Below are 144,179 nucleotides of genomic sequence, written 5' to 3' on the forward strand. Positions count from 1 at the left end.
CTAGCTTTAGTTGAAGAGAGGGCTAATGTAATGGGAAAATACAGTATGTATGATCCTTGGTTCACTTGGAGGAAGCGGGGAGGATGAGAGAAGAGAAACACTAAAAAAAGTGATATGAGGAAGTAGGGAAAAGGGTCTTTTGTTTGAAACTTCAGTCATCCATCCTGTATTTATAAGTGAAGGAGTGTGTGTCCAAGGAAGTTAACTGTAATAATTGTAAGTTGTGAATTCAAAGCAATTATTGGCCTTTATAATTTTTCTAGCTTTTGGGGCTCCCCTGTTGGCTCAACGGTAAAGAATCCACCTGCCAAGTAGGAGACGTGGGTTTGACCCCTGGATCGGGAATATCCCCTGGAGAAGGAAATGGCAGCCCATTCCAATATTCTTATCTGGGAAATCCCATGGACAGAAGAGCCTGGCAGGCTACGTCCATGGGGTTGCAAAGAGTTGGACCCAACTTAGCAACTAAACAATAACACGGTTTTTGTAATAGGGAGAAGAAATGTACTTAAAGTAATTACATTAGTCAAGGTCCTGGTAAGACACACATGTGGATTCAAGTTTGACAGTGAAGGAGAGTTTAGAATGGTGAGAGCATAGTTTAGAAAAATCAAGGCGGTGGTGGGGGAGATATTCTATACCTGTGCACCTAACAACCAGAGCGCCTTTACTAGCCATAGATTGAAAGAGGCAGGGGAGGTAGCAATGATCAGATCCTGGAGAAGGAAGTTTATAGAGAAGGTGATGTGTCTGCTGACCACAGACAACATGGAGGAATATGAAGAATGAATATCTTCACACTAACCCCCGCCCTGCCCCCAGCTCTCTCTCATCTCCTGACTTTGTCTCAATGGCTGAGGCCAAAGTCTGTGGGCAATGAAATTGATGCCTACTAGGTTCAGCTCCCTGGGGCACAGAGAAAGATGCAGAAGGTATCTACAGAGATGTAAAAGGTAGTCAGCATAGCAATGGAAGCAAAACTTCAATATCTAAAACAAATTCCTGCCTCACACAGGAGAAAATCAGTGTTAAAATATAAAATAGTAGTTTAAATGAGGTTTCAAATTAGGCTTAATTTACTTCGCCATACAACTCCGATGTGTCCCACAACTGAAAAATAAATTCATGGGAAGATTTAATCAGAAATACGAAAATTACTTTAGAAAAAAATCAATCTTCTTAATGGCTACATAATAAGCCAACAAGACTTTAAAGTGTGGCTGCATAATAACCAACTTGCTGTAATTGTCCAAGCCCTGCCGGGTTCAATGTGAGTGCTGTGAAGTGGAATGAAAGGATATGGTGAAACAGAATTGATTTTAATAACCTCTGAAATTAAAAATAGATATTCTCTAACAAATAAATTTCTCAATTTTCAATTAAAGACTTATTACACTGTAGCTTTTCAAACAAGTTCTGGTATTAAAGAAAAGTGGATTTGTATACACAACTTATCTCATTTTTATTGTACAGTATCCATAACCCATTTTCTAATTAAAAAATTATATTCTATAATGATAATGGATTATCATCATACAATCAGGTAAAGTAATAAGGATAACAATTAAATTTCTATAAATTTTGATTGAATTTAGAAATAGTTTTTCTTTAGTATCTTAAAATTGTTTTTATCAATCTAGTATCATACTTTTCAGTTTTTTCCTTACCAATGCGATAACTGATTGTGCATGGTTTATTGTCCATTCACAGTTACCACTGGAGATGATGAAGCAGGAAGAGATACCCAACAGAACCATCTAAATTTCAGACATTTTTCCTCGTGCCTATCACTAGCACCAACCTTATCACTTTATGATAACCATGTCCCATTACTCTTCCCAGGATAGTGACTTTCTCTTGCCTGCTTGTGTTTTGGTACCAGGAATCCAAAATGTCCAGGCGGCAACCAAAGCTGTAGATTTAGTAGCAAACCCTTGCTATGTCCCTTGATAGAAGGATTCATCTCATACCCCTTCCCAAACCAGTGGGAGAGTTGAGCAAACATTCCCCAAGTGGGTTAGTAGGAGTGATGATGAGGGAGCCTATCCTTATGCCCATGCTTTGGCTCCCAACTCTAGGTATTAAGCTTTTGAGAAAATATCACCACACAGTGGCTTTTAGCTTAAAGTATATACTGAATCTTGGGAATTCTCTGGTGGTCCAGTGAATCCACGCTTTCATGTAAGACTTAGGACTCCACTGAAGACTCACTTTCTGAGGGCTCCAGGTTTGATCCCTGGTTGCTTTCACTTCTGAGGGCCCCAGGTTTGATCCCTGGTTGGGGAACTAAGATCCCAAGCTGTGTAGCTTGAAATGAAACTAGTATATATTGAATCTTGAAGAACAGTATCCCAACTTCCAGCCACTCAGAGTGATTGGGCATCCAGGATGAAGACTCAAATTGGGCATTTAAGAGGCCACTAAGAATGTTACTAGCTTGGACGCTTTTAGGTGATAAGGTCTAGAGTAGGGCCAGTGGCCTTATGCTGTCTACTGTACCTCCTATGCCGGAAAAAGTATCCTAAGTATCAGTTACAGCTCAACCCTATAACTAACAGTCCTTGAAGAACTACCATTTTCCACTTCCTTCCATGTGCAACTATATAGATACTTGTCATGGATCCCTTTGGGCAGACTAGGGGAATATCTCCTATACATGCTGCAGTGTGACAGAGTCCTCCCTTAATGTTATCCACTATCCCTTTCAATTGGGAATGAGAAATGGCTTAGGTCTAGAAACTGAGTAATGGATCAACAAGTTTTCCATCATTGCAGCTGACATCAGCCTTCTTGACACATGCTCTTGACATTTTTGGGTAATATATCAAGAAATCAAGAAGTGCTATTACTAGTTGATCCTCAATCTTGCTCCTAGAACTACCATAATATATAAGCCCTACTTCTGATCATCAGCATGTACATTTATTTGCCAGAGGAATTTTTCAGGCTTCTTCACTTTGCCCATGCAGACTGGAATGCAAGTTAACTAGTGCTTGTCTTTCAGTCCCCCTTAACATTCTTCAAACAATGACTACAGTAGTGGGAATTTGTAGATAAATACCACTGCCCCTTGGGCTCCCTGGTGGTATCATGGTAAAGAATCCACCTGCAATGCAGGAGATGCAGGAGTCGTGGGATTGATCCCTGAGTCAGGAAGATCCCCTGGAGAAGGGCATGGCAACCCACTCTAGTGTTCTTGCCTAGAGAATCCCATTGCAGGTTATAGTCCATAGGGTCACAAAGAGGCAGACATGATTGAGTGCACACTCACCCACCACTGCCCTCTCAGATTCTCTTTTCCTTTTTTTCTTCTCTTTCTCTCTCTCTCTCTTCTTGGTGGCAGCGTGCAAGGTCTTAGTTCCCCAACCAGGGATGGAACCCAAAACCCCTGCAGTGGAAACACAGAGTCTTAACCACTGGACTGCCAGGAAAATTCCTCATATTTTCAAAGAATAAGCTGGAACTGTGAGTCCACTCTGTTAGATCAGGCTCCAGGTGACTGCAGTAGTAAATTTCTTAGTTAACTTTTCTTTGCTATCTCATTTTTCCACTAGCCTAAAGGTGTTCCTGGGTTCACCTTCCAGTAGACTCCTTGCAGTCAAATCCTTGTTTTAGGGTCTACTTGGGTTGAAGTGAAATTAAATGTCAGCAGAGTCTTATTGCTGGTGACAAATAGAGCCTGGGATTCTGTAGCATCACCAAGACCTTCATTTGTGGTGAATTGGGATGACATTCAGGTGGAAAGTGATGCATAGGCTTATATAATATTATTAGCACTTGAGAGATATGAGATACGTTATTATAAAGATTGTGGGGTTTGTTGGTGTTAATTGCCATTAAGTTATGGAAGGAAGAAAATGACAGCCTTACATCATCCAGTTCTTTTTGTTATTGTTGTTTTGTTTTGAAAAGCAATTTATTTTATTTTATTTTTTTACAATATTATATTGGTTGGTTTTGCCATACATTGACATGAATCCGCCCCAGGTGTACATGAGTTCCCCTTCCTGTACCCTCCTCCCACCTCCCTCCTCCCCTTATCCTTCCTCTGGGTCATCCCCGTGCACCAGCCCTGAGCATCCTGTATCATGCATCAAACCTGGACTGGTGATTCGTTTCACATATGATAATATACATGTTTCAATGCTATTTTCCCAGATCATCCCACCCTCGCCCTCTCCCACAGAGTCCCAAAGACTGTTCTATACACCTGTGTCTTTTTTGCTGTCTCATATACAGGGTTATCATTTGCATCTTTCTAAATTCCACATATATGCGTTAGTATACTGTATTGGTGTTTTTCTTTCTGGCTTACTTCACTCTGTATAATAGGCTCCAGTTTCATCCACCTCATTAGAACTGATTCAAATGCATTCTTTTTAATGGAGTTGTGATGATATGCACAAGCCAGAATAATGTGAAAGATCCCATGTCAATCAATATGGTTAGGAAAACACTCTTAACTCTACATCACCCATTATGAAGATGTAAAATAATCATTTCCTCTTCTGATGCAGTGTGAACTGTGTACACATAAAAATTTTCTGCAGCTTCTTTTTGCAATTGTCTACTCTAGGGTACTTTAGAACCTAGAAACAGCTTTTAGTTTTTCTCATTGATATATAACACTTAGTATCTAAAAATTGTTGGTATTTATATTTTGTCCCTCTAAGAAATATTTCCCAGTCCCAGGAAGAACAGAATTCTTATAAAATGATTTGTAATTTGACCTCGGAGTCTTTGTGACAAAAATTCTACATGCTTGTCAGATTTTAGTATGACAATAAGCCAACAGTTTTCACTGGGTAACTGAGAATCCTGCCTCTTTTAAAAACCTATAACAGCATTTGAATGAGTAAAAGTTAATATGAGAATCACTTATATTTTTTCTTATAAAAATTATAGCTGGTGTCTAGAAGTTATATGTTTTCTGAAAAAAGAATGTGATACTCTAAAGATTAGCATTGATTTATCGTAATAATCAAGTACTTATTTGAAAGTATTAATTTAAAAAATCGTGTGTCAATTTTAGTTCAAGTATAGTTAAAATGCTCTGCTGATTCCTTCATGTATCCACCTGACATTTTCTGATCATCTCCTATATATGAGGCTAATGATTAAATAGAGTATGACAACACAGACATTGAAAATATGCACAAGGCTCTAGAAATGCAGATGCTCAAGCTATCTGGAAAAGTAGTAAATTACTATTAAGAAAGTAAAACTTGAGCCCAATTAAAAGGCCTATAAAATTGGTCAGTGGTTTATCAGTAGTTCAACTGCAAGTATTAATAGTTCAGCCTGTGAGGATGGAGGAAGAGATAAACCTGGAGAGGAAAGCAGACACCCTGATGGTTTGGACAAGATCTGAAGGAGGGCATCCGATGTCAGAGTGCCTGGACTATCGGAGAGTCTTCATTATTCTCATTCTCCTACCTTGTACAGTTCTGCCTGCCACGTCAGGAGTCTGCGCACTAGACTTCCACAAGTTTCTAGGGCTTACCTGAAGATGTTTCATTCCCCCTATATTTGGATATTGAGATGTGGGCAAATAGCTTCCTTACATTCTTGACTTTGATCCCAATCAAGAAAGGAAAAACTATTTCCTTGTGATAACTGGCCTGAGAAATTCTTTCCAGCACTCCATTTTTTTGGGCTACTTGCTAATAAAACCTAGCTTCTCTTCTACCCAAAGCATGATTTTGCTAACAGTTTTTCCCCCTCAAATGAAAATGGGTGAGAAATATATCATGTGTGACAGACACATTGTTCCTTTTGGTTTTATTCTCTTTTGAGTGGTTTAATAAATATATACATTAACTCCACTGTTTTGATTTAACTTAAAGTTATTATGTAATTAACATTTTAGTTAATTGATTTTTAAAATGATATTAAAAGATTAGGTTTTAGTTTTTCCTCTTCCATTACATGAATAATTATGAATGTTAAAATAATTATAATGTTATAAATATGATATATTTCATATTTATATATGGTATTCTATATTTATAATTAAATATAATTCCAGAGAAGCTTATCCTTCTGCAATAATATTCAGTGGAAACAAAAATGTGAAAATAAAGCTATTCATATATTTCAAAACTAAATAGCAGTCACATTACAATTTTTAACATGAACATGCTACTTTGAAATGTAAAACTTAGCTGAATAGCAAAACGCAAGAAAACTTTTAAAGCTTAATAAAAAAAGTCAACAAAATCCCTTTCAAATTAGAAAGCAAAGTGCAGATTAAAAGGAAAAAAAATCACGTTTCTGGAGAATTTTCTAGGACTTTGAAACTTTAACTCATCAGATGGGACTTAAAAATACAGAACTTTGTATTAGAAGTAGATTTTTTTTTCCCCCTGTAAATGGAAGGAACATCTGGGCAGACTCAGACAAAAACAGAATGCCACAATCAGCTTATAATACAAGCCAATTCAAATGGAAAGAGACGATTCTCAAAAAAGAAAACCCATTTTGAGAATAAAGGAACATACTCAAAACCTACAATTTATTCTTAATGATGTTTCATTTTTCATTTGCTGTATAGCAGCTTTCTACCCAAGGGGCAAAGATTGACAGACTATTCCTTAGTCCCTTAATTTTAGCTGTTCCCTAACTATGACTCTGGGGCTGAAATGCACAAACAGAACAATAAATCAAAGGAACAAAGAATCTTTAAAACTGTAAGGCAGAGGGGAGAAGGAAAGTATGCTGAAAAATTCCCTTTACATGCATCCTTAATAATTGATAAAAAGTATCTAGTTTGCTGAGTCTAGTTATACATTTTTTAAGACAGATACATTTGTTCATTGTTTTCCCTGTCTAACTTTCAGCAACACAGAGAGTGCTATTTCATATTTCAAACTCTTTCATGTTTTACTCTATTAAGTTATATAAAGTTGGAATATGTTTGGTTTGGTTTTAAAAGTATTCATATTTGCCAAGTCCTCAGCACTTCAAGACATACAATGTATACCCTGTAGGTTTGAAGCAAACTTTCATTTAAATGTCATCTTTTATAAAGAGATACACTGACACTTCCCTTTGAATTTAGTATTTCTCTTTAGATAAATGTAACACTCTGTGAGGCAAGCTTTGTTTGCCACCGCCAAAACATGAACACTAGTGCTTTCTAGACTCTTGAATTGTTATAGACCAGATCTCGTTAGACTTTTTTCTGATTTAAATGTTTTATAATTTAGTAGTTGAGCTGTGTTTTATATGTGCTGAAATATTAATTTCCTTTATACAGATAATAATAAAGTACCCTAGTCCTAATAACTGCTGCTGCTAAGTCGTTTCAGTCGTGTCCGACTCTGTGCGACCCCATAGATGGCAGTCCACCAGGCTACCCTGTCCCTGAGACTCTCCAGGCAAGAACACTGGAGTGGGTTGCCATTTCCTTCTCCAGTGCATGAAAGTGAAAAGGGAAAGTGAAGTTGCTCAGTCGTGTCCAACTCTTAGCGACCTCATGGACTGCCGCCCACCAGGCTCCTCTGTCCATGGGATTTTCCAGGCAAGAGTACTGGAGTGGGGTGCCATCGCCTTCTCCGACCTAATAACTAGATGCACATATACCAAGAAAAGCCGTTGTCATCCTATTGTTCATTACTATTTTATTTCTGTCATTGTAGGATGGTTAAAAAGCACAGTTAGGTCAGATGGAATGCTCAAGAATAAGCTGTGGATGGTTGTTGATCTTTGGAAGCTCAAAAATTATTAGAGGTGCTTTGTAGTGACCAAATTGACCTAGTTATTCACTGTTTCAAGAACCTTTGTTCAAGACTTTGACAGGTTAACATTAGTAAAATGATCATTGGATAGAAATGGGGAGTCTTGGTTAAGATTTCCTGCTACTAACTCAAAGTAGGGGTGTTGAGAATGAGAAAAGATGCTCTGGAAATGATATACACACGCTTCCACTGAACTTTGCAGGGAAACTAAAAATAAGTGTGGACTATGGCAGTGCCCATTCTCAAGTTTATTATAAATTTAGCTGGTTAGGGAATAATTTTAAAATATAAATGGGGTGAAGAAGTTTTGTGCCAATGCAGTGATTTTTGTATACGTAGTTTCTTTAAGAATTATTATTCTTAAATTTATAAGTTAACTCACAATCTCTCTACCTTATGCTTATGTATGCCATTAAAGTAGTGAAAGTGAAGTTGCTCAGTTGTGTCCAACTCTTTTCGACCCCATGGACTGTAGCCTACCACATTCCTCCGTCCATGGGATTTTCCAGGCAAGAGTACTGGAGTGGTTGGCATTTCCTTCTCCAGAGGATCTTCCCAACCCAGGGATCAAACGCAGGTCTCCGCATTGTAAGCAGGCGCTTTACCATCTGAGCCACCAGGGAACATAGTAGTTGTAGTAGTTGCATGTAAATAAGTAATAAAATATATGGAAAAGTAGCAAAGCATTTTTATGATTATCATCTTTTATTTCAGATGGGAAAAAAATCATGTTATCTCATAAATTCACTTTTTGGCAGTTTTTAGTTTTTCCTTTTCTGAAAGCTTTACATCACATTATGCCAAATCTCTAAACTTTTTTTTTCTTTCTTGTAATCAGATTCTTGATCTTCATTCAACAATTCCCATTCTGTTACCAGATGTGATACATCTAAAGAGAATTGCTCCGCTTCTCTTTAGATTGGAAAAGGATTTGCTTATTTATCTTTAACATTCTTGAAGCAATTTCACATAAAATACTCAGTGATGATGGGCATGGTAATATTTAGATGATGCAAAATGATTTGTTTTTCCTGGTTATTTTAGAATGATCATGATTCAGAAGAAAGCAGTTCAGTGTTTGTTTAAGAAAAAAATCTTTTGTGCCTTTCATATACCAAGAATAAATTCCAGCTTCATAATGAAGAAAAATGTTAACTCTCTTAAAATGAAAGTGTTATGATAACACAGGGAGACAAGGGGGGACTCAGTACCTGACATCTCCCTCCTCTTCCTCCTGAACTTAGGTCTGCTACTAATGGCTCCCCTTGTACTGGCTCCACCAGAAACTACAGGGAAGGAGCCTAGGTGGGACACTGTAGAGATCAAATGCACTGTACAGAGTCAGGCACAGAATGCCTAATCACCAACACCTATGGGTTAGGCAGCAGATTAGACAAAACTTAAAAGATGATTAGTGATTCAGAGATAGATCTGCAAAATTACCCAGCAGCACAGAGAAGCAAGGATTTGGAAAATAGGAAAGATTAGTTAATTGACATTTAGGCTGGAATGGACAGGTGCTTTGTATTCCTAATGGGTGTCCTAGAGGAAAGAATACAAGTAATGGCAATGGTGGAGGGTAATATTAAGGAGAGGATAATAAAAGTGATCATTATTCAATAACAATAAAACACAGACATAGTATCAATTATGTACAAAGTACTGTTCACAGCACTTGACTTTCATTAACTAAGTTAATGCTTGTAACAACCTTATGAGTAGGTATTGGATGAATCCATAGATACAATAAATATAATACTTATTGAGCAGTATAAATTAAAAATAAAATGACATTTAGACACCTTGTAGTCAAACTACAGAACAAATAAAAAGAGAAGAATAGGATAAGAACCAGAATAAAACAGAGTAACAATAACAAAAAAAAACATAAAAAAAAAATACTAAAAAAAATAAAAACAAAGCAGTTCATCTAAATGAAAAAAGGAACCAATAAAGAGGTAACAAAAGAAAAAAAAATAGAGTAACAACAATTAGGTTGATAAGATAAATTTTAGAAACAGTAAAATAGTAGTTTCAGTGTTTAGAAAGAAAATAACCGTAAAACTAGAATTAAGTATCCAGCACAACTATTTTCAAGTAAGAGGGAATCATAATAGTACTTTAACATAAAAATAGAATATTTACCATCAATAGAAATTTACTAAAGGAACTTCAAAATGAATGTATTTTGGGAGAAAAAAGTTGATTCCAAAATGAAGGTCAAGAGGCAAGAAAGAGTGGAAAGCAAATTAGTAAACACTTAACTAAACTTAATCAAATGTTGTCTTTATAAATAATAGTAATAATTTCTAAATTAGAGTATAAAGGAAGATAAAATTAAACAATAGCATGTAACTTGGAAAGAGACTGGCAGGAATTAAAATGTTGAAAAAGTTATATTTTTTGAAATGAGAGTGAAGAGTGATTTATATTTTGTTTTTCAGCTGCAAATTTCAAAGGCAATAATCATAAAGATCAAAATATAACTGGCACAACCCAATTAAAGGGAAAAGAGGAAGCAAAATCCAAACACATAGAGCATCTCAATCAATCCAAAAGAAAGTATGAAGAAAGGAAAAAATAGCAGAAGTGGAACACCTCGGAAAAACCAAAATGATAAGAAATAAGTCAAAATATTTGTAATTCATGATACACAATTTCTCCAATTAAAAGGCAAAACGACTAGCAGTAAAAAAAAAAAAAAAAAAAAAATCAGCCTTGCATTGAATTCCAGAGGCACACATAAAACTTAAGGCTAGAGAAGCATTGAAAGTACAGTAGAAAATGATTAGACAGATAATTTTTTTTCAGGAAAATTTAAATAAAGATGAGTAGCTTTCAAAATAATTTTTAAGTAACCTTTAATAACCATTAAGCAAAAAGCATTAAGGATAGATAAGTCACAACATATAGTGATTTACCAATAGCTCTATGTCAGCTATTGTTGTCTGTGTAAAAGTATCAACTTGTTTAAACTACATTTAAATCCAATAGGTAGGCATTATTTGTATTTCTGGTTTTTTTAGATGAGGAAATGAAGGGATGGAGGTTAAATAATTTGCTGCAGATCACAGCTTGTAAGGAATAAGATTAGGGTTCAAATGCAGAAGCCAGTTTGTCCCCAGAGTCCATCCACTTAACCAGTATGTTATGCCACCTAAGAAAAGGCTTAGTGTACTAGAAATTTGTAGGCATCTAATTTAATGGCCTCAAGTATATAAAGGGAAATTTGATAAAATTACAAGAACTAAGCCAATACAAAAAACGAAAAATAAAAAGATATTTCAATACCTTTCTAAATTATAGAAGATTAGGCAGATAAATTCACAAGATGAAGAATTGAAAAAAACAGTTTAAAGTTTGGATTTAAAAGAAAGTATTAAACTTTTTGTTCTATATCAAAACTTTATAAAGGTAAGGATAAACATTTGTTATCTAACAAGTTATTCCAAAAACTGGTGGCTCAGAAAAACATGATTTTCTTTTTTTTTTGTATGTCTCCTGCTTTTTATATCCTGCTTGTTTTTGGTTTTTTTTATTTTAATTGGAGGCTAATTACTTTACATTATTGTATTGGTTTTGCGATACATTGACATGAATCTGCCCTGGGTGTACATGTGTTCCCGATCTTGAACCCCCCTCCCACCTCCTTCCCCATTCCATCCCTCTGGTTCATCCCTGTACACCAGCCCCGAGCATCATGTATCATGCCTCGAACTTGGACTGGCGATTTGTTTCACATATGATAATTTGCATGTTTCAATGCCATTCTCCCAGATCATCCCACCCTTGCCCTCTCCCACAGAGTCCAAAAGACTGTTCTATACATCTGTGTCTCTTTTCACATTACCTGTGGGTCAAGAATTCAGGTATGGTTTAAGTGCTTTGGCTCATGGTGTCTTTTGAGGTTTTAGTCAGAATGATGGTATCATCTCAAGGCTTGACCTGGGGATGACCCACTCAAAAATCACTCTTGTGGTTTTTATCAAGATTCAATTCCTCCTGGGTTGTTGGAATGAGGCCTCAGCTCTTCCTGGGTTGGCTGGAGGCCTCCCTCACTTCATTTCTATATGGGCCTTCTTATGAGCAAACTGGTAGCATGGTAACTGGCTTTTCTCAGAGATGAAGAGAGGGAAAATGAGGAGAGTGGAAGGAGAGAGAGAGAAGGGGAAGGGGATATGGAAGTAGGGAGAGAAGTTAGGTATCTTATAACCTAATTTTAGAAGTGACAGTCATTCCTTCTGTCATATTCTGTTGGTTAGAAATGAATCACTAAGTTCAGCACACCCTCAAAAGGAGGGGATCACATAAGGGTATTAATATCAGGAAGTGGTGGTCATTGGGGATCATCTTCAGTTCAGTTCAGTTCAGTCACTCAATCGTGTCCGACTCTCCGCGACCCCATGAACCACAGCACGCCAGGCCTCCCTGCCCATCACCAACTCCCGGAGTTCACTCAAACTTATGTCCACAGAGTCGGTGATGCCATCCAGCCATCTCATTCTCTGCCGTCCCCTTCTCCTCCCGCCCCCAACCTTTCCCAGAGGTTGCCTAATATGGTGCTAGTGGTAAAGCACCCAGATGCCAATGCAGGAGACATAAAAGATGCAAGTTCAGTCCCTGAGTTGGGAAGATCCCCTGGAGGAAGGCACAGCAACCCATTCCAGAATTCTTGCCTAGAGAATCCTATGGATACATGAGCCTGACAGGCTAAAGTCTATGGAGTCTCAAAGAGTTGGACATGACTGAAGCGACTTAGCATGCTTGTACAACACAGATCATGAACACAAAATACAGGACAATAATTTGGAGTGGGGAGAAGCAAGATTATAAAAGGAGAACAGAAATAGGTACAACTGTTTTGTCATTGGCATATTTCTGAATTGAATGATTGAGTTGTAGGGGTACATTTTGGTATTCTTTATAACTTCAGAGATACAGTGCCATTTTCTTTTGTATGTATCAAATATCACATATTTTTTCAAAAAGAAAGATAGTCGTCATTTTCTGAAACAAAACAAAAAGCTGTACCTAGTCAAGACTGACACTTGATAGGTTTCAGTTCAGTTCAGTCACTCAGTCATGTCCAACTCTTTGCGACCCTATGAATCACAGCACGCCAAGCTTCCCTGTCCATCACCAACTCCCGGAGTTCACTCAAACTCATGTCCATTGAGTCAGTGATGCCATCCAGCCATCTCATTCTCTGCCGTCCCCTTCTCCTCCCGCCCCCAACCTTTCCCAGAGGTTGCCTAATATGGTGCTAGTGGTAAAGCACCCAGATGCCAATGCAGGAGACATAAAAGATGCAAGTTCAGTCCCTGAGTTGGGAAGATCCCCTGGAGGAAGGCACAGCAACCCATTCCAGAATTCTTGCCTAGAGAATCCTATGGATACATGAGCCTGACAGGCTAAAGTCTATGGAGTCTCAAAGAGTTGGACATGACTGAAGCGACTTAGCATGCTTGTACAACACAGATCATGAACACAAAATACAGGACAATAATTTGGAGTGGGGAGAAGCAAGATTATAAAAGGAGAACAGAAATAGGTACAACTGTTTTGTCATTGGCATATTTCTGAATTGAATGATTGAGTTGTAGGGGTACATTTTGGTATTCTTTATAACTTCAGAGATACAGTGCCATTTTCTTTTGTATGTATCAAATATCACATATTTTTTCAAAAAGAAAGATAGTCGTCATTTTCTGAAACAAAACAAAAAGCTGTACCTAGTCAAGACTGACACTTGATAGGTTTCAGTTCAGTTCAGTCACTCAGTCATGTCCAACTCTTTGCGACCCTATGAATCACAGCACGCCAAGCTTCCCTGTCCATCACCAACTCCCGGAGTTCACTCAAACTCATGTCCATTGAGTCAGTGATGCCATCCAGCCATCTCATTCTCTGTCGTCCCCTTCTCCTCCCTCCCCCAATCCCTCCCAGCATCAGAGTCTTTTCCAGTGAGTCAACTCGTCGCATGAGGTGGCCAAAGTATTAGACTCTACTAAAAGTTAGCCATTGCATTTTATCTGATTTATGATTCTTAGAGGAAAGTTTACTTCATTCTTCTATACTTCAGATTTTATAAACAGTGCATTTTAATTCTGTCTTTTAAGTGTTCATTCATTCATTTTATAGTTAATTCAGTCTTTTAAAGGCTCCAAAATTTTCACATAAAGGCACTGTAACAAACTTATAAGTAGAAAATATACTTTGTGGATTTTTGGTCCTATGAATTTAAGCACATGTAAGCTTTTTACTTGAATTATTCAGGTAGTAAACTCAAGTCTTTGCTGTAAATGTGATCTCTAAATGTTAGAACTGTTGCAAACAAAAGAACTTGGTCCCATTGTTTTTATATGGAGGGCTTTTTTTTCTTTTCTGCTCACCCCCTTGCCTGGTACTATCAGAAGACAGTTTGATAACAAGAATCAAGCTGATAAAATTAGCTTATGACTGATTAGCTGTCCAGTTTGGCCTCAGCTGAAAATTCTGAGCAATTAATTTTAATTTCATAATAATACTCATAGGACTGTAAACCATTCTCCTTAATTTAAATACAACAGTTTACAACTTAAATCCATATGTAATAATGAGTTAGGAAAATTTTTTACTCTGAAAAAAGTACCACAACTGAAATTTTCTAAAATAACATATTCAGTTCAGTTCAGTTCAGTCGCTCAGTCGTGTTCAACTCTTTGCGACCCCATGAATCACAGCACGCCAGGCCTCCCTGTCCATCACCAACTCCTGGAGTTCACTCAAACTCATGACCATAGAGTCGGTGATGCCATCCAGCCATCTCATTCTCTGTCGTCCCCGTCTCCTCCCACCCCTAATCCCTCCTAGCATCAGACTCTTTTCCAGTGAGTCAACTCATCGCATGAGGTGGCCAAAGTATTGGAGTTTCAGCTTTAGCATCAGTCCTTCCAATGAACACCCAGGATTGGTTTTAATTAATTTTAATTGCCCCTTTTCAGTTAAGATAAACTATGCAGTGGTCCTTTGATTTTCAATTCATATTATTCTGAATGTCTCTTACTTGGTATTTCAAGAGAGCAGCATTGTTTGAAGCAAACTGAAGATTCTGCAAAAGTGTACATTACAAAATTGAGATCACTATAAAAATTCTAAGCACATGGTACAAATATATATAAGAAGTAATAAGTAACATCTATATAAATCACTCCTCAGCTCCTAATCATACGTTCTTAAGGTAACCAATTAAAACAAATTTATATATCTTCATAGAAATTTTGTTATTAAAAACATGTGCATGCAAACACACATTTTAAAATGAGTATAGTAGGATTGCCTAAAAGTTTGCCTTTTCACATTTTTCATTTAATATAACATAGCCATCTTTCAAAGATGTAAGATTGAGTTCTTCATGACTTACTGTTTCATATGGTCTATAGAAATTTCATAGCTGAATATATAATAACTATTTTTCTATTGATGGTCACTTAAAATATTATTATTAAAAGAGTAGTATATCGGAGGTTATCATTTAAAATTTTTATGTACTCTCTTAACTAGCTGTATCTCTCAAGATTTCCACTGACAGGTCCCATTTTGTAGCACTGCTCTTAAAAGTGGATGTGATAATTCTTTAAATTTGAATCTCAATGAAATATTACAAATCTTGGTTTTAATTTTCATTTAACTCAATTATAATTACATGTTAGCTAAAGTATTCATAACATTCAAGTCAAATGAACAGCTTAAAAATAACAAAGTTCGTCTTAAATATTTTATCTATTTTAGCATTAAAAATTATAATATGGTAGTGTTAGAATGTTTACTCTTCTCTGACACTTTTGTGAATTATGATAAAGAATTTGCTTTTTGAAAAATAATGAGTAGCATCTTAATTGCAATGTGGCTTTTACAAAGCCTAATTAGTTAAAATCCCACATATGTATTTTCAGCATGAGAATTCTGTCAGATGTTACAAACTATTCATTATCCATCATGGTTTCAACCATGCCTGTCAGTTTAGTTTTCCCTGAGGAATGGGGAATGAAACAACTCCCTTTCTAGTCGGTTGTCTCACTAGGTTAGTTAGACTGGCAGAGCCTGTTATCAACCTGCCTGTATAGGTTAAAGAAGGAATTTTCTGTTTCAGTGGAAACTCAATAGATACTGGTTTGGAAGACTATCATGATGTTCAAAACAATTAGAAACAGGACATTTCTCTTAATCATTTGGTTTAACAGTGACTGGAAGGTAAGGTCATCTAAGCAGAGCTGACAGGTAGTACAGCCTGGGATCCTTGTTTTCTCATTTCAGGAGAAAAACACCTCAGTGCATCTCTTGGCAGTCCCCTCCTTTTCAATGTAAATCTAAAATTGGAAACATTCTAGACTATATTATGCTTCAGGACTTTGTCATTATCCATAAACTGCCTTCTGTCTGCTTTAACTCATTGCCCTTCTTGATTCCAACCATATGGCTCTAGAAAAATCCCATTCTTGCTCTGCAGAGCCAAGCACACAGCCGTATGCCAACCCTCAAAATGAGCAATTCAAGTTTTATTTCTGGTAAGGTCAATTTCCATTTCCTACAGCTGTTTCTTATTTTCTTGGGAGAAAAAGAAAACTAAAATATTTTTCAGAATATTTTTCTATCACTCGTGAGACATGATACAAATGCTATGAGAAGGTGCCCCAGTTTTTTGTTTTTTGTTTTTACTAAGTTCTGCTACTGCTTTGTGGTTTTTTCTTGGTTTGAACCATTCTACTCTTCTTTGCAGGCCACTGTGTAGAAAATGAAGGGGTCAGACTATCCATAGCATTTCTGATGCTTTATTTATTCACTTGTAATGCTGCAGGCAGGGTGTATTGATGATGACGTTACGCTGAAAATGGCTTGAATCTTTAATATGGGGAGATAGGTTTCAGGTCAGCTCCAAAGGAAGAATTGACTATTGTCACAAAAAAGAACTTGAAAAAAAAGTCCTGTTTATGTCTGGAGTCCTCAGAAATCGCAGGTCATCAGTGACAATGCATCAGCAGAAGACACTGATATGGCAACAAAGGCGATCATAGATGAAGCACCTTGAAGGTGCCGTCTCCATAAACTAACATAGGGGAGACCATCAAGATCGTCCTTAGAAAAGAATGGCGGGTCTTTTTTTTTTTTAATTTATTTTCATTGGAGGCTAATTACTTTACAATATTGTAATGGTTTTTGCCATACATTGACAGGTCTCGATGGCTAAAAACACAACTTAGAGGCATAGAAACACAAATCCTAAGAATCTCCTTTAGAACATCTCAGCTCAGGCAGAATTGAACGAAAGCAGTAAAGACAATGCAGATGAAGATCCTGAGATCTTAGAATGAGAATCTAAACTAGATCCTAACAGTATCTCTTGGTCACATTAGCAAGGGCCACAGTTACGTGGTGAGCAAGATTTAAGTTTGATATCAGAATCTACTATATTTATGTACAGTATATGATCTATTAATATTTCTGCCTATCTGGGGAAGTTGGGAAATAAAGTGGAATTATTTCCACTACGCTGTTTGTGTCCAGTAAGTCTTAATACTTTTCTCAAGTTTCTAGCCTCTCAAGTCAAAGACTTTCCAGGTATGGTCATATGTAAGACATATAGCTGGGGGGGAACCTACTTACTTCAGATAAACTTATAGTGCCAAGAAGGAGTATATTCAGGAAACCATCATCCTTTACAAAGCCTTTTTTTCCTCTCAGGGTGTACCCCATATGGGACTTATGATTATTTGTCATTAATGGGAGAAAAAATTATAACTTTGAAATACCTGAGAGTACTGGCCATTTTCATTGCTAGACTTTTCCAAGTTCAACTTACATATGAAAAACAAAGGTTTTCTGCTTACCCTAATAATTCTCACAGCAATTTAAATCTCATATAGCTTGTCACTAAATCTCCAAATGCAATTCATCCCTTATTAGCACAATGGGAATTGTTAACTGCAGTCAGCCAAGTGACTGAAATTATTGATTACTCACCAGGTATAACAGATGTCTAGGTCACAAGAAAGACCGATGCTGTATTAGCGAAGAAATTTATTTTTGAAAGATGTCATGTCGCCTTAAATGTTTAATATGCTGTCTTACCCAGTGGTCGTTTTGCATCGCGTGTGTGTTATCTGGGAACTGAGGATCTAGCACCATCTGCAGGTGAAACTCTGCTAATTCCATCTGGCAGTTACAACATTCTTAAAAGATTGACAGCTGAGGTTAGGTTTGTTTTCACATTAGGGACAAGACTGTCCTCAATTTTAAATAACTGTATGCCAAAGTTGATTGAAAATTTACATCTACTTATTTTATCTTGCTTTTGACTTACATATTGTTTAATCAGTGCTTTTTAAAAGTAAGCTTTCTAGTCAGGAACAGGAAACACCAATATACAATAATCATTGGCAAACCTAAAACCCAAATAGAGGAGTCTGTCATCTTTTCCTCAGCCTAGTGGTTCCACTAATTCATTTTTAGCAACAATAAACATATAATAATACTCATATATTAGGCATTTATTATATGACATTGTGAAAAAAATTTATAATTATCTCATTTTAAATTAAAAATTATCCAGCTAATCTCTGAAATAAGAATTCTTTATCCCTGTCTTTCAAACGAAGGAATTAAATATAGAAGCTCTTTGTGCAAGTCCACATAACTGGGAAAAGGTGGCATGAAGATTTGGGGTTGAATTAAAACCCAGGTCTCCCCAACTCTAGAGAGTCAAAGAAAGGTTAAGAATATTTGATAATTCAAATATTTCATTTAAGTTAACACAAATAAACACAAAATAGCCAAGCATATTAAACAATGTTTAAGATCAGAATTCTTTTTTGGAAGATGACATAAACACTGCAAGTTACACATGTTGAAGTACTTTTGCTTAAATTCTCAAACACTCATTATCTTCAAAATATTTTCCAAATAGATTTTGGATAAAAGATTTTTCAAGTAAATGGATGTGAAAATATAACCAGGAAATAAGAAAAACTTAAATTACTTCTCCATAAATTTATTAAATTACTTGCTTTTCAAAATTTGCATTATATTTCTAAAACATTACTTCCATTTGCATGAGTCATTAGCTTTCATAAAGAGTGCTTTATATAAAATCTGTAAGCTGTAAACCATAGCATTTCTTCATTATTAGCCTATGCAGGTCCATTAAATCTATTATAAATGCATAGTCTACTGATTAATATTTTAATTGCAGCTTGAGAATCTTGGTATGGATCTAGAAAACGTTTATGAAGATTTTAAAATCCTGGTTTAGACATTTCAGGATAAATCCTTGAACTATTATAACTTTTTAACTATAAAAAATATACATTGAAAATCAGCTTAGTAAGGTTACTAATAAAATTGCAATGCTGTATACTTAGCAAAGAAGGCAGAAGCAGATATAAAAGTTTTAGCTATTTCATTACAACAGCTTCTATAGGAATTTTAATTCTAGTTATTAACTTTAAAATATTCACTTTCATCTAAAGTACTTTTTTCTTTCTAGCACTTATTTTCACAACAGATTACAAATTTAACCACATATTAATTATTAAAGGTTTATTTTGCAATTGTATTTCTATACTTTTGGTAATAAAATAAAACAGTAAAACATGTTATATATTAAATGATTTTATCTTAAATGATTATGTTATATCTTAAATGATTCTTTAAAACTATCTTTCAGCAAAGATGAAATGATAAAATCTCTTTAATTCTGACACTGAATGTTATTACTTAAAAAGATTCTTATCAAAGTTAGGCAATAATTTTATTCTAACAATGTCCTACTTTGTCTTGTAATTTTAGGCATGGCCTAGGAATGCTTAGTCTTTCCATTTAAAAAAAAAAATGAGTTTTGTAAACTCATATGATTTAATAGGCATGTTCAAATTAAAATAAAATGTTTTTTAGAAGATCATACATCATGACCAAGTGGGTTTTATCCCAGGAATGCAAGGATTCTTCAATATCCACAAATCAATCAACGTAATACACCACATTAACAAACTGAAAAATAAAAATCATATGATTATCTCAATAGATGCAAAGAAAGCCTTCGACAAAATTCAACATCCATTTATGATAAAAACCCTCCAGAAAGTGGGAATAGAAGGGACATATCTCAACATAATAAAAGCTATATATGACAAACCCACAGCAAACATTATCCTCAACGGTGAAAAACTGAAAGCATTTCCCCTAAAGTCAGGAACAAGACAAGGGTGCCCACTCTCACCACTACTATTCAACATAGTTCTGGAAGTTTTGGCTACAGCAATCAGAGCAGAAAAAGACATAAAAGGAATCCAAATTGGAAAAGAAGAAGTAAAACTTTCACTGTTCACTGATGACATGATCCTCTACACAGAAAACCCTAAAGACTCTACCAGAAAACTACTAGAGCTAATCAATGAATACAGTAAAGTTGCAGGATATAAAATCAACACACAGAAATCCCTTGCATTCCTATACACTAATAATGAGAAAATAGAAAGAGAAATTAAGGAAACTATTCCATTCACTGTTGCAACGAAAAGAATTAAATACTTAGGAATATATCTACCTAAGGAAACAAAAGACTTGTACATAGAAAACTATAAAACACTAGTGAAAGTAATCAAAGAGGACACTAATAGATGGAGAAATATACAGTGTTCGTGGATTGGAAGAATAAATATTGTGAAAATGAGTATACTACCCAAAGTAATTTATGCATTCAATGCAATCCCTATCAAGCTACCAACGATATTTTTCACAGAACTAGAACAAATAATCTCACAATTTGTATGGAAATACAAAAAACCTCGAATAGCCAAAGCAATCTTGAGGAAGAAAAATGGAACTGAGGGAATTAACCTGCCGGACTTCAGGCTCTACTACAAAGCCACAGTCATCAAGACAGTGTGGTACTGGCATAAAGACAGAAATATAGATCAATGGAACAAAATAGAAAGCCCAGAGATAAATCCACACACCTATGGACACCTTATCTTTGACAAAACAGGCAAGAATATAAAATGGACAAAAGACAGTCTCTTTTACAAGTGGTGCTGGGAAAACTGGTCAGCCACTTGTAAAATAATGAAACTAGAACATTTCCTAACACCATACACCAAAATAAACTCAAAATGGATTAGAGAGCTAAATGTAAGACCAGATTCTATAAAACTCCTAAAGGAGAACGTAGGCAAAACACTCTCCGACATAAATCACAGCAGGATCCTCCAAGACCCAATTCCCAGAATATTGGAAATAAAAGCAAAAATAAACAAATGGGACCTAATTAAAATCAAAAGCTTCTGCACAACAAAGGAAACTATAAGCAAGGTGAAAAGACAACCTTCAGAATGGGAGAAAATAATAGCAAATGAAGCAACTGATAAGGGATTAATATCCAAAATATACAAGCAGCTCCTGCAGCTCAATTCCAGAAAAATAAATGACCCAATCAAAAAATGGGCCAAAGAACTAAACAGACATTTCTCCAAAGAAGACATAAAGATGGCTATCAACACATGAAAAAATGCTCAACATCCCTCGTCATCAGAGAAATGTAAATCAAAACCACAATGAGATACCATTTCACACCAGTCAGAATGGCTGCTATCCAAAAGTCTACATGCAATAAATGCTGGAGAGGGTGTGGAGAGAAGGGAACACTCTTACACTGTTGGTGGGAATGCAAACTAGTACAGCCATTATGGAGAAAAGTGTGGAGATTCCTCAAAAAACTGGAAATAGAACTGCCATATGACCCAGCAATAGCACTCCAGGGCATACACACCAAGGAAACCAGAATTGAAAGAGACACATGTACTCCAATGTTCATTGCAGCACTGTTTATAATAGCCAGGACATGGAAGCAACCTAGATGTCCATCTGCAGACGAATGGATAAGAAAGCTTTGGTACATATACACAATGGAGTATTACTCAGCCATTAAAAAGAATGCATTTGAACCAGTTCTAATGAGGTGGATGAAACTGGAGCCTATTATACAGAGTGAAGTAAGCCAGAAAGAAAAACACCAATACAATATACTAAAGCATATATATGGAATTTAGAAAGATGCAAATGATAACCCTGTATACGAGACAGCAAAAGAGACACAGATGTATAGAACAGTCTTTGGGACTCTGTGGGAGAGGGTGAGGGTGGGATGGTTTGGGAGAATGGCATTGAAACATGTATATTATCATATGTGAAATGAATCGCCAGTTCAGGGTCAATGCATGTTACAGGATGCTTGGGGCTGGTATGCGGGGATGACCCAGAGGAAGGATAAGGGGCGGAGGGAAGTGGGGGGGGGGGCTCGGAAGGGGGAACTCATGTACACCCTGGGCGGATTCATGTCAATGTATGAAAAACCAACCAATATAATATTGTAAAATAATTAGCCTCCAATAAAAATTTTAAAAAATAAAAAAATAAAATAAAATGTTTTTTGAAAAAGATAATGAAGTTTGAGGTCAAATAGAGAAAAAGAAGTGTTATAACTCTAGTTAATGTATTTGCATCTCTGAAATAGAGCTTTCAGTTATTTGCATATTCTTTGTTGACATTCCCACTTCTTTAAATATCATGTCAATCTAATTTTCTTTTATGAAGTATTCAAATCTCTTTTGATATTTATAGGCAGATTTGATTTTGTGACAGTTTCTCTCACTTCTGCATCAAAATAGATCATGGTTCTAAAAAGAATGGATGAATAAAAGACCTTTTCACAGAAACAGAGTGACCAAGTGAGTCTTTTAAAACTCCAAATTCCATTATTTCTTCCCCCTCTCTCCAGAAATGGTACATGTCAGAGCAGCAGAAAGAGTAGAGATGAAAAATAAACAGACCGAGCTAAACATGTTTTTTTTTTTTATCACTGAAAAGTAATAGCTTTATCTCCAGAATATAGTCCAAAGCTGTAAGATGAAAAGCTTTCAGTATGTCCCATGTGAGCTCACTTTTGTTCCCTTGGCATCACTGTCACTTCCTCCTAAGACTAGTAGCTAGATTTTCCAGAACCCCTTCTCTGTGTGGTTCTGGGTTAGAGTTCACCAATGAAAAGAACCTTCCGGAGAGTTAGAAGCTGGACATGAATAGGAAGCCATTATTTTTTCAAAGGTGTTTGCTGCTAGATGCTTGGAATTAAAGTGACATCTTCATTCTCAATTTTTCTGACCTTCAGCAGCTGCTTTTCTGAACTCTGCCATAGCCTCCCCCATCCCCACCAAGGCTCTTCCAACAGTCCTGAGAGTTCCTAATTTTGCATTAACACTTTATACCTGGATACGTCAGATGCCTTCTGTGATGATAAAGACACTGTCACAGTAAAGACAGGGAAAATACTGAGTTTATTAAATATTATGACTGTCGGAAACATCATTTCAATATGTTAATGACAAATCACATGTCAAAGTAAAATTTTGATTATCTGGATTTCTCCTTTCCTGTTCTCTAACAGTGACAACTAAGACCAGTCTATATTTATTAGTTTCTTCAACCTTTAAAAGAGCTTTAAAAATGATGTTCAAATAAATTTCAAGTATTAATAGTTAACTTCAACTTCTTCTGAATAAAAATGTCCATTCTGATACTTGATAATACTCAATGGTGTTTGACCTGCAGTACAAAGAGGGAAATCAAGTTTCAAAGAATATAAGAAAACTAGGTAATTCTGACTCATTATTCGCTACCTTCTTCCTCCTGACATAAAGCACTAGAGACTAAGAACCGCTCTCACAAAACTGAGATCTAATCAAGATCATATTTAAATGTCAAAACACTTGTGACTTAATGGAGCTTGCATACAATTGTATATGATTCCATCTTGGTAAAGGATTATATTCAATACATATCCATGCTCAATAAAACCAAATAAATATTTTTATATTCTCCAGGAAAAGACTGGAGACATTTGACATTCATCTATTGCAGTATTTCCTCTCAAGTCTCTTTGTCCATCCTTTTCTTTCTCCACCTCTCTCTATTCCTCTATTCAGTGTAACCACCAACACAAACTTACATAGTGTTTTCTACATACCAGGCACTGTTCTAGGTGCTTCATATTTTAACATATTTAATCCTATGACAACCCCATATAAGCTCCATATTACAGATGAAAACAATTAAGGCTCAGGGTGGGGGCCTTACCCTGCCCATAACCTTGTGGCAAACAAGTGGCAGGGATGTAGGAAGTACACCTGGCTGTTAGGCAGCAGGTTATGAAATCTCTCAAAGCTGTTCATCAAACTACCCTCTTTAGCACCTTCCTTCCCCATTTCCTCTTTCTCCGTGTCTTCTTTCTAGCCAGTAATTCTTTGTCTCTTTCATTGAAATTCTAGCAATCCATAAGAGCTTGGGAGAGCAGGTTACAATAAAGCAGGACATGTGGTCCTTGAGCTAACTCTTTTTGTTTCATTTGCCCCATGACCTCATGTTTTTCTTTTTCTTAATATGGTTCCAGACGGATCTCAGAAACATAAATGGGGATGATGATCTGCTAGTAATCATATGAGGAAGGATTCGGATAGTAAAGAAATACATAAAAATAGAACATAGAGAAGTAGTTTAGTATGTCAAAGTGGACTTGAAAGATTTTGAGGTCATAGGGTTTTCTGTGCCATAAAAAAATCTCAAATAAAATAAAGTATATTCAGACTGCCATCAAATCCAGGAAACTCAAACTTTTGTATTAAAGTATTTATTTTTCTCAATAATAGCTGATCAAATACTCAGTAACTTTTGTTTTGTAGTTTTCAAACCATAATACTATTATGATCTTGTTTTTCTCAAAACGGAGATCGTATCCTTCCATGAGGAACACCAGTGCTAGGATAAAGATACATACACACATATTCACTGTGCACCAAGCCAGGCTGATTCAGTATCAGGAATAAAATTCCTTATCATGTTTCAAAATATACTGCAGAGTACTTTGATATTCAAGACCCACTCTATATTTGTATACACTCAAAACTACTAAGATGCAGAAAACAGATTTAAAATTTCATTTACTGATATTATTTCATGCCTATGTACTCAACTTAGGTCATGCCCATTATTCTGAAAAAAACAAAAACAGCTTATAGTATTTACTCTATGCGTGAAAGTGTTAAGATCATAGGCCATAAATGGGGGAAATAGTACATCTTTATGTCTCATATTACTGGGTACACTGCTGTGTGTAGCTGGCTCTTCATAGGTGTTTAATGAAACTAACGTCAAGAGAGATCATGAGATAAAATTAGTAGTAGACATTAGATTAACTATAAATAAAACATTTTTGCTGAGAAGGCAACAAAAGTGACACCACTGCACACGGAAGACTGCAAGAGAGCTTTGCTTATTTGTTTCACACCTTGGTCCTACAAGTGCGCCAAGGTTGTGAGCCTAACATAAGTTGAATAAGTAAACATTTTACATAGTAACTCATATATTTCTATGAACTGATAATTTGGTGGCCAAAACTGCAATGTCACAAGAAATAGAGAAGATAAATAAATAACGTCATCCCTTTTGAAAATTGTCTTATGTTTGTTTACTCGGAGCTCTGTTTGTGTCTAACTTTTCCTTTGCCTTTTTATTTACAAAGAAAGAATAATTACCACTCTGACACTATGTACCAAAGAATCCATTTGGACAGACGCAAGTGTCTGGCTTATTACAGGAACCACCATTGAGGCAAACAGGGTCACACAAAGCTGGTATACAGCAGGAGGGAGAAAGACCATAAAAGTTTTATTATTTAAAAAATGGAAGCTGCCCTCATGTACAGAATGGTGCATAATGAAATATTTTATTTTTACTGCCATTTAAACCCATAACCTATAATTAATTAGACTTTTCCAAACATAAGAGGAGAGGAATAACCAGATAATAGCTTTGAAAGTTTGTTCATTAAGTTAACAAATATTACCAAGCTAAGAATGTGGAGGCTATTATTAGAATTCAGAATGCCCTTGGTAAGCATTGTTGGTAAAACAATTGAAGTTAGGAGAAAGCAATTCAACAGCAAAAGCAGGATAGTCAGTAATCTGCTCAAATACATTCAGTCATGACTTTAAGTCATCTTCCCAATTCAAATAGGAACACTGCACTGAAGTCCTAGCACACTCAAAAGTATGCTTTGTTTTTGCTTCTTTCCCTCTGTTCCACTTTGAAAGTCACCGCAAATTCCATTTTTAATCCAGATTTTGCCAATTCTTCAAAGTTTACACAATTTTATTCTTAACTGCACCTGTCAGAATGCATTTCTCTTTCCTCTGCTTCCAAAAAGCTAAACATTTATTATATTACTTGTTGCCCAACTTGTATCATAGTGCTTTTTATAATTATAATCTGTATCTCCTTCACTAATGATATGCTACTTGTAATGGGAAAAAAATCAAACTGATCTTTATTTCCCTTTGCATCATGCTTCACACGTAGTTGTCAAGCTATAAACACCTGAATTAAATTTATGTTGAGAAAAAGGCCTTAGATCACAATGGATTAAACATAGAAAATGTCAAACACCACTGCCATGGAATTAAGCCTGATACTATGATTAATAAATAGAATAACATCATCATGTCCAGTTAACTCAGAATTGCTTGACTATTTAATGAAACAGAATGTCTGCATTGTGATTAAAAAAAAAGACTTCAAAGAGATCTGAATATGAAACACAAATATGTTTCTCTCCATCATAAGGCAAGAGTATGAGGGAAAAATAAAAGCCAAAATAGAAAGTATTGGTTGGGTTGGATAAGAGTAAAGCTGCAATACATTCTGTAGTTGAATAAAAGATAACGAATGAAGATGAGAGACAGGGTTTTAAAAATCTATCTGAAATAAAAACTCTATACCAATCTCATCTGGTTAGTTTTATGTTTTGCAAGTCCTTATCCTGAAGCCATTGATGCACCTTAAACCACTGGTGCACCTTAAATTTCTTTCAACTGACATATTTATTGAAAATATTTCTGATTTTACCTGTGCTACAGGTAGGTCCATAGCAGCCAGGCTTACACTCATAGACATCTGGTTTAAGACATTTGCCTCCATTTTCACAGTGCCTGTTACAGACAACTAAGATCATAGGATAAATTAAAAGAAAGGTAAGTTAGACTCGGTACTGGTCATATTATTGGCTATGACTTAGTTGCTCATAACTGCCAATCACATTGTCTAATGAATAAGATTAAAGAGAAAGATAAAAAACTATTTTTTGGCTTTAAATAGTTTGCAGTTTTCGTATTCAGTTATCTTGATTGTTTGCTGTTGTTAATAGAGATGGGGAAAGTAGAAAATCACTGAGATGAACAGTAAGCAAGAGTTGACTGTGAAAACTCTTACTAATGAAAGTAATCATAGACATAGATTAAATGAGATAAATTTGTATATAAGCCAAGAAATTAGAGGGGCTTCCCAGGTGGCACAAGTGGTAAAGAACACAACCACCAATGCAGGAGATGAAAGAGACGTGCGTTCAATCCCTGGGCTGGGAAGATCCCCTGGAGAAGGAAATGGAAACCTACTCCAGTATTCTTCCCTGGAGAATCCCATAGACAGAGGAGCCTGGCAGGCTACAGATCATGTCGCAAAGAGTCGGACATGACTGAGTGACTGCACAGACAACAAATTAGAATTCTTGTTATCTCAAAGTAATGGCCATGGACAGAGTCCAGAAAAGAGTTGTTTCTAAGAACAAGCTTCTTTATCTTACTTACTATTGGCACCCAGTGCTCCCAGGGGTGTACAGAATGGTTATCATCATAGCAAATCATGAAGGCATATATTTTGCATAGGGTTTGGGTTTATCTCAGCATTAGAGCAATTAACTCTTCAAGGAGCAATTTCATCATATTAGACTGCAAGAGAGCTTTGCTTACTTGTTTCACACTGTATTTCTACAAAACCATAAGGGCAAATGCAGAGGTTTCCAGCTAAGCAGGTGCCATCATGTTGACAAGGTGGTCTACAGCCTTCTACAAACACAGATTGTGTTAAATCAGCTCCTAATTTGGAAAAAGTCAGTTTATGTTTATGAAGCATCAGTTCAGTTCAGTCGCTTAGTCGTGTCAGACTCTTTGCGACTCCATGAATCACAGCACGCCAGGCCTCCGTGTCCATCACCAACTCCCGGAGTTCACTCAAACTCATGTCGATCGAGTCAGTGATGCCATCCAGCCATCGCATTCTCTGTCGTCCACTTCTCCTCCTGCCCCCAATCCCTCCCCGCATCAGAGTCTTTTCCAGTGAGTCAGCTCATCACAGGAGGTGGCCTAAGTATTGGAGTTTCAGCTTTAGCATCAGTCCTTCCAATGAACACCCAGCATTGATCTCCTCTAGAATGGACTGGTTGGATCTCCTTGCAGTCCAAGGGACTCTCAAGAGTCTTCTCCAGCACCACAGTTCAAAAGCATCAATTCTTCGACGATCAGCTTTCTTCACAGTCCAACTCTCACATCCATACATTATCACTGGAAAAACCATAGCCTTCACTCGACGGACCTTGGTTGGCAAAGTAATGTCTCTGCTTTTTAATATGCTATCTAGGTTGGTCATAACTTTCCTTCCAAGGAGTAAGCATCTTTTAATTTCATGGCTGCAATAAGCATCCACAGTGATTTTGGAGCCCAAAAAAATAAAGTCTGACACTGTTTCCACTGTCTCCCCATCTATTTCCCATGAAGTGATGGGACCAGATGCCATGATCTTTGTTTTCTGAATGTTGCGCTTCAAGCCAAACTTTTTCACTCTCCTCTTTCACTTTCATCAAGAGGTTTTTGAGTTCCTCTTCACTTTCTGCCATAAGGGTGATGTCATCTGCATATTTGAGGTTATTGATATTTCTCCTGGCAATCTTGATTCCAGCTTGTGCTTCTTCCAGACCAGAGTTCCTCATGATGTACTCTGCATAGAAGTTAAATAAGCAGGGTGACAATATACAACCTTGACGTACTCCTTTTCCAGTCGGAGTACCATGTCCAGTCGGTTGTTCCATGTCAAGTTCTAACTGTTGCTTCCTGACCTGCATACAGGTTTCTCAAGAGGCAGGTCAGGTAGTCTGGTATTCCCATCTCTTTCAGAATTTTCCACAGTTTATTGTGATCCACACAGTCAAAGGCCTTGGCATAGTCAATGAAGCAGAAATAGATGTTTTTCTGGAACTCTCTTGCTTTTTCCATGATCCAGTGGATGTTGGCAATTTGATCTCTGGTGCCTCTGCCTTTTCTAAAACCTGCTTGAACATCTGGAAGTTCACGGTTCATGTATTGCTGAAGCCTGGCTTGGAGAATTTTGAGCATGACTTTACTAGCGTGTGAGATGAGTGCAATTGTGCGGTAGTTTGAGCATTCTTTGGCATTTCCTTTCTTTGGGATTGGAAGCATAATCAGGATAAAATCTTCTGCAATGAGCAATTTACAGTAAACTTAGTTCTATTTTAGCATGAAATCTAGTTCTGTGGGATTGACTATGAGGTCACACTCTGTAGACACCTATAAATCATCATCATGTTTTGGTTTATAAAACTTTTGGTTAACTAGATGGAAATACACAATGTAAGGTTTCTTCTAAAAAGTGAGACTTGGAGTTACACATTCTTGCCCTACAAAGAGAACACGTCTATATTTCTATAATTATTTTCATATGCTATTCATACTGTTTCTGTTAGTTCACTTTATGTTTATTATAATTTGTTAATTTGTGCCTTGCCTTGTCATGAAAACACAACATGGCTCTCAGTTTATTAATAATTATATAGGTACAATCCACTAAGATGTATTCTTTAAAAATATTACTTAAAAAATAACAACTTTTTCTCTTTAAAGTATTATCTATTTTAGGAATGCCATTTCTAAACTCTCCATTTAAGATTTCAACAAAGGCAATGAAATTATATGGCTATAAACATGTTTTTAAAAATGATTTTTTAGGTTTCTTTTTATTACCTGATACCTTTTAATTATTTGATAATAGCAGTTCCTTGGACCCATGTTTGAGAACTTATTCAATAGGAAGATATCTTTTTTTGAAGCTAATATATTTATAGGGATATGGTTCCATATAACTAAATATCAAAAAAATATTTCTGCAGATACTTTTACCAAAGATGTATGAGCTATTGCTTTTTGGCTCTCTGATTTGGCAAATTTAAATTTTTTTAAATCTTCAATAAACTATTTTTAATAAACATTAACAAAACTTAGCCTCCCTCACCAGCATTAAAACATATATATTAATATGTACACAGTAAAACTGAATTACCTTTAAAACATTTTTAAAAGATTGCATTATTTTGGTTTTATTATTTGATTTTTAATTTGAATTATCACCTTCATCACAGGTTGCTCCGCCATGTCCTATGGGACATTCACAAATGTTAGGCTTAATACATTTTCCATGGTTTTTGCAGTCAGGATGACATACAGCTGTAAAAAATAAAGCTCATGGCTTAGAAATATTAATTATCAATTAAATTCATTATGCAAATTAATAAGAGCTATACTTGCCTTGGCAGTCAGAACCGGTGTAACCAGGTTTACATTTGCATATGTTTGGGGCAACACACTCTCTTTTTCTTCTACAAGGATGTTTACAAATGGCTGAAAAAATCAAGGCAAAAAGGCTAAATTGTAGATACAGTGTATACACATTGCTTATAGACTTAATTATACAATAAAAGTAAAATTCTCTGAAATTGAAAAATTTGAAATTGCTATTAAACAATAATGACTGCATACATTCACAAAATTATTTTTCCCCTTATATTTGTTTTACTAGCAGGATGACTGAGGTAAATGATTAATAGGGTAAGAAAAACATACCATATGAGGAAATTAGTCCCATAGAAAATCTGCTGTTGGACATGGCTGCTAACCATAAAAGGGATTACAGTCTTTCAGAGAGCAGTTTAGTTTCAGATACTAATTAGCTAAATGTTAAATGCTGGTGAATGTCAGGGAGAATCAGAATGTCAAAGAGCAAAATGCCAGGAACACATCATAAGCTTATTATATGTTCTTATTTCTTAAGCTTCTCTGATAGACTTTATTAGGAATTTAACACTTTTTGAAGTAACTGAAATGATTGAGGTTGTTTTATTTGCTAATAAAAAGGAGTTTTATGTTATAAACATGTAAGAATTGAAGGTTATTATCATTATTCCTACAGAAAAAGAAAAAAATGAAGTTCCTCAAGGTAACTCAGAACAAAGGAACACTTTAACAGCTCTGTTGCTTAAGCTGGTCTCAAACAAATCAAAACACACAAAAAAACAAAATAATATGAACACTAAAAATTAACTTCTAAGCCAGAAATTTTATTTGTATCAAAGAAAACTATGCTGATGATTGTGAAAAGAAGTAAACAATCCTTTCAAAATTAAAGTGATGCCTAACTTGTTTTATTCTTAGGAGCTGGAGGAATTACAGAGAAACTTAATTTATACAAATAAATATGCAGGATTAGTCCTTTAAAGGCTAAATACCCTCAGTGAGCTGAAAGGAACCCAGACCACAGTGTTAATCATACCATTATTTTATATCTAGCTGCTTACTGCCAGGAATGTCAGTTGGCCCTGTAAGGTTGTGCTTTCTTTTCTGTATAATGGGAAAAATAATACCTAGTACATGGAGTCCTTGTGGATTATATGACATAATTGAAACAAATGTTTCCAAAGGCCCTAGAACAAGTAGGTACTTAATTCATATATTTGAAGTGTGTTGTACAGTTATAATGTTTTTTAATATCAACATTATTAAAAATTTGACAAACACTTGTGTTAATTTTTTTGAAATGTGAAGAGAATATACCCAAATAATAAATAAAATAAATAGAAGTTAGTGAACTAAATGGAGTAAACAAAATTTAATATAAAGAAAGGTGTGTCTTCTTCAGCACTTAAAACTGAACTAGATAGTTTTCTTTGTGACATTTGAAGAGTTGTCACACTACCTCTGCAATTGATACCATCTCCGTAATATCCAAAGGGGCAGAGTCCACAATGGAAGAGACCATCTATGGTTGGCACACAGGAAACACCAAGAAAGCAAGGGGATACAGCACAACTTGATCTTTTGGTCAATCCAGGCTTTTCTGGCAAAACAGTGATGGCTCTAGTAAGTGATGATGTAAACCCATCCTTTCATACTGTGTGTAACCTTGGACAGACCTGTTAGTTTGAGAATTACACTCTCCTGCCTCTGTTTGGATGAGACTCTGGGTAACATCCTTTACTTCACTATGAGAATTGTTCAGGTTAATGCTTAAAGAACCATGGTTGTTTGTAGGAACTGCCAACTCCTCCAGACTGAGGTTTGCACTAGGGGTATGAGCCACATGTTCAAAATCTGGTATCTGATGGGAAATAGCCTTCTTTGGATGATTAATTGAGTTGTAACTTATTTTAAACAAGAAGCGTGAGCTGTTGTTGGTTGCAGCCAAGAACATTTTTGTAGTTGCAGGACTGTGGATTGAGTTTGCACCAAGTAGTGAATATTCCGGAGAAGGCAATGGCAAGCCACTTCAGTACTCTTGCCTAGAAAATCCCATAGATGGAGGAGCCTGGTAGGCTGCAGTCCGTGGGGTCGCTAAGGGTCGGACAGAACTGAGCGACTTCACTTTCACTTTTCACTTTCACACATTGGAGAAGGAAATGGTAACCCACTCCAGTGTTCTTGCCTGGAGAATCCTAGGGACGGGGGAGCCTGGTGGGCTTCCGTCTAAGGGGTCACACAGATCGGACACGACTGAAGTGACTCAGCAGCAGCAGCAGCAGCATTGAATGTTCTGTTGACAGTTGCTGCAAATTTATGGCTAAACAACCAAAAAAGAAAAATGTTAGTCACAGTTAGCATAATATTTATTAATGTTCTGCTCTACCTACAGAGGGCTTCTCTGGTGGCTCAGACAGGAAAGAATCTGCCTGCAGTGCAGGAGACCTGGGTTTAATCCCTGGGTGTGGACGATCCCCTGGAGAACAGAATGGCTACCCACTCCAGTTTTTTTGCCTAGAGAATTCCACGGACAGAGGAACCTGGCCTGCTACAGCCCATGGGGATGCAAAGGGTTGAACACAACAGAGTGACTAACACTTTCTGTAGTATTTAACATTACATAATTCATTCTTTCATTTGAAGTCTATTACATGTACATCACTCATTATTCAGTTCAGTTCAGTTCACTTCAGTCGCTCAGTCGTGTCCGACTCTTTGCGACCCCATGAATCACAGCACGCCAGGCCTCCCTGTCCATCACCAACTCCCGGAGTTCACTCAAACTCATGTCCATCAAGTCGGTGATGCCATCCAGCCATCTCATTCTCTGTCGTCCCCTTCTCCTCCCACCCCCAATCCTTCCCAGCATCAGAGTCTTTTCCAGTGAGTCAACTCGTAAGAATAGCAAGGAGAGATAAGAAAGCCTTCCTCAGCGATCAATGCAAAGAAATAGAGGAAAACAACAGAGTGAGAAAGACAAGAGATCTCTTCAAGAAAATTAGAGATTCCAAGGGAACATTTCATGCAAAGATGGGCTCGATAAAGGACAGAAATGGTATGGACCTAACAGAAGCAGAAGATATTAAGAAGAGGTGGCAAGAATACACAAAAGAACTGGACAAAAAAGATCTTCACGACCAAGATAATCACGATAACTTGATCACTGACCTAGAGCCAGACATCTTAGAATGTGAAGTCAAGTGGCCCTTAGAAGCATCACTATGAACAAAGCTAGTGGAGGTGATGGAATTCCAGTGGAGCTATTTCAAATCCTGAAAGATGATGCTGTGAAAGTGCTATACTCAATATGTCAGCAAATTTGGAAAACTCAGCAGTGGCCACAGGACTGGAAAAGTTCAGTCTTCATTCCAATCCCAAAGAAAGGCAATGCCAAAGAATGCTCAAACTACCGCACAATTGCACTCATCTCACACGCTAGTAAAGTCATGCTCAAAATTCTCCAAGCCAGGCTTCAGCAATATTTGAACCATACTGTGGAAAATTCTGAAAGAGATGGGAATCCCAGACCACCTGACCTGACTCTTGAGAAACCTGTATGCAGGTCAGGAAGCAACAGTCAGAACTGGACATGGAACAACAGACTGGTTCCAAATAGGAAAAGGAGTGCGTCAAGGCTGTATATTGTCACCTTGCTTATTTAAGTTATATGCAGAGTACATCATGAGGAACGCTGGTCTGGAAGAAGCACAAGCCGGAATCAAGATTGCTGGGAGAAATATCAATAATCTCAGATATGCTGATGACACTACCCTTATGTCAGAAAGTGAAGAGGAACTCAAAAGCCTCTTGATGAAAGTGAAAGAGGAGAGTGAAAAGGTTGGCTTGAAGCTCAATATTCAGAAAACAAAGATCATGGCATCTGGTCCCATCACTTCATGGGAAATAGATGGAAAAACAGTGGAAACAGTGTCAGACTTTATTTTTTTGGGCTCCAAAATCACTGCAGATGCTGATTGCAGCCATGAAACTAAAAGACGCTTACTCCTTGGAAGGAAAGTTATGACCACCATAGATAGCATATTAAAAAGCAGAGACATTACTTTGACAACCAAGGTCCATCTAGTCAAGGCTATGGTTTTTCCCGTGGTCATGTATGGATGTGAGAGTTGGACTGTGAAGAAAGCTGATCGTCGAAGAATTGATGCTTTTGAACTGTGGTGTTGGAGAAGACTCTTGAGAGTCCCTTGTACTGCAAGGAGATCCACCCAGTCCATTCTAAGGGAGATCAATCCTGGGTGTTCATTGGAAGGACTGATGCTAAAGCTGAAACTGCAATACTTTGGCCACCTCATGCGACGAGTTAACTCACTGGAAAAGACTCTGATGCTGGGAAAGGTTGGGGGCGGGAGGAAAAGGGGACGACCGAGAATGAGATGGCTGGATGGCATCACCGACTCTGTGGACATGAGTTTGAGTGAACTCCGTGAGTTGGTGATGGACAGGGAGGCCTGGCGTGCTGTGATTCATGGGGTCGCAGAAAGTCGGACACGACTGAGCAATTGAACTGAACTGAACTGAACTCCCAGATGTTCAAGCAGGTTTTAGAAAAGGCAGAGGAACCAGAGATCAAATTGCCAACACCTGCTGGATCATGGAAAAAGCAAGAGAGTTCCAGAAAAACATCTATTTCTGCTTCATTGACTATGCCAAAGCCTTTGATTGTGTGGATCACAATAAAGTGTGGAACATTCTGAAAGAGATGGGAATACCACACCACCTGACCTCCCTCTTGAGAAACCTGTATGCAGGTCAGGAAGCAACAGTCATAACTGGACATGGAACAACAGACTGGTTCCAAATAGGAAAAGGAGTACATCAAGTTTGTATATTGTCACCCTGTTTATTTAACTTCTATGCAGAGTACATCATGAGGAACGCTGGGCTGGAAGAAGCACAAGCTGGAATCAAGATTGCCAGGAGAAATATCAATAACCTCAGATATGCAGATGACACCACCCTTATGGAAGAAATTGAAGATGAACTCAAAAGCCTCTTGATGAAAGTGAAAGAGGAGAGTGAAAAGGTTGGCTTGAAGCTCAACATTCAGAAAACAAAGATCATGGCATCTGGTCCCATCACTTCATGGGAAATAGATGGAAAAACAGTGGAAACAGTGTCAGACTTTATTTTGGGGGGGCTCCAAAATCACTCATTATTAGTGAAATGTAAATTGGTCAGAATGGCCATCATCAAAAAGTCTGCAAACAATAAATGCTGGAGAGGGTGCAGAGAAAAGAGAACACTCTTGCACTGCTAGTGGAAACGTATACTGATACAGCCACTATGGAAGACAGTATCAAGACTCCTTAAAAAGCTAGGAATAAAAACCACCATGCTGCTGCTGCTGCTGCTGCTAAGTCACTTCAGTCGTGTCCGACTCTGTGCGACCCCATAGACGGAAGCCCACCAGGCTCCCCCATCCCTGGGATTCTCCAGGCAAGAACACTGGAGTGGGTTGCCATTTCCTTCTCCAATGTGTGAAAGTGAAAAGTGAAAGTGAAGTCGGTCAGTCGTGTCCGACCCTTAGCGACCCCATGGACTGCAGCCCACCAGGCTCCTCCATCCATGGGATTTTCTAGGCAAGAGTACTGGAGTGGATTGCCATTGCCTTCCTCAAAAACTACCATATGACCCAGCAATCCCATGCCTAGGCATATACCCTGAGGAAATCAAAACTGAAAAAGACATATGTACTCCTATGTTCACTGCAGCACTGTTTACAATAACTAGAACATGGAAGCTACCTAGATGTCCATCAACAGATGAATGGATAAAGAAGCTGTGTTACATACTGTATTCAATGGAAAACTAGTCAGTGATAAAAAGGAATGCATTTGAATCTGTTCTAATGAGGTGGACAAAACTAGTGCCTATTATACAGAGTGAAGTAAGTCAGGAAAAGAAATATAAATATATACTGACACATATATATGGAATCTGAAGAGATGGCACTGATGAATTTATTTTCAAGGCAGCAATGGATAAACAGACATAGAGAACAGACCTATGGACATGGTGGGAGGAGAGGAGGGAGAAGGGGAGATGTATGGAGACAGTAACATAGAAATTTACAATACCATATGTAAAATAGATAGCCAATGTTAATTCGCTGTGTGACTCAGGGAACTCAAACTGGGGCTATGCGACAGGCTGAAGGGTGGGATAGGGAGGGATTTGGGAGAGAGGTCTTGGAGGGAGGGGACATGAGTGTACCTGTGGCTGATTCTTGTTGATATATGACAGAAAACCACAAAATTCTGTAAAGCAATTATCCTTCAATTTAAAAAAAATTTTAAGTCTATTACATGTATAAATGCTATTCTAGGAGTCTTGCAGCATTAAAAAGTCAACACATGATTCCTGCCTTCTGAGAACTTGTAATATATTTAGATACACAAGATAACAGAATATAAAGCAGTATAGAAGAATTTTTATAAAACTTTAATATTTCTGCATAAAACGACAATATAGATAAAGTAGGCCATAGAGACAAAAAAGATAATTTCAAGTACACATTATATAAAGGATCAGTGGCCAGAATAAACTCTTACAAAACAACAAAAAGGCAAAGCAAAGTTATAAACAGATAAACAACAGAAAAGCAAATTTCAATGATTATTTGAAAAAAATAATTTGATGACTTTTGGCAAGTTTCATCCAGAAACAAACAATGGAAAGATAAACTCAACAACTCTGTAGATAAGAAAACAGAAAAGATATATACATGAAAATAATTTTAAGTTTTATAATAATACATATAATTTTAAACTAAGAATTTGAAATCTCTTTTTTTTTAATTTTTTTATTTTTTCAAAAACAATTTTAGGAATCTTTACTTAAAAACAACCTTAGCTTAAAATGGAATAACTTTGGTTTTACGAGCAGCAAGCAAAGTACAGAAGCAAAAATGCATTACAGGAGCATTAAGTTCTACATTAGGTCACAGTGTCTAATCTGAAATCACACCCATAATATCATTTTTCAGGATATCTGGGAAATAGTTATTTCCCAGGATGTCTGAACCATAGCTACTCTATTTTGACTTTTAATTGTAAAAAAAAAAAAATTTTTTTTTAATAGCCAAAGCAGATTTCACCATTAATGACGTCAGTGTTTTTCTAGGTAAGAGAAGATGCAAGAATTGGAACTCATAAAACCTTTTTCTGAAAAGATCTAACTATCTGAAGGCCTGTTCTGCCAGTTTGTTTTTTTTTTTTTTTTTCAGAGCACAGAGTGCCTCATTCCCGATTTTCACCCTGAACTTCTTTCAGGGGGTGTTGAAGGTCAGCAGCTTGCAATGGTCATGCCGTAATCTTTGTAGAGGCAGCTGGCAAGTACCAACTTCCAGTCAGCAGGGTCCCTTCATAGCCACATATCTGACCATGTGACACCATTTCATGGCCATTGTGTCCCACGGTGCTGGGAAGGCTCATTCCCAGGTCTAGGGAAGTGATGGGCCACTCAGTGTGCTAAAATTGGACCAGGCCTTGCAAGTAGCAAAAGTCTCAATGAGTTTTTGCAAAATATAAATGATTAAATTGACTGAAGAAGAGACAGCGTAGATGACAGGAAAATTAGATTGAAAGAAATAGAAAAACAATCTAAAATAACCTCCTAAAATGATGTCAGGACAGCTGATCTCATGGAAAAAAAATTTTATGAAATTTCAAGGAAAGACTATTTTGCAAAACTGTTGCACCATGCACAAAGAGATGAAACATCGACATTTTATCAGAGTGGCACAATCTTATAGTCAGCATTATTTTTGGAAATACACAAAAATTTAAATGAAATACTATTATTTTATTTAAGATAAATCAAATGCAGCTGTGTAGTTATAGATTATCACATCAGGATGAAATAGACTTGTATTTCAGCTAACATGATTGTATTAAGATATAAGTGAAAAAATTAATATAATGTTAAAAAGTAATTTGATACATCCATTTTTTTGTTTAAAAACAATTAGTCTGAAAGTGCTTCCCTGGTGGCTCAGTGATAAAAAATCAGCCTGCCAATGCAGGAAACATGGGTTCAATCCCTGTGCCGGGAAGATCCCACACGCCATGGAGTAACTAAGCCTATACACCACAAATATTGAGCCTGTGCTCTAAAGCCCAAGAACCACAACTACTGAGACCACACACCACAACTGCTGAAGGCTGATTGCCCTAGAGACTGTGCTGTGCATCAAGAGAAGACACTAGAGTGAGAAGCCTGGGCACCGTAACTACAACTAGAGCAAAGCCCTCACAGCAGCAAAGACTCAGCACAGCCAAAACTAAATAAATAAAAAAGAAAATTATTAAAACATTCTGAAAAAGTTAATCCAAGGAACAGAAGGTATAGCACATAAAGTTAGTGATGATGAAAAAGCATTTGATAAAATGGAAAACCCACTCCTGACTTAAAACCAGAGAGAATTCTGAGAAAGCAACCAATAAAAGGAAAATTCTAGCAGAAACCTGTAGTGATATCATACTCAGTGGCAAAACGTGGAAGAATTCCCACTAAAACCATTAAGAAACAAAACCATTAAGAAACATTCCTGCAGACTTTGCACCGGAGGTCCCAGCCACTACAATCAGAACATAAATTTGAGAGCTGGAAGAGGGCTGTTAGATTGCTCAAGTTCAAGTTTTGCCTCTGTAATTTAAGAACTCTGTAAACATATTGCTTAACCCATCAATGCCTCTGTTTACTCATTTGTAAAATGGAAATGAGTAACTATATATAGCTATTATGAGAATCAGATGAAATAATGTATTAAAAATATTTGCTTAGTGTTGGCACGTCATAAATTTAGACTAAATCTTAATCTTGCTATAGAAAAGTAAATAGAGACAAACTCACCATTTGCAAAAATATTATGTTTTACCGACAAAATCAAGACAAGAATAAACCATAGAAGAGTGTAAATAGAGCATTAAATAAGGCAAGTGGGTGCATGAATAACCTTAAAATTAGGATAGATTTCCTATGTTGCAGTAATCAACAATACCTTGCAAAATGAACAAATGCAATGATATCTTGGAAAATAAACAGCTGCATCACAGTATCTAAAGCCATCAGTTCAGTTCAGTTCATTTCAGTCTCTCAGTCGTGTCCGACTCTTTGCGACCCCATGAATCACAGCACGCCAGGCCTCTGTGTAAATCACCAACTCCCGGAGTTCACTCAAACTCATGTCCATTGAGTCGGTGATGCCATCCAGCCATCTCATTCTCTGTTGTCCCCTTCTCCTCCCGCCCCCAATCCTTCCCAGCATCAGAGTCTTTTCCCGTGAGTCAACTCATCGAATGAGGTGGCCAAAGTATTGGAGTTTCAGCTTTAGCATCAGTCCTTCCAATGAACACCCAGGACTGATCTCTAGAATGGACTGGTTGGACCTCCTTGCAGTCCAAGGGACTCGCAAGAGTCTCCTCCAACACCACAGTTCAAAAGCATCAATTCTTCGGCGATCAGCTTTCTTCACAGTCCAAATCTCACAGCCATACATGACCACTGGGAACACCATAGCCTTGACTAGACAGACCTTGGTTGGCAAAGTAATGTCTCTGCTTTTTAATATGCTATCTAGGTTGGTCATAACTTTCCTTCCAAGGAATAAGCATCTTTTAATTTCATGGCTGCAATCAGCATCGGCAGTAATTATTGAGCCCCAAAAAATAAAGAAAGGTAATTAGAAACATGCAAGAATAACAGAGTGTTACTGAATAAATTGAGGGTTATAAACAAAGCACTGTGAATAAGAAAATGTCTTATGAAACAGTGAATTTCACATTTGAATAGGGTCTGAGTAGACGATGAATGACCAGGAATTTATAGAATATAAGTTTGGAATGATCACTTCCAACCTTAAGTTTCTCCCAAATCATCTTAAATAATTATATAATTTTTTTCTAATGCAACATGACTCATTTATCTAGAATATAAACCAGAGAATTAAAAAGATTAGCCAGAAAAAGGATAATTTGTAGAATGCATTATATAATCTTGGATGAACTTTTTGAAAATAAAAATTCCTGAGGGGTAAATATGAGAATCTTCTGAAAACAAATGAGACATAATACTTGTCATTAGAGTTTAACTAAAATAATTACTTAATAAAGGCATTTCCATTTGTTGGCTTAACATTCCTCTGTCTCTGATTGGCATATGTACCATCCTCTTCCTCAGTTACACTGTTGTCAGACTTTGTGAGAACCACAGTATGTGCAGTAAATTCATCTAAAAAGCGTGTTTCAACTATAAACGTATACACGAAAAACAGATCAGAGCTAAACTTATAAAACCAAAGCACTATGAATAAGAACATATAAAAAAGTCATGTGCATTGAACTCCTTGAAAATTAAATCAGAGAACTAGCTTAAACATCACCTCTTCAGCAGATGCTTCTCTAAGGGAGTGAATTGTGTTCCCCAAAATTCATTCGTGGAAGCCCTAATCCTGAATGTGGCTGTATTTGGAGATACTTTTAAGGAGGTGAATAAAGTTGAATGAGGTCATAAGGCACTAATCCTATAGGACTGATGTCCTTATAAGAGAAGGAGGCACATGAAGAGTGCACCTGTAGGGTTACAGTGAGAAGGCAGCCATCTGCAAACCAAGGAGAAAAGCCAGAAACCAACCCTGCTGGCAACTTCATCTCAAACTTCCAGTTTAAAATTGTAAGAAAACAGATTTCTGCTGTTTAAGTCACCCAGTCTGTGGTATTCTGTTATGGCAGCAGAGCTAACAGATGTTCCTATGGTCACACTCACTCACTCGATCAATGTAAACCACCTGTATTCTTTCTTAGAACTTTGTTCTTCACACGTATGTGTCTCTTTCCAACACTAGTTAGGAACTTCAAGAATAAGAACTGCACTTTATTTGCTTTTATAGTTATTGCTTTTTGTGTCTACCACAAACTAAGTAAACAACAACCAACAATAAAAGACCAAGTTAGTATTAACAAGCATCTTGTAGTACAGAATGAAGCAGGGCAAAGGTTAAAAGAGTTCTGCCAAGAGAACGCACTGGTCACAGCAAATACCCTCTTCCAACAACACAAGACTCTACACGTGGACATCACCAGATGGTTGACACCAAAATCAGACTGATTATATTCTTTGCAGTCAAAGATGGAGAAGTTCAATACAGTCAGCAAAAACAAGACCGGGAGTGGACTGTGGCTCCGATCATGAACTCCTTATTGCCAAATTCAGACTGAAATTAAAGAAAGTGGAGAAAAAGCACTAGACCATTCAGATATGACCTAAATCAAATCCCTTATGATTATAAAGTGAAAGTGAGAAATAGATTTAAGGGACTAGATCTGATAGATAGAGTGCCTGATGAACTCTGGATGGAGGTTCATGACATTGTACAGCAGACAGGGACCAAGACCATCCCCAAGAAAAAGAAATGCAAAAAAGAAAAATGGCTGTCTGAGGAGGCCTTACAAATAGCTGTGAAAAGAAGAGAAGCGAAAAGCAAAGGAGAAAAGGAAAGATATAAGCATCTGAATGCAGAGTTCCAAAGAATAGCAAGGAGAGATAAGAAAGCCTTCCCAATGATCAATGCAAAGAAATAGAGGAAAACAACAGAATAGAAAAAACAAGAGATCTTTTCAAGAAAAATAAAGATATCAAGGGAATATTTCATACAAAATGAGCTCGATAAAGGACAGAAATGGTATGGACCTAACAGAAGCAGAAGATATTAAGAAGAGGTGGCAAGAATACACAGAAGAACTGTACAAAAAAGAGCTTCACGACCCAGATAATCACGATGGAGTGATCACTCACCTAGAGCCAGACATCTTGCAATGTGAAGTCAAGTGGGCCTTAGAGAGCATCACTACGAACAAAGCTAGTGGAGGTGATGAAATTTTAATTTAGCTATTTCAAATCGTGAAAGAGGATGCTGTGAAAGTTCTGCACTCAATATGCCAGCAAATTTGGAAAACTCAGCAGTGGCCACAGGACTGGAAAAGGTCAGTCTTCATTCCAATCCCAAAGAAAGGCAATGCCAAAGAATGCTCAAACTACCGCATAATTGCACTCATCTCACACGCTAGTAAAGTCATGCTCAAAATTCTCCAAGCCAGGCTTCAGCAATACGGGAACCATGAACTTCCAGAAGTTCAAGCTGATTTAGAAAAGGCAGAGGAACCAGAGATCAAACATCTGCTGGATCATCGAAAAAGCAAAACAGTTCCAGAAAAACATCTATTTCTGATTTATTGACTATTCCAAAGCTTTGACTGTGTGGATCACAACAAACTGTGGAAAATTCTGAAAGAGATAGGAATACCAGACCACCTGAGCTGCCTCTTGAGAAACCTGTATGCAGGTCAGGAAGCAACAGTTAGAACTGGACATGGAACAACAGACTGTTTCCAAATAGGAAAAGGAGTACATCAAGGCTGTATATTGTCACTCTGCTTATTTAGCTTCATCGTAAGAAACGCTGGGCTGGAAGAAGCACATCTGGAATCAAGATTGCCGGGAGAAATATCAATAACATCAGATATGCAGATGACACCACCCTTATGGCAGAAAGTGAAGAAGAACTAAAGAGCCTTTTGATGAAAGTGAAAGAGGAGAGTGAAAAATTTGGCTTAAAGCTCAACATTCAGAAAACAAAGATCACAGCATCCGGTCCCATCACGTCATGGCAAATAGATGGGGAAACAGTGGCTGACTTTATTTTTGGGGGCTCCAAAATCACTGCAGGTGGTGATTGCAGCCATGAAATGAAAAGGCACTTACGCCTTGGAAGGAAAGTTATGAACAACCTAGACAGCATATTAAAAAGCAGAGACATTCCTTTGTCAACAAAGGTCTGTCTAGTCAAGGCTATGTTTTTACCAGTAGTTATAAACGGATGGGAGAGTTGTATATAAACAAGCTGAGCACTGAAGAATTGATGCTTTTGAACTGTGGTGTTGGAGAGGACTCTTGAGAGTCCCTTGGACTGCAAGGAGATCCAACCAGTCCATCCTAAAGGAGATCAGTCCTGGGTGTTCATTAGAAGGACTGATGTTGAAGCTGAAACTCCAATATTTTGGCCACCTGATGGGAAGAGCTGTCTCATTTGCAAAGACCCTGATGCTGGGAAAGATTGAAGGCAGGAGGAGAAGGGGACGTCAGGGGATGAGATGGTTAGATGGCATCACCAATTCAATGGACATGATTTTGGATAAATTCCAGGAGTTGGTGATGGACAGGAAGGCCTGGTGTGCTGTGGTTCATGGGGTCGCAAAGAGTTGGACACGACTGAGCGACTGAACTGAACTGATGAGAGTGTAAAAGCACTTTGATTATAGCATAAATTACACAAATACATTTGCATTGTCCAGATAAGATGCTCTCTTCTTTGGCCTGGAATCACTTCTCCATGTTGACAGTCTCACTTCTTGCTCTTTCAGTACTTCTCCACTGTCTCTTCTTTTCAGCTTTACTTTCTCCCTCACACCTCCTTTTCTTTTTCTCCCATACCTTCAGTAATGGGACTGTTCGTTTGACTCCCCTGAGCTTACCTCTCTGTACTCCCCTCCTCAATTATAGTAATTGGGAAGCATTTAGTCATACAAATTCTCAGCTCCTCAGAGGTCTTTCTAGTGTCCAGGCTCCCACACTGGAATGAAATCTACTAATGGAACATGGCTATGTTGTGGACAGTGTTCCCTTTATGCTCATCAAGTGATTTAAAACATCTTTTTATATTGCCAGAGCAAGAATGCTTCCTTCCTTGCCAACTGGCTTAACAGAACACTGCTTTTTAATTTTACTGGACACACTCTGCTTTCATTGAAAATGCACTGATGAAAGTGACTTTTAGTTTTGACTCCCATTCTGCCCCTGTATATCCTTATAACATTCACTGGTTTTAATTTCCCCACCTTTCAATATGGGGGTTTTGGAACAGATAATTCAATGCCCTTTATATCTTTGAACATTGTGAATTTATGATGAATCAGTCATACCAAAGTCATTAAAAACAGACACCAATTCAGAAGTTACATAGTGTTTGTCTTGTTTCTTGCACTAAATTCTTCCCCACATTTCCATTTCCTTCCCATAATGTCCCAAGTTTTGCACCTGAGCATTGACTCATCTGACATACGGTCCAACACAGCAATGAAATTTGCACCTTCAGTAACGTACATGGTGATATTACAAGCTCAGTTCAGTTCAGTTCAGTCACTCAGTCATGTCCGACTCTTTGCGACCCCATGAATCACAGCACGCCAGGCTTCCCTGTCCATCACCAACTCCCAGAGTTCACTCAAACTCATGTCCATCGAGTCGGTGATGCCATCCAGCCATCTCATTCTCTGAAGTCCCTGTCTCCTCCTGCCCCCAATCCCTCCCAGCATCAGAGTCTTTTCCAGTGAGTCAGTTCTTCGCAGCAGCGTCTCGGCTACACTGGGAATGCTCCCGCTCAAGGCGTGTGTGCTTTCCCTGTTTATGCTGCTTAGGCTTTAGGTTGCTCTGCTGGGAGCTGTCCGCGGCTAGCGCTGGGTTGCATGCACTTCCCAGGTCTGAGCAGCTCAGGTTCAGGTCCTCGGGTACTTGATAAAGGCGCAGACTAGGCTGGGCCTGCGTTTTGTGCCTTCCCAGTCCTAGCAGCTCAGGTGACCAGGCGTTTGGCGAGCGCGGTGTCTGCGACTTATCACCTTCCTGGTCCCTGCCGCTCAGTTTTCTGGGAGTACAACCGGCGCAGTTTCTCAGGCTGATATCAACCGGCCCAAACCGAAGAAGTCCTGTCCAGCAAGGAAGCCTGCCTGCAGTTTGGCACGGGAAGACTCTCTGGGGCCGCTGCTGCGCCCGCCCAGGCGCTGGCTGCCCTCCCCACCTGCGTCGCTCAGCTCAGCACCCGGTTCTGTGGGCGGGGCTGGCGGAGTCCTGGCTTGGGGCTTTTAGCAGGCTTTTACCAGCCCTCTCGCCCTTCAGCTGCAACGTCTGCTCTGGTATCTTAAGTTCGAGCCCTCAGTTTGCCCTGAGGCGCTCAAGCCTGGTTCTCCCTCTAAGCGCCACTGCTGGTGCCTCCCTGCCCAGCCCCCGCCTGCTAGTGAGGGGCGCAGGCATCTGAGCCGCTTCTCCGTTGAGAGTTTCCTCTGGGCACTTAGTCTGTGAGTTTTAATTATTTATGTATTTTGTCTCCCAGTTATGTGGCCATCTGAGGTTCCACTCGCCAGTGTTTCCAGGTGTTTGGAAACTTCTCCCTCTTTTTTTTTTTTTTAAGCCTCCTTTCCAGGGACAGAACTCCATCCTTCCCTCTTTTGTCTCTCTTTTTATCTTTTTATCTATTTCCTACCTCCTTTTCAGAAAAACATCTATTTCTGCTTCATTGACTATGCCAAAGCCTTTGACTGTGTCGATCACAATAAACTGTGGAACATTCTGAAAGAGATGGGAATCCCAGACCACCTGACCTGCCTCTTGAGAAACCTGTATGCAGGTCAGGAAGCAACAGTTAGAACTGGACATGGAACAACAGACTGGTTCCAAATAGGAAAAGGTGTACGTCAAGGTTGTATATTGTCACCCTGCTTATTTAACTTCTATGCAGAGTACATCATGAGGAACGCTGGGCTGGAAGAAGCACAAGCTGGAATCAAGATTGCTGGGAGAAATATCAATAACCTCAGATATGCAGATGACACTACCCTTATGGCAGAAAGTGAAGAGGAACTCAAAAGCCTCTTGATGAAAGTGAAAGAGGAGAGTGAAAAGGTTGGCTTGAAGCTCAACATTCAGAAAACAAAGATCATGGCATCTGGTCCCATCACTTCATGGGAAATAGATGGGAAAACAGTGGAAACAGTGTCAGATTTTATTTTTTTGGGCTCCAAAATCACTGCAGATGCTGATTGCAGCCAGGAAATTAAAAGACGCTTGCTCCTTGGAAGGAAAGTTATGACCAACCTTGATAGTATATTAAAAAGCAGAGACATTACTTTGCCAACCAAGGTCCGTCTAGTCAAGGCAATGGTTTTTCCCGTGGTCATGTATGGATGTGAGAGTTGGACTGGGAAGAAGGCTGATCGCCGAAGAATCGATGCTTTTGAACTGTGCTGTTGGAGAAGACTCTTGAGAGTCCCTTATACTGCAAGGAGATCCAACCAGTTTCTAAAGGAGATCAATCCTGGATGTTCACTGGAGGGACTGATGCAAAAGCTGAAACTGCAATACGTTGGCCACCTCATGCGACGAGTTGACTCACTGGAAAAGACTCTGATGCTGGGAAAGGTTGGGGGCGGGAGGAAAAGGGGACGATGGAGAATGAGATGGCTGGATGGCATCACCGACTCTGTGGACATGAGTTTGAGTGTACTCCGGGAGTTGGTGATGGACAGGGAGGCCTGGCGTGCTGTGATTCATGGGGTCGCGGAGAGTCGGACACGACTAAGCGACTGAACTGAACTGAACTGAACTTCAATGAATATGGGCTGCTTTTCTGAGTGCCTGATGTCCTCTGCCAGTATTCAGAAGTTGTTTTGTGGGATTTACTCAGCACTCAAATGTTCTTTTGTTGATTTTGTGGGGGAGAAAGTGGTCGACCCGTCCTATTCCTCCACCATCTTCATGTGCTCCTCTCTCCCGGTAATCTTGATTCCAGCTGGTGCTTCTTCCAGCCCAGCGTTTCTCATGATGTACTCTGCGTAGAAGTTAAATAAGCAGGGTGACAATATACAACCTTGACATACTCCTTTTCCTATTTGGAACCAGTCTGTTGTTCCATGTCCAGTTCTAACTGTTGCTTCCTGACCTGCATACAGGTTTCTCAAGAGGCAGGTCAGGTGGTCTGGTATTCCCATGTCTTTCAGAATGCTCCACAGTTTATTATGATCGACACAGTCAAAGGCTTTGGCATAGTCAATGAAGCAGAAATAGATGGTTTTCTGGAACTCTCTTGCTTTCTCCGTGATGCAGCGGATGTTGGCAATTTGATCTCTGGTTCCTCTGCCTTTTCTAAAACCTGCTTGAACATCTGGAAGTTCACGGTTCACGTATTGCTGAAGCCTGGCTTGGAGAATTTTGAGCATGACTTTACTAGCATGTGAGATGAGTGCAATTGTGCAGTAGTTTGAGCATTCTTTGGCATTGCCTTTCTTTGGGATTGGAATGAAGACTGACCTTTTCCAGTTCTGTGGCCACTGCTGAGTTTTCCAAATCTGCTGGCATATTTAGTGCAGCACGTTCACAGCATCATCTTTCACGATTTGAAATAGCTCAATTGGAATTCCATCACCTACCACTAGCTTTGTTCATAGTGATGCTCTCTAAGGCCCATTTGACTTCACATTCCAAGATGTCTGGCTCCAGGTGAGTGATCACTCCATTGTGATTATCTGGGTCGTGAAGCTCTTTTTTGTACAGTTCTTCTGTGTATTCTTGCCACCTCTTCTTAATATCTTCTGCTTCTGTTAGGTCCATACCATTTCTGTCCTTTATCGAGCTCATTTTGTATGAAATGTTCCCTTGATATCTTTAATTTTCTTGAAGAGATCTCTTGTTTTTCCTATTCTGTTGTTTTCCTCTATTTCTTTGCATTGATCGTTGGGAAGGCTTTCTTATCTCTCCTTGCTATTCTTTGGAACCCTGCATTCAGATGCTTATATCTTTCCTTTTCTCCTTTGCTTTTCGCTTCTCTTCTTTTCACAGCTATTTGTAAGGCCTCCTCAGACAGCCATTTTTCTTTTTTGCATTTCTTTTTCTTGGGGATGGTCTTGGTCCCTGTCTGCTGTACAATGTCACGAACCTCCGTCCATAGTTCATCAGGCACTCTATCTATCAGATCTAGTCCCTTAAATCTATTTCATACTTCCACTGTATAATCATAAGGGATTTGATTTAGGTCATATCTGAAAGGTCTAATGGTTTTCCCTACTTTCTTCAATTTAAGTGTGAATTTGGCAATAAGGGGTTCATGATCTGAGCCACAGTCTGGCACCGGTGGCACAGACACGAGAGACGCTGGCTCTGGCGGTGCAGATGCGAGATATTACAAAGCACCATGTAAATATAAGGCTTTGTGACTCCTTAGATAAAATTACATGGGACCAGGGAGTAATTATATCTTGTTGCATTTTTTGATGCGTGGCCTTATGAAAAAAGAGAATGTGAGGAACACCTATGTGGAATCATACATGGCTATATTTAAAGAAGTAATGAAATTTTATGGTACATGACTATAATTTGGGTAGATTTTTTAGGTGGAACAAACCATCCAGAAATCATCCATACCCGATATTATGCTCAGAATGTCATAGAATAATAGGTCTGGGTTTGTGTTCTTTATCACATATTAAAATAAAAATCCCATATCTATTGTATTACAATCATAGAGATTATATATAATGAAAACATTTCATCTTATATTTCCTTGTGGCAAAATAAATTATGCAATTAAGAAAAATCCTAAATTACGCAGTGTTCATCTTAAAAAAACATTTATGTAAGTCATGATTTTAAATTGTTTTTAAATATTTGGATTAAAAAGAATAACTTACTTTCTAAAAATGACCATGTAAATTTTGAAATTTTAGGTCTACAAATTGAACAAGGGCTGGTAGAATTTTTATCCCCTTCAATGTAGCAGAATCCATTGATAATGCAAACATTTTCCTAATGGAGATTTTTTAAAAAGGAAAACACCAATCAAGATACAACTAGTTAGTGTTTAGGAAAAAAAATACACAATACATAAAAAGATAGCAGCATATATGTTGATGCTTCCAACAAATGCATTTTATAAGTCTGTATTGATTAGCAAACATTTTTTCACTTTAGAAAACATTTTTTTGTATATTCTGATCATAAATGCATCATATTCTGAACATAAATGCATCTTAGAAAACAAATAATTTCCTCTATGTGTTAATGGAACTGATCAATATGAAAGGAATAGGAAAATACATATAATTGTACCTCTGTGCACAATTGTGACATAATTTATAAATAACATGGAATAAAGCATCACTTTTCTTTCTGTCTTTTTACTGCTAAACTCACACAGGAAGTGTTTTATTTATTCAGTTCAGTTCAGTTCAGTCGCTCAGTCGTATCCAACTCTTTGCGACCCCATAAATCACAGCACGCCAGGCCTTCCTGTCCATCACCAACTCCCAGAGTTCACTCAAACTCATGTCCATCGAGCTGGTGAGCTATCAAGCTATCTCATTCTCTGTCGTCCCCGTCTCCTTCAATTAAAACAGACTCTTTTCCCCTGCATATATAAGAATCAGATTGGTTTATAGTTATCCTCCCTTCCTCCAGGAGCCTACTAGTCCTTTAACATGGCAAGACTAAACCAGATCCATGGCATAGTCATCCATACTTGATAATGGATCAGTTCAGTTCAGTTCAGTTCAGTCACTTAGTCGTGTCCGACTCTTTGCGATCCCATGAATCACAGCACGCCAGGCCTCCCTGTCCATCACCAATTCCCGGAGTGCACTCAAACTCATGTCCATTGAGTCGGTGATGCCATCAAGCCATCTCATTCTTTGTCGTCCCCTTCTCCTCCTGCCCCCAATCCCTCCCAGCATCAGAGTCTTTTCCAGGGAGTCAACTCTTCGCATGAAGTGGCCAAAGTATTGGAGTTTCAGCTTTGGTATCAGTCCTTCCAGTGAACACCCAGGATTGATCTCGTCTAGAATGGACTGGTTGGATCTCCTTGCAGTCCAAGGGACTCTCAAGAGTCTTCTCCATATTACAGAAAATAATGGAGAGAGATGCTGACATGCAAAGAAATAATCGTAAATGTAGAAATCATTTTTAACTTCGGAAGAAGATCAAATTTTGTCCAGGATATATAAACTTTGCTCATTCTACCAAATCTCCTTGACATCACTTGGAGCACTGCACAAAAAGGCGAGCAAAATAGCCGCAAGAGGTTAAAACAATTGTGAATAACAACATTTGAAAAGTAATTATTTCAGGACATATGGAAATGTAATATTTGAAGAGAAATAAAATCAAACAACTTCTCAGAAACAGAAATTTCTTATTGATGTGATCTGATTGTTCATCTCAAGAAAAAAAAATTAAATATCTGAGGAACAGGAGGCAGAGGATGAGATGGTTAAATAGCATCACCAACTCAATGGACATGAATTTGAGCAAACTCTGGGAGACAGTGAAGGACAGGAAAGCCTGGCATGCTGCAGTCTATGGGGGCACAAAGCGTCAGAAATGACTTAGTGACCGAACAACAGATACATAAAAACTATTTTGTATGTGTCTTAGTTCTGAAGAGCCAAGTGATATTACACGCATGGTATCACTTAAATCAGCAACTGACATAGAAAAGAAACCTGTTGCTAAGCCTAGTGGACCGGATATAGGTTAAGAAGGATATGGGTGAGAAGATTCAGCCCAGGCTGTGCTGTTCTGTTATCCCTCAAGTGGTAGATATTTGCATGGCTCAATGAGCGCAGCAGCCACAAGAAACTCCCTTTGAAAGTGTTAGCTTCACTTTTCACAAACTCTGTCTAAATGCATGTCACTTACCCCAAAGATTAAGTAACCATAAGGCACCTTTTTATTGTAAAATCACTATTACTACTTTAAAAATATATGTAGGAAAGAAAATTCAACCTGAACCTCTTGTTTTGATGTTTCAGGAGTAAACAACCTGTCACTTCAAAATTTTTAAGGCAGAAACTCAGCCATTTTAACAGGAGTTATAGGCAGAAGAACAATTTTGATTTAATCTTGCATAAACTTGAGGAAGGCTTTTCTCTATTAGTATTTGTGACATGAAAGTGAAAACCTACATTAATATTCCAGCAGCACAGGAAATGAAAAAACCTATGACGCAAATGTGAAAATAATGGAAAAGTTGCATACCTTTATAGTACACAAGTCCTTTTCATAGAGACCACAAACTTGACAAGCTCCATCATATATGATCATTATTTTGGGGTTACTGAACCTATAACCATCATTAGATACCTGCAAGATATACGTAGCTCTATAATCAGATAATTTGTTCTAAGTGTAGTTTTATAAATTCATTATGAAATTTTAATACATATATATTTTATTTATAAATAGGAAGATATCTTTTCTTTTTTACCTTTATTTGCCACTTCATGATTGGTTTCTCACCCATCATATCTATGGTACTAGACTGCTGAACATCAGCGGGCAACTGACAATCTACAGTCCTGCTATTTTGAAAAACAGTGTATGTGTAGAGGGCTTCTTCAAGGACCCATTTACTGCTATTAAACTGAAAGCATAATGAAAAATCAATTAATCTCTGTTAGATCATGGAAATGCTTTGCCAGTGAGTTACATATAACCAAAATATAAATTTTAAAATATATGCCTGGTATAATGGAATGCATAATGAAGAAATAAAACTGACATTGACAGTTTTATTTAGAATACATATGCATCCTAATTTGATATAAATTGCTTTTAACGACTCACACACTTCTTGTGGGTTCAAATCAAATAACTTAGCAATATTAGCCATAAATAATGGATCCCAAGTAATGACTTTTGTAGTAAGAAGAAACATATTTGACTATCTAGTTGACACATAGCAGACTGGTTTTTTACCCAGAAAATCCTTCACTTCTCTTGATCCCACCTTCTACTTGAAACCACCCTTTCTGCCTCCATATACATGGTTTTCAAAGGGCTTCTCATTTTCTTACATGACCCACCTCCCTTGACTACTTCTGACTGGTCCATAGGTGGACCAAAGCTATGCCAATGCTTCAGTTATTTCAGATGTTTAACCTCGTACCATGGAGGATGTTGAGCCAGCCTGGAAGCTTGAGTTACAAGATAAAAAGCTATGGAGCTGTTGATGGCCATGTTTATCACTACTTGGAGAAAGGTAATACCTAGTGAAAGGGAAAAATGAAGCTCATAAACAGAGAAAAACAGGACCATGACAGATACACAGTTCAGTTCAGTTCAGTTGCTCAGTCGTGTCCGACTCATTGTGACCCCATGAATCACAGCACACCAGGCCTTCCTGTCCATCACCAACTCCCGGAGTTCACTCAGCCTCATGTCCATTGAGTCGGTGATGCCATCCAGCCATCTCATCCTCTGTCGTCCCCTTCTCCTCCTGCCCCCAATCCCTCCCAGCATCAGAGTCTTTTCCAATGAGTCAACCCTATGCATGAGGTGGCCAAAGTATTGGGGTTTCAGGTTTAGCATTAGTCCTTCCAATGAACACTCAGGACTGATCTCCTTTAGAATGGATAGATACACACACACATACAAATGCAGACAAACTGAGTCTTCACAATGTTTAAGTCCCAAGTTTAACTTTTTTTTTTTTTTCTTGAGAATTCAGCAATCAGGTTCCTATTGGGATTTTGTGAAAAATGCATTTTCCTCATAATAAATATCATTTTTGCTCAAGCTAGTTCAACTGAATTTATGTAACTTAAAACTAAATAAATTCTAATGAATTCACCCAATTTAATAACTCAATGTCATATCATACTTAAACTTTAAATACTATATTTCAGTATTGAAATGCATTGGTGTCTAAAGAAGTAAAGCAAAAATAATGTTCTGGCTACATAACAACACAGAAAAAGGATATATTTTATTACTAAAATTTAGGTTCAGATATTTTAGAAGTTTATGCCTTGGAATGTTTTTAAGGGCTCAGAAATAGGAGTATACTGATGTTTCAATATTACAGGTCAGCAGGAAGAAGAAGGAAAGAACACACTATGTTCTTAGCTAGCAGAAGCTATCTTGCAGAAAGAGTGAGCCCCATAACACATCTCCATGTTTAAGGGACTGTGTACAGTCTGGCCTAGCAGATAAATCAGTGGCTCCCTTCCAGCAGAGGGGCATGACAACAATCATCAGAGGGTAGTCGTGATATTGACACTAGATGGATGTATGGACTCTTGTTTTGGTTTTGGGTGTTGAAACAAGACTCCAGGCAATGACCGGGAATACAGGGGTTATTTCTACTCCTCTGTTTAGAGAGCCTACTCCAAATGAAGAATAAACAGGGTTCTCTTTATTTTCCATTCAGCAGTACTTTGTGAGTATCTGTATGGAATCCCTAGTGGCTCAGACGGTAGAGTCTGCCAGAAAGCAGGAGACCTGAGTTCAATCCCTGGGGAAGGGAATGGCAACCCACTCTAGTATTCTTGCCTGGAAAATCCCATGGACCAAGGAGCCTGGTGGGTTACAGTTCATAGAGTCACAAAGAGTCAGACACTACTAAGTGATTAACACTCACTTTCTTTCATATGGAATGAGAATATTCTAATAAAAAGAGATCACAGAGGAAAGAAAAACAAAATATTTTCTTATTGTTATAACCAAGATTCAAATAAGGTGTAATGAGAGAAAGAAGCTGCCAAGTCTAACTAGTGTGGTCAAGGAAGGCTTCAATAAAGGAACAGCACTTCTCTTGAAAGTGAAAGGAGACTGCCTTTTGGATACTGGGAGCGGAAATAGATGAGTGCCATTTAGGAAACCTGGAGGGGGATACCATGTGAAAAAACAGTAATGCAGGAAAAAGCATGGGATTTTCTAGAGTACAGAAAGGTCACACCTGGAAAAACAGACAATAGCTGGATCTTGAAGGGTCATTTGTTTCTAGGAAAGCAATTTAGGTTTAATCCTATCAGTAAGTGATGGGATTCTTAATTCTGGATTCTGTAAAGTCCTAGATGCTTTTCGAGTGAATGAAGAAAATGACTGGGTGGATGGAGCTCTAGATAAAAACTTGTTAAAAATGACTACTGCATAAGTAAAAAAGAACATCTGTATTATGCTATCATTCATAGGGAAAAAAAAAGGAATTTACATTCTCCTCTGTGCAAAAGAAATCCAATAAGAATAAACTAAAAAAGCAATGGATACTTTTGGAAAATGGATGGGAACAGGATGGAGAGAAGGAGTAATGCGGAGAGGGACATGGGAATGAGAAGAAAGTGACACTTGCTTGCACTGTATACCTTTTGTATGGCATCAACTATTAGAACCATGATAATATATCACACACCTTCCAAATAAGTATACAACTCAAGTCAACCAGAGTGTGAAGGAAATTCAAAGTGGAATACAAATACGGAAAAAAGAGGGTGGGATGATTTGGGAGAATGGCATTGAAACATGTGTACTATCATACGTGAAACGAATCGCCAGTCCAGGTTTGATGCATGATACAGGATGCTCGGGACTGGTGTACTGGGATGAACCAGAGGGGTGGGATGGGGAGGGAGGTGGGAGGGGGTTTCAGGATGGGGAACACATGTACACCCGGGTCAGATTCATGTCAATGCATGGCAAAACCAATACAATAATGTAAAGTAATTAGCCTCCAATTAAAATAAATAAATTATATATATATATATAAAAAACAAATCCAATAGTATTACAAATAAAATACATAAACACTCTAAACAAGGTGGGAAAGAAAATAGTTAACTTATGTAATTTTGATTCTTGTTAGTGAATATATATATATATTTTTCTATAGTCCTGTATAGAGTTAGAGAATTCCAGAGAATTAAAGAATTCTTTATCAGATATTTGGAGGAGGGAAGTAGTATGAGAAGAAATATCACAATAAAAAGTATATCTGAAAGAACAAAATGTACTTTCCAAGAGAGTATAAACTTATAAAATTCTCTCATCAGATCACTTAATTGGAGTGTGATGATCACATTTGATGTGATGTAATGTGATGTGATATGATGTGATGTGATGATAACATGTGGTTTATTCTGCCAAGAACAACATAATGACAACTTTCTTGAGTGACATTAAAGTGAATGAAATGATATATATTACATTTTCTATTACATGTCTTATTATTTCACTGAGGTTAAAAATTTAGTGGCTCATTTGGAAAGGCTCTACTCATAAAATCTTGAAATAAGATTAATTCTTGTGTATAACTATTTGACAAAGACACATACAAAAGTTATTTCCTCCTTAAATTCTCAATCTCAGAGTGAATTGAGAGAAAAGTAAAAACTTCTAGCTTACCCAATGTAATAAGTACTTTCTAAATTTAAAATGCTTTCCTTAAAATAAAATACCACAAGTAAAGAAAAGGAAGATCATATAAATATCATCAAAAATAAAGTATAATTTGATGCACTAATATTCAAACTGAGTGACCATATCTGTCTTATGTGGTCTCAAGAAAGAAAAACACTTTTTTTTTTTTGCAATTTTCCCATATGAAATCCATAATGGGGAAATATAAAGGATGAGCACAATTATTCCTAACTTTTTGGTTTGTAAAAGGCAATTATTCATAACTCTAAATACTATAATTTAAGCACAGTGTCTTCGATTAAAATGAACTCCATTCTTTGTGTTTTTACATTTCAATAAAGAAGCTGATATCATTTGATATTAATTTCTTATTGTGACTGTAATAATGTGCTAATACCTCAATAAAAAGTATAAAAAACAGTTTAATAGAGTTAGAAAATGAAGAAGCTTTATGGTTAAGCAACTTAACAGTTTTCCTGCTCAACTCTCTGACGACATGACATCCTTTGAGATGATGTTGCTTATTGATACTCCAAACTAAAGAAAACTAATCTGAATAACTCATGAACTTAATTGTTTTTGACATTATAATTAACATACCTTCAGTTTAGTAACTTCACATTTAATTGAAGGTGATTCTTTGAAGCCTTAACCAAAAACTGTCACCATCACACAGTTATATTTTCAAATATTACAGAATCAAGCATTCTAAAGTTCTATAATCTCAGGACCTTGTTTTCAGAAAAAAATGATTTAAAAAATAGAACATATTTTATTTTATTCCAGAAAGAAACTAATTATTTTCAAGGTCAAAATTAAAAGCATATGTAAAATAATATTTTAAAGTCTATAACCAATATTATTTAGTATATTAATTAAACTGTTACATGTTAACAGTAATCTAGTATTAAAAGAAGTATTACCTACTATTCAAACCAATAGAAATAGCAATACAGGTATTATCAGTGCCCAATTATACAGGTTTTGATACTGTTCATGGGGTTCTCAAGGCAACTACGGGAGATCAGTGGAGAAATAACTCCAGAAAGAATGAAGGGATGGAGCCAAAGCAAAACAATACCCAGTTGTGGAGGTGACTGGTGATAGAAGCAAGGTCCAATGCTGTAAAGAGCAATATTGCATAGGAACCTGGAATGTTAGGTCCATGAATCAAGGCAAATTGGAAGTGGACAAAAGGAGATGACAAGAGTGAACATCGACATTCAAGGAATCAGCGAACTAAAATGGACTGGAATTTGGGAATTTAACTCAGATGACCATTATATCTACTACTGTGGGCAGGAATCCCTTAGAAGAAATGGAGTAGCCATCATGGTCAACAAGAGTTCGAAATGCAGTACTTGGATGCAGTCTCAAAAACGACAGAATGATCTCTGTTTGTTTCCAAAGCAACCATTCAGTATTACAGTAATCCAAGCCCACGCACAAATCAGTAACGCTGAAGGAGCCGAAGTTGAACAGTTCTATGAAGACCTAAAAACCTTTTAGAACTAACACCCAAAAAACATGTCCTATCAAGTACCCAGAAAAGCAACCCATTGTCTTCGAAAGGAGGTAGGAAAAAACATAAAAGATAAAAAGAGAGACAAAAGAAGTAAGGACGGAGCTCCATCCTGGGAAGGGAGGCTTTAAAAAGAGAGAAGTTTCCAAACACCAGGAAACACTCTCACTGGCGAATCTGTGGCGAGCCTTGGAACCTCAGAGGGCCACATAACCCTCTTTTTTTTTTTAAGATTTTTTTAAAACCCACAGATTACCCTCCAAATGGTAACTCCCAGTGGAGAAGCAGCGCAGACGCCTGAATACGCCATTAGCAAGTGGGGGCTGGGCAGGGAGGAGCCGGCTGAACTGCTTAGAGAGAGGACTGGGCTTGAATGCCGCGAGGGCAATCTGAGAGAACTGGGGATAGCAAAGCAGACTGGGATAGCTTCCCCGCAAAAAGGCAGAAAGCTCTAACCTAAGACTCCACCAGCCCTGCTCACAGAACAAAGGACTGAGCAGAGCGAGCCGGCTGCAGTTGGCCCATCCCCCATCCCCCACCGAGACAGGCAAGGGAGGGCAGCCAGAGACGGAGGGGGCAATCGTGGCCACAGAAAGGCATCCAGACTGCAAGTAGGCTTCGTTGCTCATCAAGACTTCTTGGGCTCGGGCTGGTCAATATCCGCCTGAGAAGGTGCTCTGGTTGTACACCCAGAAAACCGAGTGGCAGGGACTGGGGAGGCAATAAGTCGCAGCAACCGTGCTCGCCAAACACCTGGTCACCTAAGCTGCTCGGACCGGGGAAGGCACAAAACGCGGGCCCAACCAAGTCTGCGCCTTTGTGGAGTACCCGAGAACCTGAACGTGAGCCACGCAGACCTGGGAAGTGGATACAACCCAGCACCGGTCTTGGACAGTTCCCAGCAGAGCAACCTAGAGCCTCTGCAGTGTAGACGGGGACAGCACAAGCGCTGTGAGCTGGGGCAAACCCAGTGTGGCCGAGACCCTGCGAGCACTCCCCACAGATGCCAGAGATATTTGTCTGCAGCGTTCCTCCCTTCCCAGAACAGGACTGAACAACTGAGCCTTAAAAAGTGTCCACCCGCACCCTAGTGTCAGGGTGGAAATTAAACACTGAAGAGACCAGCAAACAGAAGCTAAAACAGAGGGAACCACCTTGGAAATGTCGGATAGAGTAGTCTAGAGGCTACTCCAAGAATAAGACCAAAAACCAGAGGCAAGAGGCTTAAGCCCGAATTCTGAGAACACCAGAGAATTCCTGACTCCAGGGAACATTAATTGATAGGAGCTCATTAAACGTCTCCATGCCTACACTAAAACCAAGCACCACCCAAGGGTCAACAAGTTCCAGAGCAAGACATACCACACATATTCTCCAGCAACACAGGAAAATAGCCCTGAGCTTCAATATATAGGCTGCCCAAAGTCACTCCAAACCCACTGACATCTCATAACTCATTACTGGACACTTCATTGCACTCCAGAGAGAAGAAATCCAGCTCCACCCACCAGAACACCGACAAAGCTTCCCTAACCAGGGAACCTTGACAAGTAACCCGTCCAACCCCACACACAGAGAGGAAACTACATAATAAAGAGAACTCCACAAACTGCCAAAAGAAAGAAAGGCCCCCCAAGCAAAGCAATATAAGCAAGATGAAGAGGCAGAGAAATACCCAGCAAGTAAAGGAACAAGATAAATGCCCACCAACACAAACAAAAGAGGAAGATATAGGGAATCTACCTGATAAAGAATTTAGAATTTTGGTGGTGAAAATGATTCAAAATCTTGAAAGCAAAATGGAGTTACAGATAAATAACCTGGAGAAAAGGATTGAGAAGATAGAAGAAGGATTAATAAGGACTTAGAGGAAATAAAAAAGAGTCAATATACAATGAATAATGCAATAGATGAGATAAGAAACACTCTGGAGGGAACAAACAGTGGAATAACAGAGGCAGAAGACAGGATAAATGAGCTCGAAGATAGAATTGTAGAAATAAATGAAACAGAGAGGAAAATAGAAAAACGGATTAAAAGAAATAAGGACAATATTAGAGACCTCTGGGACAATGTTAAACGCTCCAACATTCGAATCATAGGAGTCCCAGAAGAAGAAGACAAAAAGAAAGACCATGAGAGAATACTTGAGGAGATAATAGTTGAAAACTTCCCTAAAATGGGGAAAGAAATAATCACCCAAGTCCAAGAATCCCAGAGAGTCCCCAACAGGATAAACACAAGGCAAAATACTCCAAGACATATATTAATCAAATTAACAAAGATCAAACACAAAGAAGAAATATTAAAAGCAGCAAGGGAAAAGCAGCAAATAACACACAAGGGGATTCCCATAACAACTGATCTTTCAACAGAAACTCTTCAGGCCAGGAGGGAATGGCAAGACATACTTAAAGTGATGAAAGAAAATAACCTACAGCCCACATTACTGTACCCAGCAAGGATCTCATTCAAATATGAAGGAGAAATCAAAAGCTTTACAGACAAGCAAAAGCTGAGAGAATTCAGCATCACCAAACCAGCTCTCCAACAAATGCTAAAGGATCTCTCCAGATAGGAAACACAGAAAGGGTGTATAAACTCGAACCCAAAGCAATAAAGAAAATGGCAATGGGATCATCAGTCAGTTCAGTTCAGTTCAGTCGCTCAGTCGTGTCCGACTCTCCACGACCCCATGAATCACAGCACGCCAGGCCACCTGTCCATCACAAACTCCCGGAGTTCACTCAAACTCATGTCCACAGAGTCGGTGATGCCATACAGCCATCTCATTCTCTGTCGTCCCCTTCTCCTCCCGCCCCCAACCTTTCCTAGCATCAGAGTCTTTTCCAGTAAGTCAACTTGTCGCATGAGGTGCCCAAAGTATTGGAGTTTCAGCTTTAGCAACAGTCCTTCCAATAAACACCCAGGATTGATCTCCTTTAGAATGGACTGGTTGGATCTCCTTGAAGTCCAAGGGACTCTCAAGAGTCTTCTCCAACACCACAGTTCAAAAGCATCAATTCTTCAGCGCTCAGCTTTCTTCACAGTCCAACTCTCACATCCATACATGACCACTGGAAAAACCATAGCCTTGACTAGACAGACCTTTGTTGGCAAAGTAATGTCTCTGCTTTTTAATATACTATCAAGGTTGGTCATAACTTTCCTTCCAAGGAGTAAGCGTCTTTGAATTTCATGGCTGCAATCAGCATCTGCAGTGATTTTGGAGCCCAAAAAAATAAAGTCTGACACTGTTTCCACTGTTTCCCCATCTATTTCCCATAAAGTGATGGGACCAGATGCAACGGGATCATACTTATCAATAATCACCTTAAACGTAAATGGGTTGAATGCCCCAACCAAAAGACAAAGGCTGGCTAAATGGATACAAAAATAAGAACCCCATATATGTTGTCTACAAGAGACCCACCTCAAATCGAGGGACACATACAGACTGAAAGTGAAGGGCTGGAAAAACATATCCCACGCAAATAGAGACCAAAAGAAAGCAGGAGTAGCAATACTCATATCAGATAAAATAGATTTTAAAACAAAGGCTGTGAAAAGAGACAAAGAAGGAAACTACATAATGATCAAAGGATCAATCCAAGAAGAAGATATAACAATTCTAAATATTTATGCACCCAACATAGGAGCACCGCAATATGTAAGACAATTACTAACAAGTATGAAAGGGGAAATTAACAACAATGCAATAATAGTAGGAGATTTTAATACCCCACTTACATCTATGGATAGATCAACTAAACAGAAAATTAACAAGGAAACACAAATTTTAAATGATACAATAGATCAGTTAGACCTAGTAGATCTCTATAGGACATTTCACCCCAAAACAATGAATTTCACCTTTTTCTCAAGCGCACACGGAACATTTTCCAGGATAGATCACATCCTGGGCCATAAATCTAGCCTAAATCTAAATTCAAAAAAATTGAAATCATTCCAAGCATCTTTTCTGACTGCAATGCAGTAAGATTAGATCTCAATTACAGGAGAAAAACTATTAAAAATGCCAACATATGGAGGCTGAACAACACGCTGCTGAATAATGAACAAATCATAGAAGAAATCAAAAGAGAAATCAAAATATGCATAGAAATGAATGAAAATGAAAACACAACAACCCAAAACCTCTGGGACACTGTAAAAGCAGTGCTAAGGGGGAAGTTCATAGCAATACAGGCACACCTCAAGAAACAAGAAAAAAGTCAACTAAATAACCTAACTCTACATTTAAAGAAACTAGAAAAGGAAGAAATGAAGAACCCCAGGGTCAGTAGAAGGAAAGAAATCATAAAAATTAGGGCAGAGATAATGCAAAAGAAACAAAAGAGACCATAGCAAAAGTCAACAAAGCCAAAAGCTGGTTCTTTGAGAAGGTAAATAAAATTGACAAACCACTAGCCAGACTCATCAAGAAACAAAGAGAGAAGAACCAAATCAATAAAATTAGAAATGAAAATGGAGAGATCACAACTGACAACACAGAAATACAAAGGATCATTAGAGAATACTATCAGCAATTATATGGCAATAAAATGAATAACTTGGAAGAAATGGACAAATCCCTAGAAAAGTACACCTTTCCAAAACTGAACCAGGAAGAAATAGAAAATCTGAACAGACCCATCACAAGTATGGAACTAGAGGCTGTAATCAGAAATCTTCCAGCAAACAAAAGCCCAGGTCCAGACGGCTTCACAGCTGAATTCTACCAAAAATTTAGAGAAGAGCTAACACCTATTCTACTCAAACTCTTCCAGAAAATTGCTGAGGAAGGGAAACTTCCAAACTCATTCTATGAGGCCACCATCACCCTAATCCCAAAACCTGGGAAAGATTCCACAAAAAAAGAAAACTACAGGCCAATATCACTGATGAACATAGATGCAAAAATCCTGAACAAAATTCTAGCAATCAGAATCCAACAACACATTAAGAAGATCATACATCATGACCAAGTGGGCTTTATCCCAGGAATGCAAGGATTCTTCAATATCTGCAAATCAATGAACGTAATACACCACATTAACAAACTGAAAAATAAAAATCATATGATTATCTCAATAGATGCAGAGAAAGCCTTCGACAAAATTCAACAGCCATTTATGATAAAAACCCTCAAGAAAGTGGGAATAGATGGGACATACCTCAACATAATAAAAGCTATATACGACAAACCCACAGCAAATATTATCCTCAATGGTGAAAAACTGAAAGCATTTCCCCTAAAGTCAGGAACAAGACAAGGGTGCCCACTCTCACCACTACTATTCAACATAGTTCTGGAAGTTTTGGCTACAGCAATCAGAGCAGAAAAAGACATAAAAGGAATCCAAATTGGAAAAGAAGAAGTAAAACTTTCACTGTTCGCTGATGACATGATCCTCTACACAGAAAACCCTAAAGACTCTACCAGAAAACTACTAGAGCTAATCAATGATTACAGTACAGTTGCAGGATATAAAATCAACACACAGAAATCCCTTGCATTCCTATACACTAATAATGAGAAAATAGAAAGAGAAATTAAGGAAACTATTCCATTCACTGTTGCAATGACAAGAATTAAATACTTAGGAATATATCTACCTAAGGAAACAAAAGACTTGTACATAGAAAACTATAAAACACTAGAGAAAGTAATCAAAGAGGACACTAATAGATGGAGAAATATACCGTGTTCATGGATTGGAAGAATAAATATTGTGAAAATGAGTATACTACCCAAAGTAATTTATGCATTCAATGCAATCCCTATCAAGCTACCAACGATATTTTTCACAGAACTAGAACAAATTATCTCACAATTTGTATGGAAATACAAAAAACCTCGAATAGCCAAAGCAATCTTGAGGAAGAAAAATGGAACTGGGGGAATTAACCTGCCTGATTTCAGGCTCTACTACAAAGCCACAGTCATCAAGACAGTATGGTACTGGCATAAAGACAGAAATATAGATCAATGGAACAAAATAGAAAGCCCAGAGATAAATCCATGCACCTATGGACACCTTATCTTTGACAAAACAGGCAAGAATATAAAATTTACAAAAGACAGTCTCTTTTACAAGTGGTGCTGGGAAAACTGGTCAGCCACTTGTAAAAGAATGAAACTAGAACACTTCCTAACACCATACAGCAAAATAAACTCAAAATGGATTAGAGAGCTAAATGTAAGACCAGATTCTATAAAACTCCTAAAGGAGAACGTAGGCAAAACACTCTCCGACATAAATCACAGCAGGATCCTCCAAGACCCACCTCCCAGAATATTGGAAATAAAAGCAAAATAAACAAATGGGACCTAATTAAAATCAAAAGCTTCTGCACTGCAAAGGAAACTATAAGTAAGGTGAAAAGACAGCCTTCACAATGGGAGAAAATAATAGCAAATGAAGCAACTGATAAAGGATGAATCTCCAAAATATACAAGCAGCTCCTGCAGCTCAAGTCCAGAAAAATAAATGACCCAATCAAAAAATGGGCCAAAGAACTAAACAGACATTTCTCCAAAGAAGACATAAAGATGGCTAACAAACACATGAAAAAATGCTCAACATCCCTCATCATCAGAGAAATGCAAATCAAAACCACAATGAGATACCATTTCACACCAGTCAGAATGGCTGCCATCCAAAAGTCTACATGCAATAAATGCTGGAGAGGGTGTGGAGAGAAGGGAACCCTGTTACACTGTTGGTGGGAATGCAAACTAGTACAGCCACTATGGAGAACAATGTGGAGATTCCTCACAAAACTGGAAATAGAACTGCCATATGATCCAGCAATTGCACTCCTGGGCATACATACGGACGAAACCAGAACTGAAAGAGACACATGTACTCCAATGTTCATTGCAGCACTGTTTATAATAGCCAGGACATGGAAACAACCTAGATGTCCATCTGCAGATGAATGGATAAGAAAGCTTTGGTACATATACACAATGGAGTATTACTCAGCCATTAAAAAGAATGCATTTGAACTAGTTCTAATGAGGTGGATGAAACTGGAGCCTATTATACAGAGTGAAGTAAGCCAGAAAGAATAACACCAATACAGTATACTAACACATATCTATGGAATTTAGAAAGATGCAAATGATAACCCTGTATACGAGACAGCAAAAAAGACACAGGTGTATAGAGTCTTTGGGACTCTGTGGGAGAGGGCGAGGGTGGGATGATCTGGGAAAATAGCATTGAAACATGTATATTATCATATGTGAAACGAATCACCATTCCAGGTTCGATGCATGATACAGGATGCTCAGGGCTGGTGCATAGGGATGACCCAGAGGGAGGATAAGGGGAGGAGGGAAGTGGGAGGAGGGTACAGGAAGGGGAACTCATGTACACCCGGGGCGGATTCATGTCAATGTATGGCAAAACCAACCAATATAATATTTTAAGATAGTTAGCCTCCACTAAAAATAAATAAATGAAGTTAAGCTTGAGACTCCATAAAAGTCTCAGCAAAAAAAAAAAAAAAAAAATGGTCTATGGTTATATAAATAATCAGATCAAGTTTATTGAGAACAGATCTATTTTTTAAACAAGTCTTAATTTGGTTATATTTGGTAAAAATGAGGGTGATTTTAGGGAGAAAATGATGTTTCAATAAATGTTAAATCCCAGTTTGTTAATGGCGGTCTACCAATGGAGGTAGTAAGACTCATTTCTTGGATAGTTCCTTGCTGTTATGTGGTATTCATGTAAAATTTAATTGAATTCTTAAAGAACACCCTAAGTTTGTTTCTGAAGCTTATCTCAGTGATCTATCTTTGAATGAAGATCAGATGCCTTGTGACCTGCAACCAGGACTAAAAAAAAAAAAAAGACATAATTTAAAGGACTGTCTCCAACCTGGATGGAAGGATTTTTTACAGAAGAAACTACACTACACCAGGATGAGAAGATGACGACATCAGAGGTAGACAGCTTGCCCAAGATGCTGGACCTGATTCATATGATCATTTATGTTTGCTTGACTTCTTAGCCCTCTGCATATAAATCAAATGCTTTTCTACCATAGGCCTGATCCTATGCTAGTTTTAGAAATTAATCCAATTGTCGGGTTTGTAGACATGTAAAAGCTCATTCTGCTTATACAAAAACTCTGTTAGACTTGTGCCATCCTAATGTCCTTAAACCATGGCAACAGTCTGCCTCTAAATTGGAAAATTAAAAACAATAGCTGGAAATCAGAGTCAGGTCTATGGGAGATCCAAGATGGCTGCTTGGCTTTTCCCAGCTCCCTGACAAACCTCATTTTTTATCTGATGGGTTAAAGCCTCCCTGGCTACAGGGCCTCCATAATGAAAAATCACGGAATATTAAGTTTTGTAAATTGTTAAATTAAGTTTCTAGTTTTTTTAATGTCTAGTGTTTACTAAGACTCACTGCTGAGACCATTCCTTGTTACGTGATACTGCTAAAAGATTTAATTAAGTTATTAAAAAGGACACTCTAGGTTAGTTTCTAAGGCTTATCTCAGTAACCAATCTTCAGATAAAGGTCGGATACTCCATAATGTACAACCAGGAGATTAACACCAGACTATAATCATTTAACGAATGAAGTCAGGTGACTTGGGGTATACCAGGCTTTATCTAATGAAAGTTCTTGACTTATAATTCTTATTTTACTAATAACTGCTAGCTATGGCTATATTATTTTCTATGTCACTTGTTTCACTGAGCCTGTGATATAATGCTGAACTGATAGTTCCATATGAGATCAATAATTGTAATAATGTGACTCTGGGTATGGGAAAAAGTAACAAGAGGAAATATTTTCCTGGACCAGGAGGCTAGTAAGACAGTGGTCCAGAGACTTTTGCTACTTGCAAGGCCTGGTCCAATTTTAGCACACTGAGTGGCCCATCACTTCCCTAGACCTGGGAATGAGCCTTCCCAGCACCGCGGGACACAATGGCCATGAAATGGTGTCACATGGTCAGATATGTGGCTATGAAGGGACCCTGCTGACTGGAAGTTGGTACTTGCCAGCTGCCTCTACAAAGATTACGGCATGACCATTGCAAGCTGCTGACCTTCAACACCCCCTGAAAGAAGTTCAGGGTGAAAATCGGGAATGAGGCACTCTGTGCTCTGAAAAAAAAAAAAAAAACTGGCAGAACAGGCCTTCAGATAGTTAGATCTTTTCAGAAAAAGGTTTTATGAGTTCTAATTCTTGCATCTTCTGTTACCTAGAAAAACACTGACGTCATTAATGGTGAAATCTGCTTTGGCTATTAAAATTTTTTTTTTTTTTTATAATTAAAAGTCAAAATAGAGTAGCTATGGTTCAGACATCCTGGGAAATAACTATTTCCCAGATATCCTGAAAAATGATATTATGGGTGTGATTTCAGATTAGACGCTGTGACCTAATGTAGAACTTAATGCTCCTGTAATGCATTTTTGCTTCTGTACTTTGCTTGCTGCTCGTAAAACCAAAGTTACTCCATTTTAAGCTAAGGTTGTTTTTAAGTAAAGATTCCTAAAATTGTTTTTGAAAAAATAAAATAAATAAAATAAAATCATGCATTTAGAAGAATGAAATACAGTTCAATTGCCAAAAATGAGCAGATTCTTTGAAGAAGACATAACAAAAAGGCAAATAAAAACCAGATAAACCAAAAAAAAAAAGGGGTTCCTTTTCATTATAGGGGACTGGAATGCAAAAGTAGGAAGTCAAGAAACACCTGGAGTAACTGGCAAATTTGACCTTGGAGCACAGAATGAAGCAGGGCAAGGGCTAATAGAGTTTTGCCAAGAGAACGCACTGGTCATAGCAAACACCCGCTTTCAACAACACAAGAGAAGACTCTATACATGGACATCACCATATGGCCAACACCGAAATCAGATTGATTATATTATTTGCAGCCAAAGATGAAGAAGTTCTATATAGTTAGCAAACAAAAGACCAGGACCTGATTGTGGCTTAGATCATGAACTCCTTATTGCCAAATTTAGACTGAAATTGAAGAAAGAAACCACTAGACCTTTCAGATATGACCTAAATCAAATCCCTTATGATTATACAGTGGAAGTGAGAAATAGATTTAAGGGACTAAATCTGATAGATAGAGTGCCTGATGAACTCTGGATGGAGGTTCGTGACATTGTACAGGAGACAGGGACCAAGACCATCCCCATGGAAAAGAAATACAAAAAGGCAAAATGGCTGTCTGAGGAGGCCTTACAAATAGCTGTGAAAAGAAGAGAAGCAAAAAACAAAGGAGAAAAGGAAAGATATAAGCATCTGAATGCAGAGTTCCAAAGAACAGCAAGGAGAGATAAGAAAGCCTTCCCAGCGATCAATGCAAAGAAATAGAGGAAAACAACAGAATAGGACAGACAGGAGATCTCTTCAAGAAAATTAGAGATACCAAGGGAACATTTCCTTCAAAGATGGGCTCGATAAAGGACAGAAATGGTATGGACCTAACAGAAGTAGAAGATATTAAGACGAGATGGCAAGAATACACAGAAGAACTGGACAAAAAAGATCTTCAGGATCAAGATAATCACGATGGTGTGATCACTCACCTAGAGCCAGTCATCTTGGAATGTGAAGTCAAGTGGGCCTTAGAGAGCATCACTACGAACAAAGCTAATGGAGGTGACGGAATTCCAGTGGAGCTATTTCAAATCGTGAAAGAGGATGCTGTGAAAGTGATGCACTCAATATGCCAGCAAATTTGGAAATCTCAGCAGTGGCCAGAGGACTGGAGAAGTTTAGTCTTTATCCAAATCTCAAAGAAAGACAATGTCAAAGAATGCTCAAACTATCGCACAATTGTACTCATCTCACACGCTAGTAAGTCAGTTCAGTTCAGTTCAGTCGCTCAGTCGTGTCCGACTCTTAGCGACCCCATGAACCACAGCACGCCAGGCCTCCCTGTCCATCACCAACTCACGGAGTTCACTCAAACCCATGTCCATCGAGTCGGTGATGCCATCCAGCCACCTCATTCTCTGTCGTCCCCGTCTCCTCCTACCCCCAATCGCTCCCAGCATCAGAGTCTTTTCCAGTGAGTCAACTCGTCGAATGAGGTGGCCGAAGTATTGGAGTTTCAGCTTTAGCATCAGTCCTTCCAATGAACACCCAGGATTAATCTCCTTTAGAATGGACTGGTTGGATCTCCTTGCAGTCCAAGGGACTCTCAAGAGTCTTCTCCAGCACCACAGTTCAAAAGCATCAATTCTTCGGCGATCAGCTTTCTTCACAGTCTAACTCTCACATCCATACATGACCACGGGAAAAACCATAGCCTTCACTAGACGGACCTTGGTTGGCAAAGTAATGTCTCTGCTTTTTAATGTGCTATCTAGGCTGGTCATAACTTTCCTTCCAAGGAGTAAGCGTCTTTTAATTTCATGGCTGCAATCAGCATCCTCAGTGATTTTGGAGCCCAAAAAAATAAAGTCTGACACTGTTTCCACTGTTTCCCCATCTATTTCCCAAGAAGTGATGGGACCAGATGCCATGATCTTCGTTTTCTGAATGTTGAGATTCAAGCCAAACTTTTCACTGTCCTCTTTCACTTTCATCAAGAGGCCTTTGAGTTCCTCTTCACTTTCTGCATAAGGGTGGTGTCATCTGCATATCTGAGGTTATTGAAATTTCTCCCAGCAATCTTGATTCCACACGCTAGTAAAGTCATGCTCAAAATTCTCCAAGCCAGGCTTCAGCAATACGTGAACCGTGAACTTCCAGATGTTCAAGCTGGTTTTGGAAAAGGCAGGGGAATAAGATCAATTTGCAAACATCCGCTGGATCATGGAAAAAACAAGATTTCCAGAAAAACATCTATTTCTGCTTTACTGACTATGCCAAAGCCTTTGACTTTGTGGATCAGAATAAACTGTGGAACATTCTGAAAGAGATGGGAATACCAGATCACCTGACCTATCCCTTGAGAAACCTGTATGCAGGTCAGGAAGCAACAGTTAAAACTGGACATGGAACAACAGACTGGCTCCAAATAGGAAAAGGAGTACGTCAAGGTTGTATATTGTCACCTTGCTTATTTAACTTATATGCAGAGTACATCATGAGGAACGCTGGGCTGGAAGATGCACAAGCTGGAATCAAGATTGCCGGGAGAAATATCAAACCTCAGATATGCAGATGACACCTCCCTTATGGCAGAAGGTGAGGAGGAACTCAAAAGCCTCTTGATGAAAGTGAAAGACGAGAGTGAAAAGTTTGGCTTGAAGCTCAACATTCAGAAAACAAAGATCATGGCATCTGGTCCCATCACTTCATGGGAAATAGATGGGGAAACAGTGGAAACAGTGTCAGACTTTATTTTTTTGGGCTCCAAAATCACTGCAGATGCTGACTGCAGCCATGAAATTAAAAGACACTTACTCCTTGGAAGGAAAGTTGTGACCAACCTAAACAGCATATTAAAAAGCAGAGACATTACTTTGCCAACCAAGGTCCGTCTAGTCAAGGCTATGGTTTTTCCCATGGTCATGTATGGATCTGAGAGTTGGACTGTGAAGAAAGCTGATTGCTGAAGAATTGATGCTTTTGAACTGTGGTGCTGGGAAGACTCTTGAGAGTCCCTTGGACTGCAAGGAGATCCAACCAGTCCATTCTAAAGGAGATCAGTCCTGGGTGTTCATTGGAAGGACTGATGCTAAAGCTGAAACTCCAATATTTTGGCCACCTAATGCGAAGAGTTGACTCACTGGAAAAGACTCTGATGCTGGGAGGGATTTAGGGCAGGAGAAGGGGACGACAAAGAATGAAATGGCTGGATGGCGTCACTGACTCGATGGACATGAGTTTGAGTGAACTCTGGGAGTTGGTGATAGACAGGGAGGCTTGGCATACTGTGATTCATGGGGTCGCAAAGAGTCGGACATGACTGAGCGACTGAACTGAACTGAATTATACAGGTTTAATTAATATTTTAATAACATTTAATACCAAATAATACAAGTATTAACAAATTACTGCCATCTTGCATATGTTTTGCTTTTGCCATTTGGTTTGTGTCATAGAGATACATTACAGAAAAAATGCTCTTATAAAAATAGGTTGTGAAAAAATGCCCTTGTAATAAGATAATGTATTAGGAATGCAATTTATTAAATTAAAAAACAATTCTTAATGTAATTTTTAGGAAAGAATTATCAAATTTTGTGCATGCTGTTGTCCCACTATTGTTGATATTTTTATATATTATTGTTATTCTATATGCTACCATAATCTTAGGTATACTTCTCAGTCATAGGAGAAAATAATTTTTTTATCAGTCAGAGTCAAATGACCTTCTTATGGTATTTCTCTCCTTCTGGTCATGATAAGATTATTCATTATCTCTATCAGCAAGATCTGGTGGTTAAAGTAGATAAATACAGTATAAAATGTAATTGAATCCTTTATTTAAGAGCTGTTAAAATCTACGTGAATATAACTTTAAAAGCAATAGGATAGAAAAATCTTGCTATTTGTATTTAGAGTTCGAAAATATTTATGAAAATTTAGAAAAATAATATTCTTTTATATATTCAAATATTTACACAGCAACTACTATTTTTCTGCTGTTATTCTAAATGATGGTGATATAATCATGAACAAATTAGTCCTGGCCTTCCTGATACTTACATTCTATAATGGGCGGACATAAAAGAAAAAATAAATATGAAGTGTATCACATAAGACAATGGAGAAAGAGTACATTTTCAAGACAATGGAGAAAATGTATATTAACTATTAATGCTTAAGGGAGATAAACACTATAGGGTTGTGTAAGAAAAACTATTTTATTCAGAATGACCATGGAAGGAGTCTATGATAATATGATATTTGAATATAGAAGACAAAGAAGTCAGTCATGAAGATATGTGGAAGAATGTGTCAGTGAGAGGGAGTGGTAAGTGCAAAGGTCCTGAGGTAGAAGCAGACTTGGCCTTAATTAGGAACAGTAAAGCTTCCACTAGAGAACACTTGAAAGTAATGACCTATGGAGGAATGGCGGATGAGTTCAATGAGAGAGGAGTCTCAGATTATATACGGTCTTCTAAGCTACTTTGGCCACCTCATGCGAAGAGCTGACTCACTAGAAAAGACTGATGCTGGGAGGGTTTGGGGGCAGGAGGAGACGGGGACGACAGAGAATGAGATGTCTGGATGGCATCACCGACTCGATGGACATGAATTTGAGTGAACTCCGGGAGTTGGTGATGGACAGGGAGGCATGGCGTGCTGTGATTCATGGGGTCGCAAAGAGTTGGACACGACTGAGCGACTGAACTGAACTGAACTGAAGCTATAGTATGGAGAAGGCAATGGCACCTGCTCCAGTATTCTTGCCTGGAAAATCCCACAAACAGAGGAGCCTGGACGGCTGCAGTCCATGGGGTCGCTAAGAGTCGGACACGACTGAGTGACTTCATTTTCACTTTTCACTTTCATGCATTGGAGAAGGATATGGCAACCCACTCCAGTGTTCTTGCCTGGAGAATCCCAGGGACTGGAGAGCCTGGTGGGCTGCCATCTATGGGGTCGCACAGAGTCGGACACGACTGAAGTGACTTAGCAGCAGCAGCAAGCTATAGTAGGGCCTGCCAGTTTTACTCTGAAGGTGGTGAAGAGCCAACAAAGGGATTTAAGCAGAAGAATAATACAGTCTGACTTACATTTCAAAGGAATCACTGCATGGAGAATAAACTTTGAGAGAATCTAAAATAATTCAGGAAGAGATAACGGTGGCTTGGACTAAGTTGGTAGCAGGGAAAGAGATAAAATTGTTTGAAACTAGAGGTGAATTTGCTTCTGATGAATCAAACATGAGGCTTGATATAAAAAGAAAAGTCAAAGTGACTATGAGTTTTTAACATGAACAATTGAGGAAAGAAGTTTGCATTTACTGAGACGGAAAAGAGCAGGTTGGTGGTGGTAGGAGGAAAATCAGGAGTGATTGGTTTATGATTATGAGAATCAAACTGACTTTCTGAATCTTCCTCTAATTTACTGGGACAAAATAATGAGTAACATTTAGATAGATTAGAAAAAAAAAAGCTAAGCATATTAGTAAAATGAGCAAAATATAAAAAGTACTTAAAAACCCTAAATTTGGGAGTTCCTGGCAGTCCAGCTGGTTTAAGACTTCACTTTCCATTGACGGGAGTGTGGGTTCAATCCCTGGTCAGGAAACTAAGATCCCACATGCCTTAGGGCCAAAAGAACACAAAATGTAAAAACAAAAAGGAATATTGTAACAAACTCAATAGACTTAAAAAAATGGTCCACATCAAAAAAATCTTTTAAAAATAACCCTAAATTCGAGTTCTAGAAAAACAATTATTCTGCACAAGTAGAGGACCAGTTATGTGCAAAGGCCCTGAGGTCAACAGGACCTGACATTTTAAGGAACAGCCACAGAAGCCGAAGTGAGTGGAGTGCAGTGAGTGAGGGTCATGGTAGTAGAGGATGAGTATCGAGAGATACTGTGTGCCTGATCACATTGTGTCCTACAGGCCATGAGAAGTACTCCAGCTTTTATTCCGAGTAAGATGAGAATGTTTTGGAAAAGTATTAATGTATTGATTAATATAATTTGGGTTCTTTTCTATATATAATCTGAATAAAGTCTGGTAAGCCACTGAAGTTAAAAAAAATCATAAGCTTTCATAATCAGATAACATACACAAGATCAAAGTTGGACTGTATTGACTTACCTTGGGAATCACCGCAATCATAAGAACTAAAGCCTGGGGAGCATGCACACCCCCATTCCATACACTGCCCATGGTCACTGCATAAATTGGGGCATTTTAATGACAACAGAATGTCTTTAATTGACTTTCTGTATTCTTCTCTGTTATATTTCCCCTCTTCCAAAATCCTCTTTTCACAGTCATTTTCTAAAAGGGCCACACCTGCTTCTGCCCAGCTAAGATCACCTTTTAGGAGAACATCCTTAACACACATGTCTATCACACAGTCTAGTCTCTTGCCAAGAAAGCCAAGACAGTGCCTTCCTATGCTGTAGTTGGCCAGAGTGTGCTCACACAGTGCCAATGTGCTGTTTTCAGTGAGGCCAGACAGTGTGGGCCACTTGGGGACAAACTCTTGGTTGACCTCCTCAGTGTGGTCCTCAGGGAAAAAGTAAGTGAACTCTTCTAGGTCACTTTGGCCAAGACTTTGGAAAGAAAACAAAGGAAGAAACTCTTGAGTTTTGCCGTTTCCATCTGTCTTGTCGACCCCACCTGGTTTCTTGGCTGTGATTACCCTGTTCCTGTGTATGTCTCTCCTTGTCCAAAGTTTTTGATGTATCTTGGTTTTCATTCCTGGCGTGATTTTGTAAACTTAAGTCTAGATTGGTTAGGTTCACATGCCTTTTTTCTTGAGGAAGGAAATCCAAGCTGTTTTCTTCTTGAGATGTATGACTGTTTATTTCTCTGACAAGAGCTTCTGAATTAATATCTTATATTCAGAGGTGACATCTAGCTCTGGTATCAAGGAAGAATATTCGACACGTTTGGGGTCTTTGCAAGCTGAAACGACCTCTGATGGAGAAACAGTGTCCAGATGATGAGAAGATGGATACAATGAAGTAGTGTCCAGTGAGCAGCTACAATAGGATAGTTTTCTAGGTGATGGCAGAGAAACTGGCATTGTGTCAAACATGCTTTTTCCTGGTAAGATCCTTCCAGATGAAAAACAGAAAAGAACAGTAATTTGGACAAGAACAATTTTTCCTCAGTAACGTGTTGGAAAAAAGAAACAATGTTGAGTTATCAACCACTCATTTTAAGTCAGACATGAATATGATAATAAATGAAAATAAGTTACTTTCTTACCTCCATTCATTAATAAAAGCAACGCAATTATTAAAAAGTTTGATCAACTGTGATCCCATTTTTATCATGGAAATCATTTTCTGGGTTTTCATCAAAGGCGCCGCAAAGTCCCAAAGTGTTTCTGTAATCTAAACTAGGAGCTCTGATTGTTAAACTCATGGCCCATTCACTAAGATTAGCATGGATAAAAGCTCCAGAAGGAAACCATATCTGAAATACAGAAATAAAAGATGTTTAAACAATATTCAATATAGATTAAGGAAATAAACACGATTTTTTAAGCAATAAGAAATAAATTCATTTATACTTTTAATACAAAAGGAAAATAAAACACTGGTTTTCTTTAGATCAAAACCTTCCTTTTAATATTACATGTCAAAGTAATAGAATTTGCATTTTGCGGACTTGAATTTTTATCTCCACATTGATCCTTTCACTGAGATATTTTGTTTATGCTCCTTTTGTTAAATAATTTACACCAAAGCAAATATTTTATATAATTAAAACAGCTAGAATGTTGAGGATAATGTTTCCAAAATAATATCTCTGATAATAATTATTTCATGTAGAGCTAGACTGCGGAGTAATTAATTTACACAGATAAACATAATTCCAGAGGAGAACAGATTCCTGTGGGTAATCAGTATTCTCTTGCAGTCAGTTGGTAAATAGAATCAAAAGCCAAATTATATCAGAAAGTTGCTTGGGGAACTGGGAATAGGAGCAAGGGGGTTTCTTGAATCATCTTAAGAGCCTATGTTATCCATGAGCCTCCTCACAGGAGGATCACCCCTCCTCACAGGAGGATCACCCCTCTCCCAGGTCAGGCGCTTTGATGTCTGTGTTGAAGATCACTGAAAGCACACCACCCGTGCTTTGTCCCTCTGACTCTCCTTCCCCTTTTAAAGTTTTAAATTTAAAAATAGAGCTTTTCTCCTTTGTATGAAAACAGTTAAGTGTTCACTGCAGAAAAATATTTTAAAAGCAAACAAACTTTACTACTCAATCTGAAATAGCTAGTATATCTTAATGCAAGTGCTTTGTAAACCTCTGCTATATTTCATTAATATTTTCTTCACCTGTCAATAAATCCACATTTACTCCAAAATTTTCATAAGTACAAAACGTTCTGTTATGTGACAGCATTATATTTACAGCTTTGGTTAAATGGTTTTATTCATCACTGATTAATTGTACTTTTTCCCTCTTGGAAAAATATAATGAGTATCACTAGGGTTCTGCACATCCTTAATTATTTTACTTTGATAAATTTTCAGAACTAAAATTTCCTGAAAAAATGGCATGCATAGGTTCAGATGATTATATATGAATAATACATATGTACTCTGGAAAGTCTGTAACTACATTGTCTACACTTGGTCTTGCATGAGAGGTGTTTGATCTGCATTTCTTTGGTAAACTAGTGAGGTTGACATTTTCACGTTTTTGTTGATTATTTATACTTCTTGGCATATTAGTCAGTTTTATTTCTTTGTGAATTGCCTATTTATATTATTTGCTCATTTTAATTGGAGTGCTGACTATATATTAGTGATGTATGAGTGCTTTCTATATTAACTGTACGCTTTATATGTAGCAAATATTTTCCCTTTTTGATTTGCATTTTGGTTTTAAATGACAATTCAAATATATAAAGCTATGTTAAAAAATCTTACTCATCTCAATGCTATAAAAACATTCACTTAAACTTTCTGTTGCAGCCTGGTGGAGCAGAGACCAGAACCTGCCCCATGACTCCAGGGTGCAGCAAACCGCGCCCTCGTGATTGTCCTGATTGTTCTAGAAAGTATGCCGACCTGACATTCTTGTGCTCTCTGCTCCGCTTCACTGCCTACCCCTGCCTCTGTCTCCATGGAAACAAAACAAGTTATTTCTGTATTCCTGATCAACAGCAGAGCCTGCGCTAATCAAACTCCCCAGTATAGCTATTCCCTAATGATCTCATGTGACTTCTGCCAATAAAAGTGCGGGCTGGAAGGAGCCATTTTTTCTTCCTGCCATGGACTGCAGGATGGCCCCTCGACTCCTCGCTTGCCAAATTATGTTCTTTTCATTACGGCGCTCGCCCCCATTTCAGGTCTTTCTCACCGGCTGTGCTGGACCTAGCAACTTCTACTACTTTCATTTAACTTTTAAATTTCATTCACCTGGAATTTACTTTTTTGGAAGATGAAGGGAAGATGACCTTAAAATGCAAATAATCAGCTCACAGATATTATTTTAAAATATATAACCTTAGGTCTGTTTCTTGATTTTATAATCTCATGTATCTACCAGTTTCTTCCTGAAGCAGAATCATCTGTATTCATTTCAAAAATAGTTATTCCTGAATATTTATTCTTAATTATGTATTTCATCTCTGCCTAATATATTGTTTATTGGATGTTATAAAAAATATTTTTTATGAATAAGCCACTGTTAGCATACTGAAATCTTAAAATAAGTCACTTTAGATCTGACAGTTTTAACTTTGTTGTGTCTATTTGTGTGGTAAATGAAAAAAAAAAGTATTCTGAGATCAGTGTTAATTGGTAAGTTATTATCTTAAAAAAACTAACATTGGAAAACAATAGCATCTAATTTAATGTAGATGAAATTCATATTTCAATCCAAAATCAGCAGAAAAAAATAAAAAAATACTTTTAACAGTGAAGAATCATACATACTGTGACTTTTCTTCCTAAGAAAGATTCACTTATCTTGATATTGCTGGTTACATCTTGGCTCTTTACAATAAATATGGCTGTGATTCATGTAGCTGACCACCGCACATACCGAAAGTAATTGCAGCACCTTCTTCTTTGACAACAAAGCCGCAGTTACATGACACAGGATAGTGAAAGCTTCCACAATCCCACTGACGTACATGGACTTCAAAATCACGTGACATACTCTCATAAAGCACAAATGTTCCAGTCTTGAAGTTATCGTACATCTTATCACTAACAGAAGTCAACTGCATTAAGAATTGGTATAAAATATTACAACAGTATGTTATAAACTAAATGTACATATTAAATGCATTTATTTGCATTCAATATATTTTGATGCAAGAATGGAAAATCCATATTCTAAAAGCTTTATACATCACAACAAATATTTATAGGTTACTAAAGCTGCAATACTTTGGCCACCTCATGCGACGAGTTGACTCACTGGAAAAGACTCTGATGCTGGGAAAGGTTGGGGGCGGGAGGAGAAGGGGACGACAGAGAATGAGATGGCTGGATGGCATCACCGACTCTGTGGACATGAGTTTGAGTGAGCTCCGGGAGTTGGTGATGGACAGGGAGGCCTGGCGTGCTGTGATTCATGGGGTCGCGGAGAGTCGGACACGACTGAGCGACTGAACTGAACTGAACTGAAATGAAACAAGGTAGTAATAAACACCCAAATCTCTCTCACTACATTTTTCTTCTGTGCCATCACTTCAGTCAGTCCCCACGTTCAGCCTTCTCTTTCTGACACTACTTTCTTTCCCCTGATACACTGCATACTTTGTTGTGTCTGTCTCTCTCCACCCATACAAACATAAGCCTCATGAGGTCAGGGGATGTTTGTTTTGTGCACTGCCAGACTCCAGCACTTAAGATTGTGGTTTGCCACTTATTTGTTACATGGTTAATATTGTTGCTGCTGCTGCTAAGTCACTTCAGTCGTGTCCGACTCTGTGCGACCCCATAGACGGCAACCCACCAGGCTCCCCCGTTCCTGGGGATTCTCCAGGCAAGAGTACTGGAGTGGGGTGCCATTGCCTTCTCCTAATATTGTTGAATTATAACAAATTAAATTAACCACCACTATGCTTTCTTCCGGAGAAGGCAATGGCACGCCACTCCAGTACTCTTGCCTAGAAAATCCCATGGATGGAGGAGCCTGGTGGGCTGCAGTCCGTGGGGTCGCTAAGGGTCGGACACGACTGAGCGACTTCACTTTCACTTTTCACTTTCACACATTGGAGAAGGAAATGGCAACCCACTCCAGTATTCTTGCCTGGAGAATCCCAGGGAAGGGGGAGCCTGGTGGGCTTCCATCTATGGGGTCACACAGAGTCGGACACGACTCAAGTGACTTAGCAGCAGCAGCAGCAGCATGCTTTCTTCAGGTTTTTCCACTAAAGCTTCTTAGTTATAATCATAAAAAATTTAATTTAATTATAATCATAAAAGATTTTTGTATGTGGGGTCACCTCCTAGAACCTTTCAACACCTTTTTAAACTTTTGGAACTTCACTTGTTACGGGAGGGCGGGGGGAGGAGGGAGGCTCTACATCTTTTTCCTGATATTAAATAATTTTAACAATGATCACATTATAATTTTTTAAAGAAGAAATGACCTTGTATCACAAAGAAAATTATGACTCAATGAGGAGGTATTCTTATTATTTCTTTAGCAACATCTTAAAATCATGTATTTCCCAAAACAGTATACCTGAGTTTAAATCCTTCTATGCAGATATTAATAGCAAGATAGTTTAGGTTACTGTTTGGTCATTTTGCTCAGTTTACTTTAAGTTCCAAAGGCAGACATACAGGTATTCATGATGGCTACAATAGTTTTTCCCCTGAGTATCCTTGCAATGAATTAGAAGTGGTTAATTTTTTAAATAATTATATGTGTTAGCTTAATCATCTTACCTAAACCTTTAATATTATTATTTCAATATCATGTAGAAATGCAATACAGTACATATCTCTGGAATAGATAATTTAATCATTATTATAAATAAATGGTCAAGCTAAAATGACTATTTATAAGAATCTTCATTTTTTACAAACTCAGCTTCACAATTATTCTGTATATTTAAAAAGAACTAGATTTTAGGGCAAAAAACATTTCACACGAACAAATATTTAGAAACAAAACAGTGATGTCCATACAGTCCTTCCTTTTTAATCTTTCAGTGAAGAGGACTAAGAAAAAAAATAGTATAATGCTTAAAACAAAGCAACAAAATCCAAGAAAAACACAAACTACCAAAGGAGAAAGCTTTCAGGAACCTGCTGCTGCTGCTGCTAAGTCGCTTCAGTCGTGTCCAACTCTGTGCGACCCCATAGACGGCAGCCCCCCGTCCCTGGGATTCTCCAGGCAAGAACTCTGGAGTGGGTTGCCATTTCCTTCCCCAGTGCATGAAAGTGAAAAGTGAAAGTGAAGTCGCTCAGTCATGTCCGACCCTCAGCGACCCCATGGACTGCAGCCTTCCAGGCTCCTCTGTCCATGGGATTTTCCAGGCAAGAGTATTGGAGTGGGGTGCCATTGCCTGCTGCTGCTGCTGCTGCTAAGTCACTTCAGTCGTGTCCGACTCTGTGTGACCCCATAGACGGCAGCCCACCAGGCTCCCCCGTCCCTGGGATTCTCCAGGCAAGAACACTGGAGTGGGTTGCCATTTCCTTCTCCAATGTGTGAAAGTGAAAAGTGAAAGTGAAGTCGCTCAGTCATGTCTGACTCGTAGCGACCCCATGGACTGCAGCCTACCAGGATCTTCTGTCCATGGGATTTTCTAGGCAAGAGTACTGGAGTGGCTTGCCATTGCCTTCTCCGGTGCCATTGCCTACATGCCATCAAAGGTGATTATATGTGGATCAGTAAATGAATAGCAGTAAGCAGTCGGGACATCTTTCACTCTGATCTTAAAAGCAAAGAAATTTTCCCTAAATATTACTATTAATTGTATTTAGAGATATACAATGAATTTTCTAACAAACTCAGTGAATTTTTAATTAGCTACTGTTTTATCATAGTTATTAAGGTAGGACTCATTTAAAAACTGAAATAGCTCATTAAATAATTTTGAGATGAAAGGTTTATAAGGTATAGTGATAAAATACATAAATTTTTAAAGCTTAGTTTGTAAAAAGATTTTTTATAATTTGTTAACCTAGATGCTGTCTGAAATGTAGCTATTCCACAGGAAATTCTCATGAACTATGGGTTCTACTACAATATTTGTGACTCTATTCCCATCTTGTGAAAAATCTGTAACTGCAGTATAGTAGACAAAAGCATGGCTGCAGGTTCCCTTAGCACAGGATGATGTCTGGTGAAGGTCCGTCCACCTGACAGGAAGACAGTGCCAAATTTAAGCCTAGCTGTTCTGTACCTGTTTTAGTGAAAAAAATGCACAGAAACTTTTCCTAAGAGAAACTACCAACCAAAATCCATAATAACACAGAACAGTGAATTCAGAATTTATTCTTAAATTATTTCCTCTTACTTAAAAATATATTGGTAATTTCTGTCTAAATAAACCAAAGCTATTGAAGTCTACCTGATCTTTACAAATAGTTAATCAACATGTGTATAAATATATACACATACATATTACTATTTTTCATAGGTTATAAATTCATATGCTCTTGGAAATAATTTAGAAGCAATATAAAATTTATTTTGTTTCTGTAAAGGAAACAATGTAATTCTAACACTATGAAACATAATTAATTTTTTCTGTTTAATTCTTTTAAGCCTTGAGTACAGATAAATCTTGGGCTAGAACTTAAATGTTATCTATCCATTGTTGAGGGATAGCAATGATTACTGAAATCGGAGTTCACCAAGCAGATTTAATTATTGATACAGAGTTCATAATTTTAAAAAACAAAAAAATCAAAACTAAGTAATTCCACACCAGAAATAAATCCTCAATCTCTTTTCACCTTCCAAATGCCCCAATATATTCAGAACCTTGAGATGCTTTTTGCCTTGGAAAAAAAAAGACACACAGAAATAATTTGGAAAGAAAAGAGAAGGAAGGAACTCTAGAAATTTATGTAACTAAACAAAATGGATCAGTTCAGTTCAGTTCAGTTCAGTCGCTCAGTCGTGTCCGACTCTCCGCGACCCCATGAATCACAGCACGCCAGGCCTCCCTGTCCATCACCAACTCCCGGAGTTCACTCAAACTGATGTCCACAGAGTCGGTGATGCCATCCAGCCATCTCATTCTCCGTCGTCCCCTTCTCCTCCCGCCCCCAACCTTTCCCAGCATCAGAGTCTTTTCCAGTGAGTCAACTCGTCGCATGAGGTGGCCAAAGTATTGGAGTTTCAGCTTTAGCATCAGTCCCTCCAATGAACATCCAGGATTCCAAACAAAATGGATAGATTACACCAAAAGCTGGCTATAAAAGAAATTTGCTTTCACATTCAATTGGTGAATACGAAGTCCATCTGAGACAGGCTCACTGCATAGATTCTAAGTTCATGAAAAAATTTTCTCTTCATGCATTTTTTCCCTAGGAATATATACTTTTCCTATATACATAACAAATAACAGAAACATCTAAACTCTTACCCATATCCCTAAGGTGAATATGAAATATATCTTGCTTAGATAGAACCACAGACATAATTTCCCCTAGTCTATGATATGAGGGCCAAATACTGTTCTTTTTAAGACTGTGAAAAAGCAGTGGGGTCTTCCTAGAAATATAGTGCATGTGTGTGCACAGAGGCGCAACCATGTTTGACTCTTTGAGACCCTATGTACTCTAGCCCACCAGGCTCTTCGGTCCATGGAGTTTTCCAGGCAACAATACTAGAGTGGGTTGCCACTTCCTCCTCCAGGGGATCTTCCTAACCCAGGAATCGAACCCAGGTCTCTTAAGTCTCCTGCATTGGCAGGCTGGTTCATTACCACTAGCTCTACCTGCGAAGCCCAGAAATATGGTAGCAGACACCAACTTCTGCTCTATAGGAGTACAGAGGTAATGAAAATATACTTAAAGAAGATGAGATGAAGAATATCAGAATGAAATCAATTTTAGGCAGAAAAAAAGGAAATTGTTTTTAATTGACAGATAACAGATAAACTAAAATGTAGGAATATATTTAGGCTGTTTTTTTTGTATTATTTTAGCAGTGCTTATTGTGTTGAAAGAATTTAGAGCAGACAAATATACTTTAAAGTACACTTGGAAGGAAATCTTTGCCTGAAACAATTTTGGAAGATGTCAATAACATCACCCTCTTCCTATTATTGCCCATAAACTTTAGTAAAATTTGCATATTATGCAAATATGCACGATAAGCAAATAGCTTGAAGTAGACATGTCAAACAGCCTGAGAGGGAGGGTTTAATTTCATATTCTGGGTTGTATTTAAAAATAAAGTGTTGCTTATGGTGCTCCTGAAATCTGAGGGAATAGTTGGGTGTTACATAAGCCTGTTGAGTGTCAAGCATGTTGGGATAGCCTCTTTTGATTCTTTTTTCTGTCTCTGTAGTCATCTCTTTCTGGGTGAGTACTTCCCATGAGGCAATCTCTCTTAGCATTTTTATCCTTTTGTTTCTCTGATTTAATTGGGTATAATATAGATGTGAAGACGTAGATACATTGCACTTGGTGTATTTACTAAATAAAATTTTATGCCCTATAATCTCTCTTAAAAATTATTTTAATTTTTTTTATATTTTACTTGCTTGGTCCCTATATCAGAGGCTTAGGGGAAAAAAAAGAACCCAATAAACCCAATCACTGCTATATAGAGTTTGTCCTCTCATAGTCTATCTTGTTCTGAGGGAGCATTTCAGCTCTCTCTGTGGCTGTGACAATGACATATATGTGACCGTGTCATACAATCTACATAACTAGTCATTTTAATGGAAGAATTTGAAAACAAAACATCTCAAACATGAGCTTACATTAGAAAGCAGAGTGGGAAGAAGAATGCATTATGAGATTTGTGTTACATAAGCTTGAACTTTTAGCATAACTTATCACACCTTCCTCACTGGGGATGACTTGGAAGATCTTAAAGACCAGTGTGTCCCTCAATCTCTGAAAACAAAACAAAGAGAAGAGTAAGTGGAAGGATGAGGAGAAGGAGAAAGAGAAAAAAGAGGAGGAAGAGAAAGATAACAATGCGGAGACTGTTTATTATTGTCTTTTTTTCCTAACTTGTGCTTTCTGCCCTGGAGGGATAAATGTGGATTGCAATATAGATTGTTTTGGCAATCATAAATTTGGCCCAGTATTATTAACATGATTGAGTTGTAAAATGATGTAAACATGCAATATAATTAATTATATGAGTGCACTCCAGTGACTTCCTGGAAAAAAAAAGCATTGGTTATTATTTGAAATCTAATAATGAAATGGATTTAGCATATTACCTTGATCAACAGTTGTCAGTTTTAATGAGATTTTGCACTCCTGATCAAGCTCACTGAATCCAATAGGACAAACAATAGGAACTATGCTCTCTATCCTCAAGTGGTATTCATTCCCATCTTCAGATATAGTGCTCAATTCAGGTTGTAACTGGTATAAGAAAACATGTAAAGCAATCATGTTAAAGTATAATTTATTTCTAAGATATAATAATTTTGAAAGGGCATTCCACTCCATAGCTCCTATTTTGCTGAGTGGGCTGATGATAGCAATAAACACTAGAATTTTTGAACTAAACAAGATCAATTAAGACCAAACCTTTAAAAACATCAGCAATGCACGAAAGAGTACATGGAGTTGCTGTACTGTTTAGAGTTCAGGCACCGTTTGGTTCCACAACAGATTTTAAGCAGTCTGGTTGAAGCCTGCCTTCATGATTCTGGTTCAAGACAGACAGAATTTTTTTCTGAAAAAAAAAAAGAAAAAGCAAGTATATTCCAACTTCAGTTCAGTAACAGGCCCTCAAAGCTCTTTGGCACTAGAATTATTTGAGCTATTTCTCAAAAAATACAAACTCTTAGATCTTAGCATGGAGTCTGTGATGTGGTCCTGGAACCAGCAGCCACAGAGCACAATGTAGAAAACACACTTCCAGAGGAACAATCTTTCATATCCACACCCACTGCTACATACCTTAATTCCTGCAAAAATTTCTCGGCTTTTGACAGCTAAACTTTGTACATGTGGGTTCTCCAAGAACAAGACGGAAGCACTACAAAATATCTATGAATACAGTTAACAAACAGTCATTTAGCAACACAATTATAGGAGAAGGCAATGGCACCCCACTCTAGTACTCTTGCCTGGAAAATCCCCTGGGCAGAGGAGCCTGGTAGGCTGCAGTCCATGGAGTCGCTAAGAGTCGGACACGACTGAGCGACTTCACTTTCACTTTTCACTTTCATGTATTGGAGAAGGAAATCACAGCCCACTCCAGTGTTCTTGCCTGGAGAATCCCAGGGATGGCGGAGCCTGGTGGGCTGCTGTCTATGGAGTCGCACAGAGTTGGACACGACTGAAGCGACTTAGCAACACAATTACGGAAGACATATGGATAAATTATTAAAGTACTTAACTTTAACTTTTGGTAGATTGTGCATAAGATATAATAGAAAAAAGTAATTTAAAAGCTTGCTTGAAAATTGAGAAAAAGTCCATTATAAAATATTAATTATTTAAACCTCAACATGAATCAGCATTTTGTAGACTTTGTACTTAAGATGTTTTTAAAGGTGGATAATAAATGATATTATCATTGAAAAAATAGAAACTTTTTTCCAGAATAAAATTATATTTTAAAAGAAGAAAGGGACATAAATTCATAAGGGTTCATTGATAATAATCAGTGAATTACTAAAGCAGATACTCATAAAATCACTAAGATTACTGATTAATCCAGTTATCACTGGAGTTGGCACAACTCCCAAGAAAAAAATTAAAAGAAAAACATTGTGCTTTAGATCCTGAGGGTAAAGCTTATATTAGAAGCTTTATATATTTTAGCATTTTTGTTTTTCATTTTTATTGGAGTATAATTGCTTTACCATGTTGTGTTTCTGTTGCACAGTGAAGTGAATCAGCTATATAAATATATATATATATCGCCTCCCTCTTGGAACTCCCTGCCCCTCCCCACCCATCAAGGTCATTCAAAGCGCTGAGCTGAGCTCCCTGTGCTTTGTAGCAGGTTCCCACAAGCTATTTTACATGACTATATACGTGTCAATACTAATCTCCCAATGCAACCCCACTTCCAATTTTAAAATTCACTTTTCAAAATTAACACATTTATTAAAATAAAAGAAAATCCGACTTTTTGAACATACCCTGTCTCCTAGTCTGAGATTTATACCATCCAGTTCTAAAAGAGAGAATGCCTGAACTGTGGTCTCTTGTTTCAGCTATTCTTTGATTTCTTGAGAAGAAAGCCTAGACCAAGCTATGTGAAATCCCACCAAGTTGTTTGTAGAGAAGACATCAAAAGCACACCTACACAAAAGCCTGGACTCAATAAGCTCCACCACAACCTTTGGCCTTCCTGGAGGTGGTGGTGGTAATGAGACAGACAGCTGACCTAGTGGGAGAAAATCTGTAGTTGGTCATCCTAAAGAGTTGTTATGGGAAAGCTCATGAAACCTGTAACAGAGGGATTTATATTAAGGAAAAGTAAAATACATTTAGAAAAATAATTATTCTCTAGCAATCAGCAAAGTACCATATTCTTACTTTGACTCATAATCTCATAGATATTGATAGCAGAGAAATATGTCAGCTTATCAAGCTTGTATTAATGCATGTTGAATATGACTACTCTTGAAAAGTCTAGCTCTTGAATAGAAAAGGAATTTACTTTCTGTTAAGCAATTATCTTTTCTAAAAAAAAGGAACAAATAAAATAAGATTTCTACTTTATAATTTCCCATTATAAAATAAAAATAGTCATGATAATGCAAAATGAAATGCTTTACCCTTTTACTCTTATAAGTTACTCTCATAACCCAATCCATCATTCAGTTCAGTTCAGTTCAGTGGCTCAGTCGTGTCCGACTCTTTGCGACCCCATGAATCACAGCACGCCGGGCCTCCCTGTCCATCACCAACTCCCGGAGTACACTCAAACTCTCCTCCATCGAGTCGGTGATGCCATCCAGCCATCTCATTATCTGTTGTCCCCTTCTCCTCCTGCCCCCAATCCCTCCCAGCATCAGAGTCTTTTCCAGTGAGTCAACTCGTCACATGAGGTGGCCAAAGTGTTGGAGCTTCAGCGTTAGTATCAGTCCTTCCAATGAACACCCAGGATTGATCTTCTTTAGAATGGACTGGTTGGATCTCCTTGCAGTCCAAGGGACTCTCAAGAGTCTCCTCCAATCCCACAGTTCAAAAGCATCAATTCTTCGGTGATCAGCTTTCTTCACAGTCCAACTTTCACATCCGTACATGACCACTGGAAAAACCATAGCCTTGACTAGACGGACCTTGGTTGGCAAAGTAATGTCTCTGCTTTTTAATATGCTATCTAGGTTGGTCATAACTTAAAGAGATGTTCATTACAGAAGTGATGATACTATGTTAGTGGAAAATATTCAGAGAAGGAAATGGCAATGCAATCCAGTATTCTCACCTGGAGAGTCCTGTGGGCAGAGGAGCCTGGTGGGCTGCTGTCCATGGAGTCGCACAGCGTTTGTCATGACTGAAACGACTTAGCATGCATGCATCCATGCATTGGAGAAGAAAATGGCAACCTACTCCAGTATTCTTGCCTGGAGAATCCCAGGGACAGAGGAGCCTGGTGGGCTGCTGTCTATGGGGTTGCACAGAATCGTACACAACAGAAGCGACTTAGCAGCAGCAGCAGCAGTGAAAAATATTAAGTGTTAAACAATAATCATTCTTTACATTTTTCTGAGGTTAAAAATGTTTAAGGTTTCTCTGGGAACTCAGGAAGATTTTACAATTTTTATCCCTGGGCATTTTTAAACTTAAATCAGGGGAATCTAAATGTTTCAAAATAGCTTTTGTTTTTTTTGTTCTATTTTAGAAAAGAGAAAAATATCTGACTGATAAATATTAAAAGTAAAATTTTTTAAATGTCCTAAAATATACAAATATTTTCTATGATATGCACTGTAATTAATTTTATGATAATCACAAAATAATTTTCTCAATTCTATAATGTAGATTTTAGAAAATTCTGAGACCTTAGACTAAATGTGAGGGGAACAAACTTATGTAATTTCTGATATTTTAAAGTATTATTTGTTAGATATCTAGTTACAAAATCCCAATAACAAATGAGCCATCTTCAAGTTAATCTAAGTAATAAATATTTTGCCAAACATTTTAAGCACTAGGCCAAATTTTTATCTAGATTTGAAGGAAATATAGACTACTTTGGAGTATATATGATTTTTGAAAAATTATATATATGAAAATTTTCTATTAAATTAAAAAAAATGTTGATTTCCATATAGGGAATAATTATCTATGGAAATGATTACTAAGAAGAGATAACAAATGACTGAAAAGAAAATAAATCATGAACTGAATTTTTGAATCAATTGGCATCCTCTATTTGGGTAAGCTAATCACCATTTGCAACAATGTAGATCAAAAAACATTTGCTAAAATATAAAGAAAAAGTTTTCAAAAACAACAACAGATAAATTATTTCTGCTTGAAAGGCACAATTATCACTTTGTCAATTCTAACAAAGCACCTGCTGTAATGTATTCTTTGTTTTATCCTGAAGCTGTATCTGTTGACTTTTGACTCAATATTTTCATTCAAGTGTTACTTTCTCATATTGTGTGTGACTTTGTACTGCAATTTTTCCAATTAATTACATAAATACTCCGAGTAGCATTCAGTTCAGTTCAGTCGCTCAGTCGTGTCCGACTCTCCGCGACCCCATGAGTCACAGCACGCCAGGCCTCCCTGTCCATCACCAACTCCCGGAGTACACTCAAACTGATGTCCACAGAGTCGGTGATGCCATCCAGCCATCTCATTCTCCGTCGTCCCCTTCTCCTCCCGCCCCCAACCTTTCCCAGCATCAGAGTCTTTTCCAGTGAGTCAACTCGTCGCATGAGGTGGCCAAAGTATTGGAGTTTCAGCTTTAGCATCAGTCCCTCCAATGAACATCCAGGATTGATCTCCTTTAGAATGGACTGGTTGGATCTCCTTGCAGTATAAGGGACTCTCAAGAGTCTTCTCCAACACCACAGTTCAAAAGCATCGATTCTTCAGCAATCAGCTTTCTTCACAGTCCAACTCTCACATCCATACAAGACCACGGGAAAAACCATAGCCTTGACTAGACGGACCTTGGTTGGCAAAGTAATGTCTCCGAGTAGCATTACAGGTGGCTTAAATTTATTGTTTATTCAAGAGGGAAAAGTGATTTTACTCTAATATAAGTGTATGATAAAGAAAATCCAAATCTATAATGCAGAAAAAAAGTATACTTTACGGTTAATGTTACTATTATTAAGGATATTATTTTATTCTTTTAGGGTCTAATCAAACTGAGACTCTGATATATAACAATTGCTTGTTTAGAGAGCACTAGGAAAATGGGCTGGAAAATCCATCTGCAAATGAAATAGGGCATAGAGAAACACACAGAGTGATTTACTGTGAGGATTATTCTAGTACCACTTTTTAAAGACAAAGAGCTGGTACTAAATTTTATATTATTTATCCTGATTAATTTTATGTCAATATGGTTTATTTCACCATTAAAGATACTTTTTTCAGATATATTAATTCTATGTCAACAATTCCTCTTTCATTCAGTATATCACCATATAATTATCAATATATTTTATCAACAAACCCCACAAAAAGGCTAATGTTTCAATAAATAATTTTAATTTCTGCCCCCTATTAGCTAGACATCATAAATTTTATTGCTGCTGCTGCTGCTAAGTCACTTCAGTCGTGTCCGACTCTGTGTGACCCCATAGACAGAAGCCCACCAGGCTCCCCCGTCCCTGGGATTCTCCAGACAAGAACACTGGAGTGGGTTGCCATTTCCTTCTCCAATGCATGAAAGTGAAAAGTGAAAGTGAAGTCGCTCAGTCGTGTCTGACCCTTAGCGACCCCATGGACTGCAGCCTACCAGGCTGCTCCATCCATGGGATTTTCTAGGCAATAGTACTGGAGTGGCTTGCAATTGCCACAAACTATTTAGAGTTTTTTGTTACAGGAAGGGGACCTTAACATTTGAAACAACTTTTAAAAATTTGAATTAGAAAATGAAAAATATAGATTGGGAAGGGACCACCATGAACATTTTTGGGTTTATCTTTCAAGCTTATTTGGTATAAAGTACCAAGAATACTACTAAGGTCAAAGTATGTATTCTTGCATTATAATATTGTTTAGAGAGTATTTTATCATAATACATGCATTAAAAATATTGAATTAACCAGCAGGTACCAGATATGTGCAAATTTTTTCATATTATTTGAAAAATGCTCCTATAATTAACTTTAATATTTCTTTAGGTAGATTTTACAAGTGGAATTCCTAAAAACAAATACATGTGAATTTTTAAGGCTGTTGAGATGAATTGCCAGATTTTCTCATGAAAAGATTTTACCAATATACACATATATCTGTAGGACATGAATATACCCAACTCTCTATACTTCTGCCAGTTCCAAGACTATTTCTTAAAGGCATAATAAAGTGATTTCTATTTTTGACATCCACTAGACTATTGTTGGAAAGTAATCCAAGACTAAGACCCAAACAGTAATGCTGAAAAAGCTGAAGCCAAATGGTTCTATGAAGACCTACAAGATCTTTTAGAACTAATACCCCAAAAAGATGTCCTTTTCATTATAGGGGACTGGAATGCAAAAGTAGGAAGTCAAGAAACACCTGGAGTAACAGGCAAATTTGGCCTTGGAGCACGGAATGAAGCAGGGCAAAGGCTAATAGAGTTTTGCCAAGAGAACGCACTGGTCATAGCAAACATCTTCTTCCAACAACACAAGAGAAGACTCTACACATGGACATCACCAGATGGTCAACGCTGAAATCAGATTGATTATATTCTTTGCAGCCAAAGATGGAGAAACTATAGAGTTAGCAAAAACAAGACCAGGAGCAGACTGTGGCTCAGATCATGAACTCCTTATTGCCAAATTCAGACTGAAATTGAAGAAAGTAGAGAAAACCACCAGACCATTCAGATATGACCTAAACCAAATCCCTTATGATTATACAGTGGAAGTGAGAAATAGATTTAAGGGACTAGATCTCATAGATAGAGTGCCTGATGAACAATGGACAGAGGTTTGTGACATTGTACAGGAGACAGGGACCAAGATCATCCCCATGGAAAAAAAATGCAAAAAAGCAAAATGGCTGTCTGAGGAGGGCTTACAAATAGCTGTGAAAAGAAGAGAAACAAAAAGCAAAGGAGAAAAGGAAAGATATAAGCATCTGAATGCAGAGTTCTAAAGAATAGCAAGGAGAGATAAGAAAGCCTTCCTCAGCGATCAATGCAAAGAAATAGAGGAAAACAACAGAATAGGACAGACAAGAGATCTCTTCAAGAAAATTAGAGATACCAAGGGAACATTTCATGCAAAGATAGGCTCAATAAAGGACAGAAATGGTATGGACCTAACAGAAGCAGAAGACATTAAGAAGAGGTGGCAAGAATACACAGAAGAACTGTACAAAAAAGATCTTCACGACCAAGATAATCACGATGGTGTGATCACTCACCTAGAGCCAGACATCCTGGAATGTGAAGTCAAGTGGGCCTTAGAAATCATCACGACGAAAAAAGCTAATGGAGGTGATGGAATTCCAGTAGAGCTATTTCAAATCCTGAAAGATGATGCTGTGAAAGTGCTGCACTCAATATGCCAGCAAATTTGGAAAACTCAGCAGTGGCCACAGGACTGGAAAAGGTCAGTCTTCATTCCAATCCCAAAGAAAGGCAATGCCAAAGAATGCTCAAACTACTGCACAATTGCACTCATCTTACACGCTAGTAAAGTCATGCTCAAAATTCTCCAAGCCAGGCTTCAGCAATATGTGAACCATGAACTTCCAGATGTTCAAGCTGGTTTTAGAAAAGGCAGAGGAACCAGAGATCAAATTGCCAACATCTGCTGGATCATCAAAAAAGCAAGAGAGTTCCAGAAAAACATCTATTTCTGCTTCATTGACTATGCCAAAGCCTTTGACTGCGTGGATCACAATAAACTGTGGAAAATTCTTCACTAGATCGGAGTACCAGACCACCTGACTTGCCTCTTGAGAAACCTGTATGCAAGTCAGGAAACAACAGTTAGAACTGGACATGGAACAACAGACTGGTTCCAAATAGGAAAAGGAGTACGTCAAGGTTGTATATTGTCACCTTGCTTATTTAACTTCTATGCAGAGTACATCATGAGGAACGCTGGGCTGGAAGAAGCACAAGCTGGAATCAGGATTGCTGGGAGAAATATCAACCTCAGATACGCAGATGACACCACCCTTATGGCAGAATGTAAAGAGGAACTAAAAAGCCTCTTGATGAAAGTGAAAGAGGAGAGTGAAAAAGTTGGCTTGAATCTCAACATTCAGAAAACTAAGATCATGGCATCTGGTCCCATCACTTCATGGGAAATAGATGGGGAGACAGTGGAAACAGTGTCAGACTTTATTTTTTTGGACTCGAAAATCACTGCAGATTCTTATTGCAGCCATGAAATTAAAAGACGCTTACTCCTTGGAAGGAAAGTTATGACCAACCTAGATAGCATATTAAAAAGTAGAGACATTACTTTGCCAACCAAGGTCCGTCTAGTCAAGGCTGTTGTTTTTCCAATTTTTCATGTATGAATGTGAGAGTTGGACTGTGAAGAAAGCTGATCACCGAAGAATTGATGCTTTTGAACTGTGGTGCTGGAGAAGACTCTTGAGAGTCCCTTGGACTGCAAGGAGTCCATTCTAAAGAAGATTAGTCCTGGGTGTTCATTGGAAGGATTGATGCTGAAGCTGAAGCTCCAATACTTTGGCCACCTCATGTGAAGAGTTGACTCATTGGAAAAGACTCCGATGCTGGGAGGGATTGGGGGCGGGAGGAGAAGAGGACGACAGAGAATGAGATGGCTGGATGGCATCACCGACTCGATGGACATGAATTTGAGTGAACTCTGGGAGCTCTGATGGACAGGGAGGCCTGGCGTGCTGTGATTCATGGGGTTTCAAAGAGTTGGACACGACTGAGCGACTGAACTGAACTGAATTGAGACTATTGTCGAATATTACTGTAATTCAACACATAAATTAAGTTACAGAAAATAAAAACCTTTTGAAATTAATGGTTTATAAATACATTGTTAAAAACAAACTGATAGAACACAGTCACCTTCAATTTCAGTTTCATCAGGGTCACATGGGTATAAATTCGCATCAGAAACAGCTGCAAAAGGTTAAGGTTTATAGATTTAACCAACTAGTAAGATAAATTGTTAGGTGATAGATAGCTAAGAGGACAATTTTTTGAGAAGTATGTTTTAATATAGATTAAGATTTTCTATTCTCATTTTTCTTTTATGAAACTTTTTTCCCCTTTTCAGGATGAGATCAAATGAAGATAATTTTGAATCATATTTTGAAACAATTTTAGCTTTCACATCTTCGTTCTAAATTTTAGTCTGTATTATTAAGTAGTGAAACATTACAATCTCCAGAAATTTATAGCAGTCACCTGGGCATCCTTTCCTTAGGAATTGCCTCCTCCATAGTCATGCACAGGATTATAAAACTGAGTCTGCTGCTATCATGGTAGTATTTATACCCCAATGCCAAGTTCAGCCTATTATGAACAAAGATAGGCTCATCAGATTGCTTCTCAGAAGAATTTAGAACTAAACAGAGATGAGGAGTTGAAAGCTAAGACAGGTTAATAATGGAGCTCTATAGGAATGTCTGTGTGTGTGCTTAGTTGATCAGTTGTATCAGACTCTTTGAGACCCTCTCCATCCCCCATTCCCCTTCCACCCAATGGACTGTAGCCAGCCAGGCTCCTCTGTACATAGGGATTCTCCAGACAAGAATACTCGAATGGGTTGACATGCCCTCACCAAGGGGATCTTCCCAACCCAGGGACTGAACCCAGGTCTCCCACATTGCAGGCGGATTCTTTACTGAGCCACCAGACAGATTCCTACAGCTAAGATTATGGTTGCTCTCTTGCCCACACTTTCTGAGGGATTCCATTTAACTCTTCCTCAGATTCAATGACATATCCTAAAACCTTAGTGGTGATTTTCTTTTTATATTATTTTTACTTGTTTTCTGTCATTTGCAACCCAAATCACCATGTGGTTTTTTTCATGTGCAGTTTTTTTGGTCATATGTATTTATATTCATGTGGGATGTTGTTCCATAGTTTTCTTGTAATGCCTGTATCTGGTTTTACTTTTGGAATAATGCTGACCTCACAGAAGTTTGCTGCTGCTGTTAAGTCACTTCAGTCGTGTCCGACACTGTGCGACCCCATAGGCGGCAGCCCACCAGGCTCTGCCCTCCCTGGGATTCTCCAGGCAAGAACACTGGTGTGGGTTGTCATTTCCTTCTCCAATGTGTGAAAATGAAAAGTGAAAATGAAGTCGCTCAGTCGTGTCCGACTCTTAGCGACCCCATGGACTGCAGCCCACCAGGCTCCTCCATCCATGGGATTTTCCAGGCAAGAGTACTGGAGTGGGTTGCCATTGCCGTCCCTTTTCTATATTTTTTGGAAGAGTTATATAAAATTGGTAGTATTTCCCCCCTATATGTTGGGAAGAATTCCTAAGTCATCTGGGCATGAATTTTTGTTTCCTTGTTTTGTATGATAGATTTTAACTAGAAATACAATTTATTGAATAGACATTAGGTCGTTGAAGTTATTTATTTTGAATGAGCTTTCATTTTGTGTATTTCAAGAATTTGTCTACTTCATTTATGTTGAGTTCATTGGCAGTTATTCATAATAATCATTTCTTGTAATATATGTAGAATCTGTAGTTATATTACGTCTGTTATTCCTGATACTGGTAGTTTCTATCTTCTCTTTTTCATTGACTGAATTGGCTAGGGACTTATTAATGTTCTTGAATTTCTCAAAGAACTACCTTTTAATTTTCTTGAGTTTTCTGTTTTGTGTGTTGTTTCAGTGATTTTCACTCTGATCATTATTTCCGTTTCCTGCTCACTCCGGGTCTCGTCTGTACTTCTTCTAGGCTCAGTGTATAAGCTGAGGTCTTTAATTTGTGACTGTTCTTTTCCAATATAGATGTTTAGTAGGTTTTTCTTTTAATTAACTGCAAACTTTTTCTAATATTCTAATTTCCTTAATTTAGGGCCCAGAATGTGTTATATCTCAGTAAATGCTTCATGTACAATTTGGAAATAATACTGATTGCCTAGCCTCCTCCAATTTTGCAATTTGTAGATAAGATGGATTTTCTAGTCTCCTCCACTTTGCTATTGTTTCTACATGCTCAGTTATTGACAGATGGGTATTAATCTCCAACATAGACTATAGATTTGTCTATTTCTTCTTGAAGATGGATAAGTTTGCTTCATATATTTTGAATCTCTATTTTTAGGTACATTAAGGATTTAGATTTTTACGTTCTGTTGTTCAATTGACTCTTTTATCATTAGGAAATGAATGCTGCCTTTCCATGTAATATTCTTCACTCTATAATCTTTGTCTATTAATTTAGCCACTCATATTCCTTGTGATTTGTGTTACCTAAGTATATCTTTTTCTATTCTTACACTTTCAACCTCATTTTTAGAAATCTTTAAAGTTGGTTTTTCTAGGCAGCCCATAGTTGTGTCTTACTTTTCTATCCAATTTGACAATTTCTGACTTTCAGTTGAGATTTTTGACTATTTTTGTTTAATTGATTATTGATATTGTAGGGTTTAAATTTACCATGTTGTTGTTTTCTATTTGTCTTATTGTCACTTTTTACATTTTTCTGCCTCAAACAGTATATTTTATGATTCCATTTTATCTCTTTGTTGGCTGATTAGCTATGCTATTTTATTTTTTCATGGGTGCTATAGGCTTTCTATAATACAATCTTAATTTCTTATAGCCTATTTTCAATTGATATGTTGCCTCTTCATGTATAGCTCAAGGACTATTTTGCTATCTATGTAAAATGTGAAAAATATTTTTCCATGTATTATTCTAATAAAAGCATTCAATTTTTTGTTTGAATGGCACTCTTTACAATTATAATCTTAAATCAATGTTTATTTTCTTATTTGGCTTCTAGAAATAACTAAGGGTAGATAAATTGTGTGAAAGTGACATATGAATTAAAGAAAACAAAACCTAGTCATGAGAATATACTATTAAAGTGAGATATTTTTTCTTAATTTTTGCTTTTTTGATGGTTTTTAAGGTAAATATGACTAACTGTTGCCTACCCAATCACCATAGGTTTGGGGTAGAAATACATCCAAGTGAAAAAACATTTCATAGTCTCATTGAAAATGAGACTGAGAAAAGCCAGGAAAATCTGAAGTAGTTGTGATAAGGTTTTTCCCAAATAAGCTTCTTAAAAGGGGGCAAGTTTCAGTTACCACCAGCCCTCTTTCAGCCTTTGGGTTTTTCATTTTATTCTGTCTAAAAGCAAATTAAAAGGTTAAACCTGGACCTTCAGCCTGTCACCATGCAGGAAGAGCCTAGAGACTCACAGAAACCTCAACCTGGCATTGTAAAGTGGCCAAATCACCATCATTATTGAACATTTGTCCCAGATTCTTGCTAAGCACGAAAAAGAAATTCTTAAGAGGATTAAGTGACATTTTTGTTTGCTATCTATGAAGTTTAATTGAAGTCTAAATGGTACTTCAAGGTAAGCTTTTACTGGCATATCAGAGAGGATAATTATGTATATGTTTGACTAACTTGTATATTCGGAGTAGGCAACGGCAACCCACTCCAGTACTCTTGCCTGGAAAATCCCGTGGACAGAGGAGCCTGGTAGGCTACAGTCAGTGGGGTCGTTAAGAGTTGGACATGACTGAACGACTTCACTTTCACTTTTCACTTGCATGCATTGGAGGAGAAAATGGCAATCCACTCCAGTGTTCTTGCCTGGAGAATCCCAGGGACGGCAGAGCCTGGTGGGCTGCCGTCTATGGGGTCGCACAGTGTCGGACACGACTGAAGTGACTTAGCAGCAGCAGCAGTAACTTGTATATTAAAAGTAAAAAGTAACAATCATCTCCCTTTCCCTAAAACCAGTCAGAGGACTCGAATATGGAGAATGAGAGAAATAATTCTGAATATTCAGGCTTGAGAAATTGAATGAGTAGTAATATCAATAAAACAGGAAATATTTCTTAAGTTTTAAGGGCATGTTGTGAAGTGAAAATTTTAAATACTGAGTTTCTAAATTCAATGCAAACAATAACAAAATAAAATTTCTGTTGAGGTAATTATTTGTATGTTAGGCTATTCTCTAGAGTAACAGTTATTTTTTTTTAAAATTTTAAACTGTTGCCACTATTTCTTAAACTAATGGGACTTCTCTTATAGCTCAGTCAGTAAAATATCTGCCTGCAATGTAGGAGACCCAATCGATTCCTGGATCGGGAAGATCCCCTGGAGAAGGAAATGGCAACCTACCCCAGTATTCTTGCCTGGAGAATCCCATGGACAGAGGAGCCTGGCAGTTTACAGTCCATGGGGTCACAAGAGTTGGATACAACTTAGCAACTAAACCACCACCACCACCAATGTTGGTAAATTGTTGGTTTTTTCCATTGAAACATCTGCAAAATTTTACATAAATATTTGATAACATTATTTGAAATTGTATATAAAGTATGTTAGACACTCAGTCGTGTCCGACTCTTTGCAACTCCATCGACTGTAGCCTGCCAGGCTCCTCTGTCCATGGGATTCTCCAAGCAAGAATACTGAAGTGGATAGCTATTCCCTTCTCTACAGGATCTTCCCGACTCAAGGATCAACCCTGAGTCTCCGGCATTGGAGGCAGATTCTTTACAGTCTGAGGTACCATGTGTAAAGAGTGTTGAAAAAATATGGTGTAAAGAGTACTGAAAAATACTTACAAAAGAAAACCCACAATATTTTTCAAAATATCTCAGCTTGGCCACTGAGTGAAGCTAATGTGTCTCTCTGGATTTTCTCTTTTCCAGTGAAAGACACGAGCTTTACTAACTGAGCAGATGCTACCCTTCCCTACTGAACTTACTGCCTGCAGCCAGGTTTAGTTGGCCAGCAGCTGTGTAAGGAATGTGAGCATTTACTAACTCTCTCAGGATAATTCTCCAAAGACTTTTCAGTGCACAGAGAATGAAAGCAGATCTCCTTAAATATTAGGCCTCACTGAACTTCCAAGTACTTGTTTTATTATGCTCTCACTTGCTCACTGAGATCCAGCATCTCTGTCCTGCCCTCACTCTTGTGAGTATAACCTATCCTAATCACATTAAGGCCATCCATGTATTACTGTTGCTATCTGGGAAGTTCCTTCCCTCACTCTTTATTTGACCAAGGGCTATTCACTTTCAAACTCCCGTGTCAGTGCCCTGTGGTCAGAAAAGGCTTTCTTTGATGACACCACATTATAAATTTTATCCTCTCCTTAACTCCAGTATTCTTTACAACTTTTAAGCTTTTTGACTGTAATTTACTGAAATTAATAGTAATTTATAATGTTTATTCTTTGCCATTGCTTTGCTGTGTCTGTTTCATTTGGGGTTTTCTAATTTGGTGAGTCCAGTAATCTTAGGATGAAAATGTTTGTAGATGTAACCCATGCATGTGTGTGCGTGTGCACATGTGTGTGCATACTGTCACTTCAGTTGTGTCAGACTCTTTGTGGACCCTATGGTCTGTAGCCCATCAAGCTCCTCTTTCCACGGGATTCCCCAGGCAAGAATACTGGAGTGGATTGCTGAGCCTATCTCCAGGAGGTCTTTCCAACCCAGGGATCAAACCGTTGTCTCTTAAGTCTCCTGCATTGGCAGGTGGGATCTTTACCACTAGTGCCAACCTGGGAATCCCAGATGTTACCCATACAGTTATAATTTACTGAAGCAATGTTTACCTACTGATCCACAGCAGTATTTCACAGCATTTTCAGTCTCCTACATATGGATGAGATCAGATAATAAATCAGAAGGGGACTGGTTTTCCCCCATAACCTGGTCACACATCAGCACACTACCCCCATCTTCAACCAGGAATAAATCCCTCCTTTATCAGCTTCATACTTGTCTAAGCCCTCAAAATAAAAAAAATAAAAAAATCGCTATTATGTGGTTTCTATTTTGAGTTTCTTGCAGCTGAGTTGGGCCACTAGTTCTATTAAATACTGCTATTAATGTAAAGAGTACATTGTCTGTTTTCAAAGAATTCAGAGTCATAATTTAGCTATAAAAGAAAAGGAATGGAAAAAATTCATTAGATTCATTAGATATCAATTCTGAGCTCCATGACAGTGTATTTTGGGGCTCCTAGTAAGGGTCCTTATTCTTCAATATCCATACCATGATCAGTGTCAAGGTCAAAAGTCTGATGTGTATTTTATGTCTGTATATCTCATGCCCCCTCTTAGACAACAGGCCAAAGCAGAATTCTTGATTCCTCTCTCTCTCCCCAGCCAGTGTGTTTGTACTCAGTCTGTCCCATCCCAATTACTCAAAGAAAAAACCTAGATGTTGTTCTTGGTTTCTCTCTTTCCATTTTCTCCCACATCTAATACATGAGCTTCCATCTCTAAAAGACATCTCAACTCAATACCCTCTTTCCTTTGCCACTAGTCTAAGCCATTTCCACCTCCCCCAACCCCTAAGCCACCACCATCTTTCTACTGAATTAATGCAATAGCCTCCTAGATAGAGGAATTCTATCTATTCTTCTACAGGAATAGAATAGTAGCTACTATTCTTCTACAGGAATAGTAGCCTTTTGAATGCAATCCTCAGATCATGTTATTCACCTGTTTAAAATCCCATAACACGTTATTGCAGCTAGGACTAAATGTAAGTTCTTACCATGGTCTACAGGCACTATAGATTCTCCCTTCCAAATGCATGTCATCTGATCTCACCTCCTAGGGGTCATCCACTCAGTGTTTCTGCCATGTTGTTTCTCCTTCAGTTCCTCAAGTGTCCATCTTTACAACTATCTAAGGACGTTGGCATTTGTTGTTCTTTTTACCTGGAATGTTTTTCCCCACCTTTCTCTTCATTCAGAGATCAGCTCAAGTTCATCACCTATTCAGAGAGACATTTCCCAGGTGCCCTTGTAAGATAGCATCCCTGTACCAGTCAATCCCTATTGCATTCAGTTTTCTTTGCTTTCCAAAATAATTTTGGTTTGTTTTGTGATGAGCATTTTATTTTAAAATGATTTATATTCACACAAAGTTTGCAAAATAATGCACAGCTATCCCTTATAGTCTTTATCCATGTTCCACTAATGTTCACTTGTTAAAAACCGTGATACATTTGTTAAAACTAAAACATTGCCTTTAGGAGTCTACTTGTAAATAAACTGAAGTCTCTGTTTAGATTTTTACCAGTTTTTCATGAGTGTTCTTTTCTAAAAGTTTCTAGTTACTCAGTCCAGGATATCTTCATAATGCATTACACATGCTTTCTTAGTCCTCTCCATCTTCCATGGTTTTCTTTGATTTTGACACTTCTAAATAGTACTATTTACATGTTTTGTAGAATGTTTCTCAATTTGGGTTTATGTGAACTCTCTGATAATTAGACTGGGGTTATGACTTTGAGCAAGCTGAGCACTGAAGAATTGATACTTTTGAACTGTGGTGTTGGAGAAGATTCTTGAAAGTCTCTTGGACTGCAAGGAGATCCAGCCAGTCCACCCTAAAGGAAATCAGTCCTGAATACTCATTGGAAGGACTGACGCTAAAGCTGAAATTCCAATACTTTGGCCACCTGATGCTAAGAACTGACTCATTGGAAAAGACCCTGATGATGGGAAAGATTGAAGGTGGGAGGGGAAGGGGATGACAGAGGATGAGATGGTTGGATGGCATCACCGACTCGATGGACATGGGTTTGAGTAAGCTCCGGAAGTTGGTTATGGACAGGGAAGCCTGGCATGCTGTGGTTGATGGGGTTGCAGAGAGTCAGACACGACTGAGCAACTGAACTGAACTGAAGCGTACCATAAAGGAGAAAGGTACTTCCTACTGAATGTTATTAGTAGATAAATGGTATCAATATACATTACCAGTGCTGATATTAACTGTTCACACTTCCACATTAAGAAATAATTTTGACGATTTGAACATCTTGGCAAAGAACCCTTAACAAATCTGGCCAATTTAAACCAGAAATTTAGCCTCATTTTAGCAATAATAGTAAACCAAATATCTTACTGAGATTTACATTAGCTCCATAAACCCCGTCCCGAGGATGGCACAAACACTCCAACACACAGAGTTCAACTCTAGCAACGCATGTGCATTACACATGTTTTCTTTCCTTCTGCACAGTATCCCATGAATCCTTGAGTGGGTTGTGGGAAGTACACAAAAAACTTTCCACAGTTTCTTACAGACACCAGGATTTGAAAAAGACAGCAGACATTCATAGTGCTGAACAAAAACTGCCACGTGGCACAAGCTGTCAGTTGCTTGAGTTCCCAGGTGGAGGCAATGTTTCTGAATCTTTCAGAGACAGCCAGATGGGGGCCTGTGTTCCACAGTGGTTCATCTTTTGAAGCAGAGAAAACAAAAGTTGAAACACCAATTTGTTTTCATACATGGTAGATACATCAATTTTACATCTTATTTTAAACAACCTTCAAAATACTCAAGTTCAGTTCAGTTCATTTTCAGTCGTGTCTGACTCTCTGTGAATGCATGGACTGCAGCACCCCAGGCTTCCCTGTCCATCACCAACCCCTGGAACCTGCTCAAACTCATGTCAATCGAATCGGTGACGCCATACAATTTTAATATTTAAAATATTTAAGTATCAATCACCAAAAAAATCTAATAACTTGTGCCTGTACCATAAAAGAAAAGATAAAGTCATAAATAGTAAATTTAAGGATATGTGTTTGTGTGATCAGTCATTTCTGATTCTTTGTGACTCCATGGACTGTAGCCTACTGGACTCCTCTGTCCATGGAATTTTCTAGGCAAGAATACTGGAGTGGGTTACCATTTCCTCCTCCAGGGGATCTTCCTGACCCAGAGATTGAACCTGCATCTCCTGCATGCATCTCCCGCATTGGCACATGGATTCTTCACCACTTGAACCACCTGGAAAGCCATAAATTTAAGGGTAGCTTTCTCATAATTAATACAATCTTTTTTCAGTTAAAATACTTTTACTACATTTATTATTATTCATTTATATTGTGAACAAGAGAAATTCAGTATCAGTGAATTTACTGAATAGCTGATACATCCTAAGACAAGTCAACCTGAAGTCATCTTAATATATAGCACAAAAATAAACTGATCTTGGAGATTTCTTGAAAGTTTTCTGAAAATAATATGTATAAGATGTTAGTGCAGAGTGGAAAAGGCATCAAAAAATCAGGGGAGAAAGAAAGGATTGCTCAAAATCTGGTGATGGACCAACTGGTTAGCAATTTGAGGAAAATAATGAAGATAAAGCCTCACTTGAAACCAAATTTGGATATCTTTCTCAAGTTCTTTCTACATTACATACCTAAAAAAGGAAAACAATTCCAACTTTTTAAAATTTTTTAAATGTGGGTATAATAATTTAAAATGGTGGGTAACGATAAAGAAAGGACTTCCCAGGTGGCTCAGTGGTAAAGAATCCACCTGCCAATGCAGAAGACTCAAGAGATGTGGGTTCGATCCCTTGGTTAGGAAGATCCCCTGGAGAAGGACATGGCAACCAACTGCAGTATTCTTGCCTGGAGAATCCCGTGGACAGAGGAGCCTGGCAGGCTACAGTCCATAGAGTCACAAAAAGCCAGACATGACTGAAGCAAGTTGGCATGCACACATGCAGTGATAAAGAAAATGAGGCTTCTATTAAGACATAATCCTTCTATTAAGCAGGCAAGAACTGAGGCACTTAAATTAGGCAGGATTTTACTATTTGCAAGTTACTGAGGTTAAGTACACGAACCCTGGAGACTGACTGCCTGTGATCAAAACTTGGCTATCTGACCTGCTATCTAGGTGACTCTAGAAGTGTTAACCCCTAAAAATATATTTCCTGTATTATATGGTGAGAATAATGATGAAAGACTGTTTTCTATAAACATTGTAAATAAAAAAACTTGGTGGACTGTTGGGCATTATATTAACTATTACTATTATTGTCAGAATAGAGAAGTATGGGAATACTCCCTCAGATTAACTTAATCTTGATGAAAAATTAAAATATTGCAGTGTGAGTTATAAATTGGTTGTAACAAGATTCAAACCTTATAGCAAAAAATACTTAAGAAAAAGCACATGGAGCTAACATAATGAATTGATTCCTCAACACATTTGGTCGGCATCTCAGCAGGTCTGTCAAAGAGCAGAAATCGATACCATCCAGGAGAAAGGGAACGGTCACATATCAGGTCTTGAAAGGCTGACTACTGGAGGTGCAAGGAGTCAAAATGGACATTTCTATAAGGGTTCTGAAGAAACTGGTGTCCCCCAGGAAAGCACTTCCAAGCTAGATTGGAAAGATAGATGTCTTTATAAATTTTCTTCATTGACATAGTTCAGTCCTCAATTAAAATTGATTCCCAAAACAAAAACAAAGCAGATAAACCTACAAGTGAACATAAAGACCATCTGAAATATAATCGCTTGCTAAAACAAAAATGACTTAATATGCACTTTCCATAAATGCAATCAGCTAATCAACAAATTCTTTAGAATGTGTTTTGAGATATTTGAGTTTCAGGGACTTTATTTTCATTAAATTCATTGTTTTGGAGTTTTTATGGTCATGCAGCATGTGGGATGAGATACTCCACATCCAAGGTAAGAGAAACCCAAGTAAGATGGTAGGCGCTAAGAGAGGGCATCAGAGGGCAGACAGACTGAAACAACAATCACAGACAGCTAGCCAATCTGATCACACAGACCACAGCTCTGTCTAACTCAATGAAACTATGAGCCATGCCAAGTGGGGCCACGCAAGACGGGTCACAGTGGAGAGGTCTGACAGAATGTGATCCACTGGAGAAGGGAATGGCAAACCACTTCAGTATTCTTGCCTTGAGAACCCCATGAACAGTATGAAGAGGCAAAAAGATAGGACACTGAAAGATGAACTTCCCAGGTCGGTAGGTGCCCAATATGCTACTGGAGATCAGTGGAGAAATAACTCGAGAAAGAACGAAGGGATGGAGCCAAAGCAAAAACAACACCCAGTTGTGGATGTGACTGGTGACAGAAGCAAGGTCCGATGCTGTAAAGAGCAATATTGCATAGGAACCTGGAATGTTAGTTCCATCAATCAAGACAAATTGGAAGTGGTCAAACAGGAGATGGCAAGAGTGAACGTCGACATTCTAGGAATCAGTGAATTAAAATGGACTGGAATGGGTGAATTTAACTCGGATGACCATTATATAACTACTGTGGGCAGGAATCCCTTAGAAGAAATGGAGTAGCCATCATGGTCAATAAAAGAGTCCGAAATGCAGTACTTGGATGCAATCTCAAAAATGACAGAATGATCTCTGTTAATTTCCAAGGCAAACCATTCAATATCACGGTAACCCAAGTCTATGCACCAACCAGTAAGGCCAAAAAAGCTGAAGCTGAATGGTTGTATGAAGACCTACAAGACCTTTTAGAACTAACACCCAAAAAAGATGTCCTTTTCATTCTAGGGGACTGGAATGCAAAAGTAGGAAGTCAAGAAACACCTGCAGTAACAGGCAAATTTGGCCTTGGAGCACGGAATGAAGCAGGGCAAAGGCTAATAGAGTTTTGTCAAGAGGATGCACTGGTCATAGCAAACACCCTCTTCCAACAACACAAGAGAAGACTCTACACATGGACATCACCAGATGCTCAACACCAAAATCTGATTGATTATATTCTTTGCAGCTAAAGATGGAGAAGCTCTATACAGTCAGCAAAAACAAGACCGGGAGCTGACTGTGGTTCAGATCATGAACTCCTTACTGCCAAATTAAGACTGAAATTGAAGAGTGTGGGGAAAACTACTAGACCATTCAAGTATGACCTAAATCAAATCCCTTAAGATTATACAGTGGAAGTGAGAAATAGATTTAAGGGACTAGATCTGATAGAATACCTGATGAACTACGGACAGAGGTTAGACAGAATGCCTGATGAACTATGGACAGAGGTTCATGACATTGAACAGGAGACAGGGATCAAGACCATCCCCAAGAAAAAGAAATGCAAAAAAGCACAATGGATGTCTGAGGAAGCCTTATAAATAGCTGTGAAAAGAAGAGAAGCGAAAAGCAAAGGAGAAAAGGAAAGATATAAGCATCTGAATGCAGAGTTCCAAAGAATAGCAAAGAGAGATAAGAAAGCCTTCCTCAGTGATCAATGCAAAGAAATAGAGGAAAACAATGGAATGGGAAAGACTAGAGATCTCTTCAAGAAAATTAGAGATACCAAGGGAACATTTCATGCAAAGATAGGCTCAATAAAGGACAGAAATGGTATGGACCTAACAGAAGCAGAAGATATTAAGAGATGGCAAGAATACACAGAAGAATTGTACAAAAAAGATCTTCACGACCATGATAATCACGATGGTGTGGTCACTCACCTGGAGCCAGACATCCTGGAATGTGAAGTCAAGTGGGCCTTAGAAAGCATCACTATGAACAAAGCTAGTGGAGGTGATGGAATTCCAGTGGAGCTATTTCAAATCCTGAAAGATGATGCTGTGAAAGTGCTGCACTCAATATGCCAGCAAATTTGGAAAACTCAGCAGTGGCCACAAGACTGGAAAAGGTCAGTTTTCATTCTAACCTCAAAGAAAGGCAATGCCAAAGAATGCTCAAACTACCACACAATTGCACTCATCTCACACGATAGTAAAGTCATGCTCAAAATTCTCTAAACCAGGCTTCAGCAATACATGAACTGTGAATGTTCAGATGTTCAAGCTGAACCAGAGATCAAATTGCCAACATTTTCTGGATCATCGATAAAGCAAGAGAGTTCCAGAAAAACATCTATTTCTGTTTCATTGACTATGCCAAAACCGTTGACTGTATGGATTACAATAAACTGTGGAAAATTTTGAAAGAGATGGGAATACCAGACCACCTGACCTGCCTCTTGAGAAACCTATATGCAGGTCAGGAAGCAACAGTTGGAACTGGACATGGAACAACAGACTGGTTCCAAATAGGAAACGGAGTATGTCAAGGCTGTATATTGTCCTTCCGCTTATTTAACTTATATGCAGAGTGCATCATGAGAAACGCTGGGCTGGATGAAGCACAAGCTGGAATCAAGATTGTCAGGAGAATTATCAATAACCTCAGATATGCAGATGACACCACCCTTATGGCAGAAAGTGAAGAGGAACTAAAGAGCCTCTTGATGAAAGTGAAAGTGGAGAGTGAAAAAGTTGGCTTAAAGCTCAACATTGGAATACTAAGATCAAGGCATCTGGTTCCATCACTTCATCGCAAATAGATGGGGAAACTGTGGCTGACTTTTTATTTTTTGGGGCTCCAAAATCACTGCAGATGGTGATTGCAGACATGCAATTAAAAGAAATTAAAAGACGCTTACTTCTTGGAAGGAAAATTATGACCAACCTAGACAGCATATTAAAAAGCAGAGACATTGTTCAACATAGGTCATCTAGTCGAGGCTATAGTTTTTCCAATAGTCATATATGGATGTGAGAGTTGGACTATAAAGAAAATTGAGCGCAGAAGAATTGATGGTCTTGAACTGTGGTGTTGGAGAAGACTCTTGAGAGTCCCTTGGACTGCAAGGAGGTCCAACCAGTCCATCCTAAAGGAAACCAGTCCTGGGTGTTCATTGGAAGAACTGATGTTGCATCTGAAACTCCAAAATTTTGGCCACCTGATGCGAAGAGCTGACTCATTTGAAAAGACCCAGATGTTAGGAAAGATTGAAGGCAGAACGGGACGACAGAGGATGAGATGGTTGGATGCCATCACCGACTCAATGGATATGAGTTTGGTAAACTCCAGGAGTTGGTGATGGACAGGGAGGCCTGTTGTGCTGCGGTTCATGGGGTCGCAAAGAGTTGGATACGACTGAGCGACTGAACTGAACATGGATCAAACTCGTGTCCCCTGCATTGGAAGCATGTGGTCTTAACCCCTGGACCTCCAGGGGAGTCCCTATTTTCATTTAATTTGGACAAGGGCTTCCCTAGTTGCTCAGTTGTAGATAATCTGCCTGCAATGCGGGAGTCACGGTTTCCAGACTTCCCCTGGAGAAGAAAATGGCAACTCACTCTAGTGTTCTTGCCAGAGGAGTTCTCAGGCTACAGTCCCTGGGGGCACAAACTGTCGGGTACAACTTAGCGACTAAAGAACAAAATTGCTGATTGCTTTGTGTCAAGATTTGTTTACTCCTACAACTGGGTCCTCCGGGTTTGAATGCCATAACTGACAGTCCATGACCTGCCTTCTGTCACAGTAGCCACGTTCACCCCCAAATCCCATCTCTGCCAGGTCCTGAAATGCAACAAACTATTCTTTTAACACTAGTATAATTTTTATAAAATGCCCTCATACTAAAGTTTCTTGCTTTTTTTTTTCTAGTGCAGGAAAGAAATATAAAGTTTTTAAATGTTATTCTTTTTAAAATATATAAGTATTGAAGTTGATTTTCATTTCTAAGCACAGGAAAATGAATGAGGTGGAGGGGAACTGTTTCGAATGAAATACAAGAAAAGAAAATGAAGGAAGAGCTAGTTCTGTAGCTTTTTAGGAAAGCCATTTTCTGAGCAGAGTTTGGCTTGAAAGATACTTTTTCTGTCAAACTCGCAGAGAGGGAACATAAAGTGTCTCTTCCCAGCAAGAACAGAGAAGATAAAGCAATGAAAACAGTTATCCTGGAAATACAGCTCTAGTTTGAGGCTCTTGTCTCTTATATAACAAGAAACACATGAAACTGCCTTTATTTGGAGTATCTTGTTTACACAGTAGGCAGAAAATCTCCCAACGTTAGGTACTCTATTTGTTCAAGGAAAACACTGCAGTAAAGATAGTATCTTTGAAATAGAAAAGGGAAAGAAAAATTTAATTATTACTAGAGTATCTCACTATGGAAAAAGTCTATCTAACTGAATAAAACTCTCAAATATTTATTACATAACCTAAGGTTAGAGTCGGAGAAGGCAATGGCAAGCCACTCCAGTACTATTGCCTAGAAAATCCTATGGGTGGAGGAGCCTGGTAGGCTGCAGTCCATGGGGTCACTACGAGTCAGACATTACTGAGCAACTTCACTTTCACTTTTCACTTTCACACATTGGAGAAGGAAATGGCAACTCACTCCTGTGTTCTTGCCTAGAGAATCCCAGAGACGGGGGAGCCTGGTGGGCTGCCATCTATGGGGTCACACAGAGTCGGACATGACTGAAGTGACTTAGCAGCATCAGAAGCAAGGTTAGAGTGTTGATAAGCAAATATCAGTTTCCAAACAAAACAAGGAGCACAGTAAACTAGAGATATTAATTTGCATGTCAATCTCACAAGTGTAGCTTGTAAAATTTTTTTTTCTTTTTGATTGTTTGTAGTTAGAGCAATTAAACTGGGAGGAAAAAAGGTACTGTTTTTCAAGATAAAAGATCTCCCTAAAGAATTTTTTTCATTAAAAGATTTTCGGAATGGCCACAAAATGTTCTTTTTCCTTTTGTCTCTAGTTTCACCAGTTATAAATGTCCCCAAAGGCTCTAGTGACTTTGACAATCTCCATTTGTCAACACTAGATAAATATTTTATAAAATGTATGAGAGTAGAAGTCAGAGGATATGCTGTCATTTGATTTAATTTTGAAATAATTCTAACTCCCTGTCAGTATCAGAAGATTGCACGTGGTTAGAAACCAAGGAAAATATTTAAAATGAGATTACTAGTGAGGTTTGTATGAATTATTGCTATGTTTTCTCTGAGCTTATCCTGCAATAGAATGTTATCTTGGGGAAAAAGTCAATAACTCCATGTTTTTCTGTGCAGTATTTCTTCTTGCTAAGCACTTCTGAAGTGTTCTCACATTTCCTTTGATTTTGCTGCTTAGAGTAACTGTTTCCTAATCCAAAACTAATGATGTCATAAATGTAGAAGCAATCACATTATGACACTGACAGTACTAAACAACCATACAATATTTGAACAGGAAATTTTAAATTTTTATTTGACATTTATTTTAGAGGAAAATTCTTAATTGTATAATTAATAATAACTCATATTTTGTATTATTTATTTCACAATTTCCCCCTCCAAACCGACTTGTCACTCTTTAAATGTTCAAGGTCTCTGCAGAAAACCTTAAATCTTATTTTCAATGAACAAGTGACACTCTTAAAATCCTCATTACAACCTTAACTCTAGACGGGAGCATAGTTAACTGTGGCTGGTTTGGGATGCCATTCAGGAATCAGAAAGCCTAGCTGCTCAAAATACTAAAAGAATAACTCTACAAGCATATCTCACTCATAAGACAATTTCATGACATGAATGATGTGTGAAGCTTTCTAGCAAATGCACAATATAACATTTTCCCCTTAAAACAAAAGTACATATAAATATACATTAAAACTTACATATCTATTTATTTGGTCTTCTCAAAGGGATTTAAAGAAGCTGCTGCTGCTGCTGCTAAGTCGCTTCAGTCGTGTCCGACTCTGTGCGACCCCACAGAGGGCAGCCCACCAGGCTCCCCCGTCCCTGGGATTCTCCAAGCAAGAATACTGGAGTGGGTTGTCATTTCCTTCTCCAATGCATGAAAGTGAAAGGGGACAGTGAAGTCGCTCGGTCGTGTCCAACTCCCAGCGACCCCATGAACTGCAGGCCATCAGGCTCCTTCATCCATGGGATTCTCCAGGCAAGAGTACTGGAGTGGGTTGCCATTGCCTTCTCCTTAAAGAAGCTAAGTAGTATAAAATAGAATCTGCAATATTTGGATTTCAAATACTTTGGGAAAACATGACAAGTTATAAATAATAGATGTATAGTGATACAATATGCAAATAGTTTTCTAGTTTTGTTTGTAGATATTAGTAACCTGTATTATGTTAATATATTGGTTAATACAATGGCTAAGACTAGCTTACTTCCTAATTCATAACTGGGTGACTGTAGGGTCCCCCTATTTCTCCCCCGGTGGCACCACAGGGGAGAGCAAGGCGTCGGCGAGTCCTCGGCCTCAGATGTGGAGCCCGTTTTTCCTCCCCGTGCCAGAGTGGTGGGGAAGAAACCCCAGGGGAAGGGTGAGCTGGCCGCCTGCCCCTCAGCCCTCCTCGCCCGGAGAAGGACACTCAGACGCAGCGGGGGTTCTGTCAAGGCAGTTCCGCTTTATTGTTACAAGCCCTCCGTATATAAAGGCAAGCGTGGGGGTTTTGCAAGGGACTTTCTGCGGTCGGCTCCAATCATATTAAGCGTCAGGCCATCACACGCTGACGTTACAGCAGAGGTCTATGGTGATCATGCACTGTTCATGCAAGTGGAAGTGTTCAGGGGCCAATCACAATTGTTTTGTGATTATTTGGGGCCGCGCCCTCCTGACATCAGCCAGGCGCCATCTTTATGGGTGCGCCTTTGCCATGTGTCCTTTTTCAGCCATGCGCCCTATGTATCCCCCTTTTTTATTTATTTATTTGTGGGGTCTTTCTTGGGAGCCATCGGGGGCCACCCGCATGGCCTCGCTGAAGACTCAGTGACTGTGCCTGTCTTAGGCTGTCCCCCTCTGGGGATCTTACCCGTCATTGGCTATCCAGTCAAGCATAGGCCCCTGCAGCTTAAGACCTGGCTGAAGGTCTTTTGGAGGGCTGGCCAGAATTAGGCTTTGTGGCGAGGGGCTTGGCCTATAACTGATCTTCAGGATGGCATTGGATGGAGGTATATTGTTTCGGACAGGGGTAGGACTAGTAAAGGGCCTTGCGCAAGCGCCATTGGGCCCTAGACCCATCGTGTGCTGAGGTTCTTGGGCCCTTTATGTCCCAGGCAAGTAGATTGGCTCGTTGGGGCAGTTGGAGTGCCTCCCATCTTAGGCCTGCAACCTATTGGCAGACGGTCGTCAGGGATCTTTCGGGACTTTGGGTCTGTTGCCCATATTTAAGCGAGGAGAATGGTCTTCACTTGTTCCCGGGAAATGGTTTGAATCCGCTCCTGCAGGAACTTCTGGAAAAGGTTGACAAGGCAGGGTCCAACTAAAAGAAGTATAACAATGATCATTATTGGTCCCAGGAAGGGGAGCAGCCAGGGGAGGAATTGATGCCATAGGCCTTGGGTGTTGTGAAAGTTTTGCAATTCCTTTTTCCGGCATTCAATTCTGACTCTTAACTCTTTTACCTTTCCCTGGACTATGCCCATTTCATTAACAAAATAACAACAGTCTTCCCCCAAGAAGAGACAGGTTCCCCCCTTTTCCACAGTGATGAGGTCAAGGGCCCATCTATTTTGTAGGGCTACTGCGGCCAGTGAATTAATCTGTCTCTGAACAGATACAAGGGACTCTACCACTTGTTCCATGTCTTCATTAAGTTCCTGAGACAATTTGTAATAAAAATGAGCAGAAGTTGAAATGCCCCCGATCCCAGCACCTAGGGTCATCGTTATGCCAGTCCCGATTAGGATAGGAGCAACGATAGCCCGCCGTCCTCTGTAAGGAGGCTTTGTTGGTAAACCCTCATGATGGTCAACGATTCGATCCATATTCCCTTCATTGATGAAGATTAGCCCTGGGGCTAAGAAAACCAAGATGCACCCTGTAGGGTCTGGAGGGAGGCAGGAATAGGCATAGGTCCCACAGAGGAGAAAGATCCCAGGGCTGGTGCAGTTGCTTGTACTGTTCCATGGGACCCATGAGGTGCAAGAGTGGGTGTCGTTATAATAGGAAGCATTAGAGGATGAGGTATTAATAAGGCAAGTTAGATTTGAAGAGTCGGCAAGCAAGACATAGTCAGCAACTGGCCCAATAAGCTGTGTGATACTTTTGGTGGTATTGTTGGTTTTGAGAGTGTAATTGCCTGCTGATACCCAGGTGTCGGGCAAAGGGACTTTGATATTCGGTGAGGGGATTAGTGACATGCATATCCAGCGTGCCTCGGAGGGCTTTTTTTGTGAACTCTGAAAAAACTGGAAGGAGGAATTGAGAAGGTGGGTGACATGTAGATCGTCGGGGGCGGGGGTGCAGGAGGGGCCTCAGCTGAGTGAGTAGGTCTATGCGCTTGTAAGCTTCGGGAGTCGTCTTTAGTTGGGTAATTATATTATTTATGTATTGCTGTTGTGCCTTATGTCTGTTAGTATATTGTATCCCACCTCCATATGAGTATCCAATGTGAGTGCGGGGGTAAAAACATATGTTTTTCCCATTTGGCTTATAGCAGTTGTTCGTTTGGCTCCCTGTCTTTTGCACCTCAACAGTAAGTAAGGACTTAGTCTGTTTGTTGTTGATGCGCATGGTGCATGGCATAGGGGTCGTGCAGTAGCATGAGGAATGGACATAGCTATAAATTTCTGAGCAGGGACAGGAAGCAGTGTCTAAAAGCCCAGGGAGTGCCATCAGGGTAAGGCACAAGAAGATCATGGCTAAACTATTATGCCAGTGGGCGGGTCAGAAAGCGAGAGTGATAGGTCGTTACAAAAGAATAAGCTATCGATAGTAAACCACAACAGGCAAGATATCCTAGCGCCAGAGAGAAGCGGAGTGCAGGAGGCCACTCCTCCGAGGTAACAGATGCAAGGCCTATAGCAAAGAGCACACTTAATAGTGCAGCTAATACAAACACAATGGTCATTTGGTTGTCCTCACGAAATCAGCTATGGGGTCCGAGGACAGGTCACAGTTAGGCCGATGATCCTGGGATTTGCAGGTGGCAAGGGGAGAGTTCATCTAAGCCTTTGACAAGGCCTCTTAGTTGCCAATCTGTAAGAGATCAAAAGTAGAAGGCGGCCTCATGAACTTTCACGATTCTTGGGCTGATTGGTGGTTATCATGTAGATATTTAAGGTTCCTTGCTGGTATCCAGATGGGTCTTGTTTCCCCTGTGGGAAACACGCATCCAAACCCTCTTCCTGATGTTAAGAGTGGGTCTGGCCCTCTCCGCAACCCTGTAAGGGGATCTTTCCATCTAACTGTTATCTCTGGTCTTGGCTCTTGGTTATACCAGTGTCTCTGGAATGGGGTGAGTGGTTCATTTTTTGAAAAATTTAAAATATTTAGAGTAAAGAGAGCTACTCCTAACTGTTGATGAGGGTTTATTCCCCCTTTTTGTTTCTGTAGTTGCAGTTTTAAAGTTTTGTTTTGGTGTTCTATTATAGCCTGCCACTCTGTGGACATGAGTTTGAGTGAACTCCGGGAGTTGGTGATGGACAGGGAGGCCTGGCGTGCTGTGATTCATGGGGTTGCGGAGAGTCGGACACGACTTAGCAACTGAACTGACTGACTGACTGAGTATTATGGGGTATGCCTGTAGTGTGTTGGATGTTCCATTGTTTAAAAAAATCTTGCAAATAGGTGCTTACGAAGCAAGGGCCATTATCTGTTTTTACTTGGGCTGGGAGGCCCAGAGTAGCAAAACATTGGAGAAAGTGACTCTTGGCATGTTGAGCCTTCTCTCCTGTATGGGCGGTGGCCCAGCAGGCATGGGAATATATATCTACAGATACAAAGATATATTTTAGTTTACCAAAGGGGGCGTAGTGAGTGACGTCTGTTTGCCATATTACGTTAGGTTTTAGTCCTCGAGGGTTAACCCCTGGTGATTGCAATGGAGGAACCTGCAAGAATGGGACACAGGACTGGCAGGTATGTATGATCCTCTTTAGATCCTTGAAAGGTATTTGTGGAAACCTTTGGTTCAGGCCTCTCCAATTAATATGGGTTAGATTGTGGAGATCTTGTGCCTGTTGGAATGTGTATACATGGGTAGATGCCAGCTGATCTGCCATGGACTTCCCTAATGATAGCATTCCGGGCAGGTTTTGGTGACCTCTGAGGTGATGTAAATAGATAGGTTGATCCCTTGCCTGAAGAAGCGTGCGTGCCTGTATCATAAGAGGGGTAATAGGATTATCATCTAACCGAATATGAGATTGGGGAAGCCCAGGGAGCAGATTTTTCACATAGAGACTGTCGGTAAAAAGATTCATGGGACCTGGGACCTTAGAGAGCGCCAGAATGATGGCGAAGAGTTCTTTGTATTGTGCTGAGCCCTGGCATGGACAATGGTGTCGGTGGGGGGTGCTGGTAGGGGCTGAGGAGGGTTCAAAGATGACAATGGCTGCGCCGTGCTTTCCTCCATCCGTGAAGACGTTGGAGGCATCTATTATGGGCTTGGAAGGGAACAATTGAGGTGCCCTCCAGGGTAACAGACAAAAGGCAGCAACCCATTTGTGAGGCCCATAGTGACAATCAATCTTTCCCAAGAACCCTTCGAAAGCGAAGGCCACTCGGTTGTTTTTTCTCTGGATCCATTGGAAATCAGCTAATCTGTAGGGGACAACAATCTTATCGGGTTCATGGGCAAAGCACCTGATTGAAGTGTCCCTTCCCTTTTGTATCAGATCAGCCATCTGGTCTAGGCTGGTGTAGACTCGGGGTCCTCCCCCCAGAGAGACATGGATCCATTGTAAGGGTTTGTCTATTTGTATTAGCACGGACAGGAGTGTTTCTGGAGAGGCCAAGATCCATAATTGAAGCTCTTGAGTGGGGTCGTAGCGAGAAAGTTGAGCAGTATCGAGAGCCTGATGAACCCTTTTAATAACCTGTTTATGGGGCGGGGACAGGGTGACTTTTTCATGGGTGAGTCTGTCTTTTAGTAAATTAAAGAGGGGTATTAGGTCCCCTGTGGATATGGGGATCCAGGGCCGTAGCCAGTTGATTTCCCCCAGAAGGCTTTGAAGCTCAACCAAGGAATAAGTTTCTTTGATAGTTATCTGCGGCTTAAGCGGGGAGACCACCTCAAGGGTAAGTTGGGTCCCCAGGACTTTGAAAGGCAGGACATGCTGGATTTTGTCAGGAGAGATTATGAGTTGCCCCCGGGCAAGACAATCAAATAGTAATTTGGAGGCCCGTGTAAGCTCGGTGGTATTGGGCACCCCAAGAATGATATCATCCATATATAAGTATAATAAGATGTTAGATAGCAGTCGGACGGGCTGAGTAAGATTAGCCATATATTGTTGACAGAAGGATGGACTGTTAGCCATCCCTTGAAGCAGGACAACCCATTCATATCGTTTGTCCGGACCTTCATAATTAACAGAAGGTACCGAAAAGGCAAATTTCTCATAATCTTGTGGGTCCAGAGGTATCGAAAAGAAACAATCTTTAATATCTATTATCAGGAGGTGCAGGGCGACGGGAATGGCAGGGACCCAGGGCATCCCTCTTAGGGGTGTCCCTTGAATTTTCATCCTTTCATTAACCTTTCTGAGGTCTTGCAAGAGGCGCCATTTTCCAGAGGCCTTTTGATAATAAAGACGCGGGTATTCCAGGGGCTGTTAGATGGCCGGATATGTCCCAATTTAAGTTGTTCTTCTACTAAAGATTGTAATGCCTGGAGTTTGGGAAGGGGAAGTGGCCACTGCTCCACCCATATAGGGGGTCCCGGCGTCCAAATGATAGGGGGCGCCAAGGGAGCAGTGGCCTTTAGGATTGGGGGTGAGGCTTCCATAGAGTCAATGGTTCTCCCTTCCTTATCTTTTCAAATTCTGGATCCTCCCAGTAGTTGGGGATTCCAGGAGGTAGGAATTGCTGTTGATATTCTTCTTCATCTAATAAATCTTGGTAAAAACCCCGATAGTCAGTGCTTATATAGGCGTCGGCTTGCCCTAGAATGTCTTGCCCTAATAGGTTGGCATTGAGTCCTGTGGCAATTAGGGGCTTGACTGGGCCCTCGGAGTCATCAGGTTCCTCCCATTTGAGCCAATTGGAGGATTCCTTGGAGGATGTAACGCCCCCGACGCCCGCCAGTTGAGGTCCCTTGGCCATGGGCCACGTGGGAGGAACCTCTTCTTGCCTCAGTATAGTTCTGTCTGCCCCGGTATCTACTAGACATCTAAATCTTTTTCCTCCTATTGTTATATCCATTTTTGGTCTCAGCCCTGGTACTATAGGGACAGTCCATTTGATCTCTTGCCTGGTAGGTCGGGGCTTATTAATGCCCATTAGTTGGTAAGGGGGCCTTCTGGTACAATTGCACCCAGGGAAGGGCTTTTCTAATTTATCAGACATCTCTTGGGAGAGTTCAGTAACCTCAGGCTGGCATACCCCGGGAGGAGGGCTTGGGGCTTCCCCTTGGGATGAGGGGGCTGGGGAGTGCCCCTCATTTAATTTAAAGGTTTCCCATCTTTATCAAATTTGGACCTACAATCTATTTTCCAGTGGTATCCCTTTTTACAACACGGACAGGGGGTTGTAGGTGGCCCTCTATTTCCAATTCTCCCCAGCCTCAGGGGGCAGTCCTTTTTAAAGTGCCCTTCCTTTTCACATTGAAAACAATTGCCTGTTTTTTTTATTTTTGAGGGTCCTTTCAGGATAGGCAACTTGGGCCATGGACACCTTGCTGAGGGCAGAGGCGAGAGCGTCAGCTATTTCCTTGGTCTGAGCCTCCATCGCAGCCACCATTGCTTGTGTTTGGTGGTGCTGTGTCCCAATATCCTTGGTGGCTACTACCCATCGTTCCATGGATCGATCTTTCTGCCCTGTGCAGGCCACCTTGTGGTCGGAATTCATCCCTTCCCATATCAGCATTTTGACAAATTGATCTCTTAAGGGACCTGGGGGGAATTTTCTTTGCATGCTTTTTTCCACTCTATCTATGAAGGTGGAGAGGTCCTCGTTATTTTTTTGGGTAATGCCGGATATGGGGGGTTCGCTGGAACCTTCAGCTAATTTTCTCCAGGAGGCTAGGCATATGGCTTGCACCTGGTCTGTAGAAGGAGCAGGGATAGTGGCCTGTTGGGGTCCCATGCTCCACTGATCTGCCGTCCCGGATAACATCCCAAAAGTTACGGGGATGACGAGGTTAGCAGCTTGGTTTCTTTCCACTTGGGCATGACATTCCTCCTTGAAAAAAGCACACCACTTAATGTAGGTATTATTGGGGAGTACCGCCTTACATTTTCCAATCTTGGGTCGTGCAAGGCTGATGAGCTAGACCCTGGAGAATAGTCTCCGCCCATGGAGAATTGGGGCCATGTTCTGCCACCGCCTTCTTGAGCTCTTTAAGGTCTTGGGCTTCCTAAGGGTACCAGGCCGCCGGCCAGTTCCCCCCGTGGTTTACATTTATGGGGAAGGCCTGTATTGAGTCTGCATTAAATGGTGATGGTGTTCCCCAAGGGTCCTCAGGGTAGGTCCTTCCTCTCCATGGGGATTCTTCCAGTCTCCAGGGGGAGACGTTATTGAGTCCCCCCTTGAAAGGGAGGGCTAGAGGAGGATACAAGTTAGACTTATAAGTTGGGGCCTCTGGGGTGCTGGGAGTGCTAAGGAAGTCTTCAGTCTGGTTGGACCTTTTTTCTTCCCCCGAGGGAGGCCATAAATTATTGGCTATAGTGGTTTTTCCTTCTTTCTCCCTGGAGTTTATGGTGGCTCATTCATCATCAAATTGCTCCTGTTGCCTCTCGGTAATATGGGTGGTGGTTTCTCCCTCGTTTATCTGTCCCTTTTCGGGGGCGAAACAGGTCTTAAGGGCGGAGATTGTGGGGTAGAACCCCAAAGGTGGCTCCTCTCCGTCCTGGATTTCCCTTTTTCTAGCTAGAGTTCGGACCCTATCCCAAGTGTCCCATGAGAATAGGTTGGCCGAATCTATCCATGGGGTCAATCTGGTAACAGCCCCCCAAACTTTGATGGCCTGGGTGTCAGAGATTTCGAGTCCTCTACTTTTAAGCATGTACTTCAGGGCCTTCAGAGCGGGCTCATCGGTTTTGCTAATGGTAGTCCCCATGGTGAGCAGACAGAGGAAGGCACGTTTGCCGAGAGTGTCCACCGAGAAAGGTCCTATGGGGAGCGGTGGTGGCCGAGTGATTGGGCCTGTGTGATGCTTATGGAACTGTGTGCCTTTGTCATTGCAAGGAAATTTTCTTGATGGGGGCGGGCGCCCTAGGGGCCTCTAGCCCGTTCCGTGACCCCCTTATCCTGTCACGGGAGTCTTCAAGTGGCGGGCGCTCTACCGGCTTTTAAGTGCCCATCCCGTGCCCACAGGGGTTCTGGCCTCACTCTCGGCAAGAAGTGAGAGAAAGAAAGGGAAACAAAAAAGGCAGGGGTTCACCCACTTGGGCTCCCGTTACTAAGTTCTCAGCTCGAGGGGTCTTTGGCTTCCCCCAGGGAGTGCCCTGGGCAGGTAGCCTCAATTACGCCTGTGAGCGATTGCCGTTCACTGAACCCCCCGAGTAAGAGAGAGAGAGAGAGAGAGGAAGAATAGGAGGGAAGGATTATAGCGCTCACCCTTGAAGTTTTCTTTTCAACCTTAATACACTTGCCTTGGGGTTGCACTCCTCGATGGGAGCATCGCACAGAGGCTCGTGGAACCTTTACGTCGTCTCTCTTTCAAGACGATGAGGGCTCTCTTTCTCCGAGGGGATCCGAGTCACGGCACCAGATGTAGGGTCCCCCTATTTCTCCCCCGGTGGTGCCACGGGGAAGAGCAAGGCGTCGGCAAGTCCTCGGCCTCGGCTGTGGAGCCCGTTTTGCCTCCCTGTGCCGGAGCGGTGGGGAAGAAACCCAGGGGAAGGGTGAGCTGGCGGCCCGCCCCACAGCCCTCCCTGCCTGGAGAAGGACACTCAGACGCAGCGGGGGTTCTGTCAAGGCAGTTCCGCTTTATTGTTACAAGCCCTCCGTATATAAAGGCAAGCGTGGGGGTTTTGCAAGGGACTTTCTGCAGTCGGCTCCAATCATATTAAAGGTTAGGTCATCACACGCTGACGTTACAGCAGAGGTCTATGGTGATCATGCACTGTTGATGCAAGGGAAAATATTCAGGGGCCAATCACAATTTTTTGTGATTATTTGGGGCCACGCCCTCCTGACATCCGCCAGGCGCCATCTTTATGGGTGCACCTTTGCCATGTGTCTTTTTTCAGCTGTGTGCCCTATAGGTGACAGACAAATATGATAAGAAACTAAATAAATGATTTTATTTTTAATAGATAAATGTATTTATATGCCTAAAGACAGGCATTTCATAATATCTGAGTTTATAATTAGAAAAACTTTGTTATACTGGAGAATAAAATGGCAATCCACTCCAGTATTCTTTGGAAATTCCATGGACAGAGGAGCCTGGTGGGCTATATAGTCCACGGGGTTGCAAAGAGTAGGAGATAACTTAGCGACTGAGCATATTGCTCAACAGGAATTTCAAATATTTGTGATTTTTTTTTTAATTCTATAGCTTTCCCAAGGATGTGGGAAAGAGAAAAACCACTGTTTAGCTTCAAATTCAATGAGAATTAAAAAGTTAAGTTAATGATATTAAAAATTAATATTAAGCTTCTAATATTCAAAATTGTATTATGGATTCCACAATGACACAAAATCATGAAAAGCCAGGTCAAACAGAGAGGTGATGAATCTGCTAAATCTCTTTACTTTGTCCTCCTTTATATATTAAAAGATGAATGCCTCACGAAGATAATACAAATAGACTGAAAGTAAAAGAATGAAAAATAACTTCAGGCAAACAGGAACCACAATAAAACTGGACTGGCATACTAAGACAAAAATAATTTAAAATAAAAAAAAAAATTCCTAGAGATATGGAGGCACATTTTATAACTATAAAAGTTTCAATCCACAAGAAAGATATAAACATACAGACACCTAGTAACAGAGCAGAAAAATACATGAAGCGAAATCTGACAGAAACAAAGAAAAACAAATACTTCAAAGGCAATAGTTGGGACTTTAATACCCCACTTTCAACATGAATAGAAAAATAGGCAGAAGATCATAAAGGAAAAAGAGCCGGAACAACACACTTTAAACCAACGTGACCTAATAGACATCTATAGAACACTATGCCCAACAATGGAAGAATACAAATTTTTCTGAAAAGCACATGGAACATTTTCCAGAATGGACAATACATTCGACCCTAAGACAAACCTCAATAAATTTGAAAAGATAAAATAATATAAAATATGTTGTCTAACTGTAATAGAGTGAATATATGTCAACAGCTGAAAAAAATTTAAGAAACTCACAAATATGTGGAAATTAAACTAGAAAACCAAGAGGTAAAAGAAATGAAAGTGGAAATAAGAAAATACATTGAAAAGGATGAAAATAAAGATACAACACACCAAAATTTGTGAGATGCTGCTGAAGTAGTGCTTAGAGGAAAATTATATTAAAACAGAAAAGATCCCAATATAATCAACTAACCTTTCACCTGAAGATTTAGAAAAAAGAGCATACTAAATCTAATGGAAAAGAAAATAAGTTTGAAAGACTAAAGAAGAAATTAATGAAACAGAATAGGAAAACAATGGAGAAAATCAGTGAAACCAAAAGATGTTTTTAAAAAAAAAAACCAACAAAGTTGATTTAGTTCTAGAGTTGCCAAGGAAAAAGGAGAGAAAACTTACTTGCAAGAATTAGAAATGAAACAGGGCACACAACTATATAGCTTATTAAGTGATACTATTATAATTGCATGCTAATACATTATATAACCTTTATATAATTAAGAAATTCCTGAAAAGATACAAAGTACAAAACTGACTCAAGGAAAAGTAGCAATCCAAATAGATTTATATGATGTGAAAAGATTGAATTGGTAAAAAGACAAGACTCAAATATCAAGAAAGAAGGCCAGGTCTAGATGGCATCAATGCTGAATTCTACCAGACATTCAAAAAATAATATCAATTCTTCATAAACATTTCCAAAAACTAAAAAAAGATGTAATACTTCCAGACTCATTCTGTGAGCCCAGTATTACCAGTATTATTGGCTTTGATATCAAAGCCAAAAAAAAAGATATCACAAGAATAAAAGAACAAAATATGAGGACTCACATTTTCTCATGCCAAAATTTACTGAAAAGCTACAGTAAACAACACAGTGTAGTGGTGGCATAAGGAGAGGCACAGACTGGTAAAGAAATCTAACAGTCCAGAAATAAACCATGTACCTCATGGAGAGACGACAGTTTTTCAACAAAACTGAATAGCCACATGCAAAAACATGAAATTGGACTCTTTGGTTATACCATATACAAAAATTAATTCCAAATTAACCAAAGACGAAAATATAAGAACTAAATGTTAAGACTTAGGACAAAAATATTAGGGTAAATCTTCATGACTTTAGATTTGGCAATGGATTTCAAGAGATGATAATAAAGCACAAGAAACAAAGGACAGGCAAACAAGGACTTGCCTGCTTCAAAGGACATGATCAAGAAAATGAAAAGACAACCCACAGAATGGGAGAAAACAACGGCAAATCCACATGCTGTTGCTGCTGCTGCTGCTAAGTCGCTTCAGTCATGTCCGACTCTGTGAGACCCCATAGACGGCAGCCCAGCAGGCTCCCCCATCCCTGGGATTCTCCAGGCAAGAACACACATAACTACTAACAAAACTGTACCTAGACTATACAAAAACTCACACAACTCAATAACAAAAAGGACAACAACCCAATAAAAAAAAATGGTAGAGGATTTGAGTAGGTATTTCTCCAAAGAAGACATGCAGATGTTCAAGCACATGAAAAAAGATGCGTGGACATCATTAGCCACCAGAGAAATGCAAATCAAAGCACAATAAGACATCATTTTGCATCCACTAGAATTGTCAGAATCAAAATTTCAGATAATAACTAGTGCTGATGAGACTGTGAATACATTAAAACCGCCATATACTGCTGCAGGGATGAAAAACAGTGCAGTCACTTTGGAAAATAATTTGGCTATCCCTGATATGGTTAAGCACAGATTTACCCTATGGTCCAATAACTCCACTCCTAGGTGTATTTCTAAAAGAAATGAAAATGTGTCCATACAAAAACCTATACCCAGATATTTATAGTAGCACTGTTTATATTAGCCACAAGGTGGAAACAACCCAAATGTTCATCAATTGATTAATTTATATCCAAGACATGGTATATGCTTACAGTGGAATATTATTCCATCACAAAAAGAGAGAAAGTACTGATACATGTTAGAACATGATGAACCTTGAAAACATAATGCTAAATAAAAGAAGTCAATCTGTTATATGATTACATATAGATAAAATATCCAGAATAGGCATATCTATAGAGCAGAAACTCTATAGGTTAGTGATTGGTTATGATTGGGAAGGTGGAGAGTTTGGAGGCGGGTATAATGGGAGTATAGCTACAGTAAAGTATTTCTTTTCAAGGTGATAAAAATGTTCTAAAATTCACCATAGTAATGGTTGCACATATTTGTGAATATAAATAAACCCATAGATCATTTTATACCATAATAAACCACTGTACACTGTAAAGGATTTGCATGGTATATGAACTATATCTTGGTAAAGCTATTTGAAAAAAAATCGTATGTTCCATTTGTCTCCCTTTTTATCTCTACTATACAGACATAAATAAGTTTATCATAAACTTTATTTTCAACTTTACCATGCAAGGAGCTTAGAACATGGTAACCATTAATATTCACCTTTAGTAGAGAGGTTGTGCATGCTAAGTCATTTCAGTCGTGTCTGACTCTTTGTGACCCCACGGACTGTAGCCCACCAGGCTCCTCTGTCTATGGGATTCTCATGCAAGAATACTGGAGTGGGTTATTATAAAGGGCAAGAAGGTGTAATGTAGGCTATAGTAAACACTGAAGCAAATTCCTCTGTAAATATTGGTCATTTTTCTGGAAACATATTATCTAAATGTAAGAAGCACATATTAATATTATATTTTATTACATGTATTTTGAACAGTTCTTAATGAAGATCTAGTTAATGTGTAAGCAGCCAAACAAAGCACGGATCAATGATAGCTTGTTGAGGCTTATTATTTTCAGAAATACCTTAATTGGGTTCTAATATTCTTTTTACGATTTTTCATGGGAGAGTGCTTGCTCTCCCTGTTTTACAGAGCAAACTTACCCTAGTCAACTGGATGAAGAGCAACAAGCTGATAAAGTAAAATTATGCACTTATCATTTATAAATGTTGACCCAATCTTTGTTTTAAAAGCTTCAGATAGTTTTACAAAGATTAATTTCTCTAAAACATACGGAAACTTACAACAAGTAAGTTTTATATAATGCTCCTATCTGTGCAAACACAAAACAATCAGGAAGGACAAACGAATGTTGTTTTAACTTACTGTATTTTAAACCAAGTGTTCTTTGTCCTGGATTGAAGTGATTTCTCTCAGAGATCTATTTTACAGTAGCAAAACTGATTCTAACCGATATACGAAAGATATCATACACAAAGCTTATTGAATTATTGTAGGGATAAATGTTAATTTATTATTTCCAGGGGTAGAAAAGAAGTGCTGTCGTTTGGAATTGAACTCGTTTCGGATAATTTCAAATCCAGTTGTCGCCTAGGACACCTGGAAGATTCAGCAGAAGTTTCTTACAGTAAAATAAAGGGACATTAAGAAGTGGATATCAGCGGGAAACAAAAGGACAAAAACGGAACAGAGGGTCTTAACAGCAGAAGAGAAGGCAACAATCGCTTGTGCGCAAACGAAAACTGAAGAGCACCAAGGCTGTAAAGTGACCATTTCAAAGGGGGCGACAGGATAGCGTGGAGTCGGTGTGGGACAGACACGACGCGGCCGCGCAAGTCGCCCGGGGAGCGAGCTCCCCTCCCGCAAAAGGCCCGCGTGGCGCCCCTGAGCTCCCATCCGCCAGCGCCCTACCTGGCCAGCCTTTCCCGGGGACCAAGAGCATCCACGCCGGCGTGGCACCCAGACTCCGCCAGGCATCGCTGCTGCCACAGGTGGGACAAAGACGGCGCTCAGCTCTGGCCGTGGGTGCGGGCGAGAAGGTGCCAGCGCAGCTCCTCCGTCCTCCTATCACAAGACTCGGTCCGTTTCTGCCAGCCCTCAGGGTCGATGCGAGTGCTCGCTGTAGGACCTGGGGGCCTTTCCAGTTATAACGCTGAGAGCCTGGTGGCTTCTTTTTCCCAGACCCCGCCTGCCCACCGGAAAACCACGCCCAACTTGTCCCCTGTCACTGCCATGCTCCCCGCGGTGTTCTGGCTAAGGCTCCACCACCCTGGTTGCCAACAGCAGTCTTACTTTCAGGGAAAAGTCTCCCAGGTTGTAACTTGGAATCTCGCATCTCATTGTTCTAACAAATGCTTTAGGAGAATTTGGTAGTCCCAGAAACTCTTCAGATGGACCTCCAATTAAAAAAAAAAAGCCTTGTAGGGTCTTTTGGAAGGCACAGTGCCCCTGTTTATACTGACAGATGGACTGTTTACCTGATAATCAGGTGTGCTGGTTGGTCCTAAAACGTACTTCTCAGAAGTTGCTCCTGCCACTTTAGGTGTCAGTGACGAATGATGGGAGGAAGAAGTAGAGATTATTGTTTCACCGTTAGTAGCTCTCTTCCTGTGTTTGTATGGCAGGTTTTTCAGAAGCAAAGAGGAGAGCATTTAGATATTTAAATGAAACATTACTCTCATGGTTTTTCTCTGGTATTCTCAGTTCTTGAGTCCTTTCATTCATCAGCTGGGGCTTCAACCTCAGAACCGGTACCTAAGGTGAAAGAAGACACTGGTCGACAGATGGCAATCCAGGAGTTCTGGTGAGCATCAGGGTTCAGGCCATAGTTCCATCTATGATTTTGGAGAATTGAAATGTAGACTATGCACAGTGATAGAGGCAGTAGGTGCCCAAATGAATAAAGAAGTTCTTTTAAAAATTTATTATAATTTGTTTGAAAGCAATTTCCACTTAAAAGTTTGAAACCAATTTCAAACTTCAAGATGAGTATTCATCTTGGGGAAAAAAATTCTTAGTGCTGAACAAAACTTGTTTTTAGCCCTCTTTTACATGCAGAAGAGGCACCCAATCTTGTAGGAAAAAATGAAACATCTGGTAGAGATGGACAGATGAGTTTCATCTTGAAGTCTAATTGCGGAAGAACAATTTGATGTGAGCAGGTTGAAAACCCAGAGATTTTTTAGCCTGCATCTTTTGTTTGAGCTTATCAAAGCCCTAATAACACTAGCACAGAAAAATAAACTTTAAGTTTTCTCAGTCTATTTGTGAAATTACCAGAAATAAAGTAATGATTATAGTCAGGATTAAATCGTATCAGACCTTTTTGGTAAATTTATTGTCCAGCAATATCTATAGAGGGGCTTCCCAGGGAGCTCAGCGATAAAGAATCTGCCTGCAATGCAGGAGATTTGAGTTCAGTCCCTAGGTCAGGAAGATCTCCAGGAGAAGGAAATGGCAACCCACTCCAGTATTCTTGCCTGGGAAATCCCATGGACAGATGAGCCTGGAGGGCTACAATCTATGGGATCTCAGAAGAGTTGGACATGACACAGCGACCAACAAAACAAAATCTGTAAAAATGCAATCAACTTTTATACTTTCCTGGAAGACACCATCAGCTACATAACTTTCTGCAAACTCTGAGCATAAAAATTTAAAGTAAAATGGGTCTCATTTTTCCTTCCACTTTTGATTGATGAATAGCAGTTTATGAGTTTGCAATAGATCTGTAACAGAGAACAAAATTTCCTCCACACTAGTGAGTTAAGTGGAACTAGCTGAAAATAACTTAGTTGTTTTCAATGGAAAATTGATCTATACTGACTTGAGTCTGCAAAAATAGGCTGAATAAAAACTAGTTACAGTACTGTGGGGAAAAACAAAAGGTAATAAAATTCATGTTTTAACATACATTATTTAGTGAGGCTCATAAAAAATTTGGTTAATATTTATATTAAATTTTTTATTTTTGAAAAAGAGAATAACCAATGGAGGCATGGTACTCTAAATACCAGTGGTATATGTAAAATGCACTGTGTAAAATGTGTAAAATACGACTGAGAGAAATAATACAGAATACCTATATGGAAGATGAAGTGAAGCCAGGAGCTAATAAGTACAATATAACTTGAGTGAAAAGAAATGTTTTTGTTTTTTCTATCAAGAAAAAATTTCAGACAATAATGTCCTTGAAAAAGGAAATAACTCAGTACTTTTCAGGTTCATTTGCAAAATTATGCTGAACTTATATGGGCAAAACCTCCAAATTCAGGGGACAAAAGGACAGTGATAAGTGCACAGATTCTGAGGTCAGGACACCTAGGTTCTAAGCCTAGATCTGCTACCTGTTTACTAACTGTGTTACCTTGGATGGCACACTTAACCCCTCTGAACTTCATTTTTCTTGTGCAGTGAGATTGATGGTAATAATACCCACCTCATAGAGTTTAAGAAACAGTAGTTTAAGTATATGTGGCGGTGGGAGTGGAGGAAGAGTGGTCTGGAGAGAGCACTTCGGTAATGTGTGGCACAAGGTAGCTAACATGAAATATATATAATAGTTTGCAGATAATAAAACCCAGAGGCAATATCACATAATTAGACTTTTCCTTTTATCTTTTTATTATAGCATTATTTCTCAGTGTTATCCTTTTACAGTGCTGAGTATAATTTGGAAGAACCTTATTGAGAAACGCACACTTACATAATACATGAATTCCTTGGCCCATGTAAGTTTTACTAAATGAGAGAACCTGGCTCTCATGTGGACACGTCTGCTGTTTGTTGTTTTTTCTTGACGGGGGGAGGGAAAGTTTGATAGAAATGGCCTTGAAGAAGAGAATAGCATCATCAGATCAATTTTTGAGCTTCACAAACTACTCTCGAGGCTCTGGCACTGTTTATATTCAGGAGGCATTGCTTCCAGACACAGAAGCTAAACAGGACAGACATTTCATTCCCAACAACAGTAAGTACCTTTTTCTTAATAAGAAGTCAGCTGGAAACTTGACATATTAAAAACAATTCATTGAGAGCAACAATTAACTGTGAATTTTGTAATGTTTATTGTAGCACATCTCTAGGAAAGAACGTAAATAAGCTAAGAGTGGGGAGCTGCATGCCTGGCATGAGAGCTTGTTTTAAGAATGAATCTACATCCATGGTCATAGCAATTACATTATTCATAGTGGTTAAAGCATGGATTAAACATAAGTGTCCACTGATGTATGAATGGTAAGCAAAATGTAGTATATATTAATATATACAATACAGTATTATTCAGCTTTAAAAGGGACTTTCTGACAATGAAGTTTACTAAGTGAAAGATGCCAGACACAGAAGGACAAATACTACATGTTTCCACTTATATGAAGTAACTACAGTAGGCAAGTTCACAGAGACAGAAAGTAGAATGGAGGTTGCCAGAAGCTGGGGGAAGAGGAGAAGGTGATGGGGAGTTATCTTTTAATGAGAACAAAGTTTGAGTTTGGGAAGATGAAAAGGTTTTGGAGATGGATGATAGGGATGGTTGCAGAACAATGTGAATTTACTTATTACTACTGAGTTATACATTTAAAATGATTAAAATGGTAAATTTATGTTTTATATATATATATGTTTTATCACAATAGAAAAAAGTAAAAGAATAAGCTAAAGAAATCTTGAGAAAAAAGACAAAGCAGGAGGTCCTATGTGCTTTGACTTCAGACTATACTACAAAGCTACAGTAAACAAAAGAGCATGGTACAGGCACAAAAACAGACCAAAAAAATCAATGAAACAGAATAGAGGGCCCAGAAATAAACTCATGCACTTATGGTCAATTAATCTACAACAAAGTGGGTAAGAATATACAATGGAAAAATATAATCTCTTCAAATAAGTGGTGCTGGGAAAATCGGACAGCTACATGTAAAAGAATAAATTTAGAACATTTTCTCACGTCATATGCAAAATAAATTAAAAATGGATTAACGACCTAAATGTAAGATCTGGAACCATAAAACTCCTAGAAGAGAATGTGGGCAGAGCCCCCTCTAACATAAATCATAGTAATATTTTTTTCGGGCCTGTCTGCATGCTTAGTTGCTTTAGTCGTGTCTGATTCTGTGTGACCCTATAGACTGTAGCCTGTCAGGTTCCTCTGTCTACTAAGGGAAAATAAACAAATGAACCTAATTAAATGTAAAAGCTTTGCACAGCAAAGAAATCATCCAAAAAAAACCCAAAAGACAACCTACTTGGGAGAAAATATTTGCAAATGAAATTATAAATAAGGAATAATTATCCAAAATATATAAATAGCTCATACAGCTCAATATCAGAAAACCAAATAATCTGATTTTAAAAATGGGCAGGTAAACTGAATAGTGGAAACAGTAACAGATTTTATTTTCTTGGGCTCCAAAATCACTGTGGACAGTGACTGCAGTCATGAAATTAAAAAGATGCTTGCTCCTTGGAAGGAAAACTATAACAAATTTAGACAAAATATTAAAAAACAGAAGCATCACTTTGCCAACAATGGTCCATCCATACAGTCAAAGCCCTGGTTTTTCCAGTACTCATGTACAATGTGAGAATTGGACCATAAAGAAGGCTGAGCACTGAAGAATTGATGTTTTAATGGAAATTCATACAGAGATGACAACCTGATTACATATCAGTCAACCATACAAAATCACATAGACTGCAACATGTGACCATGTCTTAGTACCTAAGCAGTTTTCCTTTTAATTCAGCATATTTTACAGAAGACTGATAAATTACTACTTTTCAAAGATTTTGTTTCTGTTATTTGTATATTAAAAAGTAACTTATTTTCTATTTTTTCTTTTCCACTTTTATTGAAAAATAGTTGACTTACAGCATATAAGTTTAAGGTAGATAGCATAGTGATACGACTTACATACCTCATGAAATGATTCACACAGTAAGTTTAGTGAACATCCATCAACTCACATAGATACAAAATAAAACAAAAAGTATTTTCCTTGTGATGAAAATTCTTAGGATTTACACTCTTAATAACTTTTGTATATAACATACAGCAGTGTTAATTGTATTTATCATGTTGTGTGTTATATCCCTAGTACTTACCTATTTTATAACTGGAAGTTTGTATTTTTGACTGTCTTCATCCAATTTCCAATTGCCCCGCTCCCAGCCTCCAATAACCACAAATCTGATCTCTTTTTCTAAGCGTTTATTTCTTTGGTTGTTTGAAGTATTGGTATAATTGACCTACAACATTATGCTAGTTTCTGGTGCACAACAATAAAGACAGCTTTTTAAAAAATCATTATTTTAATACAAAAATCAACTTGTTTCAACTTACTGTCTTCCACAATGTGGTTTAAAAATGAGACTAGAATACTAAAATTACTTTAAATGGAATTGGAAAAGTATATTTTCCCTTTCAATAGCCATTCATATACATAAGCAATAATGCTTGCATCTAAAGCATGTACTATACAACACCTTTATAATTGAAATGTCTGGCTAGTGTCATGATTATACTTAAATATTATTTAGATTCTTCTAGAACCCTTAAATAAAATGTTGTAGCAGATGGTAAAGCTATGTGACATTTCTGTTTTTGTTTATATGATTTATGTTGTCATCCTTTTCTAAATCCCAAAGCATTTTGAGCCTCAAAATTATAACTTGTAATATGTAATTAGTTAAATTCTTTAACTCCAGAAAGAATGCTTGCTAATATTGGAGCAGTAATTCCATTATTTAGGAAATGGATAGATTTACAAAGCAACCTAATAGATGTCAGGATATTTCATTTTTGTCTAACTGTCCAAAACATTCACACTAGTCCAATTTGAAATAACCTGGATTTTTTATAAGATACAAACTCACTTTTTAAAATAGTTTTATTGAGATGTATTGTTAATTTACATAACATAAAATTGACCTGTTTTTATAGTGCATAATTCAATGCATGGTAGCATATTTACTGAGCTGTACAAACATTATAGGTTTCCTTGATGGCTCAGATGGTAAAGCGTCTGCCTATAATGTGGAAGACCCGGGTTCTATCCCTGAGTGGGGAAGGTTCCCTGGAGAAGGAAATGGCAACCCACTTCAGTACTCTTGCCTGTAAAATCCCATGGACAGAGGAGCCTGGTAGGTTAGAGTCCATGGGATTGCAAAGAGTCAAACATGACTTAGCAACTTCACATGGTCACAAACATTATAACAATCTAATTTTAGAACATTTCTATCACTCTAAAGATAAATCTCATGCCAATTTATAGTCTTTCTCCATCTCCAGTGTCAAGCAACAACTAATCTCCTTTGTGTCTCTACATATTTTCTTTGTTTAGATATTCCATATAAAATGGAATCATACATGTTCTCTTGTGACACGCTTCACTTTTTTATATTATCTGTACTGTAGCTTTGTCAGTACCTTATGCCTTTTAATTGTCAAATAATATTCCATTGTATGAATACAGTATATTTTGTTTATCCATTTAGCAGTTTATGGGCATTTTGAGTTGTTTCTGCTTTGGGGTCATTATGAATAATGCTGCTATTAACCTTTGAGTAAGTCTTTGGGTGTACATGTAAAAATCCTCAGAAATTTTTGGATCAAACACTATGTCTTTTGTTTTTTTCCATGACTCAATTTTGAAGCTTAATTAGCAGTTGTAATACTTAAAGCATGACTTAAAAAAGGATTGTCTTGAAGATGTCAGTGCAATTCATTTGATCTTAGGTGAAGAAAAGTAAAACATCTTAAAGATTTGTTTGTACAAAATTAGGATGACAAATTTTGCAGTCAATTTGTAAAAGATTCTCAAACTATTATGAATACTGCAAATGAAAATTACTGTCAACATTTTTGAAATTTTGAGCAACTTTTCTTCATGAATGATTAATCTATTAGCAAGCCTTTTAGACTTCAAATAATGCTTAGACCCTTAAAAGAAAAACCAAAGACTTTAGTGTACTTAATTAAATTCCTGGATTTTCTAATATTTTAGCTTTCAGAAATTGAATTGTTCATGATGTGAAAAAAAGAACAAACATTACTGGATTAGACCAACCTTGATTCAAAGTTGGAATCTGATACTTTAAAAGCTGTATGACTTTGGGAAGTTATTTAACAGTTCAGAGAATTAATATCTTGATTTCTAAAGTGAGGCTCAATAATTCAATGACTACCTAAATAGACAGGCATCCAAGAATCTCTAATTGATGATCACATTCCTCCCCGTGATTTCCTAATATTTGAATATGTTGACTCTTGGTTGCTGCTGATTGGATCAGGGAATCCCTGCTTGATGCACAGAAAGGGACTTGGCATCACAATTCTGCCCAACGGAAAGCTCCAAAACAGGCACTGATTCTCTGAGCCCACATGTCCCCACCTTTACAGAATTTATTTTACCTTGTTTTCTTTTACTGAAGTATAATTGCTTTACAATGTTGTATTAGTTCTGCTGTACAACAGTTATATGTATGCATATGTCCCCGCCCTCTTGAGCCTCCCTCCCACCCATCCTCACCCAGTGCTCTGGGTCATCACAGAGCACCAAGCTGAGCTCCCTGTGCAGTACAGCAGCTTCCCACTAGCCGTCTGTTTTACATGTGGCAGTGTATATATGTCAGTGGTGATCTCCCATTTGTCCTTTATAGAATTTCAGTTCTTGACATGGGCAGTCAGCTGGTCTGAGAGCTTCTGTATTGTACTGAGGAGGCTGAACAAGTGAAGCAGTTCAGTACAGCGGTTAAGATGGTTTCTGGAATGAGAGCACATCATTTGAAAATCTGACTCTGCCCATGCCCATCTAGTAACTCTGGGTAAGATATTTCTCTTTACCTTTGTTTATCTGTAAAATAGGGTTAATAGTATTTGCCTAATAAAGTGGATTAAACCAAACCATATATGGGAGGTCTTATCATAAATGGCACTTAGAACATGTTCAACAAATGGCTGAAGCTTGGGCTGTTTTTAGTATTATTCTTTTTCATGCAGCTTATCAGTGCAATCTCATTACCTATATCTATTTACTGCAGGGGAGAAGAAGATAAAATTAGAGGAAATTGTCAGGAAATTTAGAGATTGCCTATGGCCATTGTAAATCCTCTCTCTCTTTTCTCTTCTTCTCTTATACACCCCTTATAATTTAGTTAATACAGCTCCAGCAAATTCCTCTTAACTTAAAGGCTGAGTAAGAATCTGCCTCCCACTATATTCCCTGTGACTACATTGTTACATTGACCCCTTAGTTTGAATGTGACATTAAGTCTGCTACTTACACTATCTGGAAAATATAACTAATATACTAGTGCTTATCTTTGTGATAGTATTAAAAATTAAGTATTTAGCATAATGGCTGTCACATGCTAGAGAATTGACAGTACTACGTTCTGTATATTTCTATATTATTTATAAGTACAGTTACTGAAATATCTTATTCAGTTGTTTGTGACAGAGCAAATGTACCAATTAGAAATTTAGTGGAGAACAGTGTCTTAATCATCACTTAACTCTAGCAAATTTATAAACTAATTTAGTCCCAACTGAGCCAGAACCATTCTGCTCTATGGGTACCACCCAGATTTTTCTCTAGGTTTTTCCAAACTTTTTCTGTAAAGGGGTAGATAGTAAATTCAGACAATTCCATCTCTGTTGAGACTACTTTTCTGTCATTATAGAGTAAAAACAGTCATAGGCAATACGTAAAGGATTGGGTATGGCAGTGCTGAAACAAAACTTTATTCACAAAAACTGACTGCCATCAGTCAGATTTGACCTGTGAGCCATAGTTTGCAGATCTTTCAGAGACAATGAAAAGATAGTATGTATTATTATTAATAACTACTTATCACACATATTGTTTATTTCTTCCTTAGTTTTAAAATGTACGATCTTTTTGTTTTACTGAAACATTTTAAACCTTCTTAGAATTTCTGTATTTTCTTACCTGCACAATAATAAAAAAACATATTTTGTTAGAGCTGAATAAGAGTTACCTATTTTAGAGCTGGGAAAGTCATCAAGATGAATAGTTTTTAAGCTTAAGATAAACGATTTATTTTTAAAATAACGTGTGTCAAAGTCTTTGATTAAAGATTGCGTGGAAATCTTGGGGCCCTACCCACCAGCTCTGCATAGGATAGTTTGGGAAATAATGGTTTGAGGACAGGGTACATACTCAGATGTCAACAGAGGCAGAGCAGGGAATGTAAATGTGTGACAGTGGTTTAGCTCAAGACTACTATGAGAGGTGGAGACTAGGGCATGAAAAGGCATCGACCACACAGAGGGAGGAGCTGCTACTACCAGCTGATTGTTGTACTAACAGAATTTGGGCCTATTTTTCTTTTGGGGAGAGGGGCCTATTATGCTAGATGGTCTCTTTTCACAATAACCAAGCATTTTTCTTCTTTCATTCTTTTCTTTCTTTTTAATACTTATGAAATACTCTAATTTAAAAAGCCAACAACTAGTTAAAAACAAACAATAAAGAAAAATTCCTTGTCAAACCAAAGACACAACTCCAGGGAATAGCTGCCAATCAGCAACTTCTGCTCAGGATCGAAGTCCTCATTTTACGGGTAGGAGAATGGAGTGTCAAAAATCATGACTTGGGTAAGTCTGGTACATACGTTCCTTGACTTCACTGCCCAAATGCACTTTTCACTAACATGTTTCTTTGATTTGAGAAGAGAACTTAGTTGATCAAATAGCAGCTAAGAGTACAGACTTTGTGGTTGGGCAGACTTGTGCTAGAATATCCCAGCATTGAATCCTGTTATGTCCTGGATTTCTCATTTGTAACATAAGGGGATCAATGCATACTTCACAGGGCTATGATGAGGGGTAAATAAGATAGTGAATGAAATGTCCCTCCCCCCATTCCTGGCAGGTAGTAAACACGATAAATGGGACTATTATTAAATTTTAAATTGTAATGAAAATTTTCATGCGCAGTAGTGAGAAAATAGGGCTTCCTTGGTGGCTCAGTGGTAAAGAATCTGCCTGCCAATGCAGGAGACATGGGTTTGATTCCCTGTACAGGAAGGTCTCCTGGAGAAGGAAATGGTACCCACTACAGTATTCTTGCCTGGGAAATCCCATGGCAGAGGAGCCTGGTGGGCTATAGTCCATAGAGCCACAAAACGTTGAACACAACCTAGCGACTGAACAACAAGTGAGAAAATACAAGTCTAATCAGCTTCATTATGTAAGCATGCCTTTGCACACATATGCATTTTTGTCTTTCCAGGTCTATAGACTAAATATCTCAAAAATTATCACACAAATCAGAATTATTTGGCCACACTGACACCAAAATGGTGAGGTTCTGGCTGTTTACTGCCCAAAAGCCAATAAACAGGCCAGGTTGGTGGAAAGGGAGGTTTGCTTTATTTCAGATTCCAGCAACTGAGCAAGGGAGAGGGTAGACATCTGTCCAAAGGCCAACTCTTCCCTCACTGACAACCAATGGGGCAAGACCTTTTATAGACAGAAATGGAGGTGGGGGGAGGCTAAATACAGAAACAGCATATTCATCTTTAATAGTCATCTTCAAACTGGTCATCAGTGGTCTGACTAGCATCGTCTTGGTTGTTTTAGGTACAGTTCAGTTCAGTTCAGTTGCTCAGTCATGTCCGACTCTTTGTGACTCCATGAACCACAGCACGCCAGGCCTACCTAACCATCACCAATTCCCAGAGTTTACCCAAACTCATGTCCATTGAGTCGATAATGCCATCTAACCATCTCATCCTCCATCATCCCCTTCTCCTCCTGCCTTCAGCCTTTTTCCAGCATCAAGGTCTTTTCCAATGAGTCAGCACTTTGCATGAGGTGGCCAAAGTATTGGAGTTTCAGCTTCAGTGTCAGTCCTTCCAATGAAGATTCAGGACTGATCTCCTTTAGAATGGACTGGTTGGATCTCCTTGCAGTCCAAGGGACTCTCAAGAGGCTTCTCCAACACCACAGTTCAAAAGCATCAATTCTTCTGTGCTCAGCTTTCTTTATAGTCCAATTCTCACATCCTTACATGACTACTGGAAAAATCATAACCTTGACTAGATGGACCTTTGTTGACAAAGTAATGTCTTTGCTTTTTAATATGCTATCTAGGTTGGTCATAACTTTCCTTCCAAGGAGTAAGCGTCTTTTAATATCATGGCTGCAGTCACCATCTGCAGTGATTTTGGAGCCCCCAAAAATAAAGTCTGACACTGTTTCCACTGTTTCCCCATCTATTTCCCACCAGATGCCATGATCTTTGTTTTCTGAATGTTGAGCTTCAAGCCAACATTTTCACTCTCCTTTCATCAAGAGGCTTTTTAGTTCCTCTTTACTTTCTTCCATAAGGGTGGTGTCATCTGCATATCTGAGGTTATTGATATTTCTCCTGGCAATCTTGATTCCAGCTTGTGCATCCTCCAGCCCAGCGTTTCTCATGATGTACTCTGCATATGAGTTAAATAAGCAGGGTGACAATATACAGCCTTGGTGAACTCCTTTTCCTATTTGGAACCAGTCTGTTGTTCCATGTCCAGTTCTAACTCCTGCATGCACGTTTCTCAAGAGGCAGGTCAGGTGGTCTGGTATTCCCATCTCTTTCAGAATTTTCCACAGTTTATTGTGATCCACACATCAAAGGGTTTGGCATAGTCAATGAAGCAAAAATAGATGCTTTTCTGGAACTCTCTTGCTTTTTCCATGATCCAGTGGATTTTGGCAATTTGATCTCTGGTTCCTCTGAGTGCAATTGTGCAGTAGTTTGAGCATTCTTTGGCATTGCCTTTCTTTGGGATTGGAATGAAAACTGACCTTTTCCAGTCCTGTGGCTACTGCTGAGTTTTCCAAATTAGTTAACCTTTAATTCCAGGGTCCACTTGTTCCGTTTCTTTGAGGCCAGTTCTCAGAATTATGGCAGCTCATGTCCTGGGTACAGTCTGCTCTTCGTATACTTAACTTCTTCCATCTGGGGTACATATAAGACAGCTCACAGGATATGGCTCTTCGTATACTTAACTTCTTCCATCTGGGGTACATATAAGTACATATAAGACAGCTCACAGGATATAGCTCAGACTATTATCTATAGTCTTTGAGAAGGAGCTAAAGGTCCTTGACTATGCTTAATGACAACATTATTCTTATTTGGTCTCCTTTGACTGTTTTCCTTTGTTTCTGCATTTCTCATTTCTCTGATTAAGTTTATTCTTTGGCTAAAGTATTCCACAGACAAAAGGCAGGCAGAAGGCAATGGGTGGGGTGGTTGCGGGGGGAGTGTGGTTGGCGTTGAGGGGAGTTTCCAGAGATAGGGTAACACTGTTTATATAACACTGAGAGTTCACATGCAACCAGTCACATAGGGGAGCCCGTTGCTGCTAGGTGACAGTGAATGTATCTGTTTCATCCTTCATGTTGTGACAGTCTGAATGAGAAAGGAAGTACATCTCAAAATAAGCAACAGATGAGTATAATTCACTACCAAAGGAGACTGACAAAATTACCATGTTGAGGAAACATGCAGCTTCTTGTAAATTATGTCATGTTGAGCAATGGTTTTAATGAGAGACTTCTAGTAAAGTGAAGCTTTTGACTTCTTCCTCTCTAACTACCAAAGAAAATCCTCAGTCTAGTTTCAGGGAAGTGAATATCCTGTCTATTATTTCTTAGAGCTACAAGCTGTTTCTAGTGAGTAGCTGTTTCAACTTTAGGCAGTAGTGGAAAAAACATGTGCCATTAAAGCACTGTAATAAAAGTATTTTGTAGATGATAGAGGACAATATCTAAATTGAATGAAGAACATTTTTGAAAAACAAATTGGCATGTTTAGGTTTTATTTCTTAAAACCGAGTTAGTAACTTCCTATTAGAAAAGGGATATAACACAAGAAGATTCCTGGGAGTCCTTGGCCAGGAAATCTTTTTTATGTGCTCTTTAAACCTTAGTATTTAAATAGTGTTCAGCTTGCTTTAATAAATCAGCATGACCTATTCTTAATGATAATGACTGAAAACTATAGAATATAGTAAATGTCAAACTAGCAGCACAGCTGTGTTTTGCAGTGATGAAGTTTTAGGATTACAGTAAAAAGATGGTAATGAGCATTCTTTTAATTTAAAGATAGACTGACCACAATAATTCAGACACAAAAAAATTCATAAAAATCTTTTGTTTCACTCAAACTGAATTGGGTACATACTGGATAATTAATATGCTTGACAGATTAACAACTTTAATCATTTACTCAGTCAACAACCAATTCTTGAGACTACTGTGTTCCTTTGATTCTAACCCTTCTCCAACGTCAACACACAACATGAGTTTGAGACATTTTCTTATCTCTAAAATTTCCATAAATTCTGTCCAAGATCTTTCCCCCTTAAATCTGTAAGCAGGCACAACTATAACATTAAAGCACCAACTACTAACATTAAAACAACACAACTCTAATGATACAATGCCAACATTAAAACAAGATCAACAGCAGGAGCACAGTTTAAAATCCCTGAACTATCTATTAATGAGAAGGCTAGGAACTGGGACCTGGGACCCTTTGCTGCAGTGCTTGAATCTAGACAAATGTCTCCTCAGGCAACAAAATATACAGAAACTATGATACTACAAATAACTGTACCTGTGTGCAGTTGGGGCAAATTATGAACAATAAGATACAAAAAGACCAACAATCCAACTGCCACTTCTGAAGAGACAGGAGCACTGTGCATGCCCCTTGCACACGCTACCACCAAAGGGGTGGACAGACCATCTAAGCCACCAGTCCAGCTGGACCCCTGGACACACTCCCTGCCTCATCCCATAAAAGGAGCCAGCTCGCCTGCCTCCTTGGGGAGCAAGCAATGAAGGGAACGTGTTGCTGGTTTTCTCTCCTCTCTGCTGCAACAGGGGTCCCGATAACACCTTGCCTGAATTTCATTTCTGGCCTTTTCTCAGTTTCTATTGATTAAGGAGGCCAGGAACCCTGGTCAGTAACACTAATATCAAACTTCTTGATAGTCACATGTATCATTTTCATTTTTTTCATTTAGAAATGCCCTTTCTTGAAAACAGAGCACTTGAAGGATTTATATGTCTTTTCTTTTTCCCAATTCATTTATACTTTCTTCTAGAACTAGCACACAAGTACTCAATATCAAGTTGAATCAGTAAGTCTATTTTGTTGATTTAGTTTATTGAGATGGCAGAAGACATAAAGGTGTATAAATTCTAAATTAATGCACAGAATACCATGAAGATCCATAAAGAAAAAAATCTGTCGAATATACTGTTACCTACAAAAAACAAGTTCAAAGCCAAAACTATTGTGACTGTTCTACTATCACTAGTTAAAACTCTTTTGATAAATATAAGAATCAAAAGCTTCATGACATATAATATAATTTCAAAAGACAGGAGTTTCAAAAGGACCTATTTTAATGGTCAAGATCTAGGAAATTCTAGTACTATGTAAAAAGATACAAAAATGAATACCAAAACCTGAACTATATGATATTAAATATACTCCACTTTTAATATGACCGCATACAACTTATCAAAACTATCTAAAGTTCTGGACCTCTCTATTTTCAAGTGGATATTTACTTTGTTAGGACACATCTAAAATGGATCCACCTATGCCCTCTGAAACAGCAGAAGCTCATGCCAAAAAATAATCAGTATGGAGCACATCAAAAATAGCCCTTTATATTCATATTCTATTACAAATAACATCCAAGTATAATCATGAAATTAGAAAAGAATTTTTGTTGTTAATAACAGTACAAAATAACCTAGAATATTTTTAAAACACGTGAACAAAATGAATTGATATCTTTGTGCTAATTCCACACAGTTTCCAATGTAAAGCATCAGACTGGGATATCTTAACTACAGCTTAGCCATGTGTAAGAGGCTTCCCAGGTAGCGTTAGTGATAAAGAACCTGCCTGCCAATGCAGGCGAAGTAAGAGATGAGGGTTCAATCCCTAGGTCAGGGAGATCCTCTGGAGGAGGGCATGGCAACCTACTCCAGTATTCTTGCCTAGAGAATCCCATGGACAGAGGAGCTTGGCGAGCTCAGGTCCATAGGGTGACAAAGAGTTGGACATGATTGAGTGACTTAGCATAGCACAGTTCAGTCGGTCAGCCATGTCTGACTCTGCTACCCCATGCACTGCAATACTCCAGGCCTCCCTGTCCATCACCAATGCCCGGAGCTTGCTCAAATTCATGTCCATCAAGTCAGTGATGACATTCAACCATCTCACCCTCTATTGTCCCCTTCTCCTCCTGCCTTTAGTCTTTCCCAACATCAGGGTCTTTTCCAAGGAATCAGTTCATCACATTGGGTGGCCAAAGTATTAGAGCTTCAGCGTGAGTCCTTCCAATGAATATTCAGGACTGATTTCCCCAACAGTCATGTGTAAAAGAGGAGAAAAACTGATGAAGATTATGTTCAAGCCTATATTGGTTTTATATTTGAACAAGTTCTAAAATATTATTGGTGTGTAAATTAAAAGATTCTAAAGATTGCAAATGTTTAATAACATTATATGTTATTTTTGGGCTATATGTTCAAAAAATCATAAGAAGTATACAGTAAAGAAAGTATACTGTTACACCCAATATGTGAACAAACAGTTAACAAACAAAATCTTAAGTATAATACATGAGAGAGTTTTTCCTCAGTGCCTGCAGTATTCATTCAGAATACAGTATATCTGACAACTAGAAATATGTCAACTGTTTTAACTGTCTCCTCCTATTTTGACTTACAGTCTATTTTTCTCTACAGCTTTTTCTTCAAGAGAACCAAGTATAAGATAACTTTATTTCCCATAAAAAATTTTCCATACTGGTTCTGCATTGGGATTTCAATGAAAATTGACCTTATTATCTTTGTTATTTTATTTTGATGCCAAAATTGAATATCAGTTATAATCTTATGAAAATTTTCTAGTAAGTAACTGTAACAGGATTAAAAATCATTAACTCCATAGTTACTTGCAGACACTGTAAAACTAAGGTATCATATATTGTGTGTGGGCATGTGTGCTCAGTCACTCAGTTATGTCCAACTCTTTGTGACCCTATGGATTGTAGCCTGCCAGGCTCCTATATCCATGGGATTTTCCAGGTAAGAACAGTGGAGTGGGTTGCCTATTCCTCTTCCAGGGGATCTTCCTGACCCAGGGATCAAACCCAAGTCTCCTGCATCTCATGTATTGGCAGGTGGGTTCGCTACCACTGAAACCACCTGGGAAGCCCAGGGTATTATCTAATACCACATGTCAAAGATAAACCTGCTATATTTCTGGTGCTAATGACATAAATAACTCTATAGTACTTCAACTGAAAGGATCTTTCAGTTTAATGAAGACTGTTTATAAGGGCTTCCCTGGTAGTTCAGCTGGTAAAGAATCCTCCTTCAATGCAGGAGACCTAGGTTCGAGCCCTGGATTGGGAAGATCCCCTAGAGAAGGACATGGCAACCCACTCCAGTATTCTTGCCTGGAGAATCCCCATGGACAGAGGAACCTGGTGGGCTACAGTCCATGAGGTCACAAAGAGTTGGACATGAGGGGTATTATCTAATACCACATGTCAAAGATAACTCTATTTCTGGTGCTAATGACTTAAAAATAACTCTATGATACTTCAGCTGAAATAATCTTTCAGTTTAATGAAGATTGTTTATAAATATTTTCATGTCCCTATGCTTGCTAAACATAAAGGATGCTCCATAAGCATTCATTTCCTCCTCTCACTCCTCTCCTATCTCTGCTTGATTAAATGATATTACCCACTTTACTTTTATAGGAGCTTAAAAGTGACCAACCTTGATAATATATTAAAAAGCAGAGACATTACTTTGCCAACAAAGGTCCTTCTAGTAAAGGCTATGGTATTTCCCGTGGTTATATATGGATGTGAGAGTTGGACTGTGAAGAAAGCTGATCGCCGAAGAATTGATGCTTTTGAACTGTGGTGTTGGAGAAGACTCTTGAGAGTCCCTTGGACTGCAAGGAGATCCAACCAGTCCATTCTAAAGGAGATTAATCCTGGGTGTTCACTGGAAGGACTGATGCTAAAGCTGAAACTGCAATACTTTGGCCACCTCATGCGACAAGTTGACTCACTGGAAAAGACTCTGATGCTGGGAAAGGTTGGGGGCGGGAGGAGAAGGGGACGACAGAGAATGAGATGGCTGGATGGCATCGCTGACTCTGTGGACATGAGTTTGAGTGAACACCAGGAGTTGGTGATGGACAGGGAGGCCTGGCGTGCTGTGATTCATGGGGTCGCGGAGAGTCGGACACGACTGAGCGACTGAACTGAACTGAAAAGTAACCTGGTAAGGGACAATATTTATTTTAGAGATGCCAACTCCAATACTTTGGCCACCTTATGCGAAGAGTTGACTCACTGGAAAAGACTCTGATGCTGGGAAGGATTTGGGGGCAGGAGGAGAAGGGGACGACAGAGAATGAGATGGCTGGATGGCATCACCGACTCGATGGACATGAGTTTGAGTGAACTCTGGGAGTTGGTGATGGACAGGGAGGCCTGGCGTGGTGTGATTCACGGGGTCGCAAAGAGTCGGTCATGACTGAGCAACTCAACTGAACTGAACTGAACTGAATGCAATTTTTGTGACAACTAAAAAGGAGACATGTGCTAGGGAGGGAGGTGGATGGGGGGTTCAGGATGGGGAACACATGTACACCGATGGGTGATTCATGTCAATGTATGGCAAAAACCACGACAATATTGTAAAGTAATTAGCCTCCAATTAAAATAAATAAATTAACTTAAAAAGAAAAAATAAAATAAAAAGGAGACATGTAGTCTATAACAAAATAATGAACTTCCTTCCTTATTAAATTTTGCTCATTTTTTAAAATATTTTGTTTAACTGAAATAAGTGCATATTTACTACTAAATGTTTTCATTTAAATAGGATGTTTATTACATCTTAAGCAACCCACTCCAGTGTTCTTGCCTGGAGAATCCCAGGGGGGAGCCTGGTGGGCTTCTGTCTATGGGGTCGCACAGAGTCGGATATGACTGAAGTGACGCAGCAGCAGCAGCAGCAACCATGGTAAATCTGCTGGCAAAGCAAGGGAGGTACCAGTCAATGAATCTTGGAGTTTAGTACATGGGACAATGTTTGCCCACAGAAGACAGATGACAAGACTAAGTTAAGGGTAAAAAGAGGATATGTGGTCTATAGTAAAACTATAATAAAGCCTAAGTCTCTTTTCTTCTTAAATTTTGGTGAAGTATTTTTTGCAAAATATTTTGTCTAGCTATAACAAATACATATTTTATACATTATATGCATCCATTTTTAAATGGTCATTTTACAACATGGTATTTCTGTTAGAAGAAAAAATAAAGCACTCATATGCAGGTGAGTTATTTCAGGATATGATCTAATAAATTGGGTCTAATATTCATTTAAAAATTTTTATGGTGGGTGAGAAGATAGCTCCCCTTTTAAACTTAATAAAATTGATTACAATCCATACAATAATAAAAAGACAGTGTGTTGTTTGTTTAGTCCTATTTGACTCTTATGACTGTAGTCCGCCATGCTCCTTGTCCATGGAATCCTCCAGGGAAGAATACAGAAGTGGGTTGCCATTTCCTTCTCCAGGGGATCTTCCCAACCCAGGGATCAAACCCGTCTCTCTAGCATCTTGTCATTGGTCAGCAGTTTCTTTACCTCTGGTGCTACCAGGGAAGCCCAAAAAGACAAAATTATATCCTAAATGGTTACGTCTTGCACTTAATTTTATTATTATTTTTCTGCACTTAACTTTTTTAAAAGCTGAGGATAGTTGTCCTTCACATATATAAGACAGATTTAGCTTTTCAAAAACATAAATATACTTGGAAAATAAGAATAACCTATTTATTTTTACTTTGATTTTCCTTGCTATATGAAAAATAAACAACTAGGAATGAATACTGTTCTTGTTTTAATTGCGCTATAAATTAGCTATGTTTTCTTTGCATAGATTAAAGGAGTTGGGAGTGGGAGGGTTATCCCTCAAAAGAGATCTAATTTACAGTAGCAAGAGGGATCGAAACAGAATCAGTGTCTGATTATCCTTTTTGCTAATTACAATTTCCTTGCTGCTAGAATGCCGGACAAGCACTGAGATTATTGAGGGAATTTTAAGGAGCAGGATACCAGCAACAAAAATAGAAGACAAGGGCCAGTATGCAGAGGAAAACTAAAACCAATGGAAGAAATGTGACCCCTACAAAGTCTGGATCAAGGCAGGGTGGCCATTGATCAGGGTCGGTCACAACTTCTAGTTGGCCAGGAAGCTGCTCCTCGCGTCGTCTCATAGGCGGGGCCTCCTACCTCTCCGAACTTCTTCGTGGCCAGGAACACTAGCCGGTGACCAGGCTCCAAAGGCGCCAGGGAGTCCAGGTCGCGGGGACGGGGAGGATGGGGCCATCCTGGGCTTCCCTGTCTGTTCCTCCTCCAAGTTCGAGCTGACCGCGGGATCTCACTTGGGTCTCAGCCGGGCCTTCTCTTGGACCGCGATGGCAACCTGTGCTCCCGCCGCCGTGACTCCTGCCTGAGACCCCGACCCAAATCTGCCTTCTATGGCGTTTCCAGCTCCGGCCTCGCACTGCCCGCGCGACCCGAGTGCCTGCGCTCACCGAAAGTAGCGTGGCCCCACGCGGCTCGCTAGGTGCAATTATTTTAGGGAAAGATTGAGTAGTGTCAGAAACTTCAGAGATGGACTTTTAAGAGGTCCATCTTAAAAGAAGCAGCACCCCTGATTATCCCTGCAGACAGATTCTTCACTCTCCAGTGGCTCGTACTGGATTGTGCGTGAGGAAGATGCTTCGCAGAGGATGCTCCTGCCACCTTCCGCCTCAGTGAGGAGAGGGAGGAGGAAGTAGAGGGTTAAAGCTGTAGCAGCGACATTCCTCTATCCCTGCAGCTTTCACAAAATTTCAGAAATGAAAAGAGCAACCTGAGACGTGTTTTGGACATGGGTTTGGGTGAACTCCGGGAGTTGGTGATGGACAGGGAGGCCTGGTGTGCTGCGGTTCATGGGGTCTCAGAGTCGGACACGACTGAGTGACGGAACTGAACTGAACTGAGACGTGTTTTAAGGCCCTCGACACCAGTCACTGTTATATCATGGTTTTTCCAGGGTTTCCTCAGGCACAACCACTCAACTGCTCTCCTGACTTCACACCCATAAGACCAAATGCATATTCAACAGCTAGCTTGTGGTTTCCATATCCCAGGATGCCAACTCTGGACATCCGCACCACTTACACACTTAAGTTTCAAAATTCTTCTCCATGATCTCCCATCTCAGGAATAATTCCCTTGTTTCCTCTCAGCTGAAAGCCTGCAGGTCATTCTCATTTCCCTCCATTGCACCTCCCACAATCAGACAGTCCCTTCAACCTGTCTGCCCCTTTAACACCGCTCAGTTCCATTCATGTTCTTCTTTCCCTCCTCACACTACATGGGCAGATAGCCATTACTTCTCACCTAGCTTGTGGACAATAACCTCTTTTTTGTTTTCATTTTTACCCACATGTCTATTTAAATCTGTCACTTCATCCCCACCGTCTTTTGCTTGAGGCCTCGTGTTCAAATTATAAGCTACAAAGTCTTCAGAGTGAGCCTCTCTCCTTATCATCTTCTTCAACCAGGATGCACATCTCTGCTCCTAGGCAGCAGATCACAATCCTCTGATAGGACAGGCTCTTATTCGTTTCTTGTTGTTTTTTTTTTTTACTTTTGGGCCACCTCATGAAGCATGTGGGATCTTAGTTCCCGCCCCCCACGAATTGAACCTGAGCCCCTTGCACTGGAAACATGGAGTCTAAATCACTGGACCACCAAGGAAGTCCCCATTTCTTTCATATCCCTGGCCTTAAGGCTTTTTGTTCCTTAACTGTTACCTGGTTATTATCTACTCAGGTTTGATTTTTTCAGTATTTTCTTAACATGTCAGCGATTCCCATAATTCCAAGTACTGGACATTCTTACAGCTCTTCTTTAGCAACAATTTTTAAAAATTGTTATATAGTTAATTTGCGATGTGTTAGTTTCAAATGTACAGCAAAGTGATTCAATTATATACATAAATATACACATGAATATTCTTTTCTATTCTAGATTATTAGAAGAGATTGAGTATAGTTTTCAGTGTTATATGGTAGATCCTTGTTGTTTACCTGCTTTATATATAGTAGTATATATATATGTTAATCCAAAACTCCTAATTTATCCTCCATAAATTTCACACATATATATGTGTGTGTGTCTATGTATATTACATCTTACACCATTCATCTGTCAATGGACTTTTACCTATTTCATGAAAGTTTCCCACTTCCCTGTATGCCAACCCTACCAAATTGTGAGGTCCTTGAAGTAAAGATTGTCTAGACCGATGTGTTATTTGCAGAAGATGGCTCAGTAACTGAGACACTGATGATGCTCAAAAAGTTCTTGCTTCATTAAATTTAATCCAGTAAAAGTATGAATTATGCTGATTAGGAAAGGTAGGTCAAGGATCTGAATGGGCACTGTTATTCAGTAGGTTCATGAGGACGTTAAAAATAAGCTTGATTATTGGTCCCAGAAGACCCAGTAACTTCTGCACCCCCTGCTGAGAGACCTGGCATTGATACACAAGGGCACCTAATAACTTGCTTAAAAACC

At 38.7% G+C, this 144,179-nt stretch overlaps 2 protein-coding genes across 2 annotated transcripts; both read right to left on the reverse strand.

Annotated features, from left to right (window-relative positions):
* Positions 1 to 25,277: 25,277 nt before the first annotated feature.
* On the reverse strand, positions 25,278 to 109,477 carry VWDE (von Willebrand factor D and EGF domains). Its single transcript, XM_088831646.1, is given in 32 exon segments — positions 25,278 to 25,450; positions 26,724 to 26,819; positions 27,623 to 27,718; positions 30,071 to 30,166; positions 30,248 to 30,340; positions 31,692 to 31,881; positions 31,884 to 32,259; positions 40,357 to 40,538; positions 47,272 to 47,302; positions 48,759 to 48,877; positions 51,104 to 51,208; positions 51,333 to 51,488; positions 55,862 to 55,992; positions 60,657 to 60,662; positions 72,523 to 73,019; positions 73,021 to 73,268; positions 73,271 to 73,493; positions 73,648 to 73,682; positions 73,684 to 73,857; positions 76,335 to 76,402; positions 76,405 to 76,610; positions 79,224 to 79,297; positions 79,547 to 79,717; positions 79,719 to 79,768; positions 82,778 to 82,925; positions 83,469 to 83,558; positions 84,662 to 84,904; positions 91,700 to 91,770; positions 99,840 to 100,010; positions 100,013 to 100,082; positions 101,827 to 102,026; positions 109,315 to 109,477. Coding segments are annotated over 32 exon segments (4,752 nt in total).
* A 146-nt stretch (positions 109,478 to 109,623) lies between these two features.
* LOC148778304 (syncytin-1-like) lies at positions 109,624 to 110,598 on the reverse strand. The gene has a single exon (XM_088831649.1). The coding sequence runs from the start codon at positions 110,596 to 110,598 to the stop codon at positions 109,624 to 109,626; it is 975 nt and encodes a 324-aa protein (XP_088687775.1).
* Positions 110,599 to 144,179: the final 33,581 nt, after the last annotated feature.

Source organism: Moschus berezovskii, chromosome 3, assembly GCF_049115385.1.
Source record: "Moschus berezovskii isolate FMDL1 chromosome 3, NW_MosBer_1.0, whole genome shotgun sequence".
NCBI classification, from domain to species: domain Eukaryota; kingdom Metazoa; phylum Chordata; class Mammalia; order Artiodactyla; family Moschidae; genus Moschus; species Moschus berezovskii.

Bases quoted from the DNA above. Each gene is read 5' to 3' on its own strand.
- LOC148778304 (XM_088831649.1), bottom strand. From the start codon at position 110,598: ATGTCACTAATCCCCTCACCGAATATCAAAGTCCCTTTGCCCGACACC.